This window comes from Pinus tabuliformis, chromosome 5_1, assembly GCF_031772625.1.
Source record: "Pinus tabuliformis cultivar Carrire ecotype Pingquan chromosome 5_1, CPIR1, whole genome shotgun sequence".
Lineage (NCBI taxonomy): Eukaryota > Viridiplantae > Streptophyta > Pinopsida > Pinales > Pinaceae > Pinus > Pinus tabuliformis.
The window spans coordinates 124428869-124565159 of NC_142305.1; the positions used below are offsets into that span (position 1 = coordinate 124428869).

General features: G+C 38.1%; 1 protein-coding gene across 2 annotated transcripts; it reads right to left on the minus strand.

Moving 5' to 3' along the window:
• Nucleotides 1–54412: 54412 nt before the first annotated feature.
• LOC149163728 (cytochrome P450 716B2-like) lies at nt 54413–117404 on the minus strand. Of its 2 annotated transcripts, none has more exons than XM_089431833.1 (3): nt 116217–117404; nt 55038–55225; nt 54413–54956 (listed from the first exon to the last, which is right to left on the minus strand). In XM_089431833.1, exons 1-3 carry the CDS (start codon nt 117211–117213, stop codon nt 54660–54662), a joined length of 1482 nt encoding a protein of 493 aa, XP_089287959.1. In that variant the 5' UTR covers nt 117214–117404; the 3' UTR covers nt 54413–54659. The 2 variants fall into 2 exon arrangements, with proteins under 2 accessions (XP_089287959.1, XP_089287958.1); XM_089431832.1 differs by lacking the exon at nt 116217–117404 and adding an exon at nt 55621–56767.
• Between the last annotated feature and the right edge of the window lie 18887 nt (nt 117405–136291).

Sequence of the window (136291 nt, forward strand, 5' to 3'; positions counted from 1 at the left end):
GTTGACAGTAGTTAATAAGTTCTACTACTGGTTGAATCTAATGAAGGAAGTGTTGGAAATAATACTGAGAAGGGGGGGGGGGGAATCAGTATTAGCAAATCACTAAATTTTTCATTTCCATAATCAGATTCATATACGCTATTTCAGTTAATGGAACCCGCGTGTACACGCAAGTGTGTTTAATGCAACTAGCGTATATCCAATAAACTTATGATTTAGTTAATCGATTATATGTTGATCTTTAATCAGTGCATCATAACTTCATTAACCATATAAACAGTAAACAGTTACAGTAAAACAGAACAGATCATCGCACATAAGAAACACACATGAACACCATGATATAAGGTGGAAACCCGATGCAAGACAAAAACCACCTGCTGTTGTTTTCTTTAAGATAAGAAAAACCTATTTACAATCTTGTACTGGTGCAGACTCATACCAGTACGTAGGCACCCACCTGCAGAAGGCTATCACCTTCTCTCGTTCTCTAGCTTCTACTGGAAGGGCGCTACAACCCCCTAGCTCTTGTACTAGCTGATATATTTACTAGTACATAGGCGTTGACCTACAGAAGGCTACGACCTTCTCTTTTCTTCCAGGGACCACGTTTCATAAATTTTCAGACTGGATCCATCAATACAAAACAATCACCACTGCAATACAACCATCAACTATATCTGCATCATCAATCTCTGAATCACCCAACAACTGAATCACTGAAACCCTGTCATCAAAACACAGTCACCAGAACACAGAGCAGAACCCAGAACTCTGCAACAACCACTAGAACCAACAACAACCTCAAATATCAAATCTCATAATGTATATGCTACTTGGCTGTGTCGAACCAGCATGTATACACCCTTTCACCAAAGGGAACCAGTGTACAGATCTAAAAATAATTACTTATACCTTCGCTGCAATTTTCTACTTCAGATATACCCAGATCATCAGATATAAAGGATAAGACATGCATCAGTATTCAGATCTGAACTATTCATGATCATACCATATAATGATAATTCATTTTAGTCTTCATGATCTCGGTCCATCAACCTTCATTCACCACATAGGTGCATCCTTAGCAAAGCATCACATACCCATAACGTGCATACTAGATCTCACGTTTCATCAGAGATTCATCACTTGCACACTTGCACCTTGGCCTAATGATCTTCTTCTCCTTATATAGGTATAGGCCTCTTTCAATACAATGCTCCAAAACCACGTAGGATCGATACCTTGGACCCAATACCTGAGGTCAATACGTCTGACTAAATACCATGGACCAATACCAAAATACCATGGTCCAAATACCATGGACCAAATCTTATTCCAACATGTACACGCCTTTCCTTCTGTGAAAGTGCGTGTGTACATTATACACACCTTTGTATATAGTGAACTTGCGTGTATACGTGACTTGGTATACAGTGAACCTGTGTATACCTTTTCTTTCTTCATTCTTGTTGTTTACCTGCTATACTATGATCTTTCATCATAGAGAGTTGCCATCAAGAACAACACTTGTGTCATACCTGTATCATAATGCCAACAATCTCCCCCTTTGGACTTGATGGCAAAAACCACACCAAGTCACTCTCCCCCTTTGACATCAAGGGCAAAGGGTGGACCAAGATATTCTCTCCCTTTGATAGACATTATGCTATCCATACTCCCCCTGAGTACATGCTGAAATTTCTGATTGAGCTCCCCCTTTGTACATGTTAAGATGTACCAATCCATCCATGCTCCCCCTGAGCACCTGCAGAGTCTGCAAAAATATTTTTCAAAAGAATAACATGACTCTATAACTCAACTAAGTGAGTATGACCTTCCTATCAACAATGACACATACATACATCAATCTCCCAACCAAGTGGGGATACACCATTTTTGACTCATCCACCCAATCAAGTGGGGATATACCAAATGTTTATACATGATTGAAATAGACATTATTACATCATCCTTCCCATGCAAAGTGGGGTTACAAATTAGGTCTTTTCATGACCTTTACATCAAATGACCTTTTATAACAATGACCAACAATCTAAACAAAACCATGATAGTCATCAGAAACTATCGTACACCATATATGATCTGCACCATAAGCATCTATCACCAGCGTCCAGACTTGTAACCTGCAATACCATTCTCTTTCCCAACCAATAATAAGTAACAAGATGTATCATTTAGCCACATAAGCATCATCACCAAAGACTTCTAACCATAATGCCAACAATTCGAAGCATATGCTCCCCCTAAACCTGTGCCAACCAACACATACCATGACCAAACCATATCAGACTTATTTTCCTGAGTTTGTCCTGCTACTTTTTCTTCAGAGCACCATATACGCGACTGTGCAGCCTCTAACTCACGTATATACGTGACTTCTCTTCTTAATAGCTGCGTATGCAAATTGGAATACTAAAGGTTTACACTTTCAGCTTCCCCTGGGTCTGTTATGTCTGCTAACTGAGTTATGCCACATCTTTCTAACAATAATTTTGTCTTCTTCAATACCTAGGATTGAGATGATGTATGCTCCTTTTGCTTTGGTGTCCGAATTTTTCTCTTACATTCCTTTACTTTATGTCCAAAGTTGTTACATGCATAACATCTTACATGTTTCATATTCCTTTTATTGCAATCAATAGTTTTGTGACCAAACATATTGCATGGAATGTGATGTGTGATGGTCTTGAACCATTCTACTTTTGCATCTAGCTACAACATGTCCAAGATTATGACATTCATAACATTCAACATTATTCATCGGAGGAAATAAATGTCTATCACTTCCATAGTTAGGAGCAAAAGATTTTCTTTGAAGAATTTATTTCCTTGGTTGTTATTGGGGTTGACCTCTTATCTCCTTGTTGAGCATTTCAGGTTTTGCATTAGAGTTCCTTGCCTCACCCTGTGAGCTAGATTCACCTTCAACGTTTCATAAAAACAAAGACCAGTATTGATAGCAGGGGATCTTTGACTACTAAGAATATCATCCAACATCTTAGTACTATCTTGAAATCGTAACAGTTTATCCTTTTCTTCTAATTTACCTTTTAAGATATTTACCTCAACCTGATGTTGTTCTTCCTTTTCCAGATATTACTTCTTTATGTTTTCTTCAGTTTTTCTTCCTTTTTCCACTTGTTGCCTTAATTCGAGCACTTCATGTTCTTGTTCTTCAAGAGCTTCTTCATTCTGCTTCTTTGATTCTTCAAGATCTTCTTTTAGAGAGAGGATATTAGATTCAAGTCTCTGGATTGTTATGCTCTGATCTTTTACCACATCCTATAGCTGCTCCCTTACTTTGGTTACTGCCTCCAGCTGAACTTTTAATCTGGTAACTTCTTCTTTTTCTACGTCATTATTTTCATATGCCATGAGAATTTTAATTTCTTGATTATCTTCATCACTATTGGATAAGTCATCACTATTATCATGAGTATAATAACTTCTATTACCTTCTTCAGACATCTTTCCTTTGTTATGAGGGCATCTACCAGTGTAATTACCAACTCTACCACAAGAAAAACATTTGAAAGGTAGCTTACCTTTGAACCTTCCAGATCCCCGTTGAAGCTTCTTGACAATATTTACCTCATATTCTTCTTCTAAAATGTATCCTGATTCATTGAGTTTTTTTTTTCCCTTTGTTGATATTTTAAGTGCAGCTTCTCTCATATCTGATGGTCCTCCTTTTCTCATTTCGAAGCAGTTAAGATTCCGTGAAGCTGCGTCATAGTGATATTCTGCAGATCCTGCTTTTCTTCTATGGCAAACACTTTGGGTTCAAATTTAGCAGACAAGGATCTCAAAAATTTCTTAACTAAGACAACTTAATTTCTTCACCTAGATTCTTCATGCAATTGACAACCTCATCTATACGTAGGAAGTAACTAGCTATGCTTTCATCACTATGCATCGTAAGAGTTTCATACTGTATTATGAGAGTTTGAAACTTAGCACGTTTTACCTGAGAGTCTCCTTCGTAGCTCAAAATGATTTTGTCCCATATTTCTTTGGCTGATTTGAGATGCATGACCTTGACAAACTCTGATTTTGACAAACTTCCCAATAAGATAGTAACAACTTTGGCATTGATTTCATATTTCTTTCTACCTACCGTATCTGTAGGAATTGCTGATGAAATGTATATCCTCCTTTTATGATTTCCCAAATATCTGTTGCAAGCGATTGTAGATAGGTTGTGGTTCTCATCTTCTAGTAAACAAAATTGCTCCCATCAAAGATTGGTGGTCTGATGGATCCCTCTCTTTCTTGATTACTCATGATGATGGATCTTGCTGCAAGCTGTTATCACAAAATCAGTACTAAGGGCTGCAGCCAAGCAAGATTTCATGTAACTCTTTCAACCAGACTTTAGACCAAGGATTAGCCTCCTTGATCAGAGAGGGCTCTCTCACAGACTTTTGATAAAAATCAATCACAACAACAGATGGCTAACTCTTTACAAATTCATGAAAACAAAGCTGGTTGAACACATGTCAAATTGGTCTTCATTGGGCTATGGAGTCTTACACATTTAATAAACAAAAGCAGAGTCATTTCATGGAAGTCAAGGCTCTTTGCATTAGATGTTCAAACATATCTCACACAAACCACAGCTTGCCAAACATACAGGAAGTCAGAGCATTGGAAATGAATTCTGAGTGATTATGTTATAACAAGGCTGTAAAAGAACATATAAGAGAAAACACTACCATCATATTTGAACAAAATAATCCATTGAGAATCTTGAGAAGAAATAACCACTGTTTTACTATTACTGTAACAAGTCTTTACATTGGCCCAAATAACTCTGTTTTTGTATAAAATGTCCAACCTTTTTTACATCAGAGTCATTTCTATATATAGGAAAACCAAAATACAACTACTTGAGACTCCTCAACAAGCATGAAGGGAGCTCGAAATCCTATCATTAATTGCCTTATCCATATCTAAACAAACTAATTAATTACAAAGGTATTGCGCTGTGAAAACATAGAGTCCCATTCCCATTGAAACTCTAAGTCTATCTCCTCGTGTGCATTGATGCTTTCTTGAAATTTGACACCTGTATCACTTCAGTAATAGCCAAGACATGCTGGAGGGACATTCACTGAATGAGCAGCTTCGGATACTTGATATGTGGATGACTCACCAACTGATGAGGATCTGTGTCCTATGTTCACGGTCTCTGCCTCCCATTAGTCTTCATGCATTAAAAAAGTATGCTCCAAGCCATTTACTTCTTCTAATAACCACGCATAATCCAATATGTCTTATGATCTGGACACTTTGTGAACTAAACAGGTGTACCACTCAAAATTTCGGTAACCCTACCAGAACCCTAATATTTCGGCTATAAAGTAACTTTAAGAAGACTTTAACCAAAGACAAAAATTTCACCTTTTCGTTACATACTCACACCTGTCACCTTTTGAATGCTTAGATAGCCTTGTATAATCTCCATGCTGGCCTCGAGTCATCCCTTTTAAGATTTGCTGACCTCAGCATCAATTTCATTTTTTTTTTACATAAACAGTCATCTACAGCAGTTTCGTAGCGCGCTACGAAACTGCTGTAGGTAATCAAAACAAAACATATGACCTTTAAAGCACTGATGACTTAACTCCGTGATTTCTTCAGCTATTTTGTACAGGTGTAAGGGCTCCAAAAAAGTTTCGAAATGATGACAGCCAAAATTTATCAAAACTTGAAAAGCAAATTTCCCCTTGGATCAATTAGCTAGTTTACCTAGCTTCTTCTTCAAAATGCTAATTTCCTCCTTCAAAACCTTGTTTTCTGCTCTTAAGCTTGTATTCATCTGTTTCATGATTTTTGCCTGCTTCAGAGCTGGCACCGTCCACACATATGCATCAGACACTGAGTCAGTTTGGCTCATTAAACTTGTTCTGCCTTTTATCACAGCCCTTTTATAATTTGCATATCTCACTGCCCTTTCCTTAGAAACATTTTTAATCTGAGGCACTTCTTCTTGTGTTGTTCCTGCTTGTTGCTTGATAGCAATGACATTTCCACCTTGGCTGATGATGACCCTACTACCCTTATTTTTACTTTTGGCTGCTTGAACTGTTCTGGTCAAAACCTCAAGTACATATGTACTAGGCACTTTTAAAGGTGCCTTCTCTTTCTGCGCTTTCTCCACTTCTTTCATTTGTCTTCTTGTGACTGGTCTACGTGGCTTGAAAGCATATTCTTTACTAGGCTCTTCAAATTTCAATCTTTTTGAAGCTCTTGGTTTTTTAGAACTTTCGGGTGAAGATTGAGTGAGGTCAATATGCATTGGCTGCACTGGGTGATCTTGCTCAAACTCTATTGGTTCAATCTGTATTGGCTGATCTTGCTCAAGTTCAATAGCTTCAAGTAAGTCATTTAAACTAGCTTTTGAAATAGGGCTTTCTTCCACAGTAATTGACTTACCTTTCTCTTTGTTTAGTTGACCTCTGGTTTTCACCCTTGAAATCTTTTCAACTTCACTTGATTTAGCTTCATCCTTCTTTTTCTGGGTCTTCTGCTTTGATGACTGAGGTGTCTCCTTAGATGATGACTTAGGAGTTTCCTTTGCTGATGATTTAGGTGTCTCTTTAGATGATGGCTTAGGAGTTTCCTGCGCTGATGATTTAGGTGTCTCTTTTGCTGCCACAGACTTCTCTGATTTCCTTAACTTGGTTTTAGGCTTCTTTTGGTCAGTCACCTCTTTCCTAAGCTCAGCCAGAGTGGGTTCTTCACTCCTTTCTTCCCTATCCCTCACAGGCAATGGAGTGAGGCCTGTTTTTCTTGGGAAGCCGGCCATAAACACAAATGAATCCCAATCTCTGCCAATCTTTTGTAAAGCATCCAACACCAGCAACTTTACTAAACCATGATGAAACAGGGATGTTTCACAACCATCTTTCTTTAACTGGATTTTATCACACATTTTACTAATGCTTCTGAACAAATAGAAAGGTATGTCTATTGAAACCTTACCTGTGAAATGCAACAAAAGTTTGAAGTGGTAGGAGTAAACTTTGTTGTACCTTCCCTCGCATGTCAGGTATTTCTGGATGCATGTGAGGAGCGTAGCATAATGTTCCTTTATGTAACTCCTTGGCACCGCTTTGGTGAGGTCCTCATTTACATAAGGTTCCTTCAAAAACTCTTTACAGGGACTCATGTCAAACTTAAAGTTTTTGAACCATTCATGACCACCCCTCGGAATTTCAGTGACAGTGGAAATAGCTTCAGGAGACACAGGAAACTCTAACATTGACACCTTTGAATTCAGTCCAGTAAAATTCAATGCGAAAGCCTTCGTTACCTCTGCATGTCCCCCCTTCAATTTCTCGCAGAACCTCCAACAACCGGCATTTCGAAAGGCTCTTGCTACACCTTCATCCCCGAGAGTAACATCTAACCCCTCCGGCTCTGTCCTCAAACACTTACCGGATCGATGTTCCCTCTTTTCCATCTTGCTTCGGATATTTTCGCACAGGAAACTAATGGCAGCTACAGCGCGAAAACAATCTCGACTTTGGAGTGCAGGCTCACTTGCAATGATCCCTTTAAATGAGAACTTGGGCTTCTCATACAGCAAACATGTTTACACATTATGAAAACACATTATGACATAACCATACCTCATTAAAATCCCTTAAGCTGACATTCATATGCATGACTCTGGACCTTATGGCGGAATGATGATTTATCATGACCTGGAGAGGACATCAACTGAAAAACATGACCGGACCTATGACTCACCCCTCCCCGATTTGACATTGCAAGAGAAAACGCTACAAAAACCCTGAAACCCCGATTTCGTAGCGCGGACAGTTCAAATTTAACAAAACACGCTGCGAAATGGCTGCTAAACAGTACGCTGCGAAAAGACGGAATCATCATTGCGCAGCTAAATGGACCAAACAAACATGCGCTGCGAAACTGCGCAAAGTACTAATGACATGACATGTCTTAACTGACAATGATGGAGGGTATCTAACGATTTTTTCTTACACGAACTTACATCAATACCTTTTGAAATTCACATTTCAAAGTGACACACACATATAAACCTATTCACAAAACTGAAAACCTTTATATGAACCTTGTGGACAACATTACATACATGAACTATGGTTCTAAGTGATAACAGTGGCTCCACTTGGGATAGTGTGCTCCTGTAGTACACTAAGAACGCGTAGTACCAGTGCCTTTATCCATTTTATTTCACTCACATATGGCTGACAAGCATCCCTTTCAAACCTTGTGGGCCTTCTCCTCGGGCTAAAGTCTTCCTGTTCAGCTTGTCATTTATTTCTAACATGAAACATTCAGAAAGCGATTATTTACAATGATCATGGACTACTTGGCAGATTTTCACTGATAATAATGCTTTAAGAACCTGCCATTAACAGGTCCTCCAGCATATGGTGATCCATCAATTTCTTGCAGAATATAAGTGTTGTTTCCATGGAAAGCAGAAATCAAATATGGCCCCTTCCATAAATTCTCAAATTTGCCATGTTTACCTTTTTCCTCAATCTTAGCTTCCCACTTCAAAACCTTGTCATCAATCTGAAATGTAACATCTTTAATCTTCTTTTCAAAAGCCCTCTTAACCCTATTCTGATTTTGTTGATGATCTTCAACCACTTCATTCCTTTTCTCTTGTAATGCTATCAATTGATTAATCCTCCGTTGTATGGCATTAGGCTCCTCCTCTAGTCCTTGAATTAGCTTCATAACTGGTACCCCAAGAGATGTTGGAAAAATAGCCTCTGCTCCATACACAAGCTCATAAGGTGAGGTTCCAATAGACCTTTTAGTGCAGATGCGATCAGCCCACAATGCATACTTCAGTTTTAAGTGCCAAGTCTTTTTGTTTTCTTGCAGCAGTTTTTTAATAATCCTTACAAGACTTTTGTTTGAACTTTCAGCTAGACCATTACCCTGTGGATAATAGGCTGTTGAGTGACCAAGAGAAATATGGTATTGATGGAAAAAATTTATCATTCTCTTAGACTTAAAAGCCTGAGCATTGTCTGTGATAAGCTTGAGTGGACATCCAAACCTTGATAAGATGTTGTTCTCTAAAAAGGAAATAATGACTGCATCATTAGCTTGCCTAGTTGGTACCGCCTCTATCCACTTTGTAAAATAATCAGTGGCTGTGAGTATCCACCGATGTTGTCCTGATGAAGAGGGATGTATCTCACCTATAAAATCTAGCCCCCACTGTTGAAAGGGTGCTTCTACATAAATAGGAACTAATGGCATAGGCATAAGCTTCCTTTTACCTTCAAACATCTGACATTCATGGCAGGCTGCTATTTTTTTGTAAATGTCCTTGAACATAGTGGGCCAAAAATACCCAGCTCTCAATATTTTATTTGCAGTAGCCTTCCAATAATGGTGGCCTCCACAATCTCCCTTATGAAATTCATCAATCACCCTATCAACCTCTTCTTCAATCAGACAACTCAATAGAATTCCTCCAGCATCCTTCCAAAATAAATTCTGCTCATAAACAAAATATCTAAGGGATTTTAGCTTGGTGAACCTAGCTTTAGACTTGGAAAGGTTATCAGGAGCTCTGTTGTGCTGTAAAACAAATGACACATCCTTATACCATTCAGATATCAGAAATTTTTCATTGATCTGAACCAACTCTTCCTCTTCTTCAAAAATTTCTGATATTTCTGCATTGAAATTGATGTCACTGCTGTCTAGATTTGAGTGAGTTAACAACTCTGCCAACCCTTGACCCTTCACCAATTTTGTTGGCCTAATTTCAATGTCATATTCTAACAATTTGGCTATCCATTTTCCTCTTTATCCATCCGGGTCTGCTTGTGTAAGAATGTCTTTAATAACAGCACTTGGCACATATGCAACAATATGAGAGTGTAACACATAGATTCTAAAATCCTTAATTGCCTTTACCAATGCATATGCTTGCTTCTCTAAAATGTTATACTTTAATTCAGCATTAGCCAATGTCTTACTAAAGAATGAAATAGGCTGTTCAGTACCTTGATTTCCTTTTTGCAATAGGACTCCAGCAATTGTATCCTCAGAGGCATATGTGAAGATTAGAAATTCCTTGGTGAAATCAGGGCTGATAAGGACTGGTGCTTGAGTGAGTGCTTTCTTAATTTCTTCAAATGACTTCCTTGCCTCAGCTGTCCACTTGAAGTCTGCTCCTTTCTTTAGCATTTTTGTGATGTGTTTAACGACTTCAGCAAAGTTGGGGATGAACCTTCTAACAAAATTAACTTTACCAAGAAAAGATTGAACTTCTTTCTTGCTCCTTGGCAAATCCAACTTTGAGATAGCACTGACTCTATTAGGATCAATCCTAATTCCTTCTTCAGAAATGATATGCCCAAGCAATTTACCAGAAGTCAAAGCAAAGATACTTTTGGTTGGGTTTAAAGAAATACCAAACCTCCTACACTTCAATAGTATCTTTTCAAGATGCTTTAAATGATCTTCCTCTCTCCTTGAAAAGACTGTGATATCATCAAGATATACCACCACTGATTTATCTTTTTCCTCTGCAAAAGCAATGTCCATAGCCCTTTGGAAAGTCGCCCCTGCATTCATGAGGCCAAAAGGCATCTTTGCATACATAAATGTGCCCCATGGTGTGGTAAAGGCTGTCTTCTCCTGATCCTCCGGATGAACAAGGATCTGATTGTATCCTGAGAAACCATCTAACATTGACATTCTTTGAGAGCCAACAATATTCTACAAAATAAGATCCATTTTAGGAAGAGGATAATTGTCCTTTAGTGAGGCCTTGTTCAAATTCCTGAAGTCTATGCAAATCCTTATCTCTCCATTCTTTTTCCTAACTGGTACCAAGTTAGCAAGCCAATTTGAAAATCTGATAGGAACAATGATCTTTGCATCAAAAAGCTTCTTCACTTCTTTTTCAATCAATGGCATTAGCAGAGGATTAATTCTTCTTAATTTTTGCTTAAAAGGTTTCTCATTTGGCTTGATTGGGATTGTATGCTGTATAATTGAGGAATCATATTGCTTCAGATCAGCATAGTTCCATGCAAAAACATCAATGAACTTTTTCATTAACTCAACATATTTAACTTTTAGATCAGCTGATAAAAATTTTGAAATTTTGACCAATTTAGGCGCTACTGAATCACCTAAATTACAGCTCTCTACTTCCTCTTCATCTGCTTGCAACCTTGGTGCTTTAAACACATCATTCTAATCAAAAAGTTTCTCAAGTGGAATCAGACCTTTAGGAATCAGATTATTTTGCAGCTGTAACACTTCAGACTTTTCTTTTCTTTCCACTAACATGTTTTTCTGATCAATTTGACTATGTTCAAATTCTCCTTTCAACTCTAGGAAACTTTTCACCTGCTGGTCATCTTCAAAGACTTGCCAATTTAGGATATTATCCGGGATAACTAGCCTATGGCGGACTTTCACTTCATAGCTGTCAGAAGCATGTTTGGGGATGACAAAAAGACTAGCTGCTACAGCAAGAGAATCTGCCATAGAATTCTGATCTCTGGTTTTGATATTGAAAGTATATGACTGAAATTTCTCCAACAATTCCAATACCAAGTTTCTATAAGCTCTCATCCTTGCATCTTTTGTTTGATAAGCACCTTGAACTTGCTTTATGACTAGCTCAGAATCTCCATACACAGCAATGTTCTTTGCCTTAAACTCAATCAAATTTTCTAAGCCTAAACCCAGGGACTCATATTCTGCCATGTTATTTGTGCAATCAAAATTAAGTTTATATGACAAAAACTTACTTTCCTCAGTTGGACTCATGATCCAAATTCCAGCTCTTGCACCATCTTTCCCTGCTGCTCCATCAAAGTACAAAGACCAGCAACCAGAAGCATCTTCTTCATCACTTTGCTGCAACTCTTCACACTGATTTTCTGCCTTTTCTTCCTGTGATTCTTTTCCCACTGATTCATTAAATAGAATAGCTGATCCAAGGCCTGTATCACAAGAATAAATGGGAAAATTCTGTGTTTTGTCCTTGCTGCTCACCATATATGCCATCCTTGTCTCACGGTATAACCTTCTTTGCTCCCCAAATACTGGAATAGTAGCATAAGTCAAATCCATCTGCATGGTACCTTTAATCTTAGCTGCCCATGACCTTGAGAGTAACATTCCAAATTTAGGTGGAACATCTGCCACAACAATATCCATGACAGTGGTTTTAGCTGGGATTTGTGTGAGTGCCACAACCACATCCTTTATCAACCCAATACAATGAACCCTCTTTGAATCAAAAGAAAATAAGTCCTTATAAGGCCTGGTCACTTCTAATCCTAACCTTTCCATAATGACTTTAGGCATAAGGTTATGAGATGCCCCTGAATCCAACATGGCATTATGAAGAGTCATCTCATGTATATTGATGCTTATATAAAAAGGAGGAAACTCATCATTTTGCTCATCTTCAAGTCTTGGACCTAAACAAATAACAGGATTATCCTCTTGCAAATTCAAAATATCAGCCCCTCCTGATGGAGAATTAAGCATTTCCACAATCTTACTTCTATACTTGTTTACTTTCAAAATTTCATTAAATGGGACTGATATTTTAATTTTAGCAATCTCATTTTCTATATTGAACACAGAAGTAGACCTTTCAATTTCCTTAGGAGGAGCAGGGGTTTGATTATCCTTTTTCTCAAGAGGAGAATCACTTTTTCCATCAGCTTGTTTTGGCTTTTCTTTTTTGTCTTCCACTGCTTTTGAAACATTCTTCTTGGGCTGAGCCTTATTTGCTGTAATAGGGACATCTCTGTTTCTGAGGTTGTATTGCTTTTGGATTTCAAATATGGCATGCTGATAACCCTTTAAGAAATCTGAGGGTTCCTCCTCGGCTTTTAGTTGGCTGGACTCATCATGTTCCTCCTTTGTTAGAAAGATCTCTGAATCATCTTCACCAAGACAATGAATAGATTCCTCAGGTTCTTCTTCTTCATCCACCATATTTTGCTGAAAAGGAGGTCTTACAGGAGGATCAGCTTGCTGATTTCTATTTTCCCTTGGCCTTTGCTGATTTTGAGGCCTTCTAAACTGAGGATTTCTGAACCGAGGTTCTTGTTGTGCTTGGGGAGCAGCAGTGTTCCCAAGTGCTAATTGGTCCATCAATTTCTCCATAGTCTTCATCATGGTTTCAAATTTCTCTTCTTGAACAGAGGTAGAAGGCCTCTCCTCTTCCTTTATCTTAGTCTTAGCCATCTTGGACTTTTTAGCAGCAAGTATATTCACCTCCACTTTGATAGCATCATTTTGCATGTCAGCCAGTGTAGCAGACTCTCTTTCTCTAAGTAAGAGAGAGAAATCAGAATCAAAGGACTCAGCATATCTTAACTGTGCCAAAGCTCCAGGAGGTTTCAAGTGAGCTGGGATGGAATTATAAATTTTATTAAACCTCTTAGAAAAGTTTTGAACAGTCTCATCTTGAGCTCTTCTTAAATTATTATATTCAGTGAGGGCCTGAACAGGATTAGTTCTATTTCCCCATTTCCTCAGAAAACTATCTTCAAACTCAGCCGAACTGTGAATGCTACCAGCTCCCAAGGCTTTAAACCATTTCCTGACTTCCCCAATGAAAGACTGAGCAAACAATCTCAGTTTGACATCTTCATCATCCACTTCATACCTATCAATAAAATCATTGAATCTATCCACATGCTCTTCAGCTGTAATGTCTTCATCTCCTCCCCATGTTGGAATCCTAGCAGCATATTTATTAGGGAGATCATGCAGAACAGCAGGGAGAGCTAGAGGAGCATACCTAGCAGGCACAGCCATAATGAAAGGAGGAACAGTGACAATAGGTATTGTATGACCAGAAGGACCAGAACTAGTATGGGATGTTGTTTGAGGGCTATTTGGACTAGCAGAGGCAGAAGACAAATTATGAGTACGAAAAGGACTATTGGGACTTTGTAAACCACTAACAAAAGAACTCCAATCTGGGAGAGGTAAACCAATCTTTGAGTTAAGCAAAATTTCAAAAGGGTCAAGCTCCTTGAGCTGTTTCAAATCCTCTTTTTCTAATAGTAACTCAGAAGAAACAATTTCCCAAAACTCCTCTTTATGTTTTTGTGATACTAAAGAAGAAGTATCAGTACCTCTCCTTTGTAGATCCAAAATAATACCAATTAATTCTTCTTCATTCTCAGACCTTAATATAACCTCTTGAACTTTATCATCAACAAGTTTATTCTCAGGACTTCTAGAAAACTCAGGAAATAAGGATTTTGAAATACTTGAAGTACCTGGTATATCAGAGAATCTTTGTTTACCCCTTGAGATGATATTAGGATTCTCCACAGGACTAGGTGGGTTTGGGTCAGGATTACTCCTTGTGTATCTTCCTCTCGAAGCCACCTTTAAACTTTAAAAAACAATGGAGTCACCAAGGTAGAATGCAACCTCGAAAATCATTTGAACTCCTGCTACCTTCAGAAATTCACTCTTCAAATTTCGGGAATAAGTAATCATCAGGCTCCCGGCAGACGCACCAAAATGTTATCACAAAATCAGTACTAAGGGCTGCAGCCAAGCAAGATTTCATGTAACTCTTTCAACCAGACTTTAGACCAAGGATTAGCCTCCTTGATCAGAGAGGGCTCTCTCACAGACTTTTGATAAAAATCAATCACAACAACAGATGGATAACTCTTTACAAATTCATGAAAACAAAGCTGGTTGAACACATGTCAAATTGGTCTTCATTGGGCTATGGAGTCTTACACATTTAATAAACAAAAGCACAGTCATTTCATGGAAGTCAAGGCTCTTTGCATTAGATGTTCAAACATATCTCACACAAACCACAGCTTGCCAAACATACAGGAAGTCAGAGCATTGGAAATGAATTCTGAGTGATTATGTTATAACAAGGCTGTAAAAGAACATATAAGAGAAAACACTACCATCATATTTGAACAAAATAATCCATTGAGAATCTTGAGAAGAAATAACCACTGTTTTACTATTACTGTAACAAGTCTTTACATTGTCCCAAATAACTCTGTTTTTGTATAAAATGTCCAACCTTTTTTACATCAGAGTCATTTCTATATATAGGAAAACCAAAATACAACTACTTGAGACTCCTCAACAAGCATGAAGGGAGCTCGAAATCCTATCATTAATTGCCTTATCCATATCTAAACAAACTAATTAATTACAAAGGTATTGCGCTGTGAAAACATAGAGTCCCATTCCCATTGAAACTCTAAGTCTATCTCCTCGTGTGCATTGATGCTTTCTTGAAATTTGACACCTGTATCACTTCAGTAATAGCCAAGACATGCTGGAGGGACATTCACTGAATGAGCAGCTTCGGATACTTGATATGTGGATGACTCACCAACTGATGAGGATCTGTGTCCTATGTTCACGGTCTCTGCCTCCCATTAGTCTTCATGCATTAAAAAAGTATGATCCAAGCCATTTACTTCTTCTAATAACCACGCATAATCCAATATGCCTTATGATCTGGACACTTTGTGAACTAAACAGGTGTACCACTCAAAATTTCGGTAACCCTACCAGAACCCTAATATTTCAGCTATAAAGTAACTTTAAGAAGACTTTAACCAAAGACAAAAATTTCACCTTTTCCTTACATACTCACACCTGTCACATTTTGAATGCTTAGATAGCCTTGTATAATCTCCATGCTGGCCTCAAGTCATCCCTTTTAAGATTTGCTGACCTCAGCATCAATTTCATTTTTTTTTTACATAAACAGTCATCTACAGCAGTTTCGTAGCGTGCTACGAAACTGCTGTAGGTAATCAAAACAAAACATATGACCTTTAAAGCACTGATGACTTAACTCCGTGATTTCTTCAGCTATTTTGTACAGGTGTAAGGGCTCCAAAAAAGTTTCGAAATGATGACAGCCAAAATTTATCAAAACTTGAAAAGCAAATTTCCCCTTGGATCAATTAGCTAGTTTACCTAGCTTCTTCTTCAAAATGCTAATTTCCTCCTTCAAAACCTTGTTTTCTGCTCTTAAGCTTGTATTCATCTGTTTCATGATTTTTGCCTGCTTCAGAGCTGGCACCGTCCACACATATGCATCAGACACTGAGTCAGTTTGGCTCATTAAACTTGTTCTGCCTTTTATCACAACCCTTTTATAATTTGCATATCTCACTGCCCTTTCCTTAGAAACATTTTTAATCTGAGGCACTTCTTCTTGTGTTGTTCCTGCTTGTTGCTTGATAGCAATGACATTTCCACCTTGGCTAATGATGACCCTACTACCCTTATTTTTACTTTTGGCTGCTTGAACTGTTCTGGTCAAAACCTCAAGTACATCTGTACTAGGCACTTTTAAAGGTGCCTTCTCTTTCTGCGCTTTCTCCACTTCTTTCATTTGTCTTCTTGTGACTGGTCTACGTGGCTTGAAAGCATATTCTTTACTAGGCTCTTCAAATTTCAATCTTTTTGAAGCTCTTGGTTTTTTAGAACTTTCGGGTGAAGATTGAGTGAGGTCAATATGCATTGGCTGCACTGGGTGATCTTGCTCAAACTCTATTGGTTCAATCTGTATTGGCTGATCTTGCTCAAGTTCAATAGCTTCAAGTAAGTCATTTAAACTGGCTTTTGAAATAGGGCTTTCTTCCACAGTAATTGACTTACCTTTCTCTTTGTTTAGTTGACCTCTGGTTTTCACCCTTGAAATCTTTTCAACTTCACTTGATTTAGCTTCATCCTTCTTTTTCTGGATCTTCTGCTTTGATGACTGAGGTGTCTCCTTAGATGATGACTTAGGAGTTTCCTTTGCTGATGATTTAGGTGTCTCTTTAGATGATGGCTTAGGAGTTTCCTGCGCTGATGATTTAGGTGTCTCTTTTGCTGCCACAGACTTCTCTGATTTCCTTAACTTGGTTTTAGGCTTCTTTTGGTCAGTCACCTCTTTCCTAAGCTCAGCCAGAGTGGGTTCTTCACTCCTTTCTTCCCTTTCCCTCACAGGCAATGGAGTGAGGCCTGTTTCGCTTGGGAAGCCGGCCATAAACACAAATGAATCCCAATCTCTGCCAATCTTTTGTAAAGCATCCAACACCAGCAACTTTACTAAACCATGATGAAACAGGGATGTTTCACAACCATCTTTCTTTAACTGGATTTTATCACACATTTTACTAATGCTTCTGAACAAATAGAAAGGCATGTCTATTGAAACCTTACCTATGAAATGCAACAAAAGTTTGAAGTGGTAGGAGTAAACTTTGTTGTACCTTCCCTCGCATGTCAGGTATTTCTGGATGCATGTGAGGAGCGTAGCATAATGTTCCTTTATGTAACTCCTTGGCACCGCTTTGGTGAGGTCCTCATTTACATAAGGTTCCTTCAAAAACTCTTTACAGGGACTCATGTCGAACTTAAAGTTTTTGAACCATTCATGACCACCCCTCGGAATTTCAGTGACAGTGGAAATAGCTTCAGGAGACACAGGAAACTCTAACATTGACACCTTTGAATTCAGTCCAGTAAAATTCAATGCGAAAGCCTTCGTTACTTCTGCATGTCCCCCCTTCAATTTCTCGCAGAACCTCCAGCAACCGGCATTTCGAAAGGCTCTTGCTACACCTTCATCCCCGAGAGTAACATCTAACCCCTCCGGCTTTGTCCTCAAACACTTACCGGATCGATGTTCCCTCTTTTCCATCTTGCTTCGGATATTTTCGCACAGGAAACTAATGGCAGCTACAGCGCGAAAACAATCTCGACTTTGGAGTGCAGGCTCGCTTGCAATGATCCCTTTAAATGAGAACTTGGGCTTCTCATACAGCAAACATGTTTACACATTATGAAAACACATTATGACATAACCATACCTCATTAAAATCCCTTAAGCTGACATTCATATGCATGACTCTGGACCTTATGGCGGAATGATGATTTATCATGACCTGGAGAGGACATCAACTGACAAACATGACCGGACCTATGACTCACCCCTCCCCGATTTGACATTGCAAGAGAAAATGCTACAAAAACCCCGAAACCCTGATTTCGTAGCACGGACAGTTCAAATTTAACAAAACGCGCTACGAAATGGCTGCTAAACAGTATGCTGCGAAAAGACGGAATCATCATTGCGCAGCTAAATGGACCAAAGAAACATGCGCTGCGAAACTGCGTAAAGTACTAATGACATGACATGTCTTAACTGACAATGATGGAGGGTATCTAACGATTTTTTCTTACACGAACTTACATCAATACCTTTTGAAATTCACATCTCAAAGTGACACACACATATAAACCTATTCACAAAACTGAAAACCTTTATATGAACCTTGTGGACAACATTACATACATGAACTATGGTTCTAGGTGATAACACGAGCGATCAAGCTTCTTCTTAAAGACCTACTCTGATACCAATTGTTAGAAATAATACTGAGAGTGGGGGGTGAATCAGTATTAGCAAATCACTAACTTTTTCATTTCCATAATCAGATTCATATATGCTACTTCAGTTAAGGGAACCCGCGTGTACACGCAACTGTGTTTAATGTAACTAGCGTATATCCAGTAAACTTATGATTTAGTTAATCCATTATATGTTGATCTTTAATCAGTGCATCAGAACTTCATTAACCATATAAACAGTAAATAGGTGCAGTAAAATAGAATAGATCATCACACATTAGAAACACACATGAACAAATGATATAAGGTGGAAACCTAATGCGGGACAAAAACCACCTGCTGCTGTTTTCTTTAAGATAAGAAAAACTTGTTTACAATCTTGTACTAGCGCAGACTCATACCAATATGCAGGCACCCACCTGCAGAAGGCTACAACCTTCTCTCGTTCTCCAGCTTCTACTGGAAGGGAGCTACAACCCCCTAGCTCTTGTACTAGCTGATATATTTACTAGTACGTAGGCGCCGACCTACAGAAGGACCTCCTCTTTTCTTCCAAGGACCACGTTTCATGAATTTTTAGATTGGATCCATCAATACAAAACAATCACAACTGCAATACAACCATCAACTATATCTACATCATTAATCTCTGAATCACCCAACAATTGAATCACTAAAACTCTGTCATCAGAACACAGTCACCAGAACACAGAGCAGAACCCAGAACTCTGCAACAACCACTAGAACTAACAACAACCTCAAATATCAAATCTCATAATGTATACGCTACTTGGCTGTGTCGAACCACGGTGTATATGCCCTTTCACCAAATGGAACCAACGTACAGATCTGAAAATAATTACTTATACCTTCGCTGCAATTTTCTACTTCAAATATACCCAGATCATCAGATATAAAGGATAAGACATGCGTCAGTATTCATATCTGAACTATTCATGATCATACCATATAATGATAATTCATCTTAGTCTTCATGATCCCGGTCCATCAACCTTCATTCGCCACATAGGTGCATCCTTAGCAAAGCATCACATACCCATAACCTGCATACTAGATCTCACACTTCATCAGATATTCCTCACTTGCACACTTGCACTTTGGCCTAATGATCTTCTTCTCCTTATATAGCTTGAGGCCTCTCTCAATACCATGGTCCAAAACCACGTAGGACCGATACCTTGGACCCAATACCGGAGGTCAATATTTCAGACCAAATACCATGGACCAATACCAAAATACCATGGTCCAAATACGACGGAGCAAACCTTAGTTTTCCAACATGTACACGCCTTTCCTTTTGTGAAAGTGAGTGTGTATGTTATACGTGCCTTTGTATATAGTGAACCTGCGTGTATACGCGACTTGGTATATAGTGAACCTATGTATACCTTTTCTTTCTTCATTATTTTTGTTTACCTACTATACTGTGATCTTTCATCTTAGAGAGTTGCCATCAAGGACAACACTTGTGTCATACTTGTATCATAATGCCAACAGGAAGTGGCAGAGTTCATGGTGCGATTTTTGTATTGTCAGTAGGTCAAAGGAGAGTGTAAGCATCCAAGTGGATTTCTTCAGCCTATTCTTATTCAAAAGTGGAAATGGGTGGTCATTTCCATGGATTTCATTACAAGTCTTCCGAGGACATCGAGGTAGCATGATTCTATCAAGGTTGTGGTAGACAGGTTGATCAAGGTAGCTCACTTCATTCCAATGAAGACTACTCATTAAGCTAGTGAGGTAGCACAGGTCTTCATCATGGAGATCGTGAGATTTGATGGTGTTCTAAAGAAGACTGTGTCAAATAGTGATGCCAAGTTCACTTCCATGTTTTGGAAGGAGTTTTTTGCAGGATTGGGGACAGGGTTGGCCTTCATCACAACTTATCATCAACAGATAGATGGACAGAGAGAAAGGTTCAACACGATACTGGAGGATATGTTGAGGATGTATGTTGTAACACCCTCTTCCCACATCCACCCAAGTAACCATGCCAACTGGGGAAACATGAGACAAGAGACTACTATAATTAGATTTGACCTCGTAGGTGACCTTAAGGAAGTGGAATCGACAGAAGCATCACACACAGTCATCCCACATCATCAAAAAAACCATCGGGAGACAAGTCAGCTACTTATACAACCTATCCCTAGGTCCCACTGTTGTTCTAGATCTCTTAGACCATAGTCGCTCTCATTCTATGGGCAAGGGAGAGACCAACAACCTAAATTCTCTCTCACAAGCTTGCCTCGCAATGGACAGGGACCAAAATTTCCAGTTATGTGCCAGCGACCCCGGGATTTAAGCCATTTTTTTTCAGGGCGAGATGTCAAGCCATTACCTAGAATGGAGTGATAGATTGAAATCATTAAAAATATAAGGAAACAATGATACAAAAGAAATAATATGAATAAGACCATAACGAGACCCCTACTAGCCATGCCAGGCATTTCGTCAAACATATCATCAACATGTAACCTACAGGTGTAAACAACATAATTAAGTGTAGGGATCTCATACTTATCTGAGAATCACTATGAACCATTGTTCCCTCATGTCATTTTCTACATTATAATCTATTAGGCCATCGATACACTATTCATTCGTATATAAGTAAAAATATGTTTAGAGCCATACATAGTAGTTGTCATACAATATACATATAACCAGCATAATAGGAACAAAAATACCATAAACATGTGAGCCATCAAAATCCACATATACATCTATACATTTGCACATACAAATCAAGGGAATGAATTTCTAATTAATGAATGTAATGAACCAACTGGAGATGGGACTACCACGTTCCACCCGACCATAGAATGACTGAGCCAAATATCTCTTCATCCATTCACCCCCATGCCATATTCCAAGCATGAATGTGGGAATCAAACCAAGAGAACCAACCAGGGCATACTGAGGCCAAATCACCTCACCCTCATCAACAGAAACCAGGCTTTATGGTAATCCATCCCAGATCACTAGGCCAAAACAATGTACACATCATAATAGGCTTTACCATGATCTCCACTCGATCACTAGGCCAAAAAAGCATGGATGCCACCATATTTCTCCACCTACACCATGAGGAATTTTCTTGCCTCCTAGTCTCTTAGGATTTACCGCAATCCAAACTCGGATCACTAGGCCCTAAACTGAGACCCACTCTCGAGGCTTTATCACATATCCCAAACCCGGGATTACTAGGCCCAATGGAGAGCAAACCACCTCTTGGCTTCACTGTATATCCTTCCACTCACTGGAAATGATTCCTAGGCCCATAGAGCCAACAAAATCCTAGCTCTACCGCAACCCACAATCTTACTCAGGGGTAACTAGGCCAATGGATTTACCATGATCCATAGTCCAGTCTAAGGACCACTAGGCCATGTACTCTATCATTTAGATATCCACCCCACTCAGATTTGAATCCATTGGGCAATCTAGCTCAATCAAAACATGAGAACCCCATCATAGCATGGCTATCAAGAAATGGCAAGGCTAGGCTAGAAAAATTGTCACACATGGAAAAACTCATGCCATGATAGAAAATAACCACATGCAAAACCATGCATGCCAAATCTAGCAAGGAAAATACACATGCAAGTCAATACATGCAATGAACCCTATTGTAGTTGCTTGATCTTTCCTTTCCCTGCTCGATCTTTGCTTCCTCTTCCCTTCTTTTCCCTTCTTGCTCCAATGCCAAAATTTCTCTAAGAAACTCTAAGTATCCAAGAGTATGAGAGAGAGAGAGAGAATAATGAGAGAGCTCCAAAAATCAACTAACAAAATCTTACCAACTGGTCCTCATAAACCTTTTCGTGAACGAGATCTCTATTTTCTTCATTTTCCATTATTTTCCTTCATTTTACTTCTCACATGCAACCTGTGACCTTTCACCTCCCTTTTCTCCTAATTTCCATTATTTTCATAAATAAATGTGCAAAAAATTCCATTTCCTTTTCTAATTTCCTTAGCCATAATCAATCAAATAAACACCCCCCATGATATCTTGTCCAACATTCAACTTGGAATAAGTGTCCCATCAACCATGGTTAATGTTTTTAACTTTTATTACATGGAATTTTCACCAAGGTTGTTACAAAACCCTCCCCCTTGGGGGACATCGTCCTCAGTGTTCAATCACACATATACCTCAGCAACCTGTTGAAAAAAGACATACTACTCATGGAGCTTTATAACATAGCTTGTTGCAGTATTTACAATGAAATAATTGCTCAAAAGAAAAACATCATGACAACATGGAAACATACTGCATAATGGAGTTTTATTAGACAACTCACTACAACATTTACAATTATCATCCCGTTGAGTTCCAATCCACATGACATCATAACCACATGATCATATAATCAAAATAACATGACACCCATATCACATAGTCTGTTAGGATATTCCAACACATAGGAAATAGTTAAGTATAACTTGGTCTAGTGTAGAGTTAGGTAAAGTGTGTATCTTGACTTTGTACTTTTGTAACTTACAATTCGATGGTCACAATATGTTCTAGACATGAAGTGATCTGACAGTTCATTCTCTCCTCGGTATTACAGACACTTGATATGTGGCTTAACAGCTGATTGGTCAATGATATTTATTTAAAGAGCATGGAGGGTCATTTGTAAGGTGACCATTCATGAGAGAATATTATGTAATTTTTTTTTTGTTTACATTAATAAATTGCATGAAGTGGTCGTGTTGGCTTAGGTCGTGGACTATTTCCCTCTTTTAGGGTTTTAACCATGTCAAGAATACTAGTGTATTGATCTGTGATCTGTTTGTGAGCGGTGTCTTTTGATGTTCTATTTGAGGAACTTACCTTGTAAATTGCTAAATGGTATCAGAACTATTTGAGGTCGCATCCGTTGGTGATCCAGATCTGAAGCCGATACAACTGCATCTAACTATAGTTTCCTAGATCTACTATTTCTAACCACTTTTGAACTGAGAGGACTGCTCTATTGTGTCAGGATCATCTGTTCCAGTGAATAACCACTTTCGTTTCACGCGAAAATGTTTTTGGTTGCCCTAGCTACGTTGTTTTTAAGATCTGGAGGTATACAATCTTTACTTGCAGTTTTAGTTATTTATTTATCTTTTTTTATTACTGGATCTATACCTTTCATTTCTGCGTATGCTCTTTGCTCCTCAACTCTATGCGATCTTGACAAATCATAAACATAAATGAATGATTTTTCTTATGCATATGCTCTTTTCTGTCACCCCTTAGTGTGATATCGGAAAATCAGAAACATTGCGGAAAATATTTAGTTTCCGACGAAATCTAACTTTAAGCCGTAAGGCTTTTTTTTTTGCATGTTTGCTTTGAGTTGTGCGTGTTTTTTGTTTTATAGACAAAAATGCATTTTTCAAGTAAGCACACACCCAAAAGCTTAAGTGAGTTTAAAAAAAAATAACCTTTTAAAGTAGCTCACTTGGTCCAAAGTTTCTTTATGAGAATATATGTATTGGGTTCAAGTCTTTCTTTTTGTTGAGTTACTTTTTCAAAAGCACATGTAACTTATGTTTTAAAGTTACCTATCTAAAAATGTTCTCACCCATTTTAAAAAGTGAGTCACTTATAATTCTAAAGTCACTTTATCTTTTATGTAAGTTAAAATTTAGTGGGTAGCTCATAAAGTACCATTGTAAAAGTGGTTTTCACTTATTTATAAAAGTGGGTCACATAGAGTAATTTTTTTAGAAGTGAGCTAATTAGATTAAGTTTGGAGGTGGGGGGGCAAGGGATTTTTTTAAATATAACATTAGCATTCACTTCCGCACATTCACATACTTCGTCGGCATTTTCAATAAATTTTCTTCAAAATGTCATAACTTCTTCATCCGGAAGCCGTTTTTGTTAATCAGCCTAATTTTTTGAGATTTTTCCACTGGAACACTTAGTTTCAACATCTATTATTTCAGTGTCTATTAAAATGGAAAGTCCACACCAAGTTATTCTTGACAAAATCAACTACTTCCAATGGTTGTCCTACATTGTGGATTTACTTAGAAGTAAAGATCTTTATAGAATAGCCTCAAGCCATGAATCTAAACCAAGAGATGAAGATAAGGCAACCAAATGGGAAAATAAGAAAGATCAAGCACGTGGGTTGATAGGGATGTCTATTTCTCTAGACCTTAGATTCCATATCGCATAACTTGATACTCGTGATGAAGCAATGAAACAACTCAACAAAATTTTTGGAATTAAAAATGAAATTAGATCCCATCACTTGAAAATGAGTTTCTTACGTTGGACCCCAATACTTTTTCTTCCATTGAAGATTTTTTGTCCAAGTTCAAGACCATTAGACTTCTCTTGGAAGGTGTTAAGGTTAAGAAACAAGATGGTATACTTATCTATTCAATTCTTACTAAGTTAGGACCAAACTACTCTGTGTTTGTTTCCACCTTCCATTCTACTAGAGAAGCCTTTATTTCTCAAGGACAAGCCTACAAGTCCCCCTCTTTTGATTCCTTTTGTGATTCTTTAATAAGAAAACAAGAAATTTTTTACATCTTGGTCTTCTTAATACTGGAAACTCTTCTAAGAAAGCCTTAACAGTGCAACTACAACCAAATTCAAAGAATCCCAAGAATCAATATCATAAATAGAATGGTCCTAAACCAAACAAGGGTCCTAAGCAATTTCAATCTCAAAATGAAAAATCAATCGAACAAAATGGTAAGGAAAATAAAAACAATGGGAAAAAGACTGATAGACATTACAAATTTTGTAATCGAGATGGCCACTTAGAATCCAAATGCTTTAAGAAGATGGAAACCTTGGAAGCAACAATGAAGAAGCATAACATCCATTTGGAGCACTCTTCAACTTCAACTTCATCTTCAGGAATAACACTTTCTACATGTGGTTGTCAAGCATCTCAGTCTGTTTATGCACTAAATGTGTCTACTTCTTCTCATTCTCATGAGTGGCTCATTGATTCTGGAGCTTCTTAGAACATGACCAAAAGCAAAGCCATGCTTTATTCTTTAAATGATTGTAACATGAAAAATATATATGTTGGTGATGACAGATCTCTTAGTGTTGTAGGGACTGAAACTATTCATCTAGAAAATGGTCAATTTAATGATGTATTATGTGTTCCTATATTATCTTGCAACCTTCTATATGTATATCAGATAATTCATTGAGGTGAAGGTAAAATCGTTGAATTTTCACCTCATGATGTTGTAATTAAGGACCTAAGAGAACCTATACAGATTTTAGGTACTCACATTATTGATGATTCTACAAGGTTGTATAAGTTTAACAACTGTGGGTCATCAACTCTTCCCTCGGTATTTGTTGCTCATAATGATGAAGTGAGCAAACTTTGGCATGAGCAATTTAGTCACTTAAACTATCACTCCCTTCAAAATCTATGTGAAGAAAATATGGTGATAGGTTTTCCTATGGTATCTTGCAGAGATGGTGTTTTTTCTGGACATGTACTCGAAAAACATCATCGGGATAGTTTTGAAAAAAATTCCACTTGGCATGCCTTAGCCCCTTTACAACTTGTGCATATTGATTTATGTGGTCCACTTCCAGTTGTTTCATTCTATGGCTATAAGTATTTCTTAACTTTCATTGATGATTTCTCTAGACGTGCTTGGGTATACTTCTTAAAACTCAATAGTGAAGTCTTTAACATGTTCTTGGCCTTTAAGGCCTTTGTTGAGAAACAATGTGGACATCAAATTCTTAAGCTAAAATCTGATAATGGCGAAGAATATGTTAACAAAAAATTCATCAATTTTTTCACTGAGCATGGAATTCAATTGCAACATATTGTTCCATATACTCCACAACAAAATGGTGTAGCTGAAAGGAAGCATCACACCTTAAAGGAAATGGTTAATTGTATGCTTCAATCTAAATGACTTAGTCTTAATTTTTAGGCAGAAGAAATTAATTGTGCAAATTACATAGTAAATCGCACTCCTACTAAGGTTTTAAAGAATACCACTCCAAAATAAGCATGAAGCTCAATTCAACCAGATGTAAGCCACTTTCATGTTTTTGGAAGTGAAGCATGGGCCCATATTCCAGATGAGAAACATAAAGCCTTAGAACCTAACAGTGAAAAGTGTATTTTTGTTGGATATTATGAAGATGTCAAAGGATATAGACATATTCCACCTAAATCTAAAAAATGTTATCATTAGAAGAGATGTAAACACTAAAGTTCGCTGAAAATATATCGGCCTATGAGCCTATTTCAGCAGATGTGCAACCTCTATCTTCTAATTATGAAAATATTTATTCTTCAGATGATGAAAGCGAGGATGAAAATCCTCCCCCACCTTCTCAGGATCCTCATTCAACTCCTTAGCTTTCAAAATGTGTCTGTGCTACTCTGGATACAATAGGTGCTCTTATAGGTGATCCTACAGATCAGTGTCGCACATGTTCTCAGTTTGATAGAGCCTCTTCTTTACTGTCTCAAGCTTCAACGAATTATGATCCTGACACCTTTGAAGAAGCTTCAGGCCATCCAAATTGGGACGCAACTATGAATGAAGAATATCGTTCACTATTGGAAAATGATACATGGGACCTTGTTCCTCTTCCAAAGGGACAAAAAATTGTTAGATGTAAATGGGTTTATAGAACCAATTTTTGACCAGATGGAAAAGTTGATAAACATAAAACTCGTCTTGTTGCTAAGGTTTTTTCACAAGTTGAAGGCATTGACAATACTGAAACATTCTCCCCTGTTTCCAAATTGAACTCTATTCGCCTTGTTCTTTCCCTTGCTGTCTCTTTCAAATGGGAAGTCCATCATATGGATGTCAAATCCACCTTCTTGCATGAAGAAATATACATGGAACAACCTCTTCGCTTTATACATATAGACTCCAACCTTGTATGTCAGCTTAAGAAATCCCTTTATGGTCTCAAGCAAGCTCCTCGGGCTTGGTAAGCCAAAATGGATATATTTCTTTTAGACACTGGCTTTTCTAGGTGTCGTTCTGACAATATTGTCTACACCAAGAAAGCAGGTAAGTCTCTTATCATTCTTGTCCTTTATGTTGATTATCATATTCTTAATGGTAGTGATCCCAAAGTTATAAACCATGTGAAGTCTAGCCTTAAAAAGAAGTTTGAAATGACAGACTTAGGACACTTGCATTATTTTCTTGGTCTTCAAGTCTTACAATCCAAAGACGGTGTTTCCCTTTCCCAGTCCAAGTATGACTATGATATTCTACACCATTTTCACATGGAAGACTGTAAGCCAACTCCTTATCCCTTTCAGTTTGGATCCAAACATTCAGTCACTTGTACTTCCCCTGAAGTTGATGTTACCTTATATTGTCAGCTTGTAGGAAAAATTTTGTATTTGACCCATACTGTCCTGACCTTTCCTTTATTGTTGGCATTATTTCTCGATTTATGCAAAACCCACATGAAAGTCATTGGAAACAAGCTAAAATAATACTTCATTATGTTCAAGGTACAGTTCAGTTTGGGAGTCATTATAGTTCAGAAGCATCTCCTTTATTGGTTGATTTCAGTTATTCCGATTGGGCTCATGACCCTGATGATCAGAAGTCTGCTGCAGGTTATGTATTCACTCTTAGTTATAGACCTATTAAATTGTCTTACAAGAAAAAAAGTGCCATTTCTGTTTCTTCAGTAGAAGTAGAGTATCGTGGCACCGTAGAAGCTAGTAAGGAAGCCATGTTGCTTCGTCAGATCCTATCAGATTTTGGCTTTCAGCAACAGCATCCGACTACACTTTGGTGTGATAATCAAAGTGCCGTTCAACTATGCAAAGATCCAGTCCAATAGCAGTGCAACAAACACATTGAACTACAGATGCACTTCATCAGAAAGCTCATTCACGACCATGTTCTTGAAGTGCTATATTGTTCAACTGATGATCAAGTTGCATACATCTTTACAAAGGCTATCACAGAGGCGAAGCTTACTAAACTTCGATTTATGGTTGGAGTTCAGGAAGTCGTCACTAAGGGGGGATATGCTCTAATGCCTTGTTCCTACTAATATTGTGTCATATTTTTACATCCTTCAATTCTATCTCAAGTTGTTCTTAAGGGGGGATGTTAGGATATTCTGACACATAGGAAATAGTTAAGTATAACTTGGTCTAGTGTAGAGTTAAGTAAAGTGTGTTTCTTTACTTTGTACTTTTGTAACTTACAATCCGATGGTGACGATATAGTCTAGACATGAAGTGATATGATGGTTCATTCTCTCCTTGGTATTATTGAGACTTGATTTGTGTCTTAACACCTGATTGGTCCATGATATCTATTTAAAGAGTATGACCGTTCATGAGAGAATCTTATGTAAATTTTCTTTCTTTTACATTAACAAATTGCCTGAAGTGGCCGTGTTGGCTCAGGTCGTGGACTGTTTCCCTCTTTGAGGATTTTAACCATGTCAAGAATATTGGTGTATTGATCTGTGGTTTGTCTGTGAGCGATGTCCTTTGGTGTTCTATCTAAGGAACTTACCTTGTAAAGTCCTACATAGTGGAGCTTTATAACATAGCTCATGGCAGTATTGACATCCATATACAAGTGTATATATAGCAACATTACCAAAATATATACCAAAAACATATACCAAATCATATACTGAAAGCATATTTCAAAATATATACTAAATACCATATCTAAGCATATATCAAAACATCATATAGCATATACCAAACCATCATAAAGAATATATCAACCACCATAAAGCATATATTAATCCACCATAAAGCAAATACACAACTACCATAAAGCATATACCACACCACCATATCAAAGGTGCTTTGCCTCAACTGGTAAAAAAGGAAGGATACATAGCCCACATCTGATCTGTCATCTCTCATGTAGCTTTATCGGGCCCAAAGTGCAAAGTACTTCCATTGCACTTTAACTTACTCGATTTCTCGATTCTGGAGCATGAGCACCTTTTTCTACAATATATGCTGAGGCTCTGGCTATAATTCTACATCTGGTTCCACCTACAATACAGACTAGTCAATCACATGATCAACATCCTTAACATACTTCTTAAGCAAAGAGACATGGTAAACATCATGGACTTTCACTGTCGAAGGCAATGCAAGTCGATAGGCTACTGGCCAAATCCTCTCAATGATACTGAAGGGTCCACAAAATCGTGGTGCCATCTTAGCACAAGATCCAATCCACACATAGCTCTTCTTCCGTTTGATGCACAGGTACATTTCCCCAACCTGGAACTCTTTCAAAAACCTGTTTCGATATGCATACATTTTTTGCCTATCCTGTGATGCCTTTAGATTTTTCTTGATCACCTACATTTCCCTTTCCATGTCTGGAAATATTTATGGTCTAATCAATACCCTGCTAACTGGATCACTCCAACTAATAGGAGTGTTACAGCTCCACCCATACAATGCCTCAAAAGGACTCATCCTCAATGACTCCTGATAATCATTGTTGTATGCAAACTCTACCAAAGGGAGATACTCTTCCCACTTCCTCTGCTGATGCATCACATACATCCTCAACATGTCCGGCAATAACCTGTTGACCCTCTCTGTATGTCCATCTATTTATGGATGATAAGTTGTGCTAAAGGCCAACTCTGTGCCCAAACCCGCAAATAAATCGTTCCAAAACTTGGAAGTGAACTTCACATCCTTGTCTGACACAATCTTATTTGTAACACTGTGTAGTCTAACTACATCTCTGATGAATGCCTATGCCACATCGCTAGCTAAGAATGTAGGCTTTACTAGATTGAAGTGTGCAATCTTTTTAACTTGTCCACAATGACCATGATGGAATCATGTTGCTTCACTGTTTTAGGAAACCCTGAGATGAAATCCATGGAAATGACCTCCCATTTCCATTATGGAATCACGATCGGCTGTAGCAGTCCACCTGGATGTTTACACTCTTCTTTCACTCAGTTACAGTCGAAACACCTCACCACAAACTCTGCTACATTCCTCCTCAAATTTGGCCAATAGTAAAATATCTTCATCGTTGTTAGTATCTTTTGATAACCTGGGTAACCTAAATAAGGTTTCACATGAAACTCCCCCAAGATCACCTTCTTGAGCTCACTATTATCTAGTACACATATCGTGTCTCGGAACTTGACCACTCCATCTGCTGTAAGACAATAGTCCATACCCTGTGCACCTGCACCTGTACCCTGTTGCAACATGTGCACAATCTCCATATACCTAACATCTTACTGACCTTCCTACATGATCCTATCCTGTAAGTCTGTCCCATAGGAGCTCATAGCTTCCAAGTGATGTACCTGTACCCATCTTCTTGGAGCATCTGCCACCCTGTTCTCTTTACCTTCTATGTACCTGATCTCAAAATAAAACTCATTGATTGTGGCCAACCATTTAGCCTTCATAGCATAAATTCAGCTAGTCAAACAAATCCCTCCACCCAATGTGATCACTCATAAGTACAAACCTCCTATCAAGAAGATAATGTCTCCATATCTTCAATGCATGTATGATCGATACCAACTCAAGATCATGTATTGGGTAGTTATACTCGTTCTCGTTTAGTTTCCGAAACTCATAACATACCACCTATCCATTCTACTTAAGGAATCCACCAAGTCCTCTCTTGCAAGAATTTATGCATACTACAAACCCTTTGTCTGGATCTGTAATCTGTAGCATTGATGCATGTGTCAATAACTGCTTAAGCTGCTCAATGTTATCCTGACACTCCTTTGTCCATTCGAACTTCTTACATTCCCTTGGCAATGATGTGATAGGATAAGCAATCTGTGAGAAGTTCCTGATAAATCTCTTATAATAGCATGCCATACCCATGAAATATCTCACCTCATCCACATTCTTAGGAGCTACCCACTCCATGATGGCTCTTATCTTCTCTGGATCTACTGCAATTCCTTCTTTGGAGACAACATGTCCCAATTAAGATACCTCAATATGAAAGAAACTATACTTGTTGAGCTTAGCATACAACTGATGCCCCCTCAACAACCTCAACATTGTTGCTAAGTGCTCGGCATGCTCTTCCTCATTTTTAGACTATACCAGTATATCATTAATGAACACAATAACAAAATTATCCAAATATGGACGCAATATGCTATTCATCAAACACATGAATGTAGCTGGAGCATTAGCTAAACCAAATGGAACAACAAAAAACTCATAATGCCCATACCTGGTCCTGAACGCAGTCTTGTAAATGTCCTCTTCTTTGATGTATACCTGATGGTATCTGGATCTTAGATCAATATTTGAGAACACTGTTGCTCCCTTCAGCAAATCAAACAAGTCAACAATCCTTGACAAAGAGTACCTATTCTTGATAGTCACTTTGTTCAACTTCCTGTAATCACTGTACAATCTAAGAGTACCATCTTTCTTCTTCACAAACAAGACCGGTGCGCTCCAAGGTGATACACTTGGGCTAATGTATCCCTTGTCCAACATTTTCTTCACCTGTAGCTTTAACTCAACTAACTCAGGTGTGCTCATCCTGTAAGGTTTTTTTGATGTTGAAGCTTCCCCTAACACTAACTCAATAGAAAAGTATACTCCTTGTGAGGTGGTAACTCTGTAATGTCTTCAGGAAATACATCCTGAAACTGTTGTAAAACTGGTTATCTACTCAACACATCTACGTCCTCAACTTCCTTACCCTTATCACTAGAAATGTGCACTGTGAATAACACACACCCTTTCCTACAGCTATGCCTTGCTTGCATCATTATCACCATCCTAACTGATGTGGCTTTCTTCTTACCCTGTAAGACTCGTGGTTCTGCATTGTCATCAACACACTCAATAACTTTTTCATAGCAATCTACCATAATTCTATGAAGATACAACAAGTCCATTCCCAACAACATATTGTATGAACCCAATGGTAATACATTCAAATGTGATGCGGTAGACATACCATTCAAGTCAAGTGCATAAGATCTTACCCAATGATGAACTTGTTTCTTCGTACCTATAACAAACTGTACTAACAAATACTTTACATGCAATTCCTTACTCAAACCACTCTTATCCACCAAGTCAGGACTAACATAGCTATAATTATATCCAGGGTCAATCAAAATAGAAATAACTTGATCACAAAGCTTATCGTCCACTTAATGATAGATGCCCGGTGTTCTTCCTGCTTGTTGTCCACTACTGCATAGATACGTGGAATGCTCTGACCAACATCACCAATAGTCTTCGCCTCCTGTGCACTGTATCTCTGAGGCCTTCCACCCTGATTCTGTGGAAAATCTCTCTTAAGGTGCTCCTTACCACATGTCTAACACTCCAACCGACTAGTGCCCTCACCTCTATGTTGTTGTTGCTGATGTGACCCATGTCCCTGTCTAGCTGCATTAAATCTCTTTTGTAGTGCCACATTCTCTTTCTCATCTACATGCGAAGGCCTTGTCCTCTTAGGCTACCATTTACCTTTACCTTTGTCCTTTCTTTTCCATCCATGCTGAGATGCATTCTTATGCTTTAATTGTTCATAGAAATGCTTCAGTTTCCTAATAACTTCCTCAATTGACTGAGGCTCATCATACTCAATCCGATCTCTAAATGCTAATGGAAAACCACTGAAAAATATATGAACTTTAGCCTTCTCATCAGTAAGATATGGTGCATACCTTAGTATGTCGAGAAACTTGGTTGTGTACTCTTTATCTGTCATTGATCCTATCCTTAGCTCATAGAACTCTTTAGTCTTATTGTCGTAGTACCTCTTTGACAAGTACTTCTTCCTGGAAAGCCTCTTGAGCTCCTGCCAGCTCAAGTCATCTGCCCTAATGTCTGTGACCCACTTAACATCTTCCCACCAGATGTCTTCTTTACCTTTCACGTTGAAGGTCGCTACTATGGCCTTCATGTTATTAGTGTAATCATGCAACTCAAATAATTTGTTCATGCCAAGTATCAAAGCCTCTGCATCTTCTGTCTTCTTCACATCTCCATTAAAAGTAGGTGGTTTTTCTTTCTTGAATCCATCTAGAAAGTATCCCCTATCATTCCTCCTATAAGGATGATAGCAATCATGATCATGATGTCTATCAGAACTAGAACTAGAATACTACATGTACTCATTGCCCATGGGGGATTCACTCAGTGAACCTCTGACATATCATGTGCGTTTGTGGCATATTAAACAATACCATTAATATGTCAACTGCATATTGAAAAATCCCTCTAAAAATGAAATTATTTAACCCCTACCAATATGAACCCAACACAAATTCCCGGTTTAAAAACCCCTACTTTCACTAGATACTATAGGTATCCATTTTTTCATTAACATTTTTTATATCCCTTTATATTTTTTCATTAACTTTAAGCTCCATTTTTTATATTTGCCAATATAAAAACCCTTTAACCCCTATATATCCCCCAATATATTATGTCATTTTTTCCTCAATATATATCCCCTAATATGAACCCACGTGATATGATATTTCTCCCCCAGTGAAGCCCTCATGTCAGCGCCCCTCCTATCCAGAGTATCCATCAACCTGCCATCTCTCACTGTGTCAAATCTATCCAACCTGTGTCTACCATTAGCAACATCCCCATGTCCATGGTTGATTTGAAGCGCACTTGTTGCTTCAAGTCTAACAAACTTTGAAGAAGTATAGCATTAACCTACGCTTGTTTCTCTTGTGCATGTATGATCTGGTCATTATCTGCCTTACAACTCCTTATCTCTTCCTTCAAACATCTCAATGTAATTGCCAAATCAGAAGAGTTCCCAACGCCATGCTGCTCTTCAGATTCATAGGGAGAGTCTTTGTAGTCAACCATCTTGCTAGCCATTGGATCTATCTTCCTGCAATGCATAATATGTTAGATAAACCAAATCACAATAAATCAGTGTGCCTTAATGTAGCTTGGGAAGGATACCTTGTATGCAATATCACAAAATCAATGTGATACATGTATAACATAATCATAACAACATATATACATACACAATTAAATGTATCAACACATAAACATCACTCTAGCTAGGGTCTAGTCATCGATGAAAAGCCATATTAACAATGCATGTTATGAACTCATGCATGACATCAACCATTACTCCATTATACACATTTACACATGCAACCAACAACATGCATAAGCAATGTCTAATCAACTACACATATGCATAAATTCATGTAGTCGAACAAAAGCAATCAATTCTTGTAATCAACCTACAAGGTTAATACATGTAATCAAAATATTCAAGAATGTAACCTAACATACAAGGATGTAAGTAGGCGGCATAAAATGAACAGGTAAGTGAAATATTATACATACGAAACCAGTCACATACTCATAACAAATACATTCTGAAATATCAATATCAAATTCTCCATATCAACCATACTACAACCTTGATCAATCATCAAGCTAGTGCAACAAGAACATGAAATGCAAGTGTAAAAGACACACATGAAACTGACATGCATGCATGACCAACATACACCACCCATCCAATCCGAGAGTTGAACCATTCTCTTATACCACTCTGTAACACCCTCCTCCCACATCCCACCCAAGTAACCATACAAACTAGGATAAACATGATATGATAGGCTACTATGATCATATTCAACCTCCTAGGTGACCTTCATGAAGTGGAATCGACGAAAAAATCACACACAATCATCCAACATCATCAACAAAACCCTTAAGAGACAAGTGAGCCACTCAGACAACTTGTCCCTGGGTCCCACTACTGTTATGGATCTCTTAGGCCATAGTCGCTCTCATGCTATGGGTAAGGGAGCGATCGACAACCTAAAGTCGCTCTCATAGGCTTGTCTACCAGCGACCAGGGACCAAAATTACCAGTTCTATGTCAGGGACCCCGAGATTTAAGCCACTTTTTTAGGCCCAGAGCCCAAGCCACTGCCCAGAATGGAGTGATAGCTTGAAATCATTGAAAATACAAAGAAACAATGATGCAAAAGCAATAAGCTGAATAAGACCATAACTAGACCCCTACTAGTCATGCCAGGAATTTTGTAAAACATATCATCAACATGTCACCTATAGGTGTAAACAACATAATTAAGTGTAGGGATCTCATACTTATTTGTGAATCTCTATGAAAGATTGTTCCATCGTTTCATTTGTTGCATTATCATCTATTAGGCCATAGATACATTATCCATTCATTTATAAGTAAAAATATCTTGAGATCCATACATAGTTATTGTCATAAAATATAGTTATAAGCAACATAATAGGAACACAAATACCATAAACATGTCAGCTATAAAAATCCACATATACATCAATACATTTGAACATAGAAATCAAGGGAATGAATTTCTCATTAATGAATACAATGAATCAACCAGAGATGAGACTACCATGTCCCACCTGACCATAGAATTGTTGAGCCAAATCTCTCTTCATCCATTCACCCCCGTGCCATATTCCAAGCATGAATGTGGGACTCAAACCAAGAGAACTAACCAGGGCATACCGAGGCTAAACCACCCCACCCTTATCAACAGAAACCAGGTTTTATCGTAACCCATCCCCGATCACTAGGCCAACACAATGAACACATCATAACAGGATTTACCATGATCTCCACCCAATCACTAGGCCAAACAAGCAGGATGCCACCGGATTTCTCCACCTACACCATGAGGAATTTTCCTATCTCCTAGTCTCTTAAGCTTTAACGCAATCCAAACCCGAATAACTAGGCCCTAAATTGAGACCCACTCTCTAAGATTTACCGCATATCCAAAACTCTGGATTACTAGTCCCAATGAAGAGAAAACCACCTCTTGGCTTTACTTTATATCCCGCCATTCCCCTGTAAGGATTCCTAGGCCCACCTAAGCAACACAATACTAGCTTTACCACAACCCATAATTTGGCTTAGGGGTCACTAGGCCAGTGGCTTTACTGTGATCCACAATCCAGTTCAGGGATGACTAGGCCATGTGCTCTATCATTCGAAGATCCACCCCATTCAGCTTTGAATCCATTGGACAATCCAGCTCAACCAAAACATGAGAACCCCATCACATCACGACTATCTGGAAATGGCAAGGCTACACTGAAAACATTGTCACACCTGGCAAAACCCATGTCATGATAGAAAAGAACCACATGCAATACCATGAATGCCAAATCTAGCAAGGAAAATACACATGCAAGTCAATACCTGCAATGAAGCTTGTTGTAGTTGTTTGATCTTGCCTTTCCCTACTTGATCTTTGCTTCCTCTTGCCTTCTTTTCCTTTCTCGCTTCAATGCAAAAATTGCTCTGAGAAACTCTGTCCAAGAGTATGAGAGAGAGAGAGAATAATGAGAGAGCTCCAAAACTCAACTGACAAAAGGTTACTAACTGATCCTCAGAATCTTTTTTATGAATAAGACCTCTATTTTCTTCATTTTCCATTATTTTCCTCCTCACATGAAACCTGTGACCTTCACCTCCCTTTTCTCATAATTTACATTATTTTCATAAATAAATGTGCCAAAAATGCCATTTTGTCTTTCCAAAGCCTTATCCATTTCCTTTTCCAATTTCCTTAGCCATAAACAATCAAATGAACACCCCTTAGGATGTCTTGCCCAACATTCAGCTTAGAATAAGTGTCCCATCAACTATGGTTATTGTTTTTAACTTTTATTACATGGAATTTTCACCACGGTTGTTACATATGTCATGCATCAGTAGAGGAGATGGGAGGATTACCTTCCATTGGTTGAGTTTACATACAACAACGATTATCAAGAGTCACTGAGAATGAGTCCATTTGAGGCAGTGTATGGGCGGAGTTGCAAAACTCCCATCAACTGGTGTGATCTAGTGAATAGGGTATTTATTGGACTAGTCATGTTGGCAAACATGGAACAAGAAATGCAGGTTATAAGGAAGAATCTAAAGGCATCACATGACAAACAAAAATGTTATGCAGACCAACATAGGGAATTTAAGGAGTTTCCGGTTGGGGATCATGTCTATTTGTGCATCAAGCCCAATAAGAGCTCCTTGACGATTAGATCATGTGCCAAGTTGGCCCCACATTATTGCGAGCCTTTTGAGATCCTTGAGAGGATTGGACCAGTGGCCTACACACTTGCACTGCCTACGACGGTGAAAACCCATGATTTTTTTCATGTTTCATTGCTTAAAATATATGTAAACGATGTTGATCATGTTATTAATTGGCCTTTATTGTAGGTGGAGCAAGAAGGAGAATTCCAGCTGAAACCCCAATGCATATTGTAGAGCCTCTAACTTGCACCTAATCATCCATTATTACCTACAGTTTTTCCTCACTTATCTCTCTCTTTTGCCTTATTTTCCTTGTAAACCTACCCAGATCATTACATTAGATGTCTTTAAGCATGATCAAGTGAACTTTGCTAATGTGTGACTGTTTTGTTTAGATTTTGACATATTTACAGAGATTCCGCAGCTGTCTGGCAATTCCGCAGCCATTCAGCGATTCCGCAGCCATCTGGTGATCCCGCAGCCTTTTTGTTAATCTCAAGGTTCCACGTGTCATTTTGCAAAACGAACCATATGGGCACGTGGGAATAAAGGTGCTCAAGGTTCTTGTGCTATTGGTTCGGTCAGCCACATCATCTACACCTCTGGTCAACGAGGGTCAAGCCACGGTCAACAAAGGCAGCTTAAACGGTGTTGCGTAAGCTGTTGGGTCACGTCAATGCAAATGGTGATTTGTCCGTGTTACGCAGGTTGTGGGAGACATAATCCAACTCTGGATTCAATTCCCATGACGACCAAAACCTCCAGCTCATCCACGAGGCTCATTACGTGTTGCTGAACCTTTAATACGCATGACAGATTAGTTAAATTTCTGTTTTTAGCTTTACGCATTAGGTAATCTTTCAGATGCCTATAAAAACTAGCGTCTGCGTACGCTTAATGTTACTTTTTAGTTGCTGTGTTTTATGTACTCGTTATAATTTTAGTGCATTTCAAAACTCTGTTTTAATAGTGCTGTTCTAGCACTCTTGACTGTACTTTTCTGCATATGGAGTAATAGAAGACAGTGTTGTTCTGAAGTTTTCAAACACTTGAGTCTTCTTTGGGTTTTATGGATGGAGGGCCCCCGTTCATGACAGCCCTTGTATAGTATTTTATGTTCATAATCTTGCTATTTCCTTATTTTCCATTCAGCACTTTCCTTTTATTTGAAACATGTACAGCTTGATTTACCTTCATTGTCATTTCATTTGCAGCCTTTACTTTGACTGATCAGATTTGTTTTTCTGCAGGTTTTTAACCCGGGATTGTGTGTGTGTTTGTGTATTTGCTTTATATCTAGTGGTAGTTTCAGTTGTCATATTCATAGTGCTGCCTTTTACTCTGTTTTCTAGTTTAGCTTTTAGTTTAGTTTCTCAAGTTGTATGCTAACTGATTAATGGTCTCTTTATCATAAACTGTTTATCTTTAAGAGAGCAGAATACTAATGAATTACAGCTTGTTTTGAAGTAGTCTTGGCTTATATCACTAACTCTTTTTCCACTTGTTACACATAACAATGTATGTTGGAAGCAGAATGATGGAGAAAGGCACAGTGGTGTTATAATTTGTCATTTAGAGCTTTATCATTTCTTAGACTTATCTTTAGCTACTTCCTAATCGTGTTTTACACAGTGCTATGTGTTAGAAGCAGAGAGTTAGGAAGAGATAAACATTATCATTGGTCTTTGAAGTGATTTTCTTATTTTTTTATTTGCAGCAACATGAGTAGTGACTAATGCCATTAGAAAGTGGTTCTTTGCTTTCAGTTCATTTCAAGTTATTTATTTCCTTTAAAGTTTTTCCTTTGCAAATTTAGCAGATAGTTAGAAACCACCAATCACACACCCTCACTCATCTAGAATTCACCTTACACACACCATCACTCATCTGTTTATAAAATCATCACTCCATCTTAGGAAGATAAATTAACCACAAACAACACCCCAAACGACAAAAAGACTCTAAGAGGGTGCTTAAGTACATATAGTACACCTTCACTTCATCAGCTTACGAGCCCCGGGTTGACAATTAATGACATCAATTTAGGAACACTAAATTGACTAAACATTTTGGCGCCGTTGCCGGGGAAGTGAAATTAAGTAGCCATATTCTTAGAGAAAAAAAAACATAAAAATTTCAAGGAAAGAAGTTGATAACCTATCAAAGTATGCTCTCCTCTTGCACTTCAAAGTGATCTGGAGGATCAGAAAAGAGAAAGTTATTGATTTAGTAGTTTCTTGAGTATGCTCTCTTCTTGCACCTAGAGTGACCTGGAAGATCAGAAAAAGAACTATTAACTTGACATGAAGAAAAATAATAAAAAAAATGACATGCATAGAGCTAGAAATTCTAGGGGAAGGTTTTTAGCTAGAGCTCGAAGTTCAATTTTTACAAGTCCATCTGTTTCAAGGGATAGACAAGAGACACCTCCCTTATCTCCAACCGACACTCCTAGTCCTAGAATTCCTGGAATTCAAGAGCCAAGAATTGATTCTCCTACACCTTCTATTGAATTTGAACCAGGAAGAGACTCTTCTCTTTCTCCTACAGGAAGACCAATTGTAATTGAGGAAGTAGAGTCACCTGAAGAAGAAGGAGAAATCTCTTCTCATTCACCCTTTGTAGAGGAACCAGAAGATTTTGAAATCCCTAGGAGAACCATCATGGCAGAGGAAGAAGGAGGTGGTAGAGGTAGAGGTAGAGGAGAGAGGAGGAGGAAATAACAATAATAATGGAGGAGGTAGAGGTCCCCTTGGAGGAGGAAATAGAGATGGGGATAATTCATTTGGGTTTCCCATTGTTAATGAGGATTCCCGAGCCACTATGAAAAACATATCACCATCTGTCCTCCCAAACTTCCATGGGTTAAGAACTGAGGACCCTGAAACATTTTTATTTGAATTTGAAGTTGTGTGTCGAACTTATGACTATCTGGATGATACTCAGAAACTCAAATTGTTCCCCTCAACATTAAAAGATCAAGCTTTGAAATGGTTCATGGGGTTACTCACTCAATCCATTAGGTCTTGGGATGAAATGAAACAAACCTTTTTGGATAGGTATTTGGACTATTGTATGCCTACTAATCACAAGGACGAGGTATTTAAAATGATGCAAAGAGAAGATGAGAGCTTAGAAGATTTACTTGAAAGATTTCAATATAACTTGAAAAGAGCAAAAATGAGTAGCTTGGATGAAGAGACCTTAAAAGCCCTCTTATTAAAAGCCATTAGGGATGAATGGATAGATATCTTAAACATGATGGGGAAAGGGGATATTTCTCAACTTTCACTCAATGATATAGCAGAACTCTGTATCCATCTCTCAAGGGGCAAATCAAAAACTCAAAAAGGGCCTAGAGATCCCTCTCTCCTTAGAGCAAATAAATCTGCAACAGGATCAGTAAGTAGGGCTGAAATTGGCAATATTCTTGATGAATTCAAAACTGACATCTTAGGGAGTCTTAGTGAACAACTAGATACCGTTAAGATTCACAATAAACAAAAAGCAGAAGCTGAGGCTTTGGCCATCTTTTGCCCGAAATGTGGAAAGAAACATGCTTTAAGGGAATGTCCCTTGGATGCACACGTTGTAGAATCATGCGTAATTTGCTCAGAAACTCATGAGACCAAGGATTGTCCTTCAATTCCTGGCCTCAAAGCAATCTTTCAAGAGGATCCAAACACACTTGAATCTCTTTGTTTTGTTGCAAGGAGACCTTGGCAAGGGCAACAAAATCAAGGGTTTAACAACTCTATGAATTTTCAACCCCAACCAAATTGGAATCCTTGGCAACAACCTTGGCCTCAACCTCAAAACGCTTTTCAAGCATGGATACAAAGCATGCAAAATCCTTATGGGAGACTTGCTCAATTCTATCAATATCCTCCATCATTTCAGAATCAACAAGCTCCACAACTTCCAAATCAAGGTCAACAATTATCATTTCCATACCCTCAACAAAAACAACCTCCTCCACAAAATCAAAATTCTCAACTCTCGCTTCAATCCCAGCAGAAGTCAAACCAACTTCCCTCTCAGCCATTACCAAATCCAAATAATAGGAACCCTCAAAATGCTTACATGATGGAAGGTCAACCATTCCCTACCTATATGGTTGTTCCTCTCAATGAAGTACAACTCAGATCAGGTAGAATCCTAGATCAACCTTCTACAAGTGTTCAACAACCAAGCATTTCTGAGGAAGAATCTCTCAAAGTCAATAAGGGTTCTGAAGTATCACTTCAAGACCAAAATATCCAAAAAGAAAAAGAAAAAGAATCAACCTCTACAACTCCCATAGTTGAGCAACCTACATCTTTAGCTACACCTCCTTTTCCTGAAAGATTACAAATTGACAAAGGAGTGGAAAAGCAAATTTGGTTGCCTGACTATAGTTTTCTAGATGAATTGAAGAATGTCTGTATTAAGATCCCCTTGTTACAAGCCATTAAGGAAATTCCCATTCTAGCAAAGACAATAAAGGAGTTGAGTTTGAAGAAAACAGTAAAAAGAACCAGAGATACCAAAAGGATACATCTAGTTGGAAAAATTGCAGACATTATGATGGGTAAGATTACCATGCAAAAGTATGTGGATCCCGGTAGCCCTATTGTCAAAACTCATATTAATGGGGTTGAAATCCCAAATACTTTGATTGACTTAGGAGCCGCTATCAACATCATGAGTAGATAGACCATGGATCAGTTAAAGCTTCCTAACCTTCTCTTTACACCTACTTTACTGCAACTTGCAGATAGATCAATCATTAAACCTGATGGTGTATTGGAAGACATTCCAGTCTCTCTAGATTCTTGGGAATATCCAGTTGATTTTATGATTTTAACTCCCAAGAACAATCTAGGAGGACATCCTCTTATCTTAGGAAGACCTTGGCTAGCAACAGCTGATGCCTTCATCAGTTGTAGGTCTGGGGACATGTATATATCAGATGGTAATTCTACCAAGAAATTCAACTTGTATCCTCCAGCAAAGGCAATAACAGAAATAGGAGAAGATGAGTGGGTCGATGATGAGGATACTATTCAACCTGTTCTAACCATCTCTGAGATTAGTGAAGACAGTCAAATTCTAAATACATTAGAAAATTTTGAAATACCTTTAGAATATGACTCTAAACAGTTTCAGTTAGAAGCAGACATTGAATATCTCTCCTCTAGACAGATGTCTCTCTTCTCAATGGAAGAGTTTGGTAGTTCTACAGTTGAAATCCTTCCAGGAAAAACATTGAACATTAACAGAAACTTGGAAAGACCACAACAAGAAGAATTAACCAAACTTTTGCAAAAACATTCCACTGCATTTGCATGGGAATACACTGACATGAAAGGAATCGATCCTAAGACTTGTATTCATCACATCTATATTGAAGAAAACAACAGACCTATTAGGCAACCACAAAGAAGGATGAATCCAAACCTTAGGGAAATCGTGAAAGAAGAACTTCAGAAATTGCTCAAGGTAAACTTCATTTACCCCATTTCAGATAGCCAATGGGTTTCTCCCTTGGTTATAGTGCCCAAAAAGAATGGTAAATGGAGAGTTTGCATTGATTATAGAGAATTGAACAAGGCAACCTTAAAGGATCATTTTCCTCTACCTTTTATTGATCAGGTACTAGACACTTTAGCAGGTAAAAAGTATTTCTCATTCTTGGATGGTTTTAGTGGGTATAATCAGATTCAGGTAGCACCTGAAGATCAAGACAAAACCACATTTACTTGTCCTTGGGGAACTTTTGCCTACCGAGTCCTCCCTTTTGGATTGGTCTTTGAAGTGATTTTCTTATCTTTTTATTTGCAGCAACATGAGTAGTGACTAATGCCATTAGAAAGTGGTTCTTTGCTTTCAGTTCATTTCAAGTTATTTATTTCCTTTAAAGTTTTTCCTTTCCAAATTTAGCAGATAGTTAGAAACCACCAATCACACACCCTCACTCATCTAGAATTCACCTTACACACACCATCACTCATCTGTTTATAAAATCATCACTCCATCTTAGGAAGATAAATTAACCACAAACAACACCCCAAATGACAAAAATACTCTAAGAGGGTGCTTAAGTACATATAGTACACCTTCACTTCATCAGCTTACGAGCCCCGGGTTGACAATTAATGACATCAATTTAGGAACACTAAATTGACTAAACACATATTGCAGTGGAAAAATCTCATGCTCCAGAATAGAGCACTCAAGCAGGTTAAAGTGCAGTGGAAGCACTTTGGCCCTAATGAAGCTACATGGGAGATGGCCCTAATGAAGCTACATGGGAGATGGCTTATCAAATGCAAGCTATGTATCCTTCATTGTTTTTCGGTGAAGAAAAATGAGTCTTGGTATTTGTACATATTTATGTATGGTTGTTATTGTAAATACTGTAATGAGCTAAGTTATAAAGCTCCAATAAGCGATATGGTTTTCATGTTTTCATGTTTTCATGTTTTACATTATGGGTTTTCTTTTGAGCAAGATGTTATTGTAAATACTGCAACAAGTTGGGTTATAAAGCTCCATAGGCAGTCTGTTTTTTCTCATTAGTGGTTTTGTTGGGTCTAGGTGTGATTTAACACTGAGGATGGTGTTCCCCTAAGGGGGAGGGGTCTGTAACAGCCCCAGGTTAATAGTTCATGTAATAAAAGTTAATAAAGGTAAAATAAGACAACAGGCAAGGGACACTTATTCCAAGCTGAATATTGGGCAAAATATATTAGTGGGCATCACTTGTTGTGTTTTATGGCTAAGGGAAATTGACAAAGGAAATGGTTAAGGCTTTGGAAAGGCAAAGAGACATTATTTGGCATTTTATTTATGAAAATAATGGAAATTAGGAGAAGAGGAAGGTGAAAGGTCACAGGTTGCATGTGAAGAGGTAAATGAAGGAAAATAATGGAAAATTGAAGAAAATAGAGGACTAATTAAAAAAAAAGGCTTATGAGGATCATTGGGTACCTTTTTGTTAGTTCAGTTTTAGAAATAGCTTCAAAGAGGAGAAGAGAACCAAGAGGAAGAAATAAATTAACCAAGCAATAAAAGGAAGGGAGAAGAAAGGGAAAGAAAAGAAAAGAAAAAAAGGACAAGGAAAGAAAATGAAGGCAAGGATCAAGCAACTTTAACGAGAATGCTTGTAGGTAATAGATTCCATGTGTGATTTCCTAGCTGGGTTTGACATGCATGGTAGGTGCATGTTGGTATATGGTTCTTTTGCTATCGTTGGCATGGATTTTGTCGGGATTGACAATGGATTTTAGCCTAGCTTTTCCATTTCCAGATAGCCATGATGTCATGGGATTCTTCTCGGTTTGAGCTTTGGATTGCCGGATGGTTTTGGAATCCGGAGTGAGGTGGTATTAGGAAAATTCCCAAAGGTGTAGGAATCCCTTGACAGGTAATGGCGGGATACACGGTAAAGCTTGAGGGTGGAGATGGGAAAATTCCTCAAGGATGGTGAAGAAATTATGAGGCATCCAAGCTCAGTTCAGTTTTGTGATCTTGACACTAGTTTAGGTGTGATCAGGGTGTGGAGAGGGTGGAGGTGGTTTAACCTCTGTATTCCCTTGGTTTCCTTTGGATTGGTTTATCCCGTGAGATCCCACATTCATGCTTGGAATATGGCATGGGGGTGATTGGCTGATAGAAAGATATGGTTCAGCTAATCTATGGTCGGGTGGCATGTGGGACTCCCGAACCTGGTTGATAATTGCCTATGGTTAGTAAAAGCTAAGTTATCTTTCTTTTGGTAAGGAAATGTATTGATTATTATGTGGCTTTAATGGTTTTTCTCGTATGGTTATTTATCTAGTTATATGTTGGTTATAATCCTAGTTATATGACAGTTCTCAGTCATGGCTCTATTAATGTTTCACTCATAACTAAATAAACAATGAATGAAAGACCAAATTGATGATATGACAACTAATGTAAGAAGGTAGGACCCTTCTTGTTAAAATTCAATTAAGTTTTACGTCCCTTATGTTCAGACTTGCATTCGTGACCTATAGGTTGCATATCTACCAAGTGTTTAGAAAAATGCGAGTCTCGGTTGGGGATGGTCAGGTTAAGTCTTGGTTCCAATTTTGGTTTGTAAGCATTGTCTTCATGTCTTTTATGAGTTCTGGAAGTTTCATGGATTTCTGGGCAGAGGCTTAGCCCCAGCCCTAGAAAGTAGACTTAATTCTTGCAGTCGCTAGGACAAAACTAGAAAAAAATGGCCACAGTTGTAATGATGCAGGCCTATGGGAGTGATCCGGATTTAAGCAGGAACGCAATAAATTACAGAGATAACCATAAATACAGAGATGCGATAACCATAAAAACAGAGATGCAGCGGAAATAATACTTCATTTCATTAATGGAGAATACTAAAATATGCTTACAAATAGAAATAACCTAGCTAGGGCGATGGTAGCTTATCTCTGAGAAGAGATGTGTCGGCTACATGCCTCTGAACTATTTCGAACTGTGTTACAATGAGGCTCGAAGGCCTATTTACTGTTGAGAAACAATGGAAAACCCTTCACATCCCGAAACCTAACCCTAGAAGATGAAACGCCAAATTGTGGGCCCCGTTTGGGTAAATTGGTACATCAATTTCCCGGGGTCGTAACTTTGGCATACGATCTCCGTTTGACACGTACGATAGCTCGTTAGAAAGATCTATCCGAGTACTACCACTTTGGGAGGCATGGACCCATGTTGCCCCAGAATCCCAAAAAACGTCGTTTAGGGCCTCAAAATGGCTCCGGAAGTTTAGGACCCGAAAAACTGCTAAAAATAGTAAACTGTGCTACAATTAAGGAAACTGAAAATGCTGAGAAAGACAATGGTGGGGGTCCAGGTGGACCTGGCAGGTGGCCACCAATATCCACCTGGATCATTCCTCCCCCCTTAGGAAGCAATGGTCCCCATTGCGTTGAGCTCCTCCATGAGATGAGGAAACTTCTGCTGAACTTGTTCCCTGGTGAGCCACTTGCCCTGCTGAAGGAGTTGGCCTGCTTTGACAACTCGATACAGTTGGATATGCTGTTGGCGAGTGTTCTTGATCTGTGTGTCCATGATCCGATCAGTTGCAGCTTGTTCCATGCAATCTGGATTTAATTCTATGGGTTTGAGCTGTTCTGCAATATCGGATGTGTCTAGCAATGGTGGAAAGTATGGCCGAAGGCGGTCCACATTGAACACTGGGTGCAGGCCAAGGAATGGGGGAATGCTGAGCTCAAATGCATTGTCTCCCATAGCCTTAGTAATGGTGTAAGGACCATATCGGAGTGGTCTCAATTTCCGATAGGCTCCAGTAAGGCGTTCCTTTTGCAAATGCAACCAGACTTTGTCGCCCACCTGAAACTTGTGTGGCACCCGGTGTTGATCATGTCGCTGCTTGTACTTGGCATTTGATTTCTCAAGAATGTCATGGACCTGCTGGCGAATATGTTGGATGCGCTCAATGAAGCTGGTGGCCTTATCTGTTTCGGACTGGACATGAGCTGAATTCATGTGAGTAGCTGTAAGGGGCATGGCCACATCAATGGGGCATAGTGGCTGGAATCCCAAACCCACCTGAAAAGGGCTATGGCCAGTGGAGCTGTGAAGAGCTCGGTTGTAGCTGTGCTGAACATAGGGGAGGCTCTCGTCCCATGTGCGTGGATGCTTTGAGTTATACATGCGCAGAATGTGCACAATCATCCTGTTGACAACCTCTGTCTGGCCATCAGTTTGAGGATGGAAGGCTGTGGACTTCGTGAGTTTGGTGTCCAGCATTGACCAGAGACTGGACCAAAATGTGCTGAGAAACCGACTGTCCCGATCTGAGATGATAGACTGTGGGATCCCAAAGTGCACCCACACTCGTTCAAAGAAGAGTTTAGCAGTGGCTTCTGCTGTGATATTCTTCTTGCAGGCCATCATAATGGCCATCTTCGAGAACCTGTCGACTACCACAAAAACACAGTCATTTCCATGCTTAGTGGAAGGAAGGCCTGACATGTAATCCATGGATATGGATTCCCAAGGTCGACTAGGGGTAGGCAACGGGGTATAGAGGCCGTGCTTTTTAATGGTCGGTTTGGCAATGGCACAGGCAGTACATGATCGGATGTACTTCCCGACATCCTGTCGAAGATTCGGCCAATAGAAATAATTTTGCAGTACTGCCACTGTTTTCTCGACCCCGAAATGCCCAGCAGCCCGACTGTAGTGTGCTTCCCAAATCATCTTGGCACGCTCGCTTGAAGGAACACAAAGGTGACCGAGGTGGCATAATAGGGCGTCCTGGAGGTGAAAATCTGCAACATGCCGACCCTCCAAGAGTGTCTGGTATGTGTGGCCGAATTCTGGGTCGCTTTTGTAGAGAAGTGGCCAATCAGCAGTCTCGTGCCCACAAGAGTTGAGCACGGTGGTTAGTGCCATGATTGGTGGCCGACTGAGGCAATCTGCAACATTATTGGTGCTGCCCTTTTTATACTTGATATTCAAGTGAAACTGTTGCAGGTATGTAGACCACTTCTGATGGCGATCATTCTGCAATTTCCCTTGGGTCTGTATGAACTGCAGAGGTCGGTGGTCTGTGTGGATGACCGTTTCCTTCCCCAAAATGTAATGCTTCCATTGTCGGCAGGCCTGTACAATGGAATACATCTCTTTATCATAAGTGGGGTACTTCCGGACTGTGTCTGAAAGTGTTTCACTGTGATATGCCACTGGATGTCCATGTTGAGTAAGGACTGCCCCAATAGCATAGTCAGAGGCATCTGTCTCGACCTCAAATGGTTGTTGTAAATTTGGTAACGCGAGCACTGGTGCCGTGCAGAGGCGATCCTTCAATTCCCTGAATGCCTTCTGTTGAGATTCAGACCAAAAGAATTTTTCTTTCACCCCGCCCTTGGTGACTTGACTCAAGGGCCAAGAAATATGAGAAAACCCCAACACAAACCTGCGGTAGAAGTTGGCAAGACCTAGAAAGCTGCGGAGCTCTGTTAGAGTGGTTGGAGAGGGCCAATCCCGCATGACTTGGATCTTTGCCGGATCGACATGCACCCCTTGTTCATCAATGATGTATCCCAGATACTGAACCTGGGTCATGCCAAAAGTGCATTTCTCCAAATTGGCACATAGCTTGTGTTTCCGCAGTGTTTGGAGAACCTGTCGGATGTGGTGGAGGTGCTCTTCCCAACTCTGGCTGAAGATCAGAATGTCATCCAAGTATACTACTACAAAGGAGTTGGTGAATGGCCGCAAGATGTCATCCATTAGCCTCATAAAGGTTGCAGGAGCATTCGTCAATCCGAAAGGCATGACCAACCATTCGAAGAGGCCCTCCTTGGATTTGAAGGCAGTCTTCCACACATCGGAGGGTTCGATTAGTACCTGGTGATATCCTGACTTCAGATCGATCTTGCTGAAATATTTCGCCCCCTTTAGTTGGTCTAGGAGGTCATCAATCCGCGGGATCGGGTACCTATTACGGACAGTGATCTTGTTCAACGCCCGATAGTCAATACAGAGTCTCCACGTCCCATCCTTCTTCTGTACCAACACGATCGGGCTCCCACAGGGCGATGAACTCGGACGGATGTGACCTTTCTGCAGGAGCTCCTGAATCTGCCTCTTGATTTCATTGTTCTCCAGAACGGAGCGCCGATAAATTGGTCCATTGGGTAGCGGCGCACCTGGGGTCAGATCGATGGAGTGCTTGACCTGACAGTGCAGAGGAACCCCTGCCGGGGAGGTGAAGATGTCCTCGTACTCCTCCACAACCTTGTCCATCTGTAGTTGTCGTGCAGAGGGACCCCGTTTGGAGGCCGCGGCCACTGTCTTCTTCTTTCCTTGAGGGCGTATCATCAGGAAAACAAATTTCCTGGTTTTGGAAATGATCTTGCTGCATTGTTTTGCAGTAATCAAAGAGATGGCAGCAGGTGGTGCTACCTCTGGTATCCTGAACAACTTATTTCCCAATGTAATAATAACAGCACGGGGCCTTGATTCATACACAGCATGTCGCTTCCACAAGTATGGTTGTCCTAGTAATACATCACAAACTTCAAGGGGAGCAATGTCACACAGTACCTCATCCGTGAAGGGCTTGATGTTGTATGGAAGGCGACACTGCTGGCTCACGCGAAGATCTCGTCCTTGGTGAAGCCACCCAATGGTGTATGGTTGTGGATGTGCTGTGGTCGGTAAGCCCAACCGCTTCACGACCTCTGCCGAAATGAGGTTCTTTTGACTCCCGCTATCAACAATGAACTGTATCGGGGAGCCCTTTACCCACATCTGGGAGTGGAAGAGACGCTCCTCCTCCTCTGGATCTTCGGGTTCATTTTTCTGGATCTTTGCGGTAGCAACAGTGGCACTGGGATCCGCATCAATGATCTGCTTCCCTTTTTCATACCCCTTATCGGGTTCTGACTCAGAGTCGGAACATGCATCTGATTCTGAAACCTTTAGCTCAGCCACCAGTGACTACTTGGCCCGACACTCACTTGTGTTGTGAGTGGAGCTCTTATGGAACTCGCACCATTTTCCAGTGTCCTTTCTCGGCTTCGCGGCGCTGTTCTTTGCTTGCGGCTTCGGCTGGTTGTCTTGGGCTGTCCCGCCTTGTCTTTTTCCTTTGTTCTGTGGTTTAGGGGCACCTTTCCCTGCTTTGGATTCGCAGATCCAAAGTCTCGCTTCTTTTGTTTAAACTTCTGCTCGACCTTGACGGCATATCGGTATGCTGCGCCGAGCGAGGGGATGTTTAGGAATTGTATTTCTTCCTGGATGTACTTGTGCAGGCAGCCACGGTATTTGAGTATCAAATGTTGCTCCGAATCCTTGATACCCAACTTTGTGCGAAGGGTATGGAAAAGATTGGTGAACTCCGGCACGTCTTGGTCCCTTCCCTGCCGCAGCGTGGTCCACTTTATGTATTCATCCTCATAGCTTCCGACAGGGTAGTACTGCTCCTTGATGGCATCCTGGAACGAATCCCAGGTGGGTGCGGCTGAAAATAGTGAGCCAGTACTTTCATCCTTCTGCTCGCAGTAGGTTTCCCACCAGTCCTTGACGTGGGGGGCTGCTTTGAGAAGAGCAAAAACAATCTTTTCCCGACTCGAAAATTCATGAACAGAAAAATAACCCTCTAGCAAATTTAACCATTTATCTACGGCATCTGCGTCTATCTGACCCTCGAATATGGGGATTTCAAAATTAACTTGTACCTTAAAGGGTGTGGCGTTTCCAGAGTAGCTGCTGGAAGCCGATGCGTTGCTTCTGGGTAGCCGCTGAAGGATCTGGGCAAAGCTGTCCATCATCGCGTTCCGTTGTCGCTCGAGGGCTTCTTCGAGCAAGATTTTGATGGGATCTCCTGCCCCCTCGTCTTTCTTCTCGTCCGCCATGGGAGGCCGTCGGGATTTGCGAGGCTGGTCTTGCAAAGGTTCAACCAGTTCAAGCCCTAACTCCTTATATCCCGACCTTGTTGGGGACATGCAAAGAAAAACAGAGAAAAAGCAGACCGCTCTGATACCACTGATCCGGATTTAAGCAGGAACGCAATAGATTACAGAGATAACCATAAATACAGAGATGCGATAACCATAAAAACAGAGATGCAGCGGAAATAATACTTCATTTCATTAATGGAGAATACTGAAATATGCTTACAAATAGAAATAACCCAGCTAGGGCGATGGTAGCTTATCTCTGAGAAGAGATGTGTCGGCTACATGCCTCTGAACTGTTTCGAACTGTGTTACAATGAGGCTCGAAGGCCTATTTATTGTTGAGAAACAATGGAAAACCCTTCACATCCCGAAACCTAATCCTAGAAGATGAAACGCCAAATTGTGGGCCCCGTTTGGGTAAATTGGTACATCAATTTCCCGGGGTCGTAACTTTGGCATACGATCTCCGTTTGACGCGTACGATAGCTCGTTAGAAAGATCTATCCGAGTACTACCACTTTGGGAGGCAACATGGGTCCATGGACCCATGTTGCCCCAGAATCCCAAAAAACGTCGTTTAGGGCCTCAAAATGGCTCCAGAAGTTCAGGACCCGAAAAACTGCTAAAAATAGTAAACTGTGCTACAATTAAGGAAACTGAAAATGCTGAGAAAGACAATGGTGGGGGTCCAGGGGGACCTGGCAGGTGGCCACCAATATCCACCTGGATCAGGGAGTGATTGGGAACCCATAGCCGCATGGAGGCTTTGGAAAGGGAGCGACTGGTGCTCAAGGTCAAGGTAAAAGTGAGTTGTCGTAGGGGTTGGAGACCTGGAGTGGTTGGGTTACTCCTGGAGGTCATGTGGCACCTAAGGGAAGTCAGTAAGGTCTTTAGTTGTCAACTCCATTTCCTTAAGGTCACATAGGAGGTTCAGTCATATCATAGTGACCCTCAACTCATGTTTACCCTGGGCAAGTTAGTGAAAGTGGGTAAATGTGGGAGGATGCATTACACTTTTAGTGCATATAGTAAGATTTATAAATGTATGTTTGTTCTATGGGAATTTCTACGATGCATGATAACTATGCTAAGTTGGGTTGGACTTCTTTGAGATATAATTATATCCTATTCCCTCTCTCCTTGCATACCCTTTAATGGTTCTACAAACCGATTAACGTACCTTGAGTGAGACCTCATCTACTTGTAGGTTTTGACAATGTCGATATCTATGGGGGTTTCGTTGGAAAACATCTGAAACCTCGGTCATTTCCCCCTCACGCCAACAGGACCTACCAAGCATAATGACACCACCAACGAAAGTGACCTGCAAAGATAAAATCCATGGAAGATGTGTACTAGCAAACATCAGAATTAGAGCCAAATATCCTCTATTCTAGTCTATGGTTCTATTGTTTTTCCTCATTTTTTTATTATCTAAATACATCTAGAGATACCAATATGCCAATGGATAAAATGATATCATCACCACAAAATAGGCAATCCAATACATTTTCTCACATGAATTTTCCCAAAATATGGTATCGAGTGACATTAAATTTAGCCAAAACCCAATACCATTTCAAGTGAGCAAGTAGGACATGACAAGGAATAAGCGGATTATAGAGATAATTTCAACAGATGCAAACATTGGGTAGCTAGGAGATTTTGGGGCTGAGGTAATGCCAATGCAATCATAAGCTCAATGAGAACATCACAAGTGTTAGGAAATTCATATCTATCTTTTACAACCCAAAGACATTGAATGCAAAAACACCTTCAAGATAAATCATTGGATAATTTTATGATATTTAAGAGATTCCAAAATATCATTAGACAAATCCCTACAATCTACAACATTAAGTGACCTAAGCCTCTTGTAAACCCTATACATGGCATCAATTGTAGAATCCAACCAATTGTTTATCAACGATAAGGTTGCATATTCAAGCTAAGTATAATTATCCACAAACCCCGTGAACCCTAAATTCAAAATTCATTATTGGGGTTGATTAGGGTTCCTTCATGTTTCAAAATAAAAATTGGGGTGATGTTTAACATGTTTGAAATGGGAAAGGAGTGAAGGAAGGAGTCTATGTGAATTGATTGTGAGCTTCTAGATAGCCAATGAGAGCAAGTTGTTGAAACTTTTCCATGTCATGGATGCTAATAGCAGATATTTCTTCTTCGACTACTAAGTAAACTTTTGAACAATAGCTTGTGTTTTTAACGATAATATTCATGTTTCTCTCGTTAATTCATGTTGCTAGAAAACAAATTTATAAACCATGGCACTCGTTAGTTTTCTCTCATGAACTATGAAAGGTGGTGTTCATTCTTCTTTTTAGTGCATGGTTAAAGGTATTTATGGCTATTTTTATTTTTCCAAATACGTAAGGAGGAGCACCTATCTTTAGTAGTAGTGGAGGTAATGCTAAAAAATAGTTGTGGTCATTTACATATGTAGATATTAGAGCTAGAGGTGCCTCATTTTTACATTGAATCCTACTGTACATAGTACAAACCACAAAAGACATGTGGAGGGAGAGCCGCTTAAAAAAATTCCTTCAATGTAGCCTTGTCTCCTGGGTGACAAGCATCAGGTGCATTTATTCTCTTGATAAAATCTTATATATATATATATATACACAGAAGGTAAAAAAGGAAAGTTAATACATACAATAATGGAAGATAAATATGGTACTTTTGTAAACATAATCTTTTTATAAATACTCATGACAATAGATTTTATATAATTTTTTAATGTTAATATTAGTTATCATTTTATGTTTAAACTACAAATATTGTAACATACTTGGAAAGCATTCAAGTCTTAGAATTAGAAGTCAATTTCGTGATAAAAAAATTTAATAATGAAAATAATAACAAATCCTCATTTATAAAATACAAATAACTTAATAAATTTTATCACAAAATTTTATTAAAGAAAAAAAAAAAAAAAAATTGTTAAATCTTGAACATACACATAGTATTTATAATAAAAACACTAAAAAAATATAACACTCAAATATATATATATATAGATATATATAATTTCTATTTTTCGAGAAAATTTAAAAACAAAATTTATATGGACTGAAAAATAGTATTCTAACATTTATACACCAAAAGACTGAAAAATAGTATTCCAATATTTATATACCAAAATAACTTTGTAGAGACTTAATTTCCAAAGTATTAATAATAATTTATGTTTGTATGCTTATTTACGAGGGTGAATGGCATGGGAAAGAAAACAAATATCCAAAATAAATCAATTGAAAAATGATACATATATGAATGATGATTATATATAGAATGAATAATAACTTACATTGGTAATGATATTTATTATTTTATTAATATATTTATTATATAATAATAATAAATATGGATTAGCTTGATAATGACTAAATAAATCATAATAAAAATATGTAAATATAAAATTATAAATTAACATATGAATCAACTTAAAATATATATTTCTTAATCTTATTTAAGTTCACAAGATAGCTATAATATGAGACAATAAATAAACTACAACCATTTATATGTCAGATTTCGAGTCTGCATATTGCTAATCTGACGACATTAATATGACAGTCATCTATATAGAGCAATACAATGGATGATCAATATGGAATAAAAAAGACTACGAAATTAAAGCTACGATGGAGAGGGATCTTGACACTAAAGGGAAACCCTCACTTACTGGTGTGGGACGAGTCTGATGGGCAGTCCATTGACAGGGCCAGGCATAGGGTCCACAATCACTTTCTCACCCGGATTCACCAAACTCCACTTGAAAGTCTTCACAATATTATGGATAAAAACCAGTATTTCCATCCGTGCAAACTCATTTCCTGGGCACATTCGCGGGCCACCTCCAAACGGGACAAACGTGTAGGGAGGAGGGCCGTCTCCTTCAAATCTCGATGGATCGAATTTTTCAGGGTCGCTGAAATACTCGGATTTCTTGTGGGTCGAATTGACGGTCCAATACAACTGTTCATTATAACCAATAATAGTAGTAAGATAGTTAATCTCAGTCAAACTGTGAAACAAGAGTTTGAGGAAGGGACTCACCTTCCATTCTTTAGGGACTGTAAATCCCTCGTATTTGAAGTCTTTGATAGCCTTGCGAAAACTCCCTTGAACGGCAGGGCACAGTCTAAGCGTTTCCTGAGCAACTCTCCACGAGTACTTCATCCTTTGGAGGTCCTCCCATTCCAGAAGTTGCCCTGCCTCCTTTGAACCTGCTATATCCAGTTGCTCTGGAAATATCAAATGAAACTTATTAGTTTAAGAAATGTGCATCTCCAAAACGGTCTGTAATTTGGATACCAAATTATAGAACTGCTTTTAAAAGACAAAAAAAACCTTAATTTGCACCCAGATCAGAAGGTAAGTCCTCTCGATCCTGCGGGGTACCCGAATTTGGACATTATTAGAGATACCCATCTAGTTTTTCGTCAATACCATCGAACATAACAAGGGTTCGTCGATAAATATCCCAAGAATCGCTCCCTACTTATTCCCTAACATGACTCCCCTAAATAAGTACTTCACTCCCAGATTAGGGAGGTTCTCCTGCCAGAAACAGAATAGATGCTACAATAAATCGATCTCGAATTCTAATACTAGAGGATAATTGAATGATTGGGCGTACCTCTTAGTACTTCATCATAGCACTTAGGGTTCTCCGCCAAATATTTAAGCAGCACTGTCAAAGTAGAACTGCTGGTGTCATGACCTCCATATAATAGAACAAGGATATTGTCCAGAATCTCGCTGTCCGTGAGAGACTCACCGTGCTCGTCAACATTAGAGATCAGGAACGACAACAGATCTTGCTCTGGAGAAGCCTTTCCCACCTCTAATGCAATTTTCCTCTCATTAAGAATGCGGTTGAGTTGTTGGCGAATGGCATTAGCTGCGTGCTTGGCTTTGTTATATCGCGTACCGGGTAGATCTATGGGAATCTGCAGTATTCCTTTCACAAAAACCCTAAAATGTTGCCAAAGCTTGACTTGTTCGTCAGGATTGTTTATGGTGGCAAACAAATCACAAGCGAGAGAGAAAGTGTAACGTTTGAATAAAGGTAAAGCTGTCACCTCATCTTTACCGATCCAGTACTCTGCCAGGTGATCTTTGGTCATTGAATCCACTCGCCCTACGAATTTCTGAAGGGCTTCCGGCCTCAGGAACGTCATTAGGGTTCTCCTCAACCTCTTTGCATCGTCTCCGACTGCTGTAATTAAAGAATCTGGGAAGAGATTTCCCACGGAGGTAGGCCATGAATTGACCACCAGTTTGTCCTCGTTGGAGAACAAGAAGCGGTTGCCTTCAGGGCTGCAAAGCACCACAGTTGGGTGGCCAACAAGGGAAGTGGTGAACACGTTACCATACTTCTGTGTTCGAGTTTTAAAGAAATCCTGGGGACTTCCCTTCCTCTGGCATCCTAGAAATTCTAATGTCTCGCCAATCACAGGCCATCCAAAGGTGCCGGGCGGGATTCCTTGTAAAGCCCTAGTTCTACGGTTATTGATGAAATAAAAGAAGGCGGCGAGACCTATAAAAGATGCGAGAAATACAGTAAAGATGAACGGTGGCTTCTCGAGGTGTTGGGCCTTGTGCAGCAGAGTCGCATATTCGTTCCAAACCATGGTAAGTATAATATGACGGGCTCCAAATCTGGAACTGGAAAACAGATAAGCTCAAGGCCTGCAGATCAGATACAAACTATGGCTGTTAGGCGTGAAGGCCCGTACAAATATATATCAATGGATCAGGCAGATACAGAGTATCTATTTCAGTACGGCTTTTTTTGGGATAATGGCTTGCCCTGCCACCAGTCACATCCTATTGACTTTTGGTGTTCGAATCCATGTGTTTCATGAGAGAAGATTTCCCTGTTTCATGAGCATAGACTTCCCTAATATTTCGTCATTCATCTTTAACCTATGTGAAAAATAGCATTAAGTTTGTCTAAAATGTCAATAAGTTTTTCGTGTATCATTATGAAACTTTTTCTATTTGTAATTCTTCCTTTAAACACACAAACTATATGCGTAAATCTTCAATACTTAGACCTCCCTTAATGACAATATTATCCCTAAATGTGGGTCTGGATCGACCCCTAAAAGATGATTTTTTCAGAATATTATTAACATACATAAATTTGGAATTGTGTTACTACAAGAAACTATGACCTGTAGGGAGAAAACTTGGGCATATCTATCAAAAAATTGCCCCAAATGGCACATCTGCACTTCTGACACCACTAGTTTATTTGGCAGACTAGCGACTATGTGGAATCTGGACATCTACAATTTCAAAGCATACAACTCCTCGGCGAGGCTTATTATCATTGGAGGTAGACGTGGCAACAAAGATCAAATCCTCATCATCAATATTTATGCGCCATATGATTGCCGCAAAGATTTCTAGAATAAGGCAAAACAAAGTGGTCTTCTCGACCTCAGTTCTATTATACTGGCAAGGGACCTTAATTTCACCACATGTCCAATAGAACGATGGGGTCGCAATTGTCGTCCTAATCCATTAGAGAACCATTTGCAAATCATTTTTGAGGACACACGTCTTAGGGACATCATCCCCCATCCTCTTGGACCGAATTGGCAAAATGATCGCTCCAGTACTGAGGGCATTGAAAAATGGCTGTTTCATTGTCCACGAATACACTGCCAGTAGACTGAAGGATCTAACATCCTCCATTATTACTTCAAACGTATCAGATCATTTTCCCATTTTGTTGCAATGGACGAGATCACACATGGACGAGGCTCCACCATTCAAATTCAACCATTTTTGGCTTAAAGAGACAGATTATACTGACATCGTTAAAATTTTCTGGAACATGACTGATATGGACCCCAATTCTAGACATATGGACATAATTATACATAAACTCAGTAAGCTTAAAGTAGCCACTAAAATATGGGCACAGAAAAAAAAAGGGATTCGCTATAGGAACTCATTGATATTTAAGAAAAAATGAAAGTGCTCGAGGTTCCTAACGACCCATAATACTTCTCTACTACTCGGAAAACATAAATTTTACAATTGGAAGGTCGCAAATCAGAATTACTGCTCTGACAGATTGAAGCATTGCAAAAGAAAAGCCGCATCATGTGGATCTAGTATGGAGATAAAAATAACAAATTCTTTCATAATCAGATTACATGCAGGCGATTAAAAAAAAAAAAAAAAAAACATATTTGGAGCATCAAATCAGATTATGGCAATCTCCTTATAGATCATAAACACATTGAAGGGGAGGCATTCAGACATTTCAACGAAATCTACCAGGCTAGGGCCGAGATCTCTTTCAACAAACAACTTGAACAATGTGATTTTTACCCCATTACGACAAACAAGGAAGCCCTTGAATAGATGGAACGCCTGGTCGCTAAGGAGGAAGTTATCTCGATTTTGAAGGAATTGGGAAGAGGAAAAAGCCTCGGCCCAGATGGATGGACCTCGGAGCTATTCCTACACTTCCAACATATTATGATCGATGAGATTATTGACATGGTGGAAGAATCCAGAATCCATGGTTGTGTTTATGGGGCCACCAATGCCACCTTCATCTCACTGATCTCGAAGCATGACAAGGCTGAATCTTTCTCATATTTCCGCCCTATTTCTTTGCGTAACTCAACCTACAAACTTGTATCCAAAACCTTAGCCAATTGGCTCAAACCCTTCATATCCATGTATATCACAACGTAACAGTTTGGTTTCTTAAAACAATGCTAGATACATGATGTTGTTTCTATTGCCCAAGAATGTCTCCATTCTATAAAATCCCGATATTTGGATGTTTTCACCTAAAAGACGATCTTTTCATAATATTATTTACATAAATAAATCTGGAATTGTGCTACTACAAGAAACTATGACATGCAGAGAGAGAATTTGGGCATATCTGTAAAAAAATTGCCCCAAATGAGACATCTGCATTTCTAATGCCACTCGTTTATCTGGCAAACTAGTGACTATGTGGAATCCAAACATCTACAATTTCAAAGCATACAACTCCTCGGTGGGACTCCTTATCATTGGAGGTAGATGTGGCAATAGAGATCAAATCTGCATCATCAATATTTATGAATAATATGACCGCCGCAAAGATTTCTAGAATAAGGCAAAACAGAGTGGTATTCTCGACCCCAGTTCCATTATATTGGCAGGGGACCTTAATTTCACCACAAGTCCAACAATATGATGGGGTCACAACTGTCATCTTGGTCCATTGGAGGACCATTTCCAAATATTTTTTAAGGACAAACGTCTCAGAGACATCATCCCCCATTCTCTTGGACTAACTTGGAAAAATGGTCGCTCTGGTACTGAGGGAATTGCAAAACGACTGGATTGTTTCATCGTCAACAAATACACTGCCAGGACACTAAAGGATCTAACATCCTCCATTATTCCTTCAAATATATCAGATCATTTTCCCATTTTTTTGCGGTGGACGGATCACAATTGGACAAGGGTCCACCATTCAAATCCAAAAGATAGATTATACCGACTAGGTTAAAACTTTTTGGAACATGACTGATATGGATCCTAATTCTAGACATATGGACATAATTATCCATAAACTTAGTAAGCTTAAAGCAAACACTAAAATATGGGCATGAAAAAGAAAAAAGAAAAAATGGGGATTCATTGCAGGAACTCATTGATATTGAAGAAAAAATTAAAGTGTTGGAGGTTCCTAACAACCCAGAATACTTTTATGCTACTTGGAAAATAGAAATTTTACAGTTGGAAGGTTGCATATCATAATTACTACTCCGAAAGGCTGAAGCATTGCAATAGAAAAACCACATCATGTGGATCCAGGATGGAGATAAAAATAGCAAATTATTTCATAATTAGATTACATGTAAGAGGAAAAAAAAACCATGTTTGGAGCATCAAATAAAAGTCTAGAAACCTGATTATAGATCAGAAAGACATTGAAGGGGAGGAATTCAAACATTTCAATGAAATCTACCAGGCTAGGGCAGAGAAATATTTCAAAAAACAACTGGAACAATGTAATTTTTACCCCACTACGACAGACAAGGAAGCCCTTGAACACATGGAACGCTCGATCAGTAAGGAGGAAGTTATATCGGTTCTGAAGGAATTGAGAAGAGAAAAAAGTCCAGACCCAGATGGATGGACCTCAAAGCTATTCCTACACTTCCAAGACATTATGATCGATGAGCTTACTAACATGGTGGAAGAATCCAAAATCCATGGTTGGGCTTTTGGACCACCAATTCCACCTTCATCTCACTGATCCCGAAGCACGACAAGCCTGAAGCTTTCTCAGATTTCCTCCCTATTTCTTTGTGAAACTCCACCTACAAACTCTTATCTGAAACCTTAGCCAATCGGCTCAAACCCTTCCTATCCATGTATATCATAGCAGACCATTTTGGTTTCTTAAAACAACGCGAGATATATGACATTGTTCTTATTACCCAAGAATGTCTCCATTCTATCAAATCCCAATATTTCGATGTTTGCCTCATGAAAATCGATTTTCCCGAAGCCTTTGACTACATTGACTGGAAACTCCTCTAGATGACATTGCAAAAGATTAGCTTTGGCTCCATCTTGATTTGTTGGATACAAACTTGTATCAAATCATCCTCCTTTGCCATTATTATTAATGACCTTCCCACTTATATTTCTATGGAATCCCGTGACCTCCGATAGGGTTGCGCCTTATCTCCTCTTTTATTTATCACCATCATGGGTGACCTCAGCAAAAGACTCTAGTTTACCATGGGGAAATCAAATCCAAATAAATGGCTCCACATCGCTGTGATTTTACATGATTTTGGGTCTGCATCTAGGCTTCCCATGAATAAGGCCAAATCTCGACTCATATCTCACGCTCGAGAGGCAGGGCCAATTTTATACATTGCAAATCGTTTTGGATTTGTTGTCAATCACTTGGACAGGGGATTCACATATCTTGGCTTCAAATTGGAGCGATTGGGTTATAAGATCAAATATTGGGGCTGACTCCTCATCAAAATTGAAACAAAACTTTCCCACTGGTCACATAAGTGGATAATATTGGGTGGACGCTTAATCCTCATTAAATATTTCCTCATGATTATACCGATTTACTCGATGCACATCTACAAAATTCCAAAAGGAGTTATTAGGAAAATCAACTCCATTATGACCAAGTTTCTTTGGGGAGGTCTAAAATCTGTTAGAAAATTACACCTGGCCAAACTAGATTTGATTTCACCCCCTGTCAAACTCGGTGGTTGGAATATTAAAGACCCTGCCTCTTTCAACTCGTCTCTTCTACTTAAGACTTTATGGAGGGTTGTGTGACATGAGGGACTTTGGAAGCACGTCATCACTGCAAAATACCTACAAAATTTATGCTTCTATGACTGGCTTCGAAATTGTGCTTCCATTCCCTCACAAATATATGTTTCTTGACACAACCTGCTCACTTCTAAGCATTGGTATTTTTCTTAGCTTTTGTTGCTCTGTTGGCTCAGGATCTTCCCCCAAGATCGAACTTGACTCACTTATTGGGATGACTGGTACACACCTTTTATTGCTGGACCTAATCACATATTTAAATCATTATGGTTATCACATGATCAAGGATATTTAAGCTGTTGAACTCTCCTCTCCTTTCTACACTCATTGGAAAGACGTTGTAGAAATCTCTCTTCCTGCCCACCTTTGTCTGGAACGGACAATTTACATTACTACATTGAAAATTTCAGGGATCATTCTTTCTAATGTTGAAGACAATCTTATTTGGGTCGGTGGAACACAATTAGACAAGATCATTGTATAAGAAGCTTACAGCCTCATCACTCTTCATGCTTGCCCAAATCTGATTCATCCTTGGTTCGCTAGGGTATGGAAATGGAATTTTCACCTTAAGCTTAAATGTTTTTCTTGGTTGGTTGTTGACAATCGTATCCTCACTTGGGAAGACCTCATCAAGAGGGGTTTCTAGGGTCTTGGACAATGTTGCCTTTGCAACTCACATGGAGAGGACATTAACCACCTTTTCATCCACTGCTCATTTGCTTCTTCAGTTTGGATCGAGATTCTACACTCGTTAGAAGATCCACCTCCTTGGGAACGCTCTGACATAGTCTCTTGTCTCTATAGCTAGACAATGGACTATATTTCCCACAAATCACTAGTCTTCTTCATCATTTGGTGCATTTGGTGGTCTCGGAATGCTCTTATCTTTGAGAATGAGCAGCCTAATATCTGGCGGACCTACTGCAAGATTATTAACTACCACCATGAATTTTTCTCTTCCCCATCTCACAACGCATTGCTTATCCCTCCACCTTGTAATATTTGGGAGTCTTTCCCAGTTGGATTCTTTGATGGGGCCTCTTGATGCAGGAGCATGAGGCTTAAAGACAAAAGGCTTTGTATTATTCCAAAAATACAAAAAAAGTTTACAAGCAAAGGAGTGGGGTCCTTTAGCTGTCAATTTACAAAGCTTTCTAGATAGGATTTAAACTAGAATCTAGGATTTAGATTATCATGTAATAAATTCAAGTAGTTAGATGTAGTGGAGATTCTCGAGGAGAATATCATGCAGATTAGATAGGATTAGTTAGTTTGATCCTTTGATTTAGGATCTGGTTGTTAAATGAACTAGTATTTATGTAAGTTATGAATCATAATAAGGGATTTTGACTGATTCGGCTTGTTTTTCCATATAAGATATAGTTGCAGGAAATATATCTTTGTGTCTTTTCGTGTATATTGGTCAATCCCGGAGGTGTTGCATCCCTTCGTAATATCACTGTGTATTATTGAATTTCTAGTTTAACCCTAAAAACTTAGAGTATTGTGTGATCGCATTTAATCACTTTTCGCCAGGTATTAGCAACTGCAGGGTTTGAAAGTGTACGGGTTCCTTGATCGGGCTTGAAGGGCCGCACTCATCCTTATCCGTTGATTTCATTTTCAATGTTTTACGGATCAGTCAACAGTGGGGGTTGGCCTAGTGTTATCTCATGTGTTAATAAAAGTTTAGCGAGCCAGAGGATCTAATGGCCACTGTTATCCGATGGATATCGGGCTTAAAAATGAGCGGATGCTAATCTAAGTACCAGACCTGAACTTTTATAAATTGATGACTTATAAACTTCATTGGGTCTATGAGGTCGTATAATCATCGCACAGATCTTCGAGCGATATCATAGTGACCGTTGGATCACTGGACATCATCGCGCAGATCTTCGAGCGATGTCACAGTGACCGTTGAATCATTGAAGACCGCTGACCATTAGATCAATCTCGCATCAAATAGGTCATAAGTAAATGAACCTTGCCCTAAGGAACTTGTGATTGCGATGTTTTAAGGACTTGTAAGGCAATTGTTGTTGGGGGAAATTAAGCAGTTCTACTAATTTAGAAGAATAGATAACTTTAGAGGTAGATGACTGATACTTTGTAGGAAATTCAAGAAGAGATTCAGCTTGAACTAGAAGAAAATTGTTTCCGGTTTTGAATGTTTGTCATTAACACCTACACCCTGGCCACCATTTGTGGTATCAGAGCAGCTTAAATACACTAAACAGGATCTCAAGGATTAGAGAAAGAAATCCACCATGGCTTTCAGAGTTGGAAGAGGACGAGGTAGAAGAGGAAGACTTGTTGCAAATGATGAAGTGATGGAATCTATGCAACAGATGCAAGCTAGATTAGAAGCAATGGAAACAGGGAAAGATGCAAATGCTAGAGATGTCAGTGATCCTGAAGCTGAAGCTGCAGAAGAGGAGGAACATGTAGAAGTTACTTCTGAGATGAGATACTTTAAGTTAGTGTTGAGATCCACATCTAGACCTAGAACTGAGGTTTCAATTTATGCAGGAGGATTAAATCCTGAGGAGCTGATAGACTGGATTAATGACATGGAGAAATTCTTCGATTATGAAGAAACAGAGGATGAAAAGAAGGTGAAGTTTTCTGTCACAAAGTTGAAAGGATATGCAGCGCTTTGGTGGGATGGAGTGTAGGCAGAAACAAGAAGACTTGGAAAACAACCAATTAAGAATTGGAACAGGATGGTGACAAAACTGAAAAGTAATTTTCTACCAAGTAACTATCAACAAACATTATTTAGACAAATGCTGAATCTTAGACAGAGGTCTATGATAGTAAAGGAATACATAGATGAATTCTACAAAGTGAGTATAAGAGCAGGACAAATCCAAGATACAGATGAGAAGGTTGCCAAATATGTGAATGGTCTTAGAATGGACATTCAAGATGAGATAAGTGTATTGCCTCCTAAAACAGTAGAAGAGGCTTATCAGATGGTATTGAAGGCTAAAGAAAAACTCATGAGGAAGTAGTTTGCCAGAAATAGAGGTACTTTCCAAAGAAGGGGAAGACAAGGTGGTAGAGGAAGATCTACAGCACCTGGAGATGGAGCTAGCAGCAACTCAAGTTAGCATACACCCACAGGAGGTGATGCAAGTGGTAGAGAGAGTTTCTTTAGAGGAAGAGGAGGTAGAGGCAAAGGAAGAGAAGTTAGATGTTACAGATGTAACAAGTTGGGACACCGAGCTTATGAGTGCCAACAAAATGCAGAAACACCTCATAGAAATGTAATTGTTGCAAAGACTGAAGAGGAAGAAGAAATGATGATAGAAGAAGAAAATGTATCAAAGAGAGGATAACCTTTGGTAGTTAACAAAGTATTGCTAAAGCCAACAAAGGAAGTTGTTGAACTAACACAAAGAAAGAATTTCTTTAGGACTGTGTGTAAGGTTCAAGGAAAATGTTGTCAGATGATAATTGATAGTGGTAGCACTGATAATTTGGTCTCTACAGAAGTGGTGGAGAAGTTGAAATTGAAGACAAAGAAACATCCAACACCTTACAAGGTGTGACGGCTACAAAAGGGACATCAGTTGTTAGTAAATGAACAATGTGAAGTGGATTTGCAGTTGGGCAAGTATAAAGATAAGATTTTGTGTGATGTGATGCCTATGGATGTGTGTCATATATTGTTGGGTAGACCATGGCAGTATGACAGAGGAGCTATGCTTGATGGAAAGAAGAACACCTACAATTTTAGCAAAGATTGTGTCAATCATACATTGTTGCCAATAGAAGAAGAAGATACATCGAAGAAACTTGAAGCAAATACCCTTTTACTGAGTGGAAAGGAGTACTTACAGTAGATGGAGGAAGATGTGGTAAGTTTTGTGTTGGTTTGCAAACGCAAGGTAATAATTAATTGCACAAAAGTTTCTGATTTACCAATTGAAATTCAAGAGATGCTGGACAGTTATTGTGATATCATTGTAGATGACTTGCCTAATGAGTTACCACCCACTAGAAAAATCAGTCATCATATAGATTTGATTCCAGGAGAAAATCTACCAAATAAAGCAACTTACAAGATGACTCCCACAGAGAATGAAGAAATCAGAAAACAGGTTCAGGAACTGTTAGATAAAGGACTGATTAGAGAGAGCTTGAGTCCTTGTGCAGTGCCAACAGTGTTGAGCCCAAAGAAAGATGGAGCTTGGAGAATGTGCACTGGTTTAAGAGCAATCAATAAAATAACCATCAGGTACTGTTGGGTCCCTATAATACTAGTGATTACCCCATTACTATTGTATTTGTATCCCTTATTAATATTTTTATGCCCCTATTGTCCCCATACTGTGCCCCATAGAATCCCTCTATTATTATTTTTGTGGCTTTATATTATTATTTTTAGGTCGGCTGGGTTATATTGTGACTCCTTAGACTCCTATATATAGAAAGGAGGTTTTGTCATTTGAATCATCCAAGAATTGTTCATTTGTGTAATGTAAAGGAGGTTGCCCCCTCGAAGAGGCTGAATTCTAAGGCGTTGATCTCTCTTTTCTATCTTTTTGTGAGCTGGTTTCATAACATTTGGTATCAGAGCTTTGGATTCTAGGGTTTCACTGCTCCAAACAAGTCATCGTGGCATTTTCACTATAACTTTTTTTCTACGACGTTTCAGAAGATAAAAAAAAAAAAAACCATTTGAGAAGAAATCGCGCTGAATCTCCGGTCTGAATTTCAGAGTTTTTCGCACTATATTCGCGGAGATATGATCTGATGAAGTTGGTCTTTTTGCAGACTCCTGAATTACATTCCAAACAGGTGACCTGGGGAAAATCGTCATAACTTTCTCTCTTAGCATCGGATTGAAATTTCGTAAGAAGGTACAGAAAGAGGAGGAACTGTAGTTTCTTGTATATATTTTTCAAAGCCAAAGGTCGAAATAATGACCTGTGGCATGTCGTACAAGTTCGCTCTACTGAACTAGTCTATAATCAAGTCATCTTGGGAGATTGTGCATAACTCTTCCTTGGAGAATCCAATTTGGATCAGACTAGTGGCATTGGAAAGAGGACACAGAGGGTTACTACAAATCGCAATTTCAGAACTAGATGATCTGAAATTGTAGAGATACATCAGATTCAATATCAATCTTCTACAAAGTGAAAAAAGGTGTGTAGTTTTTATTTTTATTTTTGCATAAGCTTGGTTTGAAAAATTAGTTTGAATCGGTAATTGATGCCCCGAGGAAGGAAAATGCAAACACCTAGTAAGCAACCTGAAAGCTTTAGCATAACTCATGAAGAAGAGGAAGAAATGCAACATGATATATCAAAATTATGAGACCAAGTGCAACAAGTGTCACTTGCACAAAAAGCAACAGAATCTAAGATGGATGGTTTAAGGAAAGATGTAGAAGCTAAGATGGATGGTTTACTGAAAGGTGTAGAAGCTAAGATGGATTGTTTAATGAAAGGTGTAGAAGCTAAGATGGATGGCATGGAAGCTAAGATGAATGGCATGGATGCTAAAATTTATGGCATGGATGATAAGATGGAAGAATTGAAGATAAATATGAATAAGTTGCTACAAGAAATGGTCACTAATGGTGAATGGGTAGTAAAGGAAACTCATGATGAGAACAAAAGAAATGTTAATCATGATTCCATAGACTCTAATGTTGGATAGAAGACCCACCATATTCCAAAAATCGATATGAAGAAGTTTGATGGCAAGGATCCCACAACATGGATATTATAGATGGAGCAATTTTTCGATCTCAATAATGTGCAAAACACACAAAAGGTACGTATTGCAACTTTATATTTGGAACCAAATCAGTTTGTATGGTATCAATGGCTTTGCTCTCGTAAACAAATTATCATTTGGGCAATTTTTACGGAAGAATTGACAGCACATTATGAGGATACAAAAAGCAACACTTTTTTTAGCCAATTGATAAGTCTCAAACAAAAGGGTTCAATAATGGAGCACATTGAGGGGTTCCAAAAATTGAACATAAGGGTAAAAAATATTCCAGAGGAGCATAGGATTGATGTGCTCATAGGGACTTTAAAGGATAATATCCAACATGATGTTCGCCTTTGGGAACCTGATTCATTAGAGAAGGCATTCAGGTTAGCAAGAAAAATGGAAAGCAAAATTATGGCAACCAGGAAACATACCACTCACAACTATAAAGATGGAAGTGTTGTTGCCCCTAGTCTTCCACAACCTATAAGGTTGACACCACAACAATTGGAAGAAAAAAGAGCAAAAGGGCTTTGTTACAGTTGTGATAGCAAATACACTAAAGGTCGTAAGTTTGCTGAGAAGAAATTATTCTACATAGATTGTGAAGAGGAAGAAGAAAGGAGCAAGAAAGGTCAAAAGAAGAGGATATACTCCAGCAACAAAGCCTAGATAAAGAAGAAATGAATCCGACCATATCTTGTAATGTATTGGTGGGAATTACCACTCCTCAAACCATCAAGATAGAAGGACAAATCAAGGATAAAAAGGTAATAGTGTTGATTGATTCAGGAAGTACCCACAATTTTATTCTTTGTAAGGTAGCAAAAGAATTGAATTGCTTCTTATATCCAGCACCAGAGTGTCAAGTGATGGTTGCAAATGGATGAACAATAAATTGCTCTAGAAAGTGCCATAATATCAAGCTATCCATGGGAGAATATGTATTGACTAGCCCAATGCTTTCCATTCCAATGGGAGGTGCTGATGTTGTACTAGGAGTCTAATGGCTACAATCCTTGGGTACAATAGCTTTTAATTTTAAAGAACTTTTCATGAAATTTTCTATGGAAGGAAAGGAAGTTGAATTAAGGGGTATTACAGGGAAACCAGGAAATATAATCAGCTTTAACGGTAGGACAAAGCTTCTAAAAAAGGAACAAAGAGGTGTAATTGCACAATTATGTTCGCTAGATGTTTCCACGTTGGAATCATCCATTTCTCCAGATCTCCAAAAAGTCTTGGACAGTCATTCCAAGGTATTTGAGACTCCCAAAGGTCTCCCACCTATTCGTGATCATGATCATGCTATTCATTTGATTCCAGGAAGTGTTCCTCCAAACATCAGGTTGTACAGATATCCTTATGCCCAAAATAGTGAAATTGAACGTATGGTTGCAGAAATGCTAGAGGCTGGTATAATTCAACCGAGTCAAAGTTCTTTCTCTGCTCCAGTAGTATTGGTGCACAAGAAGGATGGATCATGGCGCATGTGTCCGAATTATAGGGAGCTCAACAAGCTCACTATTAAAGATAAGTTTACCATTCCTGTCTTTGATGAATTACTGGATGAATTGCATGGATCAATTTACTTCACCAAGTTGGATCTTTGTTCAGGATATCATCAAATTAGAATGAAGACTGAAGACATTCCGAAAACAACATTTAGAACTCATGAGGGTTATTATGAATTTTTGGTCATGCCTTTTGGCCTTACCAATGCATCTTCAACATTTCAAGGTTTGATGAATTCCATTTTCAAACCATTCCTTAGAAAATTTGTGTTAGTATTTTTTGATGATATACTAATCTATAGCAAGTCTTGGAAGGATCATGTTGAACATGTTGACAGGGTGCTACAACTATTGGAGGAGAAACAATTATATGCAAAAAGATCCAAATGTTTCTTTGGAGTACAAGAGGTGGAATATCTGGGTCATATTGTATCTCATGAAGGATTTAAGGTAGACCCTAGCAAAATTAAAGCCATTAAGGAATGGAAAATCCCCACATCCATAAACCTTCTGCGAGGATTTCTCGGGTTGACAGGGTATTATTGCAAGTTTCTTAAGAATTATGGGAGAATAGTAGCACCTCTAACAACATTATTGAAGAAAGATGCATTTTCATGGACTCCAGAAGCAACAAACGCCTTCGAGCATCTTAAAGAGGCAATGTGCCAAGCACCAGTCTTTACTACACCAGACTTCACAAAAACCTTTATTGTGGAATGTGATGCTTCAGTAAATGGAATTGGTGCTGTTTTAATGCAAGATGAAAGACCCATTGCTTTTGAAAGTCGTCCAATCAAGGGAATGTTTTTACACAAAGCGATTTATGATAAGGAAATGTTGGAAATACTCCATGCACTTAAGAAATGGAAACCCTACCTAATGGGAAGACACTTCAAGGTAAAAACGGATCATGATAGCCTTAATACTTTTTAGAATAAAGATTGTCCTCTGAAGAGCAACAACAGTGGGTCACAAAGATGTTGGATTATGACTTTGAAATAATCTACAAAAAAGGGAAGCAAAATGTGGTGGCAGATGCACTCTCAAGAAAGGATGAGGATGTGGAAGCATTGTTGTGTGCCATTTCTATTATCCAACCAGATTGGATAAACGAAGCAAGGGAGGAATGGAAGAACAACGAAGAAGTGTGGGAACTTATTCCAAAGTTACAACAAGACTCGAGTACGTCTGATACTTTTAGCTGGCAAAATGATTCGTTATGGTACAAAGATCGCTTATACCTCTATAAGAATTCCCAGCTAAAACAAAAGATTCTTATGGAATTGCACACTTCTCCCTTAGGAGGGCACTCCGGATTTTTAAAAACTTACCATAGGGTTAAGAAGGAATTTTTTTGGGAGGGCCTTAAATCAAATATTTAGAATTTTGTGGCGGAATGTTTGGTTTGCTAACAAAATAAAGTTGAAACAATTAAGACACCGGGTCTATTACAACCTTTATCCATTCCAAGCCAACGTTGGGAGGAGGTTTCAATGGATTTTATCACAGGTTTACCCAAGTCTGAGGGAAATAGTGTCATCATGGTGGTAGTTGACAAACTTACCAAGTATGCACACTTTTGTGCATTATCACATCCATTTAAAGCCAATACAATTTCTACTGCATTTATGGAAACAATTCAAAAACTACATGGAAACCCAAAGATTATTGTAAGTGACATAGATCCCATTTTCACTGGACATTTTTGGACAGAATTATTTTCTTGTCTGGGTACTCAGTTAGCTCATAGCTCATCTTATCATCCTCAATTTGATGGGTAAACTGAGATAGTAAACAAATATTTGGAAGGATATCTTCATTGCTTTGTATCTGATAAATAGACACAATGGGCCAAATGGTTGCCTCTGGCTGAATGGTGGTATAACACTTCCTTCCATACAGCAACAAAAATGACCCCATTTATGGCACTTTATGGATATCAGCCACCATCCATCACATCATATTTAAGAGAAAATTCTAAGGTTCAAGCAGTGGAACATCACATCGAACATCAACAACAAGTCCTCCAACTCTTAAAGGATAACCTCGTGTTTGCACATAATAGAATGAAACAACAGGCATATCAACATCGTAGCGAAAGAAGTTTTGATGTAGGTGATTGGGTATTCCTATGGCTACAACCATATAAGCAAATGTCCCTCAAGCAAGTTAAGAAGGATAACAAATTATCACCAAAGTATTTTGGTCCGTACAAGGTGTTGCAAAAGATTGGTACTATGGCATACAAATTAGAGCTTCTTGTAGCTTCTTGATTGCACCCAGTTTTCCATGTTTCATGTTTAAATAAGGTTATAGGCGACAAGCTCCCAGTTCAAACAATATTGCCAGAACTTGACGAGGAAGGAAAAATTATATTGGAACCAGAAGTAGTCATAGAAACAAGAACTCGACAGTTACGAAATCGATCAATTTTGGAGTATCTTTTCAAGTGGAAGAACTTATCTGCTGAATATTCCACATGGGAGGATGAGAATTTTATACAGAAGCATCCAAAACTACTCAAGCGTTGAGGACAACCCTTTTTTGAAGGAGAGGGGCATGTTGGGTCCCTATAATACTAGTGATTACCCCATTACTATTGTAGTTGTATCCCTTATTAATATTGTTGTGCCCCTATTGTCCCCATATTGTTATTACTGTGCCCCATAGAATCCCTCTATTGTTATTTTTGTGGCTTTATATTATTATTTTTAGGTCGACTGGGTTATATTGTGACTCCTTAGACTCCTATATATAGAAAGGAGGTTTTGTCATTTGAATCATCCAAGAATTGTTCATTTGTGTAATGTAAAGGAGGTTGCCCCCTCGAAGAGGCTGAATTCTAAGGCGTTGATCTCTCTTTTCTATCTTTTTGTGAGATGGTTTCATAAGAGGTATAGATTTCCTTTACCTAGAATTGAAGATTTGATGGATTGTTTGAGTGGAGCAAGATATTTTACAAAGCTATATTTAAAGAGTGGGTATCATCAAATTAGGATTAGAGAAGGGGATGAATGGAAAATTGCTTTTAAAACAAATGAAGGATTGTATGAATGGATGGTAATGCCTTTTGGGTTGTCAAATGAACCTAGTACGTTCATGAAGGTTATGAATGAAGTTTTGAAGGAATTTATTGGTAAATTTGTAATAGTATATCTAGACGATATATTAGTTTACAATAGGTCTAAGGAGGAACACATGAGACATTTGAATTATGTCTTACAAAGGTTGCAGCAAGAGAAGTTACTGCTAAATTTAAAGAAGTGTTCATTCATGAAGGACGAATTGGTGTATTTGGGTTTTTTTGTTTTTTCTGATGGATTAAAGATGGATGTAGAGAAGATCAAGGCAATCATAGAGTGGCCTTTGCCAAAAATTGTTTTTGAGGTAAGAAGTTTTCATGGTCTTACTAGTTTTTGTTGACACCTAATCTTCATGATTGGGGGAATTTTGTGTAAATAAATAAATTAGGAATGTGAACAGTCATCGGGAGATGAATTGAACAATCACTCCTATTGTATATAACAGTGACCTACCTATGGAATAATAGACGAATCAGTTATTTGTTTTGTGGAGTTACTGCCTGGCCTAACATGGTATCAGAGCCACCTTCTTTTTAGCTCTTGTTCTTTGTAACTCCCTCCTGCATAGTCTGCTCATACTCTGCCCATGTTCTGCAGGCTAACATGTCTGTCATATCCCTACGAAATCTTAGTCACTGTTTAATAATTTCGTTGTGTGTGAGTTCCATTTTGCTATGCGTTATACACATGGATTCGTTGTGAGTCACAACCCAAGCCTGCGCCTGCCTGTTCTTCTGAATACATTAATCGCTCTCTGCCTGTTCTTCTGAATACATAAATGTTTCATAATGTTTTAGCATTGTCCTTCATGGTACTGCATCTGCTCCAGGTTCTGAGAAGTGTAAATGCACAATCTTTGCCTGCTTGGGGGTGACCCATGTGATTTTTCCAAAGCCTGCTCATTCTTTTTTCGACCCACTGCCAACATCTTTACATTTCTGTTCAAACAATTATATCCAAAATGGTTGCTGCCCAAAATTCAGAACACACAGAACTGTAGTAACGCACTCCTGGCCTGACAAATAGAATTGGTTTCCGTTTGGAGTCTGGTTGAGTAGAGATGCATGGTATCGTGGAGATGCTGTGTGCTTGGAGTCCGTAAATCCCAAACCTGGTCACGTTACTCTATCGCTGGTCGAACGGAGATGTGAACCCGAGATGTTGGGCCTTCTTTGAGCGGATCGAGGGGATGAGCATGTTCTTGGAGAGTCATAATTGAACCTCTCTTCTTCCCAGCTGAACACCGACAATTTTTTACTGACCAGCGGCCAAGTTCCAAGAAAATTTTGCTACCACAGTATCAAGGGATCAGCGGAAACCGAAATTATTGTTATACACAGGAGTAAAGAAATTCTTTGGTGAGTGAGTTTATTTGAGCTATCAAAAGGGAGAAATTATGCTAGCTATCCTCAAATTTCATTATGCCTGACACGCTGTGACCACACTACTGTTGACCGCATTACTTGCTTGTTGGGTACACGCTGAAGTTTGTGGGTTTATACATATGCCTGTACATGTGCAATTGTTTATTGAATGCGTATTAACTCTGTGGTTTATATGATATTAAAGCTGTGCGCTGTGGGTTTATATGTGCGTTGTGGGTTTATGCATAGAATGGTATATATTGACCAGCATATATATATTGAATAGTTTGTAGATATTTGAATGCGTTGAATGTAATATGAACTGAGTTTGTAGAATGGAATATGGTGGATGTATTATATGAGGATCCTTTTATAAACATTGGAGGGATTTGAAGAAACATAGTACATAAAAGTATTTGAAATCTTTTTGCCCTTTTGAGTACAATTTCACTGTATATCAGTAGAAGTATTTTTTCTATCAGCAGAAGTTTTTTTTTACAGAATGCATTCAATCATCTCTATGGTAGGAATAGTTCTCACTGGCAAGGAGAACTATCCTGAATGGTCCCGGATGATAAAGCACACCCTCATCTTCAATGAGTTGTGGAAAGGAGTGTGTGTCGGAGAAGGAGACAATGACCCAGTACAACCTACCTCAGACAAAGAGCTCGTCATTTGGGAAAACAAGAACAGCAAAGCCTATGCATTAATCGCAGCATCTGTAAATGAAGAGGTGAGTTGCCATATTTCATCATATTCAACTGCCTTTGAAGCTTTACAAAAGCTGAAAGAACTCTATGACTCACATTCTGCACTTGAAGTTGTTCAGCTCATGATTAAACTCTTCACTCTTGAATTGAAAAATAATGATCCTCTTGCTCTTACATCTGAAGTAAAATCTATAATGCATGATATCAAATCCACTAAGGTTGAGCTGGATATCCCTCTTATTGCTTTTCTCAAGGCACTCTATCCTACTTACTCCAATTATCTTGAATCTTTACAAGCAAATGGAAATCTTAAAGATATAACCTTTGACTCTCTTGTGAAAAAAGTTTGTTGAAAGAGCAAAAGCCTTTGGAAAGAAGACAGCCCCTGAATCTTCTGAAGAGACTGTGTGCCTTGCTCATAAATAAAAGCATCCTGCTCAAGATTCTACAAGAGGAAGAGGTGGACGAAGACAAAGAGGAAGAAATTTCAGAGGCAGGGGGGTCAGATATTCTCAAGGAGAAAAGGAAGACTTACATTGCATTTGTTGCAAAAGAAATGGATCACATGATGCCTCTACATGCAAGCTACCATGGAACAAAATTGAGCAGAAAAGAAACCAACAGAAAGGTAAAACTGATGATACAGACAAAGGTAAAGCACCTGAATCTGCTCACTATATTGAGGCACAATGTAACATTGGAGTAAATGAAGATTTGTTTAATGCTTCACTTGCTTCTTCGAAAAATGATTGATTGCTTGATTCAGGAGCAACCTATCATATGACTCATAGAAAAGATTCTTTTGAAGATTTCACTGATAATGTTGATGGAGCAGTATACTTTGCAGATCAGTCAAAAATCAAGCCATCAGGGCTTGGCACAATCAGGCTTAAACTGCCTGGTCTTCCAGACTTTCTTCTGGATCATGTTCTATATCTCCCACAGCTCAAGAGAAACTTGTTGTCCTTGGTCCACATCCGCCAGCAAGGTCACTCCATTCATATGTTTGATGGCAAGCTTGAGGTAAGAAAAGCTTCTGACCACTCTTTTCATGAGGGGAATAGAAGAAGAAAGGCTTCTCAAACTGCAAGGAACCTCTGCTCATGCACAACAATTCTCATATATTTCTCATCATGAAGAAGGTACACTTCCATCAAGTTTATTATGGCATGCTAGATTTAGACATTTAAACTATGACAGTCTCTGCTTATTGAAGAAAAATGGTGTTGCTGGTTTGCCTACAATTCCTAGGAAACATAAGCAATGTGATGCTTGCATTCTAGGAAAGCATAGCAAACAGTCTTTTCATGATTCACATTCAAGAGCACATCGCAAGCTTGAACTCATTCATTCAGATTTATGTGGTCCAATGCCTGTTCCTTCTGCAAATGGAAATAAATATATCATGACACTTATTGATGATTACACTAGAATGTGTTGGGTTTATTTATTGAAGAACAAATCTGATGCCTTTCAAACATTCAAGAATTTTCATAAATGGATTGAAAATGATGCACAATCTCATATTGGGTCTATTCGCACTGATAATGGAAAAGAATATACATCAAATGAATTTGAAAACTATCTTCGCCAACATGGGATCAAACATCAAACAACTGTGCCTTATAATCCCCAACGGAATGGTGTAGCTGAAAGAATGAATAGAACAATCTTGAATATGGTACGATCCATGCTTTTCTTCAAAAATGTAAAGATAATGTTTTGGGCTGATGCTGTTCTGTGTGCTGCATATATAAAGAATAGATGTCCATCTAATGCTGTAAGAAACAAGACTCCTTATGAATTATGGTATGGACATGTTCCTTTGGTAAAACATCTCAGGATCTTTGGTTCCACCTGTTATGCTTTGATACCAAAGGTACATAGAAACAAACTTGGTGCTAGAAGTTGTAAGTGTATCTTCCTGGGGTATTCAAACACCTCCAAAGCATACCGCCTCTATGATGAAGTAAATAAAAAGTTTGTTGTATCTAGAGATGTAATTTTTCTTGAATCATCCAAACCTGACAATGTTGTTGAGCGGCAACTTGATCGCTTGGATAGATTCGCAAAAACGAAATCATTCCAAGAATTTGATAATCAGATTCCACATCTTGAAGGGGGGATTCCTATACTAGATCAACATGTGGAATCTTCTTCTGAAGAACAATATCCCCTGCATGAAACTCCAACAATGGATGATGCTTTAAGTGATGTAATTGATAGAATTGGGAGACTCAATCTTGATTCAGTCCCAACTCAATCAACAGAGCAGCTTGGACCATCTCAGAAAGGTCCCCCAAAGTGGATGACAAAGACACTTGAAAGTGTTCATCCTGATGAACTTGGAAAAACAGGAACCAGAAACTCAAACCAACAAAATGGAGGTGATGTAGATGACTCTAATTCACTTGTTGATATGGACGTTACTTATGATTGTGAATTGAACTTGTCTACAGATTTTGAACCAACTTCCTTCAAAGAAGCTGCTTCTCATGACGAATGGAAAGAAGCGATGCAAAAGGAGTATGATTCCCTCATAAAAAGCGGCACTTGGAAGCTGGTTGATCCTCCATTTGGAACCAAACCAATTGGCTGCAAGTGGGTCTATAAGAACAAGTACAAAGCTGATGGCTCACTTGACAAGCATAAAGCTAGGCTTGTGGCAAAAGGTTTTGCACAGAAGGAAGGGGTCGATTATGAGGAAACTTCTGCCCCCACAACAAAATGGGCCACCATCCGGACACTCTTTGCACTAGCAGCTCAGAACGGTTGGAAAGTCCATCAAATGGATGTAAAAATTGCCTTCTTGAATGGAGATCTAAAAGAGAATTTTTTATGTCCCAACCTGAAGGATTTGCTGTGAAACGACATGAACATAAACTTGTGAAGTCCTTGTATGGCCTTAAACAAGCACCGCGAGCCTGGTATGAAAAACTAACTAAGCATCTTCTGAAACTCAACTTCAATCATTTTGATCTTGATGATGCAACTTTATTTGTCAAGAAAGTTGGAAAAACAGTTGTATATCTCGTGGTATATGTGGATGATCTTTTAATGACAGGGAACAATGAAAGCTACATTGCATCCATAAAGAAGGAATTGGGGAAAAGTTTTGAAATGACTGATTTGGGCTATGTTCATTACTATCTTGGCATTGAAGTAACCCAACATCCAAAATCCATATTTCTTTCTCAAAAGAAATACATTGGAGATTTGTTAAAAAGATTTGGCATGACAGAGTGCAATCCTCTTTCTACTCCAATGGAACAAAACTTAAAGCTCACATCTATTGAAGGAAAGGAATTTGAGGATGCAAAAAAGTATAGACAGCTTGTAGGAAGTCTCATCTATCTCACTACTACCAGACTAGACATTTCATTTGTTGTTGGAATCCTCTCCAGGTTTATGCAAAAGCCTTGTGAGGGACATTGGTCTGCTGCAAAAAGTGTTCTAAGGTACTTGAAGGGAACTCAAGACCTTGGAATCAAGTATACACAGGTGGACGACTTCAGCTTGATTGGATACTCTGATTCAGACTTCGGTGGAGACAAAGAAACTGGGGTATCTACTTCAGGATATGCTTTGAGTCTTGGATCAGGAGCTGTCTCCTGGAGATCACAGAAACAATCAGTTCCAGCAAATTCCACAATAGAAGCAGAATAGTGGCAACAGCTGAAGCAACGAAAGAAATTGTGTGGCTCAGGAAAATTCTTGAAGATTTACAGTTAAAACAAGTACAATCAACTCCACTCATGATTGACAACACCTCTGCAATAAAGTTGGCCAAGAACCCAAAGTTCCATGATCGAAAAAAGCATATCAATACTAAATATCATCTGATTTGACATCATGTTGAGGCCAAAACAATTCATCTCTGTCATTGTTCCACAAATGAGCAAATTGCAGACATCTTCACTAAAGCACTTGGAAGGGAAAAGCTTGAGCGATTCAGAATGATGCTTGGACTCACCAACACCCCTTCAGATTAAGGGGGGGAATGTTGACACCTAATCTTCATGATTGGGGGAATTTTGTGTAAATAAATAAATTAGGAATTTGAACAGTCATCGGGAGATGAACTGAACAATCACTCCTATTGTATATAACAATGACCTACCTATGGAATAATAGACGAATCAGCTATTTGTTTTGTGGAGTTACTGCCTGGCCTGACAGTTTTTATAGAAAATTCATAAGGAGCTTTAGTAAGATCAATGCTTCTATTATCGACACTATAAAGAAAGATAGATAGCCATTTAAATGGATTGCTAAAGCAGAAAGGAACTTTCAGCTGTTGAAAAGGAAGATCACTAAAAAACCTATTTTGATTTTGCCTGATTTTAATAAACCTTTCCAAGTGAAATGTGATGCTAGTGGAGAAGCCATTGGAGGTGTTTTAAGTTAGGAGGACAGACCTGTAGCTTATTTCAGTGAGAAACTGAATGAATCAAAGAAGAAATATTCTTCTTATGATAAGGAATTTTATGCAGTTGTGCAGTCATTGAAGAAGTGGAGACATTACCTGATGTCTAAAGAGTTTATACTTTATTCAGACAACCATGCATTGCAGTACATTATGCAACAGCCAAAGCTTAATCAGAAACATGCCAAATGGGTAGAGTATCTTCAAGGTTTTAATTTTGTCTTGAAGCATATAAATGTCCAATCAAATAAAGTAGCAGAGGCCTTAAGTAGAAGAAACATACTACTTCAAGAAAGTCAAATTCAAATGTTGGATTTTGATTTTCTTAAGGAATTGTATGAAAAAGACTTAGATTTTAAAGAGGCATTTGAAGCATGTAAAAATCCTGTTTTGTTAGACAGAAGTAAGTGGCTTGATTATTTCTTGCAAGATGGGTTGTTTTTTAAAAGAAATCAGTTGTGCATACCATATTGTTCTATGAGGGAAAATTTAATCAGGGAAAAACATAGTGGTGGACTTGCAGGACATTTTGGTGTAGACAAGACTCATGAGTAGTTGAACAAGTTTTATTTTTGGCCGAAGATGAGGACTGAAGTGGAAAAGTATGTGAAAAATTGTAAAGTATGTCAGTATGCAAAAGGAAGAAGCCAAAACACAAGGTTGTATGTTCCATTACCTATCCCAGATAGATGTTGGGATATGGTAAGCATGGTTTTTGTTTTGGGCTTACCAAAGACTCAAAGAGGAAATGATTCGATTTATGTTGTAGTTGACAGATTTTAAAAAATGGCACATTTTATTCCATGTTATAAAACCAGTGATGCTACTCACATTGCTAATCTGTTTTTTAAAGATATTGTAAGATTGCATGGGTTACCTAAGAGTATTGTTTCAGACAGAGACTCCAAATTTGTTGGACATTTTTGGAGGACATTGTGGAAGAAGCTTGGAACTAAACTGAGTTTTAGTTCTACTTATCATCCTCAGACGGATGGACAGACTGAAGTTGTAAACAGAAGCTTGGGTAATCTTCTGAGAAGTCTTACAGGTGAACATCCAAAACAATGGGATCAAGTATTAGCACAGGCTGAATATGCATATAATGACTCTCCTAACAGGAGTACAGGGAAGAGTCCATTCCATATAGTTTATGGAATGCACCCAAGAGGAGTGTTTGAATTAAGAAATCTAGGAAAAGTTGAGATGAGAAGTGCTGAAGGGGAAGATTTTGCTTCAGAGATGCAAACAATACATGAACAGGTAAAACAACAGTTACAGGACAGCAACATAAAGTACCAGAGAAGAGCAGACTTGATAAGGAGAGAAATTAACTTTGAAGTTGGAGATTTGGTTTTAGCACACCTGAGGAAGGAAATATTTCCAAAAAGAGAGTATAACAAGTTAAAGTTCAAGAAAATTGGACCATGCAGAGTATTGAGGAAATTTTCTGCAAATGCATATGAAATTGAATTACCCCCTGATATTGGAATATCTCCAATTTTCAATGTTGCTGATTTGTACAGGTATGAAGGTGAAAATGCAGATGACACAGCAAAAGACCAAGAGAAACAAGAAATTGAATGGGTAAAACAGTTACCTACAACAAAGGAATTGCAGCTAGAGAGGATTTTGGACAAGAAATTGTTGAAGAAGATAAGGGGACAGGAGTATTTTGAGTGTTTGGTAGAGTAGAAAGATCAACCAATTGCTGAAGCTACCTGGGTGATAGATTCCACGCTACAAAAATTGGGCAGTTTTGTAGAAGAACTCATGGACAGGATCCCATGAAGAATTTTTTCCTTAGGAGTCAGATGCAGGAGCATGATGCTTAAAGACAAAAGGCTTCGTATTATTCCAAAAATACAAGAAAAGTTTACAAGCAAAGGAGTGGGGTCCTTTAGCTGTCAATTTACAAAACTTTCTAGATACGATTTAAACTAGAATCTAGGATTTAGATTATCATGTAATAAATTCAAGCAGTTAGATGTAGTGAAGATTCTCGAGGAGAATATCATGCAGATTAGATAGGATTAGTTAGGTCGATCCTTTGATTTAGGTTCTGGTTGTTAAATGAACCAATACTTATGTAAGTTATGAATCATAATAAGGGATTTTAACTGATTCAGTTTGTTTTGACATATAATATTTAGTTGCGGGAAATATATCTCTGTGTCTTTCTGTGTATATTGGTCAATCCTGGAGGTGTTGCATCCCTCCGTAATATCACTGTGTATTATTGAAATTCCAATTTAGCCCTGAAAGCTTAGAGTACTATGTGATCGAATTTAATCACTTTTCGCCAGGTATTAGCAATTGCGGGGTTTGAAAGTGTATGGATTCCTTGATTAGGCTTGAAGGGCCGCACTCATCCTTAGCCGTTGATTTTATTTTCAACACTTTACGGATCAGTCAACAGCGGGGGTTGGCCTAGTGTTAACTCGTGTGTTAATAGAAGTCCTGAGAGCCGGAGGATCTAATGGCCATTGTTATCCGATGGATATTGGGCTTAAAAATGAGCACACATTAATCTAAGTACCAGACCCGAACTTTTATAAATTTAGGACTTATAAACCTCATCGGGTCCATGAGGCCGGATAATTATCTCGTAGATCTCCAAGTGATATCACAGTGACCGTTGGATTACTGGAGATCATCACGCAGATCTACAAGTGATGTCACACTGACCGTTGGATAACTGAAGACCACTAACCGTTAGATCAATCTCACATCACATCGGTCATAAGTAAATGAACCTTGCCCTAAGGAACTTGCAATTACAATTTGCGATGTTTTAAGGACTTGTAAGGTAATTGTTTTTGGGGGGAATTAAGCAGTTTTGCTGATTTAGCAGAATAGATAACTTTAGAGGTAGATGACTGATACTCCGCAAGAAATTCAAGAAGAGATTTAGCTTGAACTAGAAGAAATTGTTTCCGTTTTGAACGTTTGTCATTAACACCTGCACACCGACCACCACCTCTTCTTTCAACAAGTGTAGATGCGGAATGGCTATTTACATCAATGCTAAACTCTCATACCGATTTCACTAGCATGGTGTGTCTGGTACCAAAAAATGAGTTGAGCTCCTTGCTCTATGGGGCATTCTACACTGTGCTAACTGGCTCGGACTTCAGGTGATAACCATCTTTGGAGACTCCAAAGTTGTCACTGATTGGGCTAATGGACTTGGCTCGCTACACTCTCTGTCCCTTGATAACTGGAAAGCCAACATTAAAGCATTGATACTAGGTTTTCATTTAATCTCCATTGCCCACATATAACGATGAAAAAATGGGGTTGCTGATAGACTTTCTAAGACCGGTTGTTCAACAGATCCCAATAGAATATTCTACCAATATTTCCTAAATAATAGTTTGCAACAGTCAGGACATATCATCATCTAATATGCTCCTCATATGTTCTTGTAGACTCTTTGGCTTTGTTAGAACAAAGACACTCTATTTTGCACGAAAGGATGCAGTCTTTACCAGGGTAGGGCCTCAATCTTTCATTTGAATCTTCTTACAAGAGGAGGGTGGTTGTTTGACTCACTATATTACTCAAACAATACCCCATTGTCTGGAATGCCAAGGGACTGCAAATGATGCTACAAAAAGATACAAAAACCTTCAGTTCACGGGCATAGAGATACCTGGTTTAGTTACAAGTTGATACATAAAACTTCAATTCATGGACACATTCTTTATTTTGGATCTCCTTTCAAAAGGAAGGTATCTCGGCACTGCAGGTTTCCAATCCATTATTATTGATTCTTGTGGAGCATATTTTTAAAAATTGTATACCGCAATAGATTAATCCTGGATCCTCGTGATCCAATGACATTGATCCAACCACAATGTATTTATTTTACATCTAGTAATGGAAAAGATTTTTCTATTTGAAAAAAAAATGATTAAACATTAAGATGGTGTTATTTTTTTATAAAATTAAATATAATTATTAAAAAAAAATAAAATTAAATGAATAATTTTCAAAATAAGTCGATGTGGTATGGTGAGTTTATGCATAATATTAATAATAATTGATTTTTAAATCATTAATTTGATATCAATAAATATTATATAAATAGTAAAATTAAGAAATATTATGTAAATTGTAATCACTAATTTTATTTTGCAAATTTTTTATTTCAATTTTTTAAATTATAATTATATTCAAATTTAATAGTTAATGTAAAAATGTGAATGGTAAATAGCCAATATCACCTCAATATCCAAATATGTTTATAATAAAAATGTAAACTATTAAAATAAATAATATAAAATTCTAAGAAAAATTAAAATGTACAAATTATAATTATTAGGTAAAGTTAAAAACTTTCTAATTAAATAAAAAAAATAAAAATTAATAACTTTTAGTAAAAGTATATGATAGAGGGTTAACAAAGAAGTTATAAACATAAAATATTAAAATAAATAATATAAAATTCTAAGAAAAAATAAAATGTACAAATTATAATTATTAGGTAAAGTTAAAAAATAAAAACTAATAACTTTTAATAAAAGTATATGATAGAGGGTTTAACAAAGAAGTATAAGATATAAAAAATTATGAATAAAATATAGTTAACACAAATAAAAAAAAAATGGACAAGATTATGGTTTCTTGAAATATGACTAAAGTACAAAAACTACGATTCTAAAAAATGAATATATTAAATAGTTTTGTTGATAAAAAGTAATAAAATGTTATATTATTAAAAAAATTATGAATAAAATATAGTTAACACAATTAAAAAAAAAATGGACAAGATTATGGTTTCTTGAAATATGACTAAAGGACAAAAACTACGATCCTAAAAAAGATGAAAATATTAAATAGTTTTGTTGATAAAAAGTAATAAAATTAAAATGTTATATTATTTTGAAAATAGTGAAACAAAAAATTATATTTTAAAAGAAGATTTTTGTCTAACGTTTATAAGATAGACATAATAAATAGAAAATTATCTCAAAATGTATGTAATTAAATATATAATGTTATAAATAAATAAAACCAGTTAATATATATATATATATATATATATATATATATATATATATATACTGGTTTTATTTATTTATAACATTATATATTTTATATATATATATATATTTTTAATGGATTATAGAAATTATATTTTTTTTGGTTAATTAATAAGATAAACATACTATTTAATTTTTCCAATTGAGCTTAATATCATGCCATTTGAATTTAAAAATATAATAATAAAGGATGAAATTGTTTAGTTTTCAATGAAAGGGAGAAAAACGTTATTAAAGTGCTTGATCTCTTCTTTGATTATGTGGTTTTGGCTTTCTCATTTGATGATGTGGTTTTGCTTTTCTTATTCATGAAAATGACATGAATGTATTTGTTATGAAGTTAATGTTGTTTAGCGGAATATCATGTAATATTGAGTAAAGTGGGGTCTATAGTGATGTAGGTGTCAATGTAAAACATGTATTTACCATGTAAAATGAAATCTAATTTTGTGAAATTCAAAAGAAAAATTAACTTTGATTATGTAACATTGTTGTGTTTATAGTAATCATTTATTTTTTTAAATAGTCTTTTTCATTAAAAAAAAGAGAAATGAAAAGAATTTAATATGTGTATTAAAAAGTGAAAAATAAAAATGAAGATAAGAAAGAAAAAAATGTTTAAAATAGATAAAAAATAAAAAGGAAATGTAAAATGAAAAAGGGTATATTTCTACATCTATTTAATTTAAAAAGAAAGATATGTATATTTTTTAAAATAAAAATGATTGCATATTAAAAATACTTATATTTTATATTAAAAAATATTTTTTTATTATTAGTAGGTTTTTTTTGTATTGCTATATAATCTATTTATATCAGTTTAATAAAATTATACTTTCTGTTCTGCTACTATGAATACCAAACAAAAAAGTAGTAAATTAGAGAGTTTAGCACTTGCAAAATTAGAGGAAAGTGCAATAGTCCTATTGCTACCAGATCATGTCACCTTGAAATTTCCTCTAGGGAACTTTCATAAGGCTAAAAGGGCACTAACAAGCTTGAATTGCAGAAGACCAGGGTTAAAGGTTTCAATAAAAAAATGTGTCAAAGGCAAGGGCCTTGTTCGACGACCGTCGATGGACAAGCTCCGACACAAAGTCCTTAGCAGGCGTTGGGATAGGCACAGAGTGGCACGAGTCTAGAGCATTGAAGCGCGGACTTGATCAACACACCAGATCAGGTGGTGGACATGTCAAGTGATCCAATAGACCATGTGCCCTCGCATCACCAAACCGCATGTTGTTTAACCCAACAAAGGGGTGCGAGGGGAGACACGTGGGATCCCCTCATGCCATTCGCACTGCTCATAAACGGCACCGGTGGGTTGTGAAATGACGCAAAGGACATCATGCATTTCATCACGTCACCTTTTTTCATTCCATGCCAGCTCTGTCCACCATGTGTGACTTCCCTGCCAGATCCGTCCTGTTGTCCACATAACCTACAACTTAGTCTTGCCATGCCTCGTTATCTTACCATGTGTCTTGACACACATCATGTCGATGTCATCCAAGTTTTTATATAAAAGGGAAAATGGGGCCGTTTCTTTGTCATTTTCTACACCTCACTCTCTGACAGCTTGTGCATGATAGTGAACCTTGTTGCCCTGATTCCACACGTTTAGGCATAAACCTATGAATTAAAACCATAACCGCATTCTCTATCCAAAAATTTGAACTTTTAAAACCCAACTTTCATTGAATTTTCTGAGAATTAAGCTACAATTTCAAACCCTAGACATATTTCAAGAAAGAACACATGCGGGGGGATAAATTCCTAATTATAGTAGGGAAATTTAGTCTTTTAGTTCAATTGAGCTTTTAAACCTTTAAACAAGACGAAATTTCTTTTAATTCTACCAATTTTGAATCCAATTTGTTTTAAAAACCCCAAATCCAACCTTCTTATGTGCGCACTTGTCATTCCCACCATTCAATTTAAAATATTCTCTTTCAGGTGTTGTCTAATCCCGTTTTTACATGTGACACACCTTCAAGATTCCATTTTCCTATTATCCTTCTTCAGTTATTTAACTATCTCACCAATTTCACCTTTTCCAATGGCTTCCTCATCAACTAAGAGTTCCACTAATATCTAGACAAAAGGGAAAGCCAAAGAACCAAATTTTATTGATGGACAGGTAGATGTTTGAGACCCAATGTTAATTGCATACAATATGAAGATAGTCATTTAGATCATGCTAAACACCAGTGAAGTGATATGAGATCACAATAAAATGCGTGCATAAAATATTGCCTTTGTCACTGTCTTGCAGTTGTTCTATTCTCTAGAGATAGTTACCTAGTGTGCATGTGAATACCTGTGAGACAATAGAGTGATTTTATAGTCCCAAGATGGCAGGGAAATAATTAGAATAACTCCAAAGACAATTGCATACATGATGTAATTCCCCGTTAGTACAAACATACAAAGGCTAAATAAGGAAGAAATTGAAGAGAAATGGATCATCCTTGCACGAGAGGTCGAACAAAGGATGATTGCCAGTTTCGTCAAAGTAACGGTTCCTCCTTCTAGTCACCCTCCTTATCATATCACATATTTTGATTCCGTGTCAAATCTATCCTTCTCCATGGTTTCTCAAGTTCTCGGTTTACATTCTAATGTTTATATAGCTAAGTAAATCCTAGGTCTTTTCGTATCTTTGTGTTATATGGCCACCAAGGCCTACATCAGATTCAATTTCCCATAGTTCCTGTCAAATGAAATTCATTATCAAATGGTAGATTTTGGAGAAGGAAAGTCCCTCCACTACCAACATACCTAGTCCACTTATGCATCCATCATCAATACTCCCACCCAGAGCAGCTGAAACCTTGAATGGTTGATGAGCAGAATGCCTTATTACTAGTTTATGAGTGGCTACCCATTTTCCTAAAGACATAAAACAATGAGGATTTTTTTATTATATTTCCTCTTGTATGTCAGTTGTGTATAACATTTTGTATGGTTAACCAATGCCCAAATTCCATTCTTTCCTTAAGGAAAAGTTACAATTAACCTTAGATACTAGAGTCGATGACTTGTACCTTTTCAAGGACTACACAATCATCCAAATTTATTGGTTTGAGGGCCAACCATACCAGTTGCTAGCATTCTTGACTGCTCACAAAGAAGATCGAAGTCTCTAAGAGGAGCACTAGTAGTTGCAACAATAGCCAAGAGTTAGAATTTCAGATCTACAGTGGGGGGTCGAAGTTCTTGCAGTAGGAGGCCGAGTTGATCTTGATCTTGGAGGGTATTTGTTTGAGTCACTAGGTCATGGTATTCGTCAATTGAAGGATCTATAAGAAGAGAAGATATTTAAGAGTTTTCCCCTCAAGAGGATCGTTTTTGGCCCTGGCTTGTAGCCTATATAACATGTCACTATTTTTATTGTTTTGGTGTTGTTTAATGTATTTCACACTGTAATAATAAGGAACAAAGATAATAAGGTAAAAATATAACACAAACAATTATCAAGTTAAAGAGAATTAACATAATTATTTCCATATTGAATTCTCAATAAGACATAAGTACACTATTTGGGACATGTTGTTTCCAAGAATGACATAACAGTAGATCTTGAGAAGATAAAAGCTATCATGGACTCGGCAACTCCTAGAAGTGTGGAGGAAGTCAGATCATTCATGGGCTTAGTAGGTTACTACAAGAGGTTCATTAGGAACTCATCATGCATTGCATATCCTCTTACATCATTGCAGAGGAAACGTAAGAATTTTGAATGGACAGAGGAATGTGCAACTAGTTTTGAGTAGTTGAAGAAGTTGTTGACAAATGCTCCAGTGTTAAAGATTGCAGATCTTGAAAAAGAGTTTGAAGTGTGTACAAATGCTTGCAAGAGAGGGCTTGGTGGAGTCTTGATGCAGGAGGGACAAGTGATATGTTATGAGTCCAGGAAACTGAATGAGCACGAGAAGAACCACGTGACTCATGATCTTGAGTTGGAAGCTATTATCCATGCCTTGAAGATGTGGAGACATTATCTTCTTGCCATGAGGTTTGTGTTGATGAGCTATCACAGCGGGTTGAGATATTTATTTGACCAACCGAATCTGAACGCCAGGAAATCTAAATAGTTGGCTACTCTTAGTGAGTTTGACTTTGAGATCAGGTACATGAAGGGAAAGGAGAACATGGTTCCAGATTCTCTTAGCAGGAAAGTGTTGTTGAACCATGTTGTAGTAGTGAGCTCATATGGGACAAATTTACATGATTAGATCTTACGGGTAGGATAGCAAGATGACAGGTATAGGGAGCTTATGCATAAGTTACAATAGTGTACAAGTGATTAAGATATGGATTATCATCTTACAACAGATGGCTTGGTGAGATTTATGGACAAGATCTATGTGTCAAATGACAGTAAACTCAAGAAGCTTATCTTGAGGGAGTTTCATGTAAAACCATATTCATGTAACCCAGGATATTAGAAGACGTTGACAGTAGTTAATAAGTTCTACTACTGGTTAACTCTAATGAAGGAAGTGTTGGAAATAATACTGAGAAGGGGGGGGGGGGGGGGGGGGGTGAATCAGTATTAGCAGATCACTAAATTTCTCATTTCCATAATCAGATTCATATACGCTATTTCAGTTAATGGAACTCGCGTGTACACGCAAGTGTGTTTAATGCAACTATGTATATCCAATAAACTTATGATTCAGTTAATCCATTATATGTTCATCTTTAATCAGTGCATCAGAACTTCATTAACCATATAAACAGTAAACAGTTACAGTAAAACATAACAGATCATCGCACATAAGAAACACACATGAACACCATGATATAAGGTGGAAACCTGATGCGAGACAAAAACCACCTGTTGTTGTTTTCTTTAGGATAAGAAAAACCTGTTTACAATCTTGTACTGGCGCAGACTCATACCAGTACGTAGGCACCACCTGCAGAAGGCTATCACCTTCTCTCGTTCTCCAGCTTCTACTGGAAGGGCGCTACAACCCCCTAGCTCTTGTACTAGCTGATATATTTACTAGTACATAGGCGTTGACCTACAGAAGGCTACGACCTTCTCTTTTCTTCCAGGGACCACGTTTCATAAATTTTCAGACAGGATCCATCAATACAAAACAATCACCACTACAATACAACCATCAACTATAGCTGTATCATCAATTTCTAAATCACCCAACAACTGAATCACTAAAACCCTGTCATCAAAACACAGTCACCAGAACACAGAGCAGAACCCAGAACTCTGCAACAACCACTAGAACCAACAACAACCTCAAATATCAAATCTCATAATGTATATGCTACTTGGCTGTGTCGAACCAGCATGTATACACCCTTTCACCAAAGGGAACCAGTGTACAGATCTAAAAATAATTACTTATACCTTCGCTGCAATTTTCTACTTCAGATATACCCAGATCATCAAATATAAAGGATAAGACATGCATCAGTATTCAGATCTGAACTATTCATGATCATACCATATAATGATAATTCATTTTAGTCTTCATGATCTTGGTCCATCAACCTTCATTCACCACATAGGTGCATCCTTAGCAAAGCATCACATACCCATAACCTGCATACTAGATCTCACATTTCATCAGATATTCATCACTTGCACACTTGCAACTTGGCCTAATGATCTTCTTCTCCTTATATAGGTATAGGCCTCTTTCAATACCATGGTCCAAAACCACGTAGGATCGATACCTTGGACCCAATACCTGAGGTCAATACGTCGGACTAAATACCATGGACCAATACCAAAATACCATGGTCCAAATACCATGGACCAAATCTTATTCCAACATGTACAGGCCTTTCCTTCTGTGAAAGTGCGTGTGTACATTATACACACCTTTGTATATAGTGAACTTGCGTGTATACGTGACTTGGTATACAATGAACCTGCGTATACCTTTTCTTTCTTCATTCTTGTTGTTTACCTGCTATACTATGATCTTTCATCATAGAGATTTGCCATCAAGGACGACACTTGTATCATACCTGTATCATAATGCCAACAATCTCCCCCTTTGGACTTGATGGCAACAACCACACCAAGTCACTCTCCCCCTTTGACATCAAGGGCAAAGGGTGGACCAAGATATTCTCTCCCTTTGATATACATTATGCTATCCATACTCCCCCTGAGTACATGCTGAAATTTCTGATTGAGCTCCCCCTTTGTACATGTTAAGATGTACCAATCCATCCATGCTCCCCCTGAGCACATGCAGAGTCTGCAAAAATATTTTTCAAAAGAATAACATGACTCTATAACTCAACTAAGTGAGTATGACCTTCCTATCACCAATGACTCATACATACATCAATCTCCCAACCAAGTGGGGATACACCATTTTTGACTCATCCACCCAACCAAGTGGGGATATACCAAATGTTTATACATGATTGAAATAGACATTATTACATCATCCTTCCCATGCAAAGTGGGGTTACAAATTAGGTCTTTTCATGACCTTTACATCAAATGACCTTTTATAACAATGACCAGCAATCTAAACAAAACCATGATAGTCATCAGAAACTATCGTACACCATATATGATCTGCACCATAAGCATCTATCACCAACGTCCAGACTTGTAACTTGCAATACCATTCTCTTTCCCAACCAATAATAAGTAACAAGATGTATCATTTAGCCACATAAGCATCATCACCAAAGACTTCTAACCATAATGCCAACAATTCGAAGCATATGCTCCCCCTAAACCTGTGCCAACCAACACATACCATGACCAAACCATATCAGACTTATTTTCCTGAGTTTGTCTTGCTGCTTTTTCTTCAGAGCACCATATACGCGACTGTGTAGCCTCTAACTCACGTATATATGTGACTTCTCTTCTTAATAGCTGCGTATGCAAATTGGAATACTAAAGGTTTACACTTTCAGCTTCCCCTGGGTCTGTTATGTCTGCTAACTGAGTTATGCCACATCTTTCTAACAATAATTTTGTCTTCTTCAATACCTGGGATTGAGATGATGTATGCTCATTTTGCTTTGGTGTCCGAATTTTTCTCTTACATTCCTTTACTTTATCTCCAAATTTGTTACATGCATAACATCTTACATGTTTCATATTCCTTTTATTGCAATCAATAGCTTTGTGACCAAACATATTGCATGGAACGTGATGTGTGATGGTCTTGAACCATTCTACTTTTGCATCTAGCTACAACATGTCCAAGATTATGACATTCATAAAATTCAACATTATTCATCGGAGGAAATAAATGTCTATCACTTCCATAGTTAGGAGCAAAAGATTTTCTTTGAAGAATTTATTTCCTTGGTTGTTATTGGGGTTGACCTCTTATCTCCTGGTTGAGCATTTCAGGTTTTGCATTACAATTCCTCGCCTCACCCTGTGAGCTAGATTCACCTTCAACGTTTCATAAAAACAAAGACCAGTATTGATAGCAGGGGATCTTTGACTACTAAGAATATCATCCAACATCTTAGTACTATCTTGAAATCGTAACAGTTTATCCTTTTCTTCTAATTTACCTTTTAAGATATTTACCTCAACCTGATGTTGTTCTTCCTTTTCCAGATATTACTTCTTTATGTTTTCTTCAGTTTTTCTTCCTTTTTCCACTTGTTGCCTTAATTCGAGAACTTCATGTTCTTGTTCTTCAAGAGCTTCTTCATTCTGCTTCTTTGATTCTTCAAGATCTTCTTTTAGAGAGAGGATATTAGATTCAAGTCTCTGGATTGTTATGCTCTGATCTTTTACCACATCCTGTAGCTGCTCCCTTACTCTGGTTACTACCTCCAGCTGAACTTTTAATCTGGTAACTTCTTCTTTTTCTACGTCATTATTTTCATATGCCATGAGAATTTTAATTTCTTGATTATCTTCATCACTATTGGATAAGTCATCACTATTATCATGAGTATAATAACTTCTCTTACCTTCTTCAGACATCTTTCCTTTGTTATGAGGGCATCTACCAGTGTAATTACCAACTCTACCACAAGAAAAACATTTGAAAGGTAGCTTACCTTTGAACCTTCCAGATCCCCGTTGAAGCTTCTTGACAAAATTTACCTCATATTCTTCTTCTAGAATGTATCCTGATTCATTGAGTTTTTTTTTCCCTTTGTTGATATTTTAAGTGCAGCTTCTCTCATATCTGATGGTCCTCCTTTTCTCATTTCAAAGCAGTTAAGATTCCGTGAAGCTGCGTCATAGTGATATTCTGCAGATCCTGCTTTTCTTCTATGGCAAACACTTTGGGTTCAAATTTAGCAGACAAGGATCTCAAAAATTTCTCAACTAAGACAACTTAATTTCTTCACCTAGATTCTTCATGCAATTGACAACCTCATCTATACGTAGGAAGTAACTAGCTATGCTTTCATCACTATGCATCGTAAGAGTTTCATACTGTATTATGAGAGTTTGAAACTTAGCACGTTTTACCTGAGAGTCTCCTTCGTAGCTCAAAATGATTTTGTCCCATATTTCTTTGGCTGATTTGAGATGCATGACCTTGACAAACTCTGATTTTGACAAACTTCCCAATAAGATAGTAACAACTTTGGCATTGATTTCATATTTCTTTCTACCTACCGTATCTGTAGGAATTGCTGATGAAATGTATATCCTCCTTCCATGATTTCCCAAATATCTGTTGCAAGCGATTGTAGATAGGTTGTGGTTCTCATCTTCTAGTAGACAAAATTGCTCCCATCAAAGATTGATGGTCTGATGGATCCCTCTCTTTCTTGATTACTCATGATGATGGATCTTGCTTCAAGCGATCAAGCTTCTTCTGAAAGACCTACTCTGATACCAATTGTTAGAAATAATACTGAGAGTGGGGGGTGAATCAGTATTAGCAAATCACTAACTTTTTCATTTCCATAATCAGATTCATATATGCTACTTCAGTTAAGGGAACCCGCGTGTACACGCAACTGTGTTTAATGCAACTAGCGTATATCCAGTAAACTTATGATTTAGTTAATCCATTATATGTTGATCTTTAATCAGTGCATCAGAACTTCATTAACCATATAAACAGTAAATAGGTGTAGTAAAATAGAATAGATCATCGCACTTTAGAAACACACATGAAAAAATGATATAAGGTGGAAACCTAATGCGGGACAAAAACCACCTGCTGCTGTTTTCTTTAAGATAAGAAAAACCTGTTTACAATCTTGTACTAGAGCAGACTCATACCAATACGCAGGCACCCACCTGCAGAAGGCTACAACCTTCTCTCATTCTCCAGCTTCTACTGGAAGGGAGCTACAACCCCCTAGGTCTTGTACTAGCTGATATATTTACTAGTACGTTGGCGCCGACCTATAGAAGGCTACGACCTTCTCTTTTCTTCCAAGGACCACGTTTCATGAATTTTCATATTGGATCCATCAATACAAAACAATCACAACTGCAATACAACCATAAACTATATCTACATCATTAATCTCCGAATCACCCAACAATTGAATCACTAAAACCCTGTCATCAAAACACAGTCACCAGAACACAGAGCAGAACCCAGAACTCTGCAACAACCACTAGAACTAACAACAACCTCAAATATCAAATCTCATAATGTATACGCTACTTGGCTGTGTCGAAGCACCGTGTATATGCCCTTTCACCAAAGGGAACCAACGTACAGATCTGAAAATAATTACTTATACCTTCGCTGCAATTTTCTACTTCAAATATACCCAGATCATCAGATATAAAGGATAAGACATGCGTCAGTATTCAGATCTGAACTATTCATGATCATACCATATAATGATAATGCATTTTAGTCTTCATGATCCCGGTCCATCAACCTTCATTCGCCACATAGGTGCATCCTTAGCAAAGCATCAGATACCCATAACTTGCATACTAGATCTCACACTTCATCAAATATTCCTCACTTGCACACTTGCACTTTGGCCTAATGATCTTCTTCTCCTTATATAGCTTGAGGCCTCTCTCAATACCATGGTCCAAAACCATGTAGGACCGATACCTTGGACCCAATACCCGAGGTCAATATTTCAGACCAAATACCATGGACCAATACCAAAATACCATGGTCCAAATACGACGGATCAAACCTTAGTTTTCCAACATGTACACGCCTTTCCTTCTGTGAAAGTGAGTGTGTATGTTATACGTGCCTTTGTATATAGTGAACCTGCGTGTATACGCGACTTGGTATATAGTGAACCTATGTATACCTTTTCTTTCTTCATTATTGTTGTTTACCTACTATACTGTGATCTTTCATCTTAGAGAGTTGCCATCAAGGACAACACTTGTGTCATACTTGTATCATAATGCCAATAGGAAGTGGCAGAGTTCATGGCGCGATTTTTGTATTGTCAGTAGGTCAAAGGAGAGTGTAAGCATCCAAGTGGATTTCTTCAGCCTATTCTTATTCAAAAGTGGAAATGGGTAGTCATTTCCATGGATTTCATTACAAGTCTTCCGAGGACATCGAGGTAGCATGATTCTATCAAGGTTGTGGTAGACAGGTTGATCAAGGTAGCTCACTTCATTCCAATGAAGACTACTCATTAAGCTAGTGAGGTAGCATAGGTCTTCATCATGGAGATCGTGAGATTTGATGGTGTTCTAAAGAAGATTGTGTCAGATAGGGATGCCAAGTTCACTTCCAAGTTTTGGAAGGAGTTGTTTGCAGGATTGGGGACAGGGTTGGCCTTCATCACAACTTATCATCAACAGATAGATGGACAGAGAGAAAGGGTCAACACGATACTGGAGGATATGTTGTAACACCCTCTTCCCACATCCACCCAAGTAACCATGCCAACCGGGGTAAACATGAGACAAGAGACTACTATAATTAGATTTGACCTCATAGGTGACCTTAAGGAAGTGGAATCGACGGAAGCATCACACACAGTCATCCCACATCATCAAAAAAACCATCGGGAGACAAGTCAGCCACTTAGACAACCTATCCCTAGGTCCCACTGTTGTTCTAGATCTCTTAGACCATAGTCGCTCTCATGCTATGGGCAAGGGAGAGACCAACAACCTAAATTCTCTCTCACAGGCTTGCCTCGCAATGGACAGGGACAAAAATTTCCAGTTCTGTGGCAGCGACCCCGGGATTTAAGCCATTTTTTTCAGGGCGAGATGTCAAGCCATTACCCAGAATGGAGTGATAGATTGAAATCATTAAAAATATAAGGAAACAATGATACAAAAGAAATAATATGAATAAGACCATAACGAGACCCCTACTAGCCATGCCAGGCATTTCGTCAAACATATCATCAACATGTAACCTACAGGTGTAAACAACATAATTAAGTGTAGGGATCTCATACTTATCTGAGAATCACTATGAACCATTGTTCCCTCATGTCATTTTCTACATTATAATCTATTAGGCCATAGATACACTATTCATTTATTTATAAGTAAAAATATGTTTAGAGCGATACATAGTAGTTGTCATGAAATATACATATAACCAGCATAATAGGAACAAAAATACCATAAACATGTGAGCCATCAAAATCCACATATACATCTATACATTTGCACATAGAAATCAAGGGAATGAATTTCTAATTAATGAATGTAATGAACCAACTGGAGATGGGACTACCACGTTCCACCCGACCATAGAATGACTGAGCCAAATATCTCTTCATCCATTCACCCCCATGCCATATTCCAAGCATGAATGTGGGAATCAAACCAAGAGAACCAACCAGGGCATACCGAGGCCAAATCACCTCACTCTCATCAACAGAAACCAGGCTTTATGGTAATCCATCCCAGATCACTAGGCCAAAACAATGTACACATCATAATAGGCTTTACCATGATCTCCAAACTAGGCCAAAAAAGCATGGTTGCCACCATATTTCTCCACCTACACCATGAGGAATTTTCTTGCCTCCTAGTCTCTTAGGATTTACCGCAATCCAAACCCGGATCACTAGGCCCTAAACCGAGACCCACTCTCGAGGCTTTATCGCATATCCCAAACCCAGGATTACTAGGCCCAATGGAGAGCAAACCACCTCTTGGCTTTATTGTATATCCTTCCACTCACTGGAAATGATTCCTAGGCCCATAGAGCCAACAAAATCCTAGCTTTACCGCAACCCACAATCTTACTCAGGGGTAACTAGGCCAATGGATTTACCATGATCCATAGTCCAGTCTAAGGACCACTAGGGCATGTACTCTATCATTTAGATATCCACCCCACTCAGCTTTGAATCCATTGGGCAATCTAGCTCAACCAAAACATGAGAACCCCATCATAGCATGGCTATCAGGAAATGGCAAGGCTAGGCTAGAAAAATTGTCACACATGGAAAAACTCATGCCATGATAGAAAATAACCACATGCAAAACCATGCATGCTAAATCTAGCAAGGAAAATACACATGCAAGTCAATACATGCAATGAACCCTATTGTAGCTGCTTGATCTTTCCTTTCCCTGCTCGATCTTTGCTTCCTCTTCCCTTCTTTTCCCTTCTTGCTCCAATGCCAAAATTTCTCTAAGAAACTCTAAGTATCCAAGAGTATGAGAGAGAGAGAGAATAATGAGAGAGCTCCAAAAATCAACGAACAAAAGCTTACCAACTAGTCCTCATAAACCTTTTCGTGAACGAGATCTCTATTTTCTTCATTTTCCATTATTTTCCTTCATTTTACTTCTCACATGCAACCTGTGACCTTTCACCTCCATTTTCTCCTAATTTCCAATATTTTCATAAATAAATGTGCAAAAAATGCCATTTTTCCTTTCCAAAGTCTTATCCATTTCCTTTTCTAATTTCCTTAGCCATAATCAATCAAATAAACACCCCCCATGATATCTTGTCCAACATTCAACTTGGAATAAGTGTCCCATCAACCATGGTTATTGTTTTTAACTTTTATTACATGGAATTTTCACCAGGGTTGTTACAAAACCCTCCCCCTTGGGGGACATCGTCCTCGGTGTTTAATCACACATATACCTCAGCAACCTGTTGAAAAAAGACATACTACTCATGGAGCTTTATAACATAGCTTGTTGCAGTATTTACAATGAAATAATTGCTCAAAAGAAAAACATCATGACAACATGGAAACATACTGCATAATGGAGTTTTATTAGACAACTCACTACAACATTTACAATGATCATCCCGTTGAGTTCCAATCCACATGACATCATAACCACATGATAATATAATCAAAATAACATGACACCCATATCACATAATGTGTTAGGATATTCCAACATATAGGAAATAGTTAAGTATAACTTGGTCTAGTGTAGAGTTAGGTAAAGTGTGTTTCTTTACTTTGTACTTTTGTAACTTACAATTTGATGGTCACAATATGTTCTAGACATGAAGTGATCTGACAGTTCATTCTCTCCTCGGTATTACAGACACTTGATCTGTGGCTTAACAGTTGATTGGTCAATGATATTTATTTAAAGAGCATGGAGGGTCATTTGTAAGGTGACCATTCATGAGAGAATATTATGTAATTTTTTTTTTGTTTACATTAATAAATTGCATGAAGTGGTCGTGTTGGCTTAGGTCGTGGACTGTTTCCCTCTTTTAGGGTTTTAACCATGTCAAGAATACTAGTGTATTGATCTGTGATCTATTTGTGAGCGGTGTCTTTTGATGTTCTATCTGAGGAACTTACCCTGTAAATTCCTAAATGGTATCAGAGCTATTTGAGGTCACATTCGTTGGTGATCCAGATCTGAAGCCGATACAACTGCATCTGACTATCGTTTCCTAGATCTACTATTTCTGACCACTTTTAAACTGAGAGGACTGCTCTATTGTGTCAGGATCATCTGTTCCAGTGAATAACCCCTTTCATTTCACGCGAAAATGTTTTTGGTTGCCCTAGCTACGTTGCTTTTAAGATCTGGAGGTATACAATCTTTATTTGCAGTTTTAGTTATTTATTTATCTATTTTTATTACTGGATCTATACCTTTCATTTCTGCGTATGCTCTTTGCTCCTCGACTCTATGCGATCTTGACAAATCATAAACATAAATGAATGATTTTTCTTATGCATATGCTCTTTTCTGTCACCCCTTAGTGTGATATCGGAAAATCAGAAACATTGCGGAAAATATTTAGTTTCCGACGAAATCTAACTTTAAGCCGTAAGGCTTTTTTTTTTGCATGTTTGCTTTGAGTTGTGTGTGTTTTTTTGTTTTATAGACAAAAATGCGTTTTTCAAGTAAGCACATACCCCAAAGCTTAAGTGAGTTTAAAAAAAAATAACCTTTTAAAGTAGCTCACTTGGTCCAAAGTTTCTTTATGAGAATATATGTATTGGGTTCAAGTCTTTCTTTTTGTTGAGTTACTTTTTCAAAAGCACATGTAACTTATGTTTTAAAGTTACCTATCTAAAAATGTTCTCACCCATTTTAAAAAGTGAGTCACTTATAATTCTAAAGTCACTTTATCTTTTATGTAAATTAAAATTTAGTGGGTAGCTCATAAAGTACCATTGTAAAAGTGGTTTTCACTTATTTATAAAAGTGGGTCACATAGAGTAATCTTTTTTAGAAGTGAGCTAATTAGATTAAGTTTGGAGGTGGGGGGGCAAGGGATCTTTTTAAATATAACATTAGCATTCACTTCCGCACATTCACATACTTCGTCGGCATTTTCAATAACTTTTCTTCAAAATGTCATAACTTCTTCATCCGGAAGCCGTTTTTGTTAATCAGCCTAATTTTTTGAGATTTTTCCACTGGAACACTTAGTTTCAACATCTATTATTTCAGTGTCTGTTAAAATGGAAAGTCCACACCAAGTTATTCTTGACAACATCAACTACTTCCAATGGTTGTCCTACATTGTGGATTTACTTAGAAGTAAAGATCTTTATAGAATAGCCTCAAGCCATGAATCTAAACCAAGAGATGAAGATAAGGCAACCAAATGGGAAAATAAGAAAGATCAAGCACGTGGGTTGATAGGGATGTCTATTTCTCTAGACCTTAGATTCCATATCGCATAACTTGATACTCGTGATGAAGCAATGAAACAACTCAACAAAATTTTTGGAATTAAAAATGAAATTAGATCCCATCACTTGAAAATGAGTTTCTTACGTTGGACCCCAATACTTTTTCTTCCATTGAAGATTTTTTGTCCAAGTTCAAGACCATTAGACTTCTCTTGGAAGGTGTTAAGGTTAAGAAACAAGATGGTATACTTATCTATTCAATTCTTACTAAGTTAGGACCAACCTACTCTGTGTTTGTTTCCACCTTCCATTCTACTAGAGAAGCCTTTATTTCTCAAGGAAAAGCCTACAAGTCCCCCTCTTTTGATTCCTTTTGTGATTCTTTAATAAGAAAACAAGAAATTTTTTACATCTTGGTCTTCTTAATACTGGAAACTCTTCTAAGAAAGCCTTAACAATGCAACAAAAACCAAATTCAAAGAATCCCAAGAATCAATATCATAAATAGAATGGTCCTAAACCAAACAAGGGTCCTAAGCAATTTCAATCTCAAAATGAAAAATCAATCGAACAAAATGGTAAGGAAAATAAAAACAAGGGGAAAAAGACTGATAGACATTACAAATTTTGTAATCGAGATGGCCACTTAGAATCCAAATGCTTTAAGAAGATGGAAGCCTTGGAAGCAACAATGAAGAAGCATAACATCCATTTGGAGCACTCTTCAACTTCAACTTCATCTTCAGGAATAACACTTTCTACATGTGGTTGTCAAGCATCTCAGTCTGTTTATGCACTAAATGTGTCTACTTCTTCTCATTCTCATGAGTGGCTCATTGATTCTGGAGCTTCTTAGCACATGACCAAAAGCAAAGCCATGTTTTATTCTTTAAATGATTGTAACATGAAAAATATATATGTTGGTGATGACAGATCTCTTAGTGTTGTAGGGACTGAAACTATTCATCTAGAAAATGGTCAATTTAATGATGTATTATGTGTTCCTATATTATCTTGCAACCTTCTATATGTATATCAGATAATTCATTGAGGTGAAGGTAAAATCATTGAATTTTCACCTCATGATGTTGTAATTAAGGAGCTAAGAGAACCTATACAGATTTTAGGTACTCACATTATTGATGATTGTACAAGGTTGTATAAGTTTAACAACTTTGGGTCATCAACTCTTCCCTCGGTATTTGTTGCTCATAATGATGAAGTGAGCAAACTTTGGCATGAGCAATTTAGTCACTTAAACTATCACTCCCTTCAAAATCTATGTGAAGAAAATATGGTGATAGGTTTTCCTATGGTATCTTGCAGAGATGGTGTTTTTTCTGGACGTGTACTCGAAAAACATCATCGGGATAGTTTTGAAAAACATTCCACTTGGCATGCCTTAGCCCCTTTACAACTTGTGCATATTGATTTATGTGGTCCACTTCCAGTTGTTTCATTCTATGGCTATAAGTATTTCTTAACTTTCATTGATGATTTCTCTAGACGTGCTTGGGTATACTTCTTAAAACTCAATAGTGAAGTCTTTAACATGTTCTTGGCCTTTAAGGCCTTTGTTGAGAAACAATGTGGACATCAAATTCTTAAGCTAAAATCTGATAATGGTGAAGAATATGTTAACAAAAAATTCAACAATTTTTTCACTGAGCATGGAATTCAATTGCAACATATTGTTCCATATACTCCACAAAAAAATGGTGTAGCTGAAAGGAAGCATCACACCTTAAAGGAAATGGCTAATTGTATGCTTCAATCTAAAGGACTTAGTCTTAATTTTTAGGCAGAAGAAATTAATTGTGCAAATTACATAGTAAATCGCACTCCTACTAAGGTTTTAAAGAATACCACTCCAAAAGAAGCATGAAGCTCAATTCAACTAGATGTAAGCCACTTTCATGTTTTTGGAAGTGAAGCATGGGCCCATATTCTAGATGAGAAACATAAAGCCTTAGAACCTAAGAGTGAAAAGTGTATTTTTGTTGGATATTATGAAGATGTCAAAGGATATAGACATATTCCACCTAAATCTAAAAAATGTTATCATTAGAAGAGATGTAAACACTAAAGTTTGCTGAAAATATATCGGCCTATGAGCCTATTTCGGCAGATGTGCAACCTCTCTCTTCTAATTATGAAAATATTTATTCTTCAGATGATGAAAGCGAGGATGAAAATCCTCCCCCACCTTCTCGGGATCCTCATTCAACTCCTTAGCTTCCAAAATGTGTCTGTGCTACTCTGGATACAATAGGTGCTCTTATAGGTGATCCTACAGATCAGTGTCGCACATGTTCTCAGTTTGATAGAGCCTCTTCTTTACTGTCTCAAGCTTCAACGAATTATGATCCTGACACCTTTGAAGAAGCTTCAGGCCATCCAAATTGGGACGTAACTATGAATGAAGAATATCATTCACTATTGGAAAATGATACATGGGACCTTGTTCCTCTTCCAAAGGGACAAAAAATTGTTAGATGTAAATGGGTTTACAGAACCAATTTTTGACCAGATGGAAAAGTTGATAAACATAAAACTCGTCTTGTTGCTAAGGTTTTTCCACAAGTTGAAGGCATTGACTATACTGAAACATTCTCCCCTGTTTCCAAATTGAACTCTATTGGCCTTGTTCTTTCCCTTGTTGTCTCTTTCAAATGGGAAGTCCATCAGATGGATGTTAAATCCACCTTCTTGCATAAAGAAATATACATGGAACAACCTCTTTGCTTTATACATATAGACTCCAACCTTGTATGTCAGCTTAAGAAATCCCTTTATGGTCTCAAGCAAGCTCCTTGGGCTTGGTAAGCCAAAATGGATATATTTCTTTTAGACACTGGCTTTTCTAGGTGTCGTTCTGACAATATTGTCTACACCAAGAAAGTGGGTAAGTCTCTTATCATTCTTGTTCTTTATGTTGATTATCTTATTCTTAATGGTAGTGATCCCAAAGTTATAAACCATGTGAAGTCTAGCCTTAAAAAGAAGTTTGAAATGACGGACTTAGGACACTTGCATTATTTTCTTGGTCTTCAAGTCTTACAATCCAAAGACGGTGTTTCCCTTTCCCATTCCAAGTATGACTATGATATTCTACACCATTTTCACATGGAAGACTGTAAGCCAACCCCTTCTCCCTTTCAGTTTGGAGCCAAACATTCAGTCACTTGTACTTCCCCTGAAGTTGATGTTACCTTATACTGTCAGCTTGTAGGAAAAATTTTGTATTTGACCCATACTGTCCTGACCTTTCCTTTATTGTTGGCATTATTTCTCGATTTATGCAAAACCCACATGAAAGTCATTGGAAAGAAGCTAAAATAATACTTCATTATGTTCAAGGTACAGTTCAGGTTGGGAGTCATTATAGTTCAGAAGCATCTCCTCTATTGGTTGATTTCACTTATTCCGATTGGGCTCATGACCCTGATGATCAGAAGTCTGTTGCAGGTTATGTATTCGCTCTTAGTTATAGACCTATTACATTGTCTTACAAGAAAAAAAGTGCCATTTCTGTTTCTTCAGTAGAAGTAGAGTATCGTGGCACCGTAGAAGCTAGTAAGGAAGCCATGTTGCTTCGTCAGATCCTATCAGAGTTTGGCTTTCAGCAACAGCATCCGACTATACTTTGGTGTGATAATCAAAGTGCCGTTCAACTATGCAAAGATCCAGTCCAACATCAGTGCAACAAACACATTGAACTACAGATGCACTTCATCAGAAAGCTCATTCATGACCATGTTCTTGAAGTGCTATATTGTTCAACTGATGATCAAGTTGCATACATCTTTACAAAGGCTATCACAAAGGCGAAGCTTACTAAACTTCGATTTATGGTTGGAGTTCAGGAAGTCGTCACTAAGGGGGGATAGGCTCTAATGCCTTGTTCCTACTAATATTGTGTCATATTTTTACATCCTTCAATTCTATCCCAAGTTGTTCTTAAGGGGGGATGTTAGGATATTCTGACGCATAGGAAATAGTTAAGTATAACTTGGTCTAGTGTAGAGTTAAGTAAAGTGTGTTTCTTTACTTTGTACTTTTGTAACTTACAATCCGATGGTGACGATATAGTCTAGACATGAAGTGATATGATGGTTCATTCTCTCCTTGGTATTATTGACACTTGATTTGTGTCTTAACACCTGATTGGTCCATGATATCTATTTAAAGAGTATGACCGTTCATGAGAGAATCTTATGTAAATTTTCTTTCTTTTACATTAATAAATTGCCTGAAGTGGCCGTGTTGGCTCAGGTCGTGGACTGTTTCCCTCTTTGAGGGTTTTAACCACGTCAAGGATATTGGTGTATTGATCTGTGGTTTGTCTGTGAGCGATGTCCTTTGGTGTTCTATCTAACGAACTTACCTTGTAAATTCCTACATAGTGGAGCTTTATAACATAGCTCCTGGCAGTATTGACATCCATATACAAGTGTATATATAGCAACATTACCAAAATATATACCAAAAACATATACCAAATCATATACTGAAAGCATATTTCAAAATATATACTAAATACCATATCTAAGCATATATCAAAACATCATATAGCATATACCAAACCATCATAAAGCATATATCAACCACCATAAAACATATATTAATCCACCATAAAGCAAATACACAACCACCATAAAGCATATACCACACCACCATATCAAAGGTGCTTTGCCTCAACTGGTAAAAAAGGAAGGATACATAGCCCACATCTGATCTGTCATCTCTCATGTAGCTTTATCGGGCCCAAAGTGCAAAGTACTTCCATTGCACTTTAACTTACTCGATTTCTCGGTTCCGGAGCATGAGCACCTTTTTCTACAATATACACTGAGGCTTTGGCTGTAATTCTACATCTGGTTCCACCTACAATACAGACTACTCAATCACATGATCAACATCCTTAACATACTTCTTAAGCAAAGAGACATGGTAAACATCATGGGCTTTCACTGTCGAAGGCAATGCAAGTCGATAGGCTACTGGCCAAATCCTCTCAATGATACTGAAGGGTCCACAAAATTGTGGTGCCATCTTAGCACAAGATCCAATCTGCACATAGCTCTTCTTCCGTTTGATACACATGTACATTTCCCCAACCCGGAACTCTTTCAAAAACCTGTTTCGATATGCATACATTTTCTGCCTATCCTGTGATGCCTTTAGATTTTTCTTGATCACCTACATTTCCCTTTCCATGTCTGGAAATATTTATGGTCTAATCAATACCCTGCTAACTGGATCACTCTAACTAATAGGAGTGTTACAACACCACCCATACAATGCCTCAAATGACTCCTGATAATCATTGTTGTATGCAAACTCTACCAAAGGGAGATACTCTTCCCACTTCCTCTGCTGATGCATCACATACATCCTCAACATGTCTGGCAATAACCTGTTGACCCTCTCTATATGTCCATCTATTTATGGATGATAAGTTGTGCTAAAGGCCAACTCTGTGCCCAAACCCACAAATAAATCGTTCCAAAACTTGGAAGTGAACTTCACATCCCTGTCTGACACAATCTTATTTGTAACACTGTGTAGTCTAACTACATCTGTGATGAATGCCTATGCCACATCGCTAGCTAATAATGTAGGCTTTACTAGATTGAAGTGTGCAATCTTTTTAACTTGTCCACAATGACCATGATGGAATCATGCTGCTTCACTGTTTTAGGAAACCCTGAGATGAAATCCATGGAAATGACCTCCCATTTCCATTATGGAATCACGATCGGCTGTAGCAGTCCACCTGGATGTTTACACTCTTCTTTCGCTCAGTTACAGTCGAAACACCTCACCACAAAGTCTGCTACATTCCTCCTCAAATTTGGCCAATAGTAAAATCTCTTCATCATTGTTAGTATCTTTTGATAACCTGGGTAACCTAAATAAGGTTTCACATGAAACTCCCCCAAGATCACCTTCTTGAGCTCACTATTATCTGGTACACATATCGTGTCTCGGAACTTGACCACTCCATCTGCTGTAAGACAATAGTCCATACCCTGTGCACCTGCACCTGTACCCTGTTGCAACATGTGCACAATCTCCATATACCTAACATCTTACTGACCTTCCTACATGATCCTATCCTGTAAGTCTGTCCCATAGGAGCTCATAGCTTCCAAGTGATGTACCTGTACCCATCTTCTTGGAGCATCTGCCACCCTGTTCTCTTTACCTTCTATGTACCTAATCTCAAAATAAAACTCATTGATCGTGGCCAACCATTTAGCCTTCATAGCATAAATTCAGCTAGTCAAACAAATCCCTCCACCCAATGTGATCACTCATAAGTACAAACCTCCTATCAAGAAGATAATGTCTCCATATCTTCAATGCATGTATGATCGATACCAACTCAAGATCATGTATTGGGTAGTTATACTCGTTCTCGTTTAGTTTCCGAGACTCATAACATAACACCTATCCATTCTACTTAAGGAATCCACCAAGTCCTCTCTTGCAAGAATTTATGCATACTACAAACCCTTTGTCTGGATCTGTAATCTGTAGCATTGATGCATGTGTCAATAATTGCTTAAGCTGCTCAATATTATCCTGATACTCCTTTGTCCATTCGAACTTCTTACATTCCCTTGGCAATGATGTGATAGGATAAGCAATCTGTGAGAAGTTCCTGATAAATCTCTTATAATAGCATGCCATACCCATGAAATATCTCACCTCATCCACATTCTTAGGAGCTACCCACTCCATGATGGCTCTTATCTTCTCTGGATCTACTACAATTCCTTCCCTGGAGACAACATGTCCCAATTAAGATACCTCAATATGAAAGAAACTATACTTGTTGAGCTTAGCATACAACTGATGCCCCCTCAACAACCTCAACATTGTTGCTAAGTGCTCGGCATGCTCTTCCTCATTTTTAGACTATACCAGTATATCATTAATGAACACAATAACAAACTTATCCAAATATGGATGCAATATGCTATTCATCAAACACATGGATGTAGCTGGAGCATTAGCTAAACCAAATGGAACAACAAAAAACTCATAATGCCCATACCTGGTCCTGAACGCAGTCTTGTAAATGTCCTCTTCTTTGATGCATACCTGATGGTATCTAGATCTTAGAACAATATTTGAGAACACTGTTGCTCCCTTCAGCTAATCAAACGAGTCAACAATCCTTGACAAAGAGTACCTGTTCTTGATAGTCACTTTGTTCAACTTCCTGTAATCACTGTACAATCTAAGAGTACCATCTTTCTTCTTCACAAACAAGACCGGTGCGCTCCAAGGTGATACACTTGGGCTAATGTATCCCTTGTCCAACATTTTCTTCACCTGTAGCTTTAACTCAACTAACTCAGGTGTGCTCATCCTGTAAGGTTTTTTTGATGTTGAAGCTTCCCCTAACACTAACTCAATAGAAAAGTATACTCCTTGTGAGGTGGTAACTCTGTAATGTCTTCAGGAAATACATCCTGAAACTATTGTAAAACTAGTTATCTACTCAACACATCTACGTCCTCAACTTCCTACACACACACCCTTTCCTACAGCTATGCCTTGCTTGCATCATTGTCACCATCCTAACTGATGTGGCTTTCTTCTTACCCTGTAAGACTCGTGGTTCTGCATTGTCATCAACACACTCAATAACTTTTTCATAACAGTCTACCATAATTCTATGAAGATACAACAAGTCCATGCCCAACAACATATTGTATGAACCCAATGGTAATACATTCAAATGTGATGCAGTAGACATACCATTCAAGTCAAATGCATAAGATCTTACCCAATGATGAACTTGTTTCTTCGTACCTATAACAAACTGTACTAACAAATACTTTACATGCAATTCCTTACTCAAACCACTCTTATCCACCAAGTCAGGACTAACATAGCTATAACTATATCCAGGGTCAATCAAAATAGAAATAACTTGATCACAAAGCTTATCGTCCACTTAATGATAGATGCCCGGTGTTCTTCCTGCTTGTTGTCCACTACTGCATAGATACGTGGAATGCTCTGACCAACATCACCAATAGTCTGCGCCTCCTGTGCACTATATATCTGAGGCCTTCCACCCTGATTCTGTGGAAAATCTCTCTTAAGGTGCTCCTTACCACATGTCCAACACTCCAACCGACCAGTGCCCTCACCTCTATGCTGTTGCTGCTGATGTGACCCATGTCCCTGTCTAGCTGCATTAAATCTCTTTTGTAGTGCCACATTCTCTTTCTCATCTACATGCGAAGGCCTTGTCCTCTTAGGCTACCATTTACCTTTACCTTTGTCCTTTCCTTTCCATCCATGCTGAGATTCATTCTTATGCTTTGATTGTTCATAGAAATGCTTCAGTTTCCCAATAACTTCCTCAAGTGACTGAGGCTCATCATACTCAATCCGATCTCTAAATGCTAATGGAAAACCACTGAAAAATATCTGAACTTTAGCCTTCTCATCAGTAAGATATGGTGCATACCTTAGTATGTCGAGAAACTTGGTTGTGTACTCTTTATCTGTCATTGATCCTATCCTTAGCTCATAGAACTCTTTAGCCTTATTGTCGTAGTACCTCTTTGACAAATACTTCCTGAAAAGCCTCTTGAGCTCCTGCCAGCTCAAGTCATCTGCCCTAATGTCTCTGACCCACTTAACATCTTCCCACCAGATGTCTTCTTTACCTTTCAAGCAGAAGGTCGCTACTATGGCCTTCATGTTATTAGTGTAATCATGCAACTCAAATAATTTGTTCATGCCAAGTATCCAAGCCTCTGCATCTTCTGTCTTCTTCACATCTCCATTAAAAGTAGGTGGTTTTTCTTTCTTGAATCCATCTGGAAAGTATCCCCTATCATTCCTCCTATAAGGATGATAGCAATCATGATCATGATGTCTATCAGAACCAGAACTAGAATACTACATGTACTCATTGCCCATGGGGGATTCACTCAGTGAACCTCTAACATATCATGTGCGTTTGTGGCATATTAAACAATACCCTTAATATGTCAACTACATATTGAAAAATCCAGGCTCTAAAAATGACATTATTTAACCCCTACCAATATGAACCCAACACAAATTCCCGATTTAAAAACCCCTACTTTCACTAGATACTGTAGGTATCCATTTTTTCATTAACATTTTTTATATCCCTTTATATTTTTTCATTAACTTTAAGCTCCATTTTTTATATTTGCCAATATAAAAACCCTTTAACCCCTATATATCCCCCAATATATTATGTCATTTTTTCCTCAATATATATCCCCTAATATGAACCCACGTGATATGATATTTCTCCCCCAGTGAAGCCCTCATGTCATCGCCCCTCCTATCCAGAGTATCCATCAACCTGCCATCTCTCATTGTGTCAAATCAATCCAACCTGTGTCTACCATTAGCAACATCCCCATGTCCATGGTTGATTTGAAGCGCACTTGTTGCTGCAAGTCTAACAAACTTTGAAGAAGTATAGCATTAACCTACGCTTGTTTCTCTTGTGCATGTATGATCTGGTCATTATCTGCCTTACAACTCCTTATCTCTTCCTTCAAACATCTCAATGTAATTGCCAAATCAGAAGAGTTCCCAACGCCATGCTGCTCTTCAGATTCATAGGGAGAGTCTTCGTAGTCAACCATCTTGCTAGCCATTAGATCTATCTTCCTGCAATGCATAATATGTCAGATAAACCAAATCACAATAAATCAGCATGCCTTAATGTAGCTTGGGAAGGATACCTTGTATGCAATATCACAAAATCAATGTGATACATGTATAACATAATCATAACGACATATATACATACACAATTAAATGTATCAACACATAAACATCACTCTAGCTAGGGTCTAGTCATCGATGAAAAGCCATATTAACAATGCATGTTATGAACTCATGCATGACATCAACCATTACTCCATTATACACATTTACACATGCAACCAACAACATGCATAAGCAATGTCTAATCAACTACACATATGCATAAATTCATGTAGTCGAACAAAAGCGATCAATTCTTGTAATCAACCTACAAGGTTAATACATGTAATCAAAATATTCAAGAATGTAACCTAACATACAAGGATGTAAGTAGGCGGCATAAAATGAACATGTAAGTGAAATATTATCCATACGAAACCAGTCACATACTCATAACAAATACATTCTGAAAGATCAATATCAAATTCTCCATATCAACCATACTAAAACCTTGATCAATCATCAAGCTAGTGCAACAAGAACATGAAATGCAAGTGTAAAAGACACACATGAAACTGACATGCATGCATGACCAACATACACCACCCATCCAATCCGAGAGTTGAACCATTCTCTTATACCACTCTGTAACACCCTCCTCCCACATCCACCCAAGTAACCATACAAACTAGGATAAACATGAGATGATAGGCTACTATGATCATATTCGACCTCCTAGGTGACCTTCATGAAGTGGAATCGACGGAAACATCACACACAATCATCCAACATCATCAACAAAACCCTTAAGAGACAAGTGAGGCACTCAGACAACTTGTCCCTGGGTCCCACTACTATTATGGATCTCTTAGGCCATAGTCGCTCTCATGCTATGGGTAAGGGAGCGACCGACAACCTAAAGTCACTCTCATAGGCTTGTCTACCAGCGACCAGGGACCAAAATTACCAGTTCTATGTCAGGGACCCCGAGATTTAAGCCACTTGTTCAGGCCCAGAGCCCAGGCCACTGCCCAGAATGGAGTGATAGCTTGAAATCATTGAAAATACAAAGAAACAATGATGCAAAAGCAATAAGCTGAATAAGACCATAACTAGTCCCCTACTATTCATGCCAGGAATTTTGTAAAACATATCATCAACATGTCACCTATAGGTGTAAACAACATAATTAAGTGTAGGGATCTCATACTTATTTGTGAATCTCTATGAAAGATTGTTCCATCATTTCATTTGTTGCATTATCATCTATTAGGCCATAGATACATTATCCATTCATTTATAAGTAAAAATATCTTGAGATCCATACATAGTTATTGTCATAAAATATAGTTATAAGAAACATAATAGGAACACAAATACCATAAACATGTCAGCTATAAAAATCCACATATACATCAATACATTTGAACATAGAAATCAAGGGAATTAATTTCTCATTAATGAATACAATGAATCAACCAGAGATGAGACTACCATGTCCCACCCGACCATAGAATTGTTGAGCCAAATCTCTCCTCATCCATTCACCCCCGTGCCATATTCCAAGCATGAATGTGGGACTCAAACCAAGAGAACTAACCAGGGCATGCCGAGGCTAAACCACCCCACCCTTATCAACAGAAACCAGGTTTTATCGTAACCCATCCCCGATCACTAGGCCAACACAATGAACACATCATAACAGGATTTACCATGATCTCCACCCAATCACTAGGCCAAACAAGTAGGATGCCACCGGATTTCTCCACCTACACCATGAGGAATTTTCCTATCTCCTAGTCTCTTAAGCTTTAACACAATCCAAACCCGAATAACTAGGCCCTAAATTGAGACCCACTCTCTAGGATTTACCGCATATCCAAAACTCGGGATTACTAGTCCCAATGAAGAGAAAACCACCTCTTGGCTTTACTTTATATCCTGCCATTCCCCTGTAAGGATTCCTAGGCCCACCGAAGCAACACAATACTAGCTTTACCGCAACCCATAATTTGGCTTAGGGGCCACTAGGCCAGTGGCTTTACTGTGATCCACAATCGAGTTCAAGGACGACTAGGCCATGTGCTCTATCATTCGAAGATCCACCCCATTCAGCTTTGAATCCATCGGACAATCCAGCTCAACCAAAACATGAGAACCCCATCACATCATGACTATCTGGAAATGCAAGGCTACACTGAAAACATTGTCACACCTGGCAAAACCCATGTCATGATAGAAAAGAACCACATGCAATACCATGAATGCCAAATCTAGCAAGGAAAATACACATGCAAGTCAATACCTGCAATGAAGCTTGTTGTAGTTGTTTGATCTTGCCTTTCCCTACTTGATCTTTGCTTCCTCTTGCCTTCTTTTCCTTTCTCGCTTCAATGCAAAAATTGCTCTGAGAAACTCTGTCCAAGAGTATGAGAGAGAGAGAGAATAATGAGAGAGCTCCAAAACTCAACTGACAAAAGGTTGCTAACTGATCCTCAGAATCTTTTTTATGAATAAGACCTCTATTTTCTTCATTTTCCATTATTTTCCTCCTCACATGAAACCTGTGACCTTCACCTCCCTTTTCTCATAATTTACATTATTTTCATAAATAAATGTGCCAAAATTGCCATTTTGTCTTTCCAAAGCCTTAGCCATTTCCTTTTCCAATTTCCTTAGCCATAAACAATCAAATGAATACCCTTAGGATGTCTTGCCCAACATTCAGCTTAGAATAAGTGTCCCATCAACTGTGGTTATTGTTTTTAACTTTTATTACATGGAATTTTCACCAGGGTTGTTACATATGTCATGCATCAGTAGAGGAGATGGGAGGATTACCTTCCATTGGTTGAGTTTACATACAACAACGATTATCAAGAGTCACTGAGAATGAGTCCATTTGAGCCAGTGTATGGGCGGAGTTGTAAAACTCCCATCAACTGGTGTGATCTAGTGAACAGGGTATTTATTGGACTAGACATGTTGGCAGACATGGAACAAGAAATGCAGGTTATAAAGAAGAATCTAAAGGCATCACATGACAAACAAAAATGTTATGCAGACCAACATAGGGAATTTAAGGAGTTTCCAGTTGGGGATCATGTCTATTTGTGCATCAAGCCCTATAAGAGCTCCTTGAGGATTAGATCATGTGCCAAGCTGGCCCCACATTATTGCGAGCCTTTTGAGATCCTTGAGAGGATTGGAGCAGTGGCCTACACACTTGCACTGCCTACGACGGTGAAAACCCATGATGTTTTTCATGTTTCATTGCTTAAAATATATGTAAAGGATGTTGATCATGTTATTAATTGGCCTTTATTGTTGGTGGAGCAAGAAGGAGAATTCCAGCTGAAACCCCAATGCATATTGCAGTGGAAAAATCTCATGCTCCAGAATAGAGCACTCAAGCAGGTTAAAGTGCAGTGGAAGCACTTTGGCCCTAATGAAGCTACATGGGAGATGGCTTATCAAATGCAAGCTATGTATCCTTCATTGTTTGTCGGTGAAGAAAAATGAGTCTTGGTATTTGTACATATTTACGTATGGTTGTTATTGTAAATACTGTAATGAGCTAAGTTATAAAGCTCCAATAAGCGGTATGGTTTTCATGTTTTCATGTTTTACATTATGGGTTTTCTTTTGAGCAGGATGTTATTGTAAATACTGCAACAAGTTGGGTTATAAAGCTCCATAGGCAGTCTGTTTTTGCTCATTAGTGGTTTTGTTGGGTCTAGGTGTGATTTAACACTGAGGATGGTGTTCCCCTAAGGGGGAGGGGTCTGTAACAGCCCCAGGTTAATAGTTCATGTAATAAAAGTTAATAAAGGTAAAATAAGACAACAGGAAAGGGACACTTATTCCAAGCTGAATATTGGGCAAAATATATTAGTGGGCATCACTTGTTGTGTTTTATGGCTAAGGGAAATTGACAAAGGAAATGGTTAAGGCTTTGGAAAGGCAAAGAGACATTATTTGGCATTTTATTTATGAAAATAATGGAAATTAGGAGAAGAGGAAGGTGAAAGGTCACAGGTTGCATGTGAGGAGGTAAATGAAGGAAAATAATGGAAAATTGAAGAAAATAGAGGCCTAATTAAAAAAAAAAAAAAGGCTTATGAGGATCATTGGGTACCTTTTTGTTAGTTCAGTTTTAGAAATAGCTTCAAAGAGGAGAAGAGAACCAAGAGGAAGAAATAAATTAACCAAGCAATAAAAGGAAGGGAGAAGAAAGGGAAAGAAAAGAAAAGAAATAAAGGACAAGGAAAGCAAATGAAGGCAAGGATCAAGCAACTTTAACGAGAATGCTTGTAGGTAATAGATTCCATGTGTGATTTCCTAGTTGGGTTTGACATGCATGGTAGGGTGCATGTTGGTATATGGTTCTTTTGCTATCGTTGGCATGGATTTTGTCGGGATTGACAGTGGATTTTAGCCTAGCTTTTCCATTTCTAGATAGCCATGATGTCATGGGATTCTTCTCGGTTTGAGCTTTGGATTGCCGGATGGTTTTGGAATCCGGAGTGAGGTGGTATTAGGAAAATTCCCAAAGTTGTAGGAATCCCTTGACAGGTAATGGCGGGATACATGGTAAAGCTTGAGGGTGGAGATGGGAAAATTCCTCAAGGATGGTGAAGAAATTATGAGGCATCCAAGCTCAGTTCAGTTTTGTGATATTGACACTAGTTTAGGTGTGATCAGGGTGTGGAGAGGGTGGAGGTGGTTTAACCTCTGTATTCCCTTGGTTTCCTTTGGATTGGTTTATCCCGTGAGATCCCACATTCATGCTTGGAATATGGCATGGGGGTGACTGGCTGATAGAAAGATATGGTTCAGCTAATCTATGGTCGGGTGGAATGTGGGACTCCCGAACCTGGTTGATAATTGCCTATGGTTAGTAAAAGCTAAGTTATCTTTCTTTTGGTAAGGAAATGTATTGATTATTATGTGGCTTTAATGGTTTTTCTCGTATGGTTATTTATCTAGTTGTATGTTGGTTATAATCCTAGTTATATGACAGTTCTCAGTCATGGCTCTATTAATGTTTTCTCTCATAACTAAATAAATAATGAATGAATGACCAAATTGATGATATGACAACTAATGTAAGAAGGTAGAGACCCTTCTTGTTAAACTTCAGTTAAGTTTTGCGTCCCTTATGTTCAGACTTGCATTCATGACCTATAGGTTGCATATCTACCAAGTGTTTAAAAAATTGCGAGTCTCAGTTGGGGATGGTCAGGTTAAGTCCTGGTTCTAATTTTGGTTTGTAAGAATTGTCTTCTTGTCTTTTATGAGTTCTGGAAGTTTCATCGATTTTTGGATAGAGGTTTAGCCCCAGCCCTAGAAAGTAGACTTAATTCTCGCAGTCGCTAGGACAAAACTAGAAAAAAATGGCCACAGTTGTAATGATGCAGGCCTATGGGAGTGATTGGGAACCCATAGCCACATGGAGGCTTTGGAAAGGGAGCGACTGGTGGTCAAGGTCAAGGTAAAAGTGAGTTGTCGTAGGGGTTGGAGACCTGGAGTGGTTGGGTTACTCCTGGACGTCCTGTGGCACCTAAGGGAAGTCAGTAAGTTCTTTAGTTGTCAACTCCATTTCCTTAAGGTCACATAGGAGGTTCAGTCATATCATAGTGACCCTCAACTCATGTTTACCTTGGGCAAGTTAGTGAAAGTGGGTAAATGTGGGAGGATGCATTACACTTTTAGTGCATATAGTAAGATTTATAAATGTATGTTTTTTCTATGGGAATTTCTACGATGCATGATAACTATGCTACGTTGGGTTGGACTTCTTTGAGATATAATTATATCCTATTCCCTCTCTCCTTGCATACCCTTTAATGGTTCTACAAACCGATTAACGTACCTTGAGTGAGACCTCATCTACTTGTAGGTTTTGACAATGTCGATATCTATGGGGGTTTTATTGGAAAACATCTGAAACCTCGGTCATTTCCCCCTCACGCCAACAGGACCTACCAAGCATAATGACACCACCAACGAAAGTGACCTGCAAAGATAAAATCCATGAAGATGTCTACTAGCAAACATCAGAATTAGAGCCAAATATCCTCTATTCTAGTCTATGGTTCTATTGTTTTTCCTCATTTTTTTATTATCTAAATACATCTAGAGATACCAATATGGCAATGGATAAAATGATATCATCACCACAAAATAGGCAATCCAATACATTTTCTCACATGAATTTTCCCAAAATATGGTATCGAGTGACATTAAATTTAGCCAAAACCCAATACCATTTCAAGTGAGCAAGTAGGACATGACAAGGAATAAGCGTATTATAGAGATAATTTCAACAGATGCAAACATTGGGTAGCTAGGAGATTTTGGGGCTGAGGTAATGCCAATGCAATCATAAGCTCAATGAGAACATCACAAGTGTTAGGCAATTCATATCTATCTTTTACAACCCAAAGACATTGAATGCAAAAACACCTTCAAGATAAATCATTGGATAATTTTATGATATTTAAGAGATTCCAAAATATCATTAGACAAATCCCTACAATCTACAACATTAAGTGACCTAAGCCTCTTGTAAACCCTATACATGGCATCAATTGTAGAATCCAACCAATTGTTTATCAACGATAAGGTTGCATATTCAAGCAAAGTATAATTATCCACAAACCCCGTGAACCCTAAATTCGAAATTCATTATTGGGGTTGATTAGGGTTCCTTCATGTTTCAAAATAAAAATTGGGGTGATGTTTAACATGTTTGAAATGGGAAAGGAGTGAAGGAAGGAGTCTATGTGAATTGATTGTGAGCTTCTAGATAGCCAATGAGAGCAAGTTGTTGAAACTTTTCCATGTCATGGATGCTAATAGCAGATATTTCTTCTTCGACTACTAAGTAAACTTTTGAACAATAGCTTGTGTTTTTAACGATAATATTCATGTTTCTCTAGTTAATTCATGTTGCTAGAAAACAAATTTATAAACCATGGCACTCGTTAGTTTTTTCTCATGAACTATGAAAGGTGGTGTTCATTCTTCTTTTTAGTGCATGGTTAAAGGTATTTATGGCTATTTTTATTTTTCCAAATACGCAAGGAAGAGCACCTACCTTTAGTAGTAGTGGAGGTAATGCTAAAAAATAGTTGTGGTCATTTACATATGTAGATATTAGAGCTAGAGGTGCCTCATTTTTACATTGAATCCTATTGTACATAGTACATACCACAAAAGACATGTGGAGGGAGAGCCGCTTAAAAAAATTCCTTCAATGTAGCCTTGTCTCCTGGGTGACAAGCATCAGGTGCATTTATTCTCTTGATAAAATCTTATATATATATATATATATATATATATATATATATATATACACAAAAGGTAAAAAAGGAAAGTTAATACATACAATAATGGAAGATAAATATGGTACTTTTGTAAACATAATTTTTTTATAAATACTCATGACAATAGATTTTATATAATCTTTTAATGTCAATATTAGTTATCATTTTATGTTTAAACTACAAATATTGTAACATACTTGGAAAGCATTCAAGTCTTAGAATTAGAAGTCAATTTTGTGATAAAAAAATTTAATAATGAAAATAATAACAAATCTTCATTTATAAAATACAAATAACTTAATAAATTTTATCACAAAATTTTATTAAAAAAAAAATAAAAAAAAAAATATTTTTTATTGTTAAATCTTGAACATACACATAGTATTTATAATAAAAACACTAAAAAATATAACACTCAAATATATATATATATATATAAATATAATTGCTACTTTTGAACAAAATTTAAAAACATAATTTATATGGACTGAAAAATAGTATTCTAACATTTATACACCAAAAGACTGAAAAATAATATTCTAATATTTATACACCAAAATACCTTTGTAGGGACTTAATTTCCAAGTATTAATAATAATTTATGTTTGTATGCTTATTTACGAGGGTGAATGGCATGGGAAAGAAAACACATATCCAAAATAAATCAATTGAAAAATATATATAGAATGAATAATAACTGACATTGGTAATGATATTTATTATTTTATTAATATATTTATTATATAATAATAATAAATATGGATTAGCTTGATAATGACTAAATAAATCATAATAAAAATATGTAAATATAAAATTATAAATTAAAATATCAATCAACTTAAAATATATATTTCTTAATCTTATTTAAGTTCACAAGATAGCCATAATATCTGAGACAATAAATAAACTACAACCATTCGAATCCTAATACTAGAGGATAATTGAATGATTGGGCGTACCTCTTAGTACTTCATCATAGCACTTAGGGTTCTCCGCCAAATATTTAAGCAGCACTGTCAAAGTAGAACTGCTGGTGTCATGACCTGCATATAATAGATCAAGGATATTGTCCAGAATCTCGCTGTCCGTGAGAGACTCACCGTGCTCGTCAACATTAGAGATCAGGAACGACAACAGATCTTGCTGTGGAGAAGCCTTTCCCACCTCTAATGCAATTTTCCTCTCATTAAGAATGCCGTTGAGTTGTTGGCGAATGGCATTAGCTGCGTGCTTGGCTTTGTTATATCGCGTACCGGGTAGATCTATGGGAATCTGCAGTACTCCTTTCACAAAAACACTAAAATGTTGCCAAAGCTTGACTTGTTCGTCAGGATTGTTTATGGTGGCAAACAAATCACAAGCGAGAGAGAAAGTGTAACGTTTGAATAAAGGTAAAGCTGTCACCTCATCTTTACCGATCCAGTACTCGGCCAGGTGATCTTTGGTCATTGAATCCACTCGCCCTACAAATTTCTGAAGGGCTTCCGGCCTCAGGAACGTCATTAGGGTTCTCCTCAACCTCTTTGCATCGTCTCCGACTGCTGTAATTAAAGAATCTGGGAATAGATTTCCAACGGAGGAAGGCCATGAATTGACCACCAGTTTGTTCTCGTTGGAGAACAAGAAGCGGTTGCCTTCGGGGCTGCAAAGCACCACAGTTGGGTGGCCAACAAGGGAAGTGGTGAACACGTTTCCATACTTGTGTGTTCGACTTTTAAAGAAATCCTGGGGACTTCCCTTCCTCTGGCATCCTAGAAATTCTAATGTCTCGCCAATCACAGGCCATCCAAAGGTGCCGGGCGGGATTCCTCGTAAAGCCCTAGTTCTACGGTTATTGATGAAATAAAAGAAGGCGGCGAGACCTATCACAGATGCGACAAATACAGTAAAGATGAACGGCGGCTTCTCGAGTTGTTGGGCTTTGTGCAGCAGTGTCGCAGCTTCGTTCCAAACCATGGTAAGTATAATATGACGGGTTCCAAATCTGGAACTGGAAAACAGAGAAGCTCAAGGCCTGTAGATCAGATAGAAACTATGGCTGTTAGGCGTGAAGGCCCGTACAAATTTTTATCAACGGGGCAGGCAGATACAGAGCATCTTGGATGGGTGGCCTGTATTATATTATAAACATACTAGATATTCTTGCCAATTGGATGGGTGGCCTGTATTATTATTATAAGCATACTAGATATTCGTGGAAATTGGATGGGTGGCCAGTAAGAAGAGTTAATCCTATTAGAGTCGAAAAAGATAATAATAAAGGATAAGATTTTGTAGTTTTCAATAAAATGGAGAAAAAAAGTTATTAAAGGGTTTGATCTTTTCTTTGATGGTGTGGGTTTGTCTTCCTCATTTGATGGTGGGGTTTTGCTTTTCTCACTTGATGGTGGGGTTTTGTTTTTTTCTTATTCATGAAAATGATATAAAGGTTATTTGTTATAAAGTTAATAGTGTTTGGGGGAATATTGTGTAATTTTGAGTGAAGTGGAGTGTATAGTGATGTAGGTGTGGTAGAACATGTATTTACAAAGGAAAATGATATCCAATCCTTGTTCTTTTGTGGAATTTAAAGAATTTATAACATTTTTGTACCCATGATGATCATTTGCCTTTATTTAACTACTCTATTAAAATGAATATAAATGAATATAAGAAAGAATGAAATGTAAATGTAAATTAATTATTTATTAAATCAATATTTTAAATTAAATAATAAAGTACATGAAGTAATTCATTTATTTAAAATGAAGATTCATTTTTCCTTAAAAATTAATAGAAAATTATGGATAAAAAATTAAGTTTAAAATTTGAAAGAGGCAGTAGATTTGAACATTTATTTAATCTAAAAGGAAACATATATGTTTTTTTAATAAAAATGTCTACATATTAAAAGTTACATATACCTTATATTAAAAAGAATTATTATTATTATTATTATTATGTACTATTTGTATTGCAATAGAAAATATTTACATCACTTTTGTAAAATTATTATCTCTAGTCCGCTACCTTGAATACTAGATCAAAAATGGTAAAGTAGAGAGTTAAGAACTTGCAAAATTAGAGGAGAGTATAATAGACCCTCCCACCCCATTATGTTATACTCAGATGTGGAAGGTGATACTTTATAATTAACCTGATGTCCACAGTCTGTGGTGAAGATGGAGCTACAAAAGCCCTCAATTTCCAAACTCATTGAAACCCAGAAACATAGATCACCATCGTGTTCATATTATTGAGAAATTTCTAGCAATACAAATTTTATCTCAATTAAACTCTCAGATTGAAAGTTGTGCTGCTTTAAAGTTTCTTCCACTAACACTTGCCATGTCAACAAGAGGCTACCACATGGAACACTCATGTGCCTTCATGTCCCTACCACATCGGCAATGGTCGAATGTGTTACCCATATGGTGTTGTGGCGCCTACCAAATTATTTTTTACCAACGAGTCTTACAAGGCCCCCTCTTTCATGTATTTCCATTTTTCTCTGTTATATTTTGTTTAGGGGATATTTGGATGTATACCAAAAATGTACTAGAAGTGATATTTTGGGGACCAAAAGCTTCTAGTGGGGAAGAGTGATATGGAGCTCAAAATTTTCTCAAAATTAAAATTTGTCAGATCAGTGTGGAACTTAAACGACCGCGTAGTGCTAGTCATCATGAATTCGTTGCAACTCGTTTCGAGCGAAACTGTAGAAAATCTGTGATAGGTTAACCTGATAATGCAATATAAATCAAAGTAGAATACTATAACCTACTTCTACTATCAATTTGTTGAAGTTTAAAGATCGAGTTGAACAATATAACTAGAAGAAGAAGAATCAATGAACAATACACATGAAAATAATTTTGTGGAAAGCCTCAACTAAAAATCCCACACTATTCTATTATCATGCATGGTGGAAATACATAGGAATTATACAAAGCCTTAGCTCTCACAGCTAGCCATCTCTTAGTACAATCCTCACAGATACTCACAGGCAATCTTGGCTTCTCTCCAGCCTTCCTCTTTGCCATCCAAGCTCCTATTTCCTTGTGTTGTTCCTTGTGGTTGATTTGCCTATTACCAAGTGGAAAACCAAGCATTCAAAACTATGCAATCCTCAAGGATAAATCCTTGACTGCATGCATGAGTTTTCTCCATGAGAAAACACATGCAACTGATAGTACACTATCCTTGAACATTAATCTCAATTGGGTCTTTCTCAGAATAGACATGCATGAGTTTCTGAGGAGGGAATCTTCAGTTAACTGGAGTAGCACTAGTTGAGTGCATTAATGCATCAACTGACTGTTAACTCACTATTAGTTCCTCAAACATTTTGGAACTAATTTAATTGGACTTAACTCAGCAAACTGAGTTAACTAATTACAACTCAAATATAACTCAATCTTATCTCCTTAATTTAAGGGATAACTCTTGCATGACTTCAGGAAGACTTCTAACTTGAATTTCTCCAACTAATTAATTTAAAATAAATTAATTAATTATGTCCAAGTAGCTGTTAAGACTAAATTTGATTTTAATTCACAATTTAATTGAAGGACTAATTAAATTGGAATATTCTTATTGCCATATTTCAACACTCCCTCTCAACAAGAAACGGATTATCTGCCACCCCAATCCTGTCTCTATGGAACTCAAATTTACACTTTGACAATGCCTTTGTCAAAATGTCAGCATCTTGCTCCTCTGTCAAAATATACTGCAGCAACATGATCCTCCTCGCTACATAGTCTCTGAGATGATGATACCGGATGTCAATGTGCTTGGACCTATCATGAAATACTGGATTCTCAGAGAGTTTGATACAATTCTGATTATCACAATAGATCACAGTTGGATCCATCCTCTGATCAAACAAACCATCTAGGATTTTCCGCATCCAAATGGCCTCACATGTTGCCTAACTTGCAGTGATGTATTCTTCCTCTGCCAAGCTGAGCACAACTAACCTCTATTTCTTACTGTCCCAAGAAACTACTGATGACCCAAGGTTGAAAATCCCTCCTGATGTGCTCTTCTGATCCGATGGACTCCCTGCCCAATCTGCATTAGTGAAGCCCTGTAGCTTCACTCCCTCTGTCCGCCTGTACCATAATCCATATTGAGATGTGCCTCTAAGGTATCTCAATACATGCTTTGTCGCCTTCCAAAACATATTGGTAGGCTGAACCATCACTTGACTCAGCTGGTTCACAGCATAGCACAAATCTAGTTGTGTGTTCAATAAGTACGTCAGTGAACCCACAAGCTGCTTGTAAACAGTAGCCTCTACCACTTCTCTTGAAGTAGCAACCTCCTTCCTCGAGTTACCTGCTAGAGGAGTCTGTATGGGTTTGCACTTCTCCATGTGGAATATCCTGAGTATTTCGTTGGCATACTTTCCCTGAGACACAAACAACTTCCCATCCTTCTACCACACTTCCATGCCAAGGAAGTAATGCATGAGACCATGTCTTTCATCTCGAATTCTCTTGGAAGGTCCTCCTTGCAAGACACAATCAACTGATCATCACCAGTCAATATGAGATCATCAACATAAAGTACGATGATCAACAACTTACCTTTCACCACGATGTGGTACAGGTTCGCATCCGCTTCACTCTTTGTGAAGCCCAACCCAGTAAAGTAGTTGTCTATCCTGGTGTACCAAGCATGAGGTGCTTGCTTGAGCTCGTACAATGCTCTCTTGAGTCGGCACACATGCGACTCATGATCGAAGTTCTCAAAACCTTTCGGCTGCTCTATTTACAACTCTTCCTCAATCTAGCCATTGAGGAATGTAGTCTTCACATCTATCTGATGGGTCTTCCAACCCATCTGTGCTGATAGTGCCAACATAGATCTGATAGATGAGTACCTTGCGACAGGAGTAAAAGTCTCATCATAGTCAATCCCCTCGACCTGTGGAAAGCCACAGGCAACAAATCTTGCGTTATGCTTCTCCACGCTACCATCAGCAGCTTGCTTTACCTTGTAAAGCCAACGAGAACTCACAACTAACTTGTTCTCTGATCTTGGAACCACATCCCAAACACTGTTACGAGCTATGGAGTCATACTTCTCCACCATAGCATCAACCCAAATCGGCTACTTCATTTCTTCCTCAAAGGAAGATGGTTCGGTCTTAACACATTCCCCATCAAGGGCCATTTATCCAGTGTACCTCTCAGGTGACCTCATCTGTTTGTGCTGAGAAGATGGTGCTCCCACATTCTCTCTCACATCCTCCAACAATATATTAGCGTCTCTTGTTCACTTCCATCCATCTCTGGAAGACTCTGCTCGAGTGCATGTCTCCATTCCTAAAACCTCTACATGCGGCTGCTTTGCATCAGTCTGAGGCTCCTCCTCCTTAGGAACCAACAATTCCTCCACAGGCTATAGTTGGAGCTCCCTCTCGAGGGAAACTCACATGGCCTTCTACTCATCAAACTTGAGATCTCTGCAAACCATTGTCCTCTGACTGGTAGGCAAGTACACCCGATAGTTGTGAGGTGTATTAGTGTACCCCACAAATATCTCCAACTCTGTTGTCGACTCAAGCTTCTTCTGTGCATCCTTTGTCACATGGCAATACATCGATGAGCCAAAGATCCTGAAGTGACCCACATCTGGTCTCTTACCGGAGAAAGCTTCCTCTGGTGTATTCATCCCAAGTATGTGATGCGGGCTTCTATTATGCAAATAGACCATTGTGTTGCATGCCTCAGCCCACAAGTGAAGTGGTAGGCGTTGGTCATGCAGCATTTCCGTGCTGCCCCTATAATAGTTTTGTTCTTCCTCTCGGCCACCCCATTATATTGTGGGTTATGAGGTGCCGTCAACTCTCATTTAATTCCTTCCGCTGCACAGAAGTCCTTAAACCCTTGAGAGACATATTCTCCACCGCTGTCACTTCTCAAGGCCTTGATCTTCTTTCCTGACTCTTTCTCAACCAAAGCTTTGAACTCACAAAGCTTTGTGAATTTTTGGTTCTTCTTCTACTTGAAATAAATCCAGCATTTACGAGAATAATCATTAATGAAAATCACATAATACCTTTGCTTCGTTGTGGATGTCATCAAGAATGGTCCACACAAATCAGTATGAACTCGCTCTAAGATAGCCTCTGCTCGACTGTCTCGATCATGAAAGGAAGATTTGGTGTAATTTCCCAAGATACAACCTTTGCATGTGTCAACTTGCTCAAGTTTATCTTTGGGAAGTCCTGTAGATATCTGCTACATTATCTTTAAAGCCCCATGATGCAAATGGCCCAACCGCCTGTGCCACAACTCACCAATGTCTTGGATTTGCACCAATTCTACTTTTGTACTCAATGCTGCACAATTATCTACCACTAGTTCATAGAGATTCTTCACCTGAATCCCTATCCTCTTGGTCTGACCCGTGGCTATGTGTCTTAGGAACACCTTTCATTTACTAAAGACAACATCGTAGCCTTTTTCGTCCTACATCACTACCGATACCAAGTTCTTCTTTAGTCTAGGCACATACATCACATCTGTTAAGGTGAGAGGAGCTCCATGCTCCCTCCTAAAAGCAATCGTGCCCACTCCTAAAACACTATACCTTCCGTCATCACCCATCTCTATATGCATCTTGAGGTCTTTCTACTCCAAGGCACTGAATAAATTTTTATCATTGGTCATGTAGAATGAGGCTCCATTGTCAAGATACTAGACATAACCCATCGTCGATGAGGGTAAAGTCCATTTTGAACTGAGAGGCTAATGCCTTAGCTTCTGATCCTTCCGAGGATCCCTTCTTGGACTTCTTCAATGGGCAATTAGTCACATAATGTCCCATATTGTGACAATTAAAGCATCTTACTTTAGACATGTCACCCTTCTTCCCTCCATGAGAATAATTCAATTTGAAATGGGAAGCCTTCCCCTTCCCATTCCTTGCCGTACTTGCTAAGGCTAGATTTTCTACATCATCATTCTTGGATGAAGAACCATCTCATGTGCTCCTCCTGGTCTTCTCATGCATAAGATCCGACCACAGTCATTCCCAATCTGACAATTTATCCCTTCCATTCATAGAGTCTTGGTAGCTATTCCAACTCTTTGGAAGGCCAAGGATAGTGAGGCTCACCATATCATCATCGACAGTAGTTATTCCTACACTGCCAAGCTCATCTCTGCAAGTGGTGAGCTTGTTCAGATATGTCGAAATAGTATCACCCTTCTCCATCTTGATTCTTCGAAGCTTATCCTTGAACGCCAATTTCCTTTGGTCACTACTGTTCTGGTAGAGGTCCTTCAATGTCTTCCACATTGAAAATGGAGTATCCTTTCCATGGAGACTTGAGACAATATGGTCTCGAACTCCCTCAAGGATGATCCGTCTCGCCTTCGCCACACACTTCTTCCACTCAGCCAACTCTTGTGCATTAGTTGAAGTTGGCTTTGGGATTTCTTGATCAATGAATTCCTTCAAGCCATTGTCTTCTAATACAACCTCCATTCTATCTTTCCATGCTATGTAATTCGAGCTACCTTCCAAGGCATACTCGAGTCTCAAGCCATAGAATGCCATTGGCCAACCTTGAAGTATGATATGAATTCGATTTGCACCTGCAACCTCGAACTTCAAACTTCGAATTCTCTTCTCAGTATATTGTTCACAGCTCCGATACCATGTAGAAAATCTGTGATAGGTTAACCTGATAATGCAATATAAATCAAAGAAGAATACTATAACCTGCTTCTACTATCAATTTGTGGAAGCTTAAAGATCAAGCTAAACAATATAACCATAAGAAGAAGAATCAATGAACAATACACATGAAAATAATTTTGGGGAAAGCCTCAGTTAAAAACCCCACACTATTGTATTATCATACATCCTGGAAATACATAGGAATTATAAAAAGCCTTAGCTCTCACAGCTAGCTAGCTCTCAGTACAATCCTCACAGATGCTTATAGGAAATCTTGGCTTCTCTCCAGCCTTCCGCCCTTCCCTCCAAGCTCCTATTTCCTTGTGGATGATTTGGCTATTACCAAGTGGAAAACCAAGCCTTCAAAACTACGAAATCCTCAAGGATGAATCCTTGACTGCATGCATGAGTTTTCTCCATGAGAAAACACATGCAACTGCTAGTACACTATCCTTGAACATTAATCTCAAATTAGTGCAATTCGTGCAATTCGTGGCGGATTTGTAGGATTGGTGCTGAATTTGGTGGAATTTGTAGAGTGAATAGTGTAAGAGTTACAAAAGCTCATAACTTCTTCAGTTTTTATCCAAATTGAGCTCAAAAAGAGGCTTCTTAGGCATTTTGGGTGCTATGATCAACCAAGGGGTTGAATAAGTTTTTGAAGGATTTTGAGAATGGAGAGGACCTTGTAGGGGTTTTCCATCCTTCATATGTTTTCTACAATAGCTGAGACATCTATGGTGTAGCTCATGTTTCTCTTTTCTCATTGTGTCTTTGAGGAAAGCTCTCTTTTAGTATTTCAAGTGAATTGTTGTACTTGTTATGCTCAGTGCCAGATGGAGTATGGGGTCTTGGTTTGAGAACCCTTTTCTTGTTGATTCTTTCATGACTAAATGTAGGTTGTCATGTCTTTAGAGTGGGAGTTCTTCGTAGAAGAATGTTTCTTTGAAGAGGAAACTAGCCGCTCTTTTGGTCAGCACACTTTATGTATTCTTTATCACTAAAGTATTTTGAGCATAATGAGATTGGGCCAAGCCATTGGAGGCTGGACCAAGGAGATGTAGCCCAAGAGGGATGAACTCCTTCATCAATTGTTGAGTGTATTAATGTTATTTTGTTGCTCAATGTTTTACTTATATTAATTTTCTCATGAAATTTACATAAAACACACATTAAAAAAAACCTCATGTAAAACTTGGAATTTACCTCATAATCCTCAAGCACTTTGTTTACTATTATGAATTGGAATTTAGCACAACAAACACTAACTTTCTCATTCATATCAAGTTAGTATCAAAGAACTAGGTTTTCTTTGTGCAAGGAGGATTTAACTATTGGCAAGTGAATGTGAAGCTTACAAGTTTGAAGCTCAAGAGAGGAGAACATTTGGATAGCAGAGAAAAATTTCCTCAATCTCCACCACTAGTTCTATCTCAAATTGTAGTTGAAGATTTAGTACGCATGGGCATGAGTTCAAAGTATGATAGTCTCCAAGATTCGAAGGACATTATTAAATTTCTCCAACAAGAGAACATGGAGCTCAAAAGACTACGTGAAGCTGCTGAGGAAGAGAAGCAAAATATGCGCCTTATGTTGTAGAATGTTGTAGAAGAACAAACTGATGAAATTTGTTCTACCAAAGCAGCAAAGAGTCCCTCCAATACTAAGAAATCTTGTGTACATAACAAGAATGCAACCTATGGCTCTTATAAAATAAAGGACACCTCCTATGTACTAGGGACATAAGGAGGTTTCTTTGAAGCATCCTCCACTGCTTCATCTAGAGTAGAGAAGGAGGAATTGTTGGATGAGTGTCCACAAGAGGCTAATGCAGAAAGTCCCTCAAAGAAGGAAGATGGCCAAATCTGCACCTTTTGTCCACATGATGTCGAGGTTGAGGTTCTATTTGTGCCAAATTCCAAGGAGCTAAAAGAAGAAAGACCAAGAGTCCAAGAAGACACCTCAAGAATTAGGAAAGAGTTCAAGAGCATCTTTTTCCCTCAATAAAAAAGGTGAGGAAAATGGTAAGAATTTACACGTAGTTTCTTTACATGAAAATGTTGATTTAAGCTCTTTTGCAGCCTTTGAGAAGCATAGCAAAGGCATAGGAACAATGCTCTTGTCCAAGATGAGTTACAAGGGAGAAGGCCTTAGAGTGAACAATTAGGGCATTATCCATCCAATTGAGGCAAAGGAGAGACCTCAGTATGAAGGTTTGGGCTATGTTGAAAAGGAAGAATTGTCTTCCACTGATAGCTCTTGGGTATCTTATTATTTTTGTCATAAGAGACGACATGAGGAGGAAATTGTTGGGATTTGCATCTAGAATTGGTTCCAGCTTGGTTTCTAAAGCAAAAGGAGGACATGAAATGAAAGACTTCTCGAAAGAGAGATGAGCAAGTTGAAGAAGAGACTAAGACAAGTTCTTCTCGCCATTCAAGTTCTCCTCGCCAAGATCATAAGTGAAAGGACAACCATAGCAGGTATAAGTGCTCTGATTATTCAAAGGCTTTTGATGATTACAAACCACATGATGATTTGAATAACATGTTGTGGAATGTTTTTCCATGCACTTTTTGTCATGCACCTAACCATTGTGTAGTTAAGTGCCACAAAATGAAAGCATTGGTCAATAAGCTGAATATGTCAATTGGAATTGAGATGAAGAGGGGCAATTCTCATTCAAGTTTAAAGACATTTGTGCCATGAAAAACTCACAAAAAAATTTGTACTCATTGCAGCATAAGTGGGGATTGGATCGAAAAGTGTTGGAAGTTGCATCCACATCTTCATCCAAAGAAGGACAAACAGGTAATGGAATCACTTGAGAAGGAGAAGGTAGAGGAATGTGCAAGGAAATCCATAACCATTTCAGAAGTAGTTCCAGAAGGAACTGAAGTGCACAAAGAAAATTCCCTAGCACGTTGGGCATTTTATAAAAATGATGTTTGTATATGCAACAATGTTTTGTTTGGCATTGATATGCTATCTTGGCTTCATAATGAGTCAATTTGTATGGGAATTTGAGAGTCAAATTTATTCCATATTGTAAGATGCATCTCCATTTGTGGATATTTTAGTAAGCATCCTAAACTTTGGGATGAGTATTTGCAACACATTCAGTATGTTACAAATGTTTCAAGCACTCATGTTTGGGGTATTTACCAAAGCCTTTTTGGATGTTATCCTTGGTAAGGATTTTTCAGAAGATCGACATTGGATTTCATTCTTGGGAAGGATGTTGCTATTGATGGCCATAGCGACATAGACAAAGCCAAGAAGTTCATTGAGAAAATCCAATTGGTACATCAAGCAATTCAAGATCAACTTGAAAAGTTCCAAGGCCAAATGGATCAAGATTGGAAAGGTGAGGGAACTATAACCTCAACTGCTGAAAAACTGAAAATGAGCTTTTAGGGTCCAAAAGCTTCCAGTGGGGAAGAATGATTCAGAGCTCAAAAATTTCTCAAAATTCAAAGTTGTCAGATCAAGGTGGAACTTGAACGACCGCATATTGCTCTTCATCCAGAATCCAGCGCAACTCGTTTCACACGAAACAGACACCGAGCAACGAGTTTTGTTCGTTTTCCTTAACAAGTGAATTTTGCAAAAATGTGTAGCATCACACAGTCAATAGTTTGTACTGCTGACGTGGCAGACTGACTCGGTAGCTAACATGGAAGTTGTTTGGATCGATGACTGAGGTCCTCCGGTGAATGACAGGGTTCCAAGTGGCACGATTCTATTGGTCCGAGTTGGCAGCGGTTCACTAGTTTTTTGGTTTTTGGTGGTGGCCAATCACATGCTGCCATGTGGCACGGCTAGGTGCTGCCATGTGGTAGCCTAAGGGCCACCAATATTTATGGTAAGGTCTAAAGAATGGAAGGCAGGCTCGAACCCACGACCTCACAATAGACAACTAAATGACTTCACCAAACCCACTACGCAATGTTTCTTATTATACTATGGTTTTCACATGGTTTTGTTGTAATATGGTTTTGGCATTGAGGGTGGGGTTGAGCTCTAGCCTTAGCTCAAGTCACTTCACCCTAGGGGCTAGGGGCAGGATCGCGGGTAGGAGGCTAGCCACGCGTGCCCCCTCACTATCCTTAATCGCGATTACAACCCTTACCGAACATGTGACCACACTGGAATTAAGTTGCCTGCAAAGTTGTTACGTGGAGTTTATAAACCACCAACATTAAAATTTAAAGCGACTGCCTGATATTTCTGCATGTTACCACTCCAACGCCACCTAGTTAGTTGGTGATTAGCGGATTGGGCGGGGGCGGGAGTTAAGAGCCTGAATCAAAGTCCCATGCGCCCCAAAATAACCAAACTTTTCAGGTTTAAGGGCTTACTGGACGAATTAACGTGCTTACAAATTCGCCTGGAACCCCGCAAATTGGTGCCCAATTAGGACAACGCGGGGCGGATTTAGGGGAATTTGTAGAGCGAATAGTGCAAGAGTTAGGGGAGCTCATAAATTCCTCAATTTTTATCCAAATTGAGCTTAGAAAGAGGTTGCTTCAGCATTTTTGGGCATTTTGAAGCCAATGGAATAGGTTTTAGAGCCATTGGAGCAATTTTGAAGATAATTTTTGTAGGTTTAAGTCTATGAGTGCTAGGATCAACCAGGGGGTTGAATTAGGGGGTTGAAGCTTGCCACCTTATGGGCATAGGATTATGATGAGATGTATCATATGTCAAAGCCTGTGACTATCATGGAGACTCCTTTCATCTTACCCAGTAGCACTGCCAACTCCAGAGACATTCTAAAGAACTAGGTAAAGGAGCCAACTAAATTCAGGAGGACACCCAACCAGATCTACAAGACAAAGATAATGCGAAAGGCGTATAAATATTTGGTAATATTTTCATGCCGACTGTATGGCCAAGAGTTGGGTGATCACATTGGACCAATTGACCAGAGAGGGTAAACCATGTAACTAGTCTGGCATGTTGGCTCATCAGCTGAAGGAACAGGTAACGAAGGCTCGACAGTCACTCGGAGGTATGAAAACGGAGATCTACATGTCCACCTACATCTTAGATGCAATCTGTGACTGACAGGAGTTCCCGGGCTTGGAATGGGCATGGCCACTGGCGGAGATTGTTGTGAACACATATCGTAAGTTGTTGTCCAAATGCAGCTTCATAGGAGTAATCACACAACTGTCCGATCATTTTGTGACCCCAGTTTGCAAGATGATATTCGAATAGGATCCACCCTACATGTTGAAGGAAGCAATGGAGGCATTGATAGACATTGTTGATTGGTATGCCTCATCGTCTAACACCTTCATATGAATGTTCAGTGCGAAGAAGCCTACACATGTCCTACCGAAGCTTTCCTTGGACATACTCGTCATGCAAGAAGTAGCATATCACATCTCGATAGGATTAACTAGCTATACTACACGGAAGAAGAAGGCACCTTCGCCCGCTCTTTCGTTGTAGATTGGGTTATAAGTAGTAGCAGCAGAGGCAAGCATACCAGTGCATGACAAGGACAAGATGAAGATTGTCGATCGCATGGAGGAAGAGAAAAGCTGCAAGTTCTAACCTGATCCATTGGCAGAGAAAGCATTTATGGCTATAGAGGTGAAGAGGCAACAACGTGACAAGCGAATCACACAAATGCAGAAGGGAGAAGAGAAGGATGCATGAAGCAGAGAAGGAGTTGCATGAGATAAAGGAGCAAGTCTAGAAGGAATAAGAGTTGCGGAAGTACGAGAGGGAAGCACAACAATAACAAGTATAGTAGGGGGTGCAACATGTGAAAATAGATGAAACAATGCCCATACAGGTAGTGGATTCATCAGAACAACTAGCATCAGGTAGGTAGGATGAACCATCACAGGAGTAGGACATTGCTCATGAGATAGAGCAAGCACTTCAATAGTTGGATACGACTATGGAGAAACAGGAATCGGAATAGGACATTGACCTTATGCCTCATCACCAAGACGTCAACTTACCTGCTTCACCGCATCCAGATGATGAGCAAGTCTCAAGCGACCAAGGAGGCACTGAGATCCTCGGAGATCAACCAGAAGGAGAGATGCACAACATCTCATTTGATGAGTCTCAACATAGAGTTGTGTAGTCTCATAGAGTGTCGACTCTAGATGATCATACATCTCCTACGTAAGTTAATGAATGAGTGATCATGTCTAACATGCGCAAACATCCAAAAGCCTTGGTCGATGCAACTAGAGTGTATGCCAAAACCACTAGTTCAAGTGTTCTCTTTCTGATAGCTGAGAATGAGCGAATGGCTAAAGAACTTCAAACAACCAAGCAAGGAGGAGAGTTGGTGACAACGTCCACCCAAGTTGATCTGAAGAAGGAAATACTAGATGAAGTATTGTCCCTTGAAACAGTCATGTGAACGTTGTACTCCAAGTTTGGCAATCCATAAGGTAGTCATCCATCTTAATGGATGGTAGCAATGATGTTCTAGAAGAGGATGTATCTTGATGAACTTGCATGTTGTTGTTGATTACATGTAAACATGGACGATGAGATACAAGGGAGCCCCGCTTCACTTGCCGAAGATGATGAAGGCCAGCGCGGTCGAGCTGAATGCACATATCCGGAGTCAGATCTAGAACTATGAAGAGCTCCCACAACTCATCACTAATATACAGGCTTCCCATTCATGTGTGTTCAAGAGTATGGATGTTGTGGTGCGCGCACATGCGATCCCATCTATTAGGATTCTCACCCAGGCGAAGACAAAGGCATAGGTCCAAGTAGAGCTTGACTCGTACTTCGGTGAGTTGATGTGCATTTCCACCAGCATAGACTTGCCTATTAGTGGAAACATCATGCACAAGTATGTTGCTGGTCTATCCGCATTGAGGACAATGATGCGCATGCTTGCATACGAGTTGGACAAAGGAGCCTGAGCAGTGTGCCTGGATGCTATGGAGGCAAGAGTCAGGTTCTAGAAAGATGTCACCTTGGAGCACACGGACATCATCATGAACTACTGATCTTGGCATCAGTATGTTACTGAGGATCAGTGCAAGGATGTTGAGGATTTGGACTTCCATGGTTGTCTAAGTCACAGTGATGTCTGGCATGGCTTGCTTAAGTCATTTCTCTTACATGGGTACATGTGCATTATAATGTAACGTCATGTCAAGTGTAAGTCAAGTGTCGATAGTTGGATGTAATAGTTATAGCGTAGATGAAGAGTCATGAGGGTAGTTGAACTGTCACAAAGGGGAATGTCAAGGGTCACCCCACCCTTTGCTATAAATATTCCCACATAACTCATTGTATAGGCTTTTGGTCATCTAAGCTTCCGATAAGACTATCTTGGAGCGAGCTTGGATAGTATTGTAATGATCCATCGCTTCTCCACTGCGCAGAGCTTGTACATTCCTTTGGAGGAGCAGGTGGTTGTGGCTGTAACATTCCGCTATCGGAACTAGTGATTGGACATGGATGTATTATATGACTAGAACTTACACTTCTTAATATAACAAGAGCCAGCATTTTTCATGCATATATTGTATTGTATTCTATGCTACCTAGTTTACTCTAAATGATATATGTATTGGTTTGCTTACGCATGCATGTATAACTATCTGTGTATGTATATATGACTCTTTCTGAAACATGTTGTTGGTTTAACCATCACTTTGGATTTCTTGCTAACTTGCCTTCCATGTTGTGATGTATCTTTGCTCGTGTGTTCCCTTCTCAACTACGTGCTATCATAGGTTTCCAAGGGGCGAACTCATCTCAACCCTCGTGTGTTAGAACCTCTCATGCACCGCCCTTGGCTCGCTACAGTTATCGCACTCTTGCAACCAACAAAGTTATCTTACTTGCTTCTATGCGAAATCACAGTCAAGGCATTACCATACGACCCACTGCTGGGACTACTACACGAAACGGTTTGAAGTCTAATTGGGACTTCTTACCGGGGAGATCCCCTAACATGTTGGTGGGTCCGACACCATCAACAGGTAGCTAGGAGAATTTGGGGCTAAGGTAATGCCAATGCAATCATAAGCTCAATGAGAACATCACAAGTGTTAGACAATTCATATCTATTTTTTACAACCCAAAGGCATTGAATGCAAAAACACCTTCAAGATAAACCATTGGATAATTTTATGATATTTAAGAGATTCCAAAATATCATCAGACAAAACCCTACAATCTACAACATTAAGTGACTTAAGCCTTTTGTAAACCCTAGACATGGCATCAATTGTAGAATCCAACCAATTGTTTATTAATGATAAGGTTGCATATTCAAGCTAAGTATAACTATCCACAAACCTATGAACCCTAAATTTGAAATTCATTATTGGGGTTGATTAGAGTTCCTTCATGTTTCACAATAAAAAGTTGGGTGATGTTTAACATGTTTGAAATGGGAAAGGAGTGAAGGACGGAGTGTATGTGAATTGATTGTGAGCTTCTAGATAGCCAATGAGAGCATGTTGTTGAACCTTTTCCATGTCATTGATGCAAATAGTAAATATTGCTTCTTTGACTACTAAGTTAAATTTTGAACAATAGTTTGAGTTTTTAATGGTAATCTTCATGTTTCTCTCAATTTTTTTTGCTAGAAAACAAATTTATAAAAAATGGCACTTGTTAGTTTTTCCCCATGAACTATGAGAGGTGGTGTTCACTCTTCTTTTTAGTGCATGGTTAAAGGTATTTATGGCTATTTTTATTTTTCCAGATAGACAAGGAGGAGCACCTACCTTTAGTAGTGGTGGAGGAAATCCTAAAAATGGTTGTGGTCAGATATCTGGAAATATTGAAGATAGAGGTGCCTCCTTTTTACATTAAATCCTATTGTACATAGTACATACCACAAAAGACCTGTGGAGGGAGAGCCCCTTTAAAAAAATCCTTCAATGTAATCAAGTCTCCTATGTGACAAGCATCACCTCCATTGATTCTGGTGATAAAATCTTATATATATATTATGATTATATTAATCCAAAAAGTAAAAAGAGAAAGTTAATACATACAATAATGGAAGATATATATGGTATTTTTGTAAACATAGTTTTTTTAATAAATACTCAGGAAAATAAAATTTATATAATCTTTTAATGTTAATATTAGTTATCATTTCATATTTAAACTACAAATATTGCAACATAATTGGAAAGCATTCAAGTCTTAGAGTTAGAAATCAATTATGTGATTAAAAAAAATAATAATGAAAATAATGATAAATCTATATTTATAAAATGCAAATAACATAATAAATTTTATCACAAAGTTTTTATTAAAAATAAAAATAAAAATAAACATCTTTTTTGTTATTAAATCTTAAACATATATAAATATTTATAATAAAAACATTCTTAAAATATAACACTCATTTTGTAACTCTTTGATATAATAATGTGAAATATTTTATCTATATATATTCCATAAAATTCCTACAAATATATATTTATATAATTAAAATTATAAATGTATATAATACTACTTTTGGGGAAATTTAAAAGCATAATTTATATGGATGACTGAGTATTCTTAAAAAACACCTTTTTTCAGACTTAATTTCCAAGTAGTAATAATAATAATTTATGTTTGTATGTTTATTTGTGAGAATGAATGGCATGGGAAGATAAAACTCATATCCGGAAAAAAGATACAAATATATGAATGATGATTTTATATATAGAATGAATAATAACTTAATATTGACGAATGGAATTTTTTATTTCATTAATGTATAACAATAATAAATATAGATTAGTTAGAAAATGACTAAATAAATCATAATAAAAATATGTAAATATAAAATTATAAATTAAAATATGAATTAACTTAAAATATATATTTTGAAGGGCTTCCGGCCTCAGGAACGTCATTAGGATTCTCCAAAGGTGCCGGGCGGGATTCCTCGTAAAGCCCTAGTTCTACGGTTATTGATGAAATAAAAGAAGGCGGCGAGACCCATAAAAGATGGGACAAATACAGCAAAGATGAACGGTGGCTTCTCGAGCTGTTGGGCTTTGTGCAGCAGTGTCGCAGCTTCGTTCCAAACCATGGTAAGTATAATATGACGGTTTCCAAATCTGGAACTGGAAAACAGAGAAGCTTAAGGCCTGTAGATCAGATAGAAACTATGGCTGTTAGGCGTGAAGGCCCGTACAAATATTTATCAATGGGGCAGGCAGATACAGAGCATCTTGGATGGTGGCCTGTATTACATTTTATTAATTTAGAATGAAAATTACATATAGCACATGCTGATAAACATATCTAAAATTGTTGATCTCCCAATCGATTATGGTTGTCCATTAAAATAACTGAAATATCAGAAATATCTATTTTATGATGATGATGGTGGTGGTGGTTAAAGTCCGCTAAGACCAAACATTGGTCTATTGGACCTAAAGAAACAAATTATTTATTTTGATTTAAGATTTTATTCTTATGCTCAAAAAGCTTGGAGAGAAGCCTCTCGAGCTCATTATAATTTTGACATTGTAAAAGGCTAGGAAGGTCAGTATTGTAACAAAGATTGTGAAACTGAGATCTAATGTCGTCGTACGCGGGACACTCTAAGAGGAAGTGGTTTTCATCCTCGATGTTCCTATTCTCACATATATGGCAGATCCTTTCCATCCATGGCGTTTTAGGAACTCCCCAACGACCTGTTTCACTATGGAGCTCATGAGAATTCATTCTAATCTTTGCTATATTAATTTTCTTCTTTGAGCTAGTTAAAATAGAGAGATACTTTTGATCTTCTATGGTCGGGGTTGATGATCTTCTTATATACATACATCAAAATTTTATTAAATATTTATCAAAATAAGTCACAACAAATACTTCTGAAATTTTGGTGTTTAGGATCTATTTACAAGTAATTCCACTCTTGTTTTATAAAAATTACGGAATCCACGAGACACTGCCATCAAAATTGAAAATGCTCTGCTCCAATGTGTTCTATGATCTTCCCAATAGCATAATCCTACTGCGAGCCTTCTTTAGAAAGCTGATCAAATATTGTGCGATGTATAAAGGCTTGATTCCGGTGAAGATGGAGCTACAAAAGCCCTCAATTTCCAAACTCATTGAAACCCAAAAACATAGATCACCTCGTGTTCATATTATTGAGAAATTTCTAGCAATACAAATTTTATCTCAATTAAACTCTCGGATTGAAAGTTGTGCTCATTTAAAGTTTCTTCCATTAACACTTGCCATGTCAACAAGAGGCTACCACATGGAACACTCATGTGCCTTCATGTCCCTGCCACATTGTCAATTGTCCAATGTGGTACCCATATGGCGTCGTCGTGCCTACCAACTTATCTTTTACCAATGAGTCTTACAAGGCCCCCCCCCCCCCTTCCATGTATTTCCATTTTTTTCTATTATATTTTGTTTAGGGGATATTTGGATGTATACTAAAAGTGATATTTTGGGGACCAAAAGCTTCTAGTGGGGAAGAGTGATCTAGAGCTCAAAATTTGCTCAAAATTAAAATTTGTCAAATCAGTGTGGAACTTAAACGACCACGTATTGCTAGTCATTGTGAATTCGTTGCAACTCTTTTTGCACAAAACTATAGAAAATCTATGATAGGTTAACCCGATAATGCGATATAAATCAAAACAGAATACTATAACCTACTTCTACTATCAATTTGCGGAAGCTTAAAAATCGAGCTGAACAATATAACTAGAAGAAGAAGAATCAATGAACAATACACATGAAAATACTTTTGGGGAAAGCCTCACCTAAAAACTCCACATTTTGTATTATCATACATGGTGGAAATACATAGGAATTATACAAAGTCTTATCTCTCACAGCTAGCCAGCTCTCAGTACAATCCTCACAGATGCTGATAGGCAACCTTGGCTTCTCTCCAGCCTTCCTCTTTGCCCTTCAAGCTCGTATTTCCTTGCGCTTTTCCTTGTGGATGATTTGCCTATTACCAAGTGGAAAACCAAGCCTTCAAAACTACGCAATCCTCAAGGATAACTCCTTGACTGCATGCATAAGTTTTCTCTATGAAAAAACACATGCAACTGATAGTACACTATCCTTGAACATTAATCTCAACTGGGTCTTTCTCAGAATAGACATGAATGAGTTTCTGATTAGGGAATCTTCAGTGAACTGAAGTAGCACTAGTTGAGTGAATTAATGCATCAACTGGCTACTAACTCACTATTAGTTCCTCAAACAATTTAGAACTAATTTAACTCGAATTAATTCAGTAAATTGAGTTAACTAATTAAAACTCAAATATAATTCAACCTTATCTCCTTAATTTAATGGATAAGTCTTGCATGACTTCAGAAAGACTTCTAAATTGAATTTCTCCAACTAAATTAAT

What these genes read in the sequence shown, in the direction of transcription:
- LOC149163728 (XM_089431833.1), bottom strand. Translation starts at nt 117,213, where the DNA reads ATGGTTTGGAACGAAGCTGCGACACTGCTGCACAAAGCCCAACAACTC. An exon ending in CTATGATGAAGTACTAAGAG is followed by an intron (nt 55,226 to 116,216) that starts GTACGCCCAATC and finishes TGATATTTCCAG; the next exon opens with AGCAACTGGATATAGCAGGT. An exon ending in CAGTCCCTAAAGAATGGAAG is followed by an intron (nt 54,957 to 55,037) that starts GTGAGTCCCTTC and finishes TATAATGAACAG; the next exon opens with TTGTATTGGACCGTCAATTC.